Raw genomic sequence first — 144,179 nt, 5'->3', positions numbered from 1 at the left:
GGAGGAGGAGGTGGGGGAGGAGGAAAAGGAAAAGGAGAGAGAAAGAGGAAGAGAAAGAAGAAGAAGGAGGAGGAGGAGGAGGAGGAGGAGAAGGAGAAGAAGAAGAAGAAGAAGGAGAAGAAGAAGGAGGAGGAGGGGAAGGAGAAGGAGAAGAAGAAGCAGAAGAGGAAGGGGAGGAGGGGGAAGGGAAAGGAGAAGGAGAAAAAATTTAGAAGAGAAGAGTAGAAGTGAGGAGTCTTGGAGGATAAGGCAAGAAAACCTAAACTACATTAAATGGGTGTTCCAGAACAAAAGTGAGGTAATGCAGAGGCAATATTAAAGAAATATTAACAAACAGAAAACAATTAACAAGTGGCTATAATTACATACCTATCAATAATTTCTTTAAATGTAAATGGACTAAATGCTCCAAACAGAAGACACAGGGTGACTGAATGTATAAAAAACAAGACCAATATGTGTTGCCTACAAAAGACTCACTTTGGATCAACACACACACAGACTGAAAGTAAAGGAATAGGAAAAGATATTCCATGCAAATGGAAACAAAAAAATCTGGATCACAATACTTATATCAGACAAAATAGATTTAAAACAAAACTGTAAAAAGAGACAAAAAGGACACTTCATATTTATAAAGCAGTCAATTCAATGAGAGGATTTAACATTTGCAAATATCTATGCACCCAACATAGGAGCACATAAATACATAAAGCAAATATTAACATATATAAAGGGAGAAATTGACAGCAATACAATAATAGTCAAGTACTTTAACACCTCACTGACATTAATGGATAGATCATCCAAAAAGAATATCAATAAGGAAACATTGGCCTTAAACAACACTTTAGACTAAATGAACACTTTAGACCAGATGTACATAGAACATTCCACCCCAAAACAGCAGAATACATATTCTTTTCAAGTGCATATGGAGCATTCTCCAGGATAGGTCACATGTTAGGCCACAGAACAAATCTCAATAAATTTAAGAAGGTTGAAATTATATCAAGCTTCTTTTAGGATCACAATGGTATGAAACTAGAAATCAATTACAAAAAGAAAAATGGAAAAAAAACACAAACATGTGGAGACTAAACAGCATGCTTCTAAAAACTCAATGGCTCGGGACTTCCCTGTTGGCTCAATGGTTAAGAATCACCTGCCAATGCAGGGTACACGGGTTTGAGCCCTGGTCTGGGAAGATCCCACATGCCACAGAGCAACTAAGCTCATGCGCCACAACTACTGAGCCCATGTGCCACAACTACTGAATCCCATGCTCCTAGAGCCCATGCTCTGCCACAAGAGAAGCCACCACAATGAGAAACCTGTGCACTGCAACGAAGCATAGCCCTCACTCACCACAACTAGAGAAAGCCCATGCACAGCAGCGAAGACCCAACGCAGCCATAAATAAATAAACAAATAAATAAATTTAAAAGTGTGTTATGAAAAAAAACTCAATGGCTCAACAAAGATATCAAAGAGGAAATTAAAAAGTACCTTGAGACAAATGAAAATGGAAGCACAACATTCCAAAATCTATGGGGTTTGGCAAAAGCAGTTCGAAAAGAAAAGTTCATGGTGATACAGGTCTACCTCAGAAAACAAGAAAAATCTCAAATAAACAATTTAACCTTATACCTAAAGGAACTTTAAAAAGTAGAGAATAACAAAGCCCAAAGTTAGTAAAAAGGAGGAAATAATATTACATGATGCTATATATAGAAAATTCTAAAGACTCCACAAAAAATTATTAGAATTGATAAATAAACTCAGTAAAGTTGCAGGATGCAAACTCAATATACAGAAATCTCTTGTGTTTCTATACACTAATAATAAACTAAGAGAAATTAAGAAACACAACCCCATTTACAGCTGCATCAAAAGAATAATCTATCTAGGAATAAATCTAACTAAGGAGGTAAAAGATCTGTTCTCTGCAAGCCATAAGATATTGATGAAAGAAATTGAAGACAATATAAACAAATGTAAAGATATACCATAGTCATGGATTGGAAGAATTAATATTGTTGAAATATCCATACTACCCAAAGCAATCAAGAAATTCAATTCAGTCCTTATCAAAGTGCCTATAGCATTTTTTATAGATCTGGAACAAATAATCCTAAAATTTGTATGGAACCACAAAAGACCTCAATAGCCGAAGCAATCTTAAGAAAAAACAAAACTGAGGTATCACACATCCTGTTATCAAAACTACACTACCAAGATGTAGTTGTTTTGTTGTTTTGTGGCCTAACATGTGATCTATCCTGGAGAATGCTCCATGTGCACTTGAAAAGAATATGTATTCTGCTGTTTTGTGGTGGAATGTTCTATGTACATCCGGTCTAAAGTGTTCATCTAGTCTAATCAAAACTATATGGTATTGGCACAAAAACAGACATATAGATCAATGAACAGAATAGAGAGCCCAGAAATAAACCCACACTTATATGGTTAATTGATTTACAATCAAGGAGCCAAGAATAAACAGTAGGGAAAAGACAGTCTCTTCAATAAATGTTGTTGGGAAAACTGAACAGGTACATGAAAAGGAATCAAACTGGACCACTTTCTTTTACAAATATATAAATAAACTCAAAATGGATTAAATACTTAAATGTAAAATCTGAAAGCATAAAACTCCTAGAAGAAAACATCAGGAGTATGTTCTCTGACATTGGTCTTAGAGATATTTGGGGCAGGTGGGGGGTGTCTGTCTTCTCAGGCAAGGGAAACAAAAGCAAAAAAAAAGGGGGGGGGGACTACATCAAACTAAAAAGCTTTTGCACAGCAAAGGAAACCATCAACAAAAGCAGAAAGCAATCTACTGAATGGGAGAAGGTATTTGCCAATTATATATTCAATAAGTGGTCAATATCAAATATATATAAAGAACTCATACAACTCAATACCAAAAAAATAAACAATCCAATTGAAAAATGGCAGAGGACCAAATACACATTTTTCATAGGAAGATAATAGAGATGGCTAACAGACACATCAGAAGATGCTCAACATCACTAATCATCAGGGAAATGCAAATCAAAACAAAAATGAGATATAACCTCACAACTGTCAGAGTGGCTATTCATGGCTATTATCAAAAAGACAACAAACAACAAGTGTTGGTGAGGATGTGGAGAAAAGGGAACATTCATGGACTGTTGGTGGCAATGTAAATTGGTGCAGCCACTGTGGAAAACAGAAAGGAGTTTTCTCAAAAATTTAAAAATAAAACTAATGTACAATCTAGAAATTCCACTTCTGGATATCTATCCAAATAAGACAAAAACACTAATTTGAAAAGATATGTGCTCCCCTATGTTCATTGCATCATTATGTACAGTAGCCAAGAAATGGAAGCAACATAAGTGTCCATCAACAGATGAATGAACAAAGAAGATATGGTATACATATAAAATGGAATATTTCCCAACCATTAAAAAAGAATGAAATGTTGCCATTTGAGACAACATGGATGGACCTAGAGACTATTATGTTCAGTGAAATAAGTCAGGTGGAGAAAGCAAATACCATATGATTTCACTTATATGTGGAATCTAAAACACAAAACAAAACTGAAACAGACTCGTAGATACAGAGAACAAACTGGTGGTCACTAGAAGTGAAGGGAGTGTGGGTTGGGCCAAATAAGTGAAGGGAATTAAGAAGTACAAACTTCCAGTTATAAAATAAATAAGTGAGGGAGATGTAACATACAGCATAGTGAATATAGCCAATAATATTGTAATCACTTTGTATGGTGACAAATAGACTTATCATAGGGATTAACCTGTAATGTATATAAATGTTGAATCACTATGTTGTACACTTGAAACTAATATAATATTTTATGTAAACTATACTTCAGTTTTTTAAAATTTAAAAACAGAAGTATTGGTGGATATTTTCCAGAAATATTGAAAGGAAACCAAACCACAGATTCAAGACCAATTACTCCATGAAAAAAGTTTCCAAAAATATCCATATAGACACAACATGGTGAAACTGCAGAACCACACGGACAAAAGTAAATCTTTAAATTAGATGGCAGAACAATTAAGCACAAAATCAACAAGTATATAAAGGACTCGGCATCACTATCAAATCTACCAGACATCTGTAGAGCACTCTTCCAGACAGCAGCAAAACATACACTCTTCAAAAACACACCTGAAACATTCTTCAAGACAGACCATATACAAGGTTATAAAACAAACCTCATACATTTTAAAGGATTGAAATCATGTAAACTATATGCCCCAAACACAATGGAATTAAATTAGAAATCAATAACAGAAGGAAATTTGGGGATTTACAAATATGTGGAAATTAAACAAATACTCCTAAATAATGAATTTGTCAAAGAAGAAATCACAAATTAGAAAATACTTTGAAATGAATAAAAACATAAACACAACACAACATGTCAAAATGTACAAATGTGACAAAAACAGAGCTTAGAGGGAAATTTATAGCTGTAACACTTCTATCAATGACTAACCAGCATAGAGAAATTTTTAAAGGCTCCCTTATTTCAAATGAGAAATAAATATGAGGGCAGCAAAAAAGGGGAGTTGCTCTCAGCCATTGGCTTGGCTCTGCAAGATTGGGAGATGACACACAATTCTGAGACTTCTACTTCAGGAGCGAGGGAGAGAAGGGTAGCTTACACTCAGTGACCAGGCTTTTCAATGCACTGCCCTAGGAAAAGGGACAGGTGGTATATGGAAGTCACACAGCTCTGTGAGTTTGGGAGAAGGAGCACAACCTTGAGACTTCTCCCTTAGATGGGAGGGAGAGGAATGAGGCATGAATCCAACATCCTGGTCTTTCATTACACTGCCTTAGGTAAAAAAGGATGGCAGCTCAATGTGGGCAGCACAGCTCTGCAAGATTGGAGGAAGGCACACAACCCTGAAACTTCTCTCCCAGGAGGAAGATGAGCAGTGGATGGTGCACATCCATAGAAAATGTTTGAGAGTCTCCCAGAACTTCTAGCCAGGCCAACTGCTGAAAATCTTTTCCTGCCACAGCCAGTCTGTAAAGACTGGAAGAGGTAGTTACTTCTTTGAATCACAGACACCAATGCAAAGCAGCAGGGAACACAAATATCAGGGAAATATGACATAAAGTAAGTCTCCAGTAACTTATCCTAAAGAATTTGAGATTAGTGGATTGCTGACAAAGAATTCAAAATAATCATCTTAAAGAAGCACAGTGAGCTACAAGAGAACAGATAGAATACTTTAAAAAATCAGGAAAATGATACATGAACAAAATGAAATAGAAACCATAACAAAGAACAAATTCTGAAACTGAAGAATAAAATACTGAACTGAAAAATTCAGTAGAGAGCTTCAACAACAAACTTGGTCAAGAGGAAAAAAGAATCAGTGAACTCAAAGACAGTCATTTGAAATACTCCCACCAGAGGAGCAAAAAGAACAAAAAAGAGTCAAGAAAGCCTATGAGATTTATGGGAGAGCATTCAAGAAAACCAATGTACACAGTATAAGAGGAGGAGAAGGGAGAGAGAAAGGGACAGAAAGGTTATTTAAAAAATAATGGTTGAAAATTTCCCAAATCTGGGGAGGGGAATAAACATCCAGATTCACTAAGCCTAAAGAACCCAAAGAGGATGAACTTAAAGATGTCTACACTGAGACACATTATAATCAAATTGTCACATCAAAGACAGAGAGAGTTTTGAATGCAGTATGAAAAAACTAACATACAAGGGAACCCATAAGACCATGAGTGAAATTCTCAGCAGAAACTTTACAGGCTAAAAGGGAGTAGGATGATATACTCGAAGTGCTGATGGAAGAAAAACTGTCAACTAAGAATACTATACCCAACAAAACTGTTCTTCAAGAATGAAAGAGACATAAAGACTTTCTCAGACAAACAAAAGCTGAGGGAGTTCATCACTAGTAGACCCACCTTACAAGAAACACTAAAGGGAGTTTTTCAAGATGAAATGAAGACACTAAACTGCAACAGGAAAGTATATCAAAGTATAAAACTCACTGATAATGTAAATGTATATACAAATACAGAAGACTGTAACACTGGTATATAAATCACTGTTAATTATGGTATAAGAGTTAAAAGAAAAAGTTTTAAGAATAAAAACTACAAAAATTTATTAATAGATTCACAATATAAAAATATATAGAAGGTGACATCAAACATAAAGTGGGGAGGGAGTTTTTGTATGTGATTGAAGTTAAGTTATTGTCAGCTTAAAAAGAGACATATCTATAAGATATTGTATTTTATGTAAGCCTCCTGGTAACCACAAAGAAAATGCCAACAGAGGATACAAAAAGAAAAAGAGAAAACAGGGAGTTCCCTGGTAGCCTAGTGGTTAGGATTCTAGGCTTCCACTGCCATGGCCCAGGTTCAGTCCCTGGCTGGGAAACTAAGATCCCACAAGCCACATGGCACAGCCAAAAGAAAAAAAAAACTTAAAAACTAGAGAGAGAAAGAGAAAACAATCAAAGAATATTGAAACTGTGTACAAGCCCTTATGTCCCTGTCTTTTGAAGTAAAAGGCTGACTCAAGATTTGATGATTGGGAAATGTGAAGATGTAGAAACAAAGAATAGCTGTTAGGCTGGGGAACAGGTAACAGTTTAGGCTATAAATCTGCCACATGGCAGAATCACTGAACTCACAGTTCCCTGAAAGATATAAAGGCCTGACACACATTCCTAAGTTGTTTTGAGAGGAAGCAGATCCCCACCAGATGAAAACTGCTGACCATAAGAACATAAACCCTGCACTGGTTGAAACCAGAAGGTTGATGTTGCTTGAAAATTCACCTTGATGTCAACCAATCCAAGAATTGTCCATGAGTTGATCACACCCTGCTCCTTGAACACAATAAAACTCCTCACTACCCCCTCTAGGGTGGGTCACATAGTCTTGAGGGCATTAGCCTGCTGTGGCCCTCTCTGCCTGGCAAAGCAATAAAAGCTACTCTTTTCTACTTCACCCAAAACTCTGTCTCCACGTTTCTATTCAGCACCAGTGAACAGAGGGCAAGTTTCAGCAACAATATCTCAACAACAACAAAAATCAGCAAAACACAAAGGAAGACAGTAAGAGAGGAAAAAAGAAACAAAAGAACTACAAGACAGACAAAGCCAACGACAGTAATGTCCAATGACCAATGAATAGACTAAGAAAATGTGGTATATTCATGGGATGGAATATTACTCAGTCCTAAAAAGGAAGGAAATCCTACAATTTGTGACAACATGAATGAACTTGGAAGACATTATGTAAGTGAAGTAAGCCAGTCATAGAAGCACAAATATTGCATGATTCCACTTATATGAAGCACCTAAAATAGTCAAACTCATAGAAGCAGTGAATCAAGTGGTGGCTGTGGAGGGGCCACAGGAAGGAGGCAATGGAGACTGGTTGTTTAATGGGTTTAAAATGTCAGTTATGCAAGATGAATAAATTCTGCCATACAACATAGAACTGATTGTGAACAACACTGCATTATGCACTTAAAATTTTGTTAAGAGGGTAAATCTCTTAAGTGTTCTCACCAAAAATAAAAGAGGCACAAGGAAACATTTGGAGGTAATGAATATGTCTATGGTCTTGACTGTGGTGATGGTTTCATGGTTGTATGCATATGTCCAAACTCATCACTTGTAGACACTATGTAGGTACACTTTTTGTATATCAATTCTACCTCAATAAAGTTGTTTTTAAAAATATAATCCTGATGGCTGCTAGGTTAAAGGGGGGAACTGGTAACTGAAAGAAAAACCACAACTTAGATAACTGTACTATAGCTCACAAAATATATAAAATACACCAAACCATAACATGCAAGACAAATTATCTAAGCTCAAACACCAGCTCATTCAACCCATAGTCCTTTTTCAGAAGAGACCACATTCTTAACAATAAACTCATAGGGAACTCGGTGTTCTAAAGATAAAACTACAAACTATAGCAGCAACGCACAGACTTTACAAATTCTAAATAATTCCTGCCGAGACTATGGTATGTTTAACTCCCATCCCCTGTGCTCTTCTTAATTTCCCAAGTTTGAGATGACCTCTGGTTCCCTATGGTGTGCATTTTCCTTTTCTGCAACAAGCTAAATATATCTTTTTCTTTGGTGAGCTTTGGTTGGTGAGTGTTTAAAATAAAAATATAAAAGAAGTTAAGAAAAATCTTTATAACATAAATTTGAATGGAAAAATTAAAAAGTATATATATATATAACAGTTTGGCCCACTAAAAGGTTCTTGAAGCAACAGGACTCTAATAATAATGAGCAAATGCAGCACCCAGATTTTTGTTTTTTGAATAATTTTTGTTCATTTTTTAAAAAACAACAGCAAACAGTGCTCCTTGGAGAAATCACAGATTGCAGGTGTAGGGGAAAAACATAAAGTGTGGCTATGATATATTTCTATGCCAGAAAGCAAAAGCACACTCAAAGATTAATGAGGTCATATCAAGGACAGAGAAGCTGGCCAAATGGACATCTCATGGACAAATTTGGGACAATTTTAACATCAAAAAATCTCACAACTATGAGTGATTATAATCATGTCATCCCAGTCAGTATCCAGATCTACCTTCAGTGATAGTAAACATGGGGGAAAGAAAAACAAGGTAAATGACACCATGAGAAAATAAACAGGCAGAATATCTGGGATATTCTATAAGAAAATTAATGTATTTATTTAAAAATTCAATGTCATTTAAAAAAATAATAATAAATTAAAAATACAAGATGACACTTCTAGATTGATCTAAACAGATATAACATATAAATAAATACAGGGAGTGAAACTCCGTTTATCCAGATTCAAAAATATAAATAAATAAAACAGCTATAAAAGTATTTTTAGACACAGTTGGGGAGATTTGAATATAGGATGACTATCAGGTTATATTAGAGAATTATTAATTATTATTGGGCATCACTAAGATGGTAGAGGAGTAGGAGGACATGGAGTTCATCTCTCTCCACAAATGCATCAAGAATACATCGACAGATGGAACAGTTCTCGCAGAACGCCAGCTGAACACTAGCAGAAGACCTTGGACACCGGAAAGGACAAGAAAGATCCCTACAAAACCAGGTAGGATGAAAGAAAGAAGGGAAAAAGAAGAGGAGAGGAAGCAGGACAGGCTCTGCACCCCTGAAGGGGAGCTGAAGCAGAGGAGAGTTTCCCACATCGGGAGAAGGCCCCTCACTGATGGAGAAATCAGTTGGGACAGAAGGGGAGTACCTGAGGCTGTTGGAAGAGGGTGAAATGGCCAGTCTGTGGCATACAGGACAGAGTGAAACGTACACAAGTGGTCCATGTCACAGCCCTGTGCACCCCAGACTGGGATGTGTGTCCGCATGTGCACAAGGGAACTGAGATCTGGAACGTAGGGATTGGAGAGCAAACCCAGGGAGAGGACTGCTGTTGGCTGCGAGAAGACAGCACAAGGGGAAGGGAGGGAGGAAATCCACAACCAGGAATGCTTGTGTAGGAAACCCAGACTGCCATAGAAGCAAGGCACCACTCTTGAGTGATGCACAGTGGGTGGATTTGCCATTGCAGCCTCTCTCTCCACAAACCGGCCCCCTGCCCCTCCAAGCGCTAAGGAAAGCCCCCACCAGGGCTGACCTTCTCACAACAGCCCTCAGGAGCTAGGGCCAGATCTCTAGCAACCGTGGCCACTGGCTTTCCTATGCACCTGTCACTGACAGGGCCCCCATGACCTAGGTAGTCATGCCACATATGCACCCTCTCCTCACAGGGGCAGACCCAAGTGCTCCAGGACAGCCTCAGGAGCAGACTCCTATGGGTGGCCCACATGCCAGTGTGGAGCTAAAACCACAGCTGAGCCCCAGGGGCAGGGCAAGTAAGGAAGAGGAACAAAAATCTTTCTGGGCACAAGCCACAAATCCTTGCGATCAGCTTGGTAACCCCTACCTCTATGGAATATCTGAATGGACAACGAGTATTCCCACAAATGAAGGCAGTCTAGCTCTAGCAGCTGTGGACTTTGGGGACTAGTACATGCAGGAGTTGTGCCAGGTCAGAGTCTGAGCTGCTCCCACAATGCCCACAGAGGGACCAGAGACCTACCTAGAAGTTTTGGAGGGCCTCCTGGGGCAGCAGAGGTTGGCTGTGACTGATGGTGGGGACAAGAACACTGACAGCTGAGACCCCAGGAAAATATAATTATTACTTTTTTTAATGTATTGTTTTATTCTGTGGGTTTTTTTATTATTTGTTTTTATTTTTCTTTAGTTTTTTAATATTTTTTATCTTTTTATATTCTATTTCTACTTTACTTTTTTCTTGTTCTGTGTTTTTTCCTCCTTTCCTTTATCTATTTTGTTTTTATCTTTTTTCCTTTGTTCTATTTGTGCTTATCTTTTCTATCTTTTATAGCGTTTTGGGGTATTTGTTTTGTTTTCTTTGCTTTTTCCTTCAGTTTGCATTCTGCATTTGTTTTGTTTTGTTTTTGTTTAGTTAGTTTTGCTTTTAATTGTTCCATTTCATTTAGGGGTTCATCTCTTTGGCTGGTTGTTCTCTTGGTTTTTGTTGTTTCTGTTTTTGTTTTTGCTTCTTTGTGTGTGTGTGTGTGGCTCTGTTCTTTCTTGTTTTTGTTTCTTTGGTTTTGCTTTTACCATTTGTCTGGGGCTTTGGTTGTCTGCTTGTTTGTTTGTTTTAAATAGCTGTTGTTTTTGCTTGTTTTTGTCTTTGCTATTTGTTGTGGGCTTTTTGGCTGTTTGTTTTCTTCCCACCCTTTATTTTCATTGTTTGTTTTTCCCTTCTTCTTCTTTTTTTCCTTTTTTTTTGATGAGCTGTGTGGTTTGCAGGATATTGGTTCCCAGGACAGGGATCGAGCCTGAGCCTCAGGGTGGGAGCTCTGAGTCCAGGTTACTGAAACACAAGAGAATTCAGGCCCCAGGTAATATTAAATGGCGAGAGATCTCCCAAAGGTCTCCATCTCAACTCAAAGACCTGGCTCCAACCACCTGCCTGCAGACTCCAGTGCTGAACACCCCATGCCAAACAACAAGCAAGACAGGATCACAAACCCACCCATGAGCAGACAGGCTGCCTAAAGTCGTACTAAGCCCACAGACACCCCAAAACACACCACTTGACGTGGCCCTGCCCGTCAGAGGGACAAGATCCAGCTCTACCCACCAGAAGGCAGGCATCAGTCCCTCCCACCAGGAAGGCTACACAAGCTGCTGGACCAACCTTGACCACTGGAGGCAGACACCAGAATCAAGAGGAGCTATGACCCTGCAGCATGGGGAAAAGAGACCTCAAACACAGTAAGTGAGACAAAATGAGAAGACAGAGAAATATGTTGCAGATGAAGGAGCAAGATAAAAGCTCACAAGACCAGATAAATAAAGAGGAAATAGGCAAGCTACCTGGAAAAGAATTCAGAGTAATGATAGTAAAGATGATCCAAAATCTTGGAAATAGAATGGAAGCACAGATAGAGAAAATACAAGAAATGTTTAACAAAGACCTAGAAGAACTAAAGAACAAACAAACAGAGATGAACAACACAACAACTGAAATGAAAAATACACTTCAAGGAATCAATACCAGAATAACTGAGGCAGAAGAAGGAATAAGTGAGCTGGAAGATAGAATGGTGGAAATAACTGCCAAGGAGCAGAATAAAGAAAAAAGAATGAAAAGAATTGAGGACAGTCTCAGAGACCACTGGGACAGCACTAAATGTACCAGCATTTAAATTATAGGGGTCCCAAAAGAAGAAGAGTAAAAGAAAGGGTATGAGAAAATATTTGAAGACATTATAGTCAAAAACTTCCCTAACATGGGAAAGGAAATAGCCACCCACGTCCAGGAAGCACAGAGAGTCCCATACAGGATAAACTCTAGCAGAAACACACGAAGACACATATTAATCACACTAACAAAAATTAAATTCAAAGAAAAAGTATTAAAAGCAACAAGGGAAAAGCAACAAATAACATACACGGGAATCCCCATAAGATTATAAGCTGATTTTTCAGCAGAGACTCTGCAGGCCAGAAGGGAGTGGCAGGATATATTTAAAGTGATGAAAGAAAAAAACATACAACAAAGATTACCCAGCAAGGATCTCATTCAGATTCCACAGAGAAATCAAAAGCTTTACAGACAAGCAAAAGCTAAGAGAATTCAGCACCACCAAACCAGCTTTACAACAAATGCTAAAGAAACATCTCTAGGTGGGAGACACAAGAGAAGAAAAAGACCCACAAAAGCAAACCCCAAACAATTAAGAAAATGGTAATAGGAACATATGTAATAATAATTACCCTACTAAATGGATTAAATGCTCCAACCAAAAGACGCAGACTGGCTGAATGGATACAAAAATAAGACTTACATATATGTTGTCTCCAAGAGACCCACTTCAGACCTAGGGACACATACAGAGTGAAAGTGAGGGGATGGAAAAAGATATTTCATGCAAATGGAAATCAAAAGAAAGCTTGATTAGCAATACTCATATCAGACAAAATAGACTTTAAAATAAAGACTGTCACAAGAGACAAAGAAAAACAAAACATAATGACCAAGGGATCAATCCAAGAAGAAGATATAACAATTGTAAATATTCATGCACCCAACATAGGAGCATCTCAATACATAAGGCAAATGCTAACAACCATAAAAGGGGAAATCGACAGTAACTCAATAACAGTGGGGGACTTTAACACTCCACTTACACCAATGGATAGATCATCCAGACAAAAAATTAATAAGGAAACACAAGCCTTAAATGCCACAATAGACCAGATAGACTTAATTAATATTTATAGGACATTCCATCCAAAAGCAGCAGAATACACTTTCTTCTCAAGTGCACATGGAACATTCTCCAGGATAGATCACATCTTGGGTCACAAATCAAGCCTCAATAAATTTAAGAAAATTGAAATCATATCAAGCATCTTTTCCAACCACAACATTATGAGATTAGAAATCAATTACAGGAAAAAAACTGTAAAAAACACAAATACATGGAGGCTAAACAGTGAGCTACTAAATAACCAAGAGATCACTGAAGAAATCAAAGAGGAAATCAAAAAATACATAGAAACAAATGACAAAGAAAATACAATGACCGAAAATCTATGGGATGCAGCAAAAGAATTTCTAAGAAGGAAGTTTATAGCAATACAATCCTACTTCAAGAAACAAGAAACATCTCAAATAAACAACCTAACCTTACACCTAAAGCAACTAGAGAAAGAACAAAAAAAAAACTAAAGTTAGTAGAAGGAAAGAAATCATAAAGATCAGAACAGAAATAAATGAAATAGAAACAAAAAAAAAAACAATAGCAAAGATCAATAAAACTAAAAGCTGGTTCTTTGAGAAGTTAAACAAAATTGATAAACCATTTGCCAAACTCATCAAGGAAAAAAGGGAGAAGACTCAAATCAACAGAATTAGAAATGAAGAAGAAGTAACAACTGACACTGCAGAAATACAAAGGATCATGAGAGATTACTACAAGCAACTCTATGCCATAAAATGGACAACCTGGAAGAAATGGACAAATTCTTAGAAAAGTACAAACTTCCAAGACTGAACCAGGAAGAGACAGAAAATATGAACAGGCCAATCACAAGCAATGAAATTGAAACTCTGATTAAAAATCTTCCAGCAGGGCTTCTCTGGTAGTGCAGTGGTTGAGAGTCCACCTGCCGATGAAGGGGACACAGGTTCGTGCCCTGGTCCAGGAAGATCCCACATGTTGCAGAGCGGCTGGGCCCATGAGCCATGGCCGCTGAGCCTGCATGTCCGGAGCCTGTGCTCCTCAACGGGAGAGGCCACAACAGTGAGATGCCCATGTACCACAAAAAAAAAAAAAAAAAAAAAAAAAAAAAAATCTTCCAACAAACAAAAGTCCAGGACCAGATGGCTTCACAGGTGAATTTTATCAAATATTTAGAAAAGAGCTAACACCTATCCTTCTCAAACTCTTCCAAAACACTGCAGAGGAAGGAATACTCCCAAACTCATTCTACGAGGCCACCATCACCCTGATACCAAAACCAGACAAAGATATCACACACAAAAAAAGAAAATTACAGACCAATATCACTGATGAACATACATGCAAAAATCCTCATCAAAATACTAGCAAACAGAATCCAACAACACATTAGAAAGATCATACACCATGATCAAGTGAGACTTATCCCGGGGATGCAAGGATTCTTCAATATACACAAATCAATCAATGTGATACACCATATTAACAAGCTGAAAAATAAAAACCATATGATCATCGCAATAGATGCAGAAAAAGTTTCTACAAACTTCAGCCCCCATTTATGATAAAAACTCTCCAGAAAGTGGGTATAGATGGAAACTACCTCAACATAATAAAGGCCATATATGACAAACCCACAGCAAACATTATTCTCAATGGTGAAAAACTGAAAGCATTTCCTCCAAAATCAGGAACAAGACAAGGGTGACCACTCTCGCCACTATTATTCAACATAGTTTTGGAAGTCCTAACCATGGCAATCAGAGAAGAGAAAGAAATAAAGGAAATACAAATTGGCAAAGAAGTAAAACTGTCACTGCTTGCAGATGACATGATACTATACATAGAAAATCCTAAAGATGCCTCCAGGAAACTACTAGAGCTAATCAATGAATTTAGTAAAGTCGCAGGATACAAAATTAATACACAGAAATCTCTTGCATTCCTATACACTAGCAACAAAAGATCAGAAATAGAAATTAAGGAAACAATCCCATTTACCATTGCAACAAAAAGAATAAAATACCTAGGAATAAACCTACCTAAGGAGGCAAAAGATCTGTACACAGAAAACTATAAGACACTGAAGAAAGAAATCAAAGATGACACTAACCGATGGAGAGATATACCATGTTCTTGGATTGGAAGAATCAACACTGTGAAAATAACTATACTACCCAAAGCATTCTACAGATTCAATGCAGTCCCTGTCAAACTACCAATGTCATTTTTCAGAGAACTAGGAGAAAAAATTTTACAATTTGTATTGAAACACAAAAGACCTTGACTAGTAAAAGCAATTTTCAGGAAAAAAAATGGAGGTGGAGGAATCAGGCTCCCAGATGTCAGACTATACTACAAAGCTACAGTAATCAAGACAGTATGGTACTGGCACAAAAACAGAAATATAGATCAATGGTATAGAATAGAAAGCCTAGAGATAAACGCATACTCCTATGGTCACCTAGTCTATGACAAAGGAGGCCAGAATATACAATGGAGCAAAGACAGCCTCTTCAATAAGTGGTGCTAGGAAAACTGGACAGCTACATTTAAAAGAATAAAATTAGAACACTCCCAAACACCATACACAAAAATAAACTCAAAATGGATTAAAGACCTAAACATAAGGCCAGACACTATAAAACTCTTAGAGGAAAACAGAGGCAGAACACTCTGACATAAATCGCAACAGGATCTTTCTTGACCCACCTCCTAGAGTAATGGAAATAAAAACAAAAATAAACAAATGGGACTTGATTAAACTTAAAAGCTTTTGTCAGCAAAGGAAACCATAAACAAGACAGAAAGACAACCCTCAGAATGGGAGACAATATTTGCAAGCAAAGCGGCTGACGAAGGATTAATCTCCAAAATATACAAGCAGCTCATGCAGGTCAATATCAAAAAAACAAACAACCCAATCAAAATATGGGTGGAAGACCTAAATAGACATTTCACCAAAGAAGACTTACAGACGGCCAAGAAACACATGAAAAGATGCTCAACATCACTAATTATTAGAGAAATGAAAATCAAAACTACAATGAGGTATCACCTCACACTGGTCAGAATGGCCATCATCAAAAAATCCACAAACAGGGCTTCCCTGGTGGCACAGTGGTTAAGAATCCACCTGCGAGTGCAGGGGACACGGGTTTGAGCCCTTGTCTGGAAAGATCCCACATGCCGCAGAGCGACTAAGCCTGTGCGCCACAACTACTCAGCCCGCACTCTAGAGCCTGTGAGCCACAACTACTGATGCCCACACACCACAACTACTGAAGCCCAAGTGCCTAGAGCCCATGCTCTGCCACAAGGGAAGCCCCCACAATGGGAGGCCCGCGCGGTGGTGAAGTGTGGCCCCCACTTGCCTCATCTAGGGAAAGCCTGCACGCAGCAGCGAAGACCCAACACAGCCAAAAATAATAAATAAATTAAATAAATAAATTTTTTTAAAAATCCACACCCAATAAAAGCTGGAGAGGGTGTGGAGAAGAGGGAACCCTCATGCATTGTTGGTGGGAATGTAAATTGATACAGCCACTATGGAGAACAGTATGGAGGTTCCTTAAAAAACTAAAAATAGAACTACCATATGACACAGCAATCCCACTCCTGGGCATATACCCAGAGAAAACCATAATTCAAAAAGACACATGCACCCCAATGTTCATTGCAGCACTATTTACAATAGCCAGGACATGGAAGCAACCTAAATGTCCATCAACAGAGGAATGGATAAAGAAGATGTGGTACATATACACAATGGAATATTACTCCGTCATAAAAAGGAACGAAATTGGGTCATTTGTAGAAACGTGGATGGACCTAGAGACTGCCATACAGAGTGAAGTAAGAAAAAGAAAAACATATATTAACGCATATACGTGGAATCTGAAAAAAATTGGTATAGACAATCTTACTTACAAAGGAGAAATAGAGACACAGGCATAGAGAACAAACGTATGGATACCAAGGGGGAAATGGTGGGGTGGGATGAATTGGGAGATTGGGATTGACATATATACACTATTGATACTATGTATAAAATATATAACTAATGAGAACCTACTCTATAGCACAGGGAATCTACTCAATGCTCTGTGGTGACCTAAATGGGAAGGAAATCCAAAAAAGAGGGGGTGTATGTACACATATTGCTAATTCACTTTGCTGTACAGTAGAAACTAACACAATATTGTAAAGCAACTATACTCCAGTAAAAAAAATTTTTAATTATTATTAACCTTCTTAGGTGTGCTAATAGCATGTGTTTATTTGGGAGAAGTTACTTATTCTTGGGAGATGCATGCTTAGGGGTGAAGTATCGTGAAATCTGTAACTTTTAAAACGTTTATCAAAAAGAGTATGCAGAGAGAGAAAATAAATGTGGCAAAATATTAACAAATTTTTACTCTTGAGGAAAGGTATATGGCTGTTTGTTGCATCATTCTTTCTACTTTTCTTTATGTTTAAAATGTTTCAGTTTAATGTTGGGAGGGAGAAAAGAAGTGTCCGAGTGCACAAAGACATTCTTGCAGTGTTGCTAAAAATATTAAAATACAGGGTACCATCTATAAGCTCTGCAAAAAGAAATCACTTAAACACATTTGGTACAGTTGGTCCAGCCATAGAATGAATTCAGTCGGTCAGTCAACAAATCTTCCCGTCCTCACAAGGGAAAGCCAAGTGAAAAGGCACTAATGCAAGCATGAGGACAGCTACACAGCATGAAAAGAATGATGTAAATTACACAGCACAGCTTAGAAAAATGACTGCAACATGGTGTTGTGTGAGAAGAGGGATGTCGAACCACTTCTATAATAGGATACAACTCTTCAGAGATATAGATACACAAGTAGGATGATGCAATGCAAATTGCCAACAGCTTGTCAGTGTGTTGACATTACAGGTGACTTCTACTGTCTTTCTTTCACTATCTGATTTTTCTAATGTACAAATGAACATATTACTTTTATTAAAAAAAAAAAAGAAGAAGACACGTCCCACTCTGGAGGTAAAGAAAAACAACAACATATGTAGCCCACAGTAACACCCTGGTGCCCAGAATGAAGGTCAGTCTGGACACTTGAGAAGCACCATTCTGATCACTTTTAGTAACAATCCAGGGAGTGTCAGGCAGACGCCTCCTTTGTAACCATCCTGGGAGTGTCAGGCTGCCCCTCCAAAGGAGGCGTCCCCTCTCCACAGGCAGCAGCTTCATACATTTATGAAATGCTTTGCTTTCTTCCTTGACTCGAAACCTTGGGACTGAGACAGAAAAATAGGGGAAACTACTCATAAGTTGCCAATAACAGAAAACTAGCTGAGTCCGTCCAATTAAATAAAAAAACAAGTGTAGCTGCGACTGTGGGTCAGTGTCCTGGATGCTGCCAGGAAGGAAGCAACGTCAAGGAGCTCATTGGTGGGAGCCAAGTGATCGTCCCACCCATTTCCATAGCCAGTTAGCCAGCCAGTTTCAGCAGCTTTGGGGAGCATGCCTGCTTATCCGCAGATGTCCACAAGAAGGCAGCAGAGGGATTTTTCTAAAAGAGCTGGCATGCTTTCGGACTTGAGACATAGGACAGAGAGAGAAGGCGAGGAAGAGGGAGAAAGATGGGGAGATTTTAAGCAACTTTTATAAAGAATCAAGTTTACAAGAAATTTACAAACTTTTAGTAAAGTCTGTAAAATTTGTTAGAAGAGATTCAGGGCAAATAAGCCAAATTTGGTAGAGGAAGCTGTAAGGAAATCTGATGCACCAGAACCTAAGAGTAAAACAAAAAAGGGAGGAAGTCAAGAAAAAAGAGAAATCAACTTTTTGGGAGATGGCAGGAAATATTAGTCAGCAAACCAAATATTTCAGGATATTGTACCCAGGGGAGTTTTATATTCACTTGGGGAAAACTGCATATATAGTGCCATTTATAGGGCCCCATAGGTTCTATGTGTCTATAAATATCTCCCTTTCAAGTACGGAAACGTTTGTTTATTTATGATATTATGATTATTTGGGATCAGAGCACCTACAAATACTTGAATATTCTTGATATAAGGTTGAAAAAATATATTTTAAGCCTTTAGGAGTTTCTTTCTTTTCCCCCCCTCCCTATATTTTCTCCCTTCTTCTTCCTCTTTCAAACAAGTAGCTGGCTCTGTGTTTCATTGCTTTCAGAGAGGTCTGTAGCACAGCCAAAAGCAACAATTTCCAGGTTTTATTTCACAAAGCCTAAACTAAACCCACAGGAGAACTTAGAAGGTTTGTGGAAGAGATAAAAAGGAAAAGGGAATTTAAAAGCAGAGAGTCTTGGAAGAAGCAAGCAGGATAGAGGGACTTTCCTCAGCCCAGAGAAAAGACTTCCTCTGGGAGGGGGGGAAATAAACAAGGAAAGATGTGGGTCCCTGAAGGCTGGGGGCCAGGGAGGAGGCAAGACCCCAGGAAGCAGTGACTGTCCCATTTTAGACAAATGAGAGCAAGGCCAGAGTTGCTGCAAAAGACCTTGGGGCAGAGCCCGAAAAGACCCGCACGGGCCCAGGTGAGGCCGAGACGACCAATCCTGGTGGAAACGTGAGAAGGTAAAGGTGTGCTCTTTTGAGGGTTTGAGTAGGGCTGATCCACCACCCAATTCCCCCAGCAGTGACCACCTCGCACTGTGTAATTACAGAGTGGTTATTCTCAAAGACCCACACCAGCTGGGGGATGAGAGGAACAAAGGGGTGAAGGAGACACAGAATCCCATCCTTCCCCAATCATGTCTGATTCCGAATTTTCCCCAGAGGTTTCTTATCCAGGTATGAGACACCTCACCCTTTGCTTTCCACTCCAAACTCCTTCAACCCATTTCTCTGATCACAGAGCAGAAGTGGTAGAAAAGAAGGACAAGAGCTTCCTTGTCAGAGTCTAACAGGAAAAGGGTGGTGATGTACTACCATGGTGAAAGTAGATGTGGTAGATGTGGTAGATGTGGTAGATGTGGTAGAAAGTAGATGTGATCGATCGGTTTCATTTTTTCCCATACTTTTCCTATTGCTTAATGCCAGCGAGGAACCAGTGAGCTGCCTGCATCTTACTGAATGTTTCATTAAAAACAGGTCACTTGCTTACTGCCTTCTGGACTGCCATAAATCCAGGAAGTCTGCCTGTTCTCATAGTTTCACAGGCCCAGAAGTCTGAAATATCCACTGGGGTAGAAGTGTCTCTTCTGACCTCTTCTAATCCCTTTTTCCTTTAAAGTACCTCCTTCTCTCTTCTCTGCCCTTAAGCCCCAGACTTCCCTTCTCCCCACAATTTCCACTCCTTCCTAAATAATAGCATTCCTTTGGATCCAGTGCAAGGTGATAGATACCTTGTCTGATAAGCTAATCATTGGCTTTATGTGTTTTGCATTCTTTAGTTTCTAAGCACAGAGGTGATTGGCTATAAGTTAGAGGAGGCTTCCCCACCCCACCCCCGATGAACTTACATCTTCACATCCTTTCACACTGAGAGGCCTCATAGCACAGCCACATTATGAAGTTGCTCCCTGGCATTAGTCTGCTGATGTGATCCCATCACTTAGCAAATATTAATTAAGCATTTACTATGTGCTGGGCATTATGCTGCGCATTAGGGAGTCAAAACAAGTAAGCCATTGTCTCTCTCTTTAAGGAGTTCCAGGTAACTAGGAAGGGACAGAGTGGAAGTTATTCAGCTCCACAATTAACTTTCTGAGACTTTCACCATAACCAAGCAGTGCATGTCCAGAATCTGCTGTGAAGTGTGGTCATTCTCCTCTTGACCTATGGTTGAGAAATGCATTCTTGCCAATCAGGGCATTTTTGAAATGTTGACTGTGTCCCCAGTACATGAACAGTTTTGTTAATCATTTTGCCCCACTTAATCGGTGGGTGGCCTGGTAAGGCAGAGTTTGGGAAAGCACACTCCAAATCCTGAGCTGAACTCAGAATGACCCTTGCTTCCTTTTTCCCATTGGCTCTTTCCGACCCCAACACACCTTTGGAAAACTCAGTCCACATTTGGCAGAAACTAGGTGCTGACTAATTGTTGACCTAAACTTCTTTTAAAGGTTAAGTTGAATCCTTTTGAGTAAAATTCAACCAAAACAACCATCATATTCCTTACAGATGAACTGCTGTAGTAGTCAAGTGATATTTCTTCTGAAAGTGACTGACTTAGTTGGAAGGAGCCTCTTCTGTGACTGGTTACTTCTCAGAAAGGCTGCCTACGACCATATTTTCCATCAAGAATGCTAAATAGCTTCCAGATGAAGTATTTTTGTAGGCAATTGTAATTGTCTAGGACAAATGCAAGGACATGACCCTTGGAGTCCCATGTCTTAGATGGGCTTTGAGCCAATAAGGCCAGGCTGTGTTTGGGAGGGTCATGCAGCCTTCCTGGAACTCTCCTCTGTGCTAGATGTCCCCTCACTCTCCTGCAGAAGGCCCAGAGGAGAGGAGAGGGGAGACAAGTGACAATCTTCACACCCTTCCCCAAGAGGCTCACAGCAAATCTAGCCCTTTAGGGCTGGAAGAACGGGACAGCAATTACATGGAGTTTTATAGTCACAACAGGTAAGCTGGTAACAGTACATTTAAAAAGAATTAATGACAAGTCTAGGTTTTTTGTTTTTGCTGGCATCCTTGCCTTAGTTCTAAAGCTGAGATTGTGCATAAATGGAATGTGAATTGTAATTTCACGGGCTTCAGAAGGGATTACTGCCTACCTTGCAGATCCATATCTTTAGTTTGAGACCGAGTTGTCTGTTCTAATGCAAATATCACTGGGAGTGCAGGACTTTATGTCTTCTGGACCATTTATTTATGCCTTGATCTGGATGAGCTTCAGACTACTTCCTGAGAGCCAACAGACGAGGGCAAGAAAGACTGAGAATATGAGGAGTGGGAGAATGAGAACCTAAATAGGAGATGGACGCCGATCTACTCATAAGATGGGTACTGAAGCAAATGTGGCTACTGCCAGGCCAACTCTATTTAGAATACAGCAAAATATTTTCTGGCCGGCATCTCTCCAATGGTCACATTTTTCAGAATATTTGTTTCTGGAGACAGAGATCTGCTTTTGTGATATAGTCAGAGAGCTTATGTACCATGGTAATATTTAAATAACTGTGCTTCCAGAGTAAAATAAATGTTTAGATAGCTGTAGATACACCACCCAAAAAGTGTACATTTAATCTCTTGCTCCAGAATTAAGACTTTGGACTAAAAACACATCAGAAGGAACTTGATGGCTCACAGCGTTCACGTTATGTGGAAATGATCCATGGCCATGGAATCTCTTAAGTTGGGAGCTTCTGTTGGCAATTGTGTCTGTACATGTAAGGACTTCATAAATGTTATTTAAATGCTATAATTTTATGACTATAGAAACATTCTCACAACACTGCACCTTTTGCTGTAATCGCAAGTTAAACAAAAAGTCACAGTTTGTATTTCAAAGATACTCCCCAGTCCATATGCATAAATGCACTTTTTATCCCTCAAAAATTTGTAGTAAATGTTAGAAATAACTCTGTAGTATATATAGACATTACTCTTCATGTCTCATCCAGTGCCAAAAATCAAAGATTATACTTCTCATTTTAATTAAATCCCCATCAAAATTACAGTAGAAATTTTAGGGGACCTCGGCACATTTAGGATGTGGAAGAATAAAAATTCATGAATACCAAAAATTGTTCTTTAAGTATAGAAAAGGGAAGGGACTCTGCCCCAGAAATTAAGACACATTATATATCCATAGTAATTTTTCAAAACACATGGTATTCATATAGGGACAAATAGACCATGGAGTTAAATATTGAGTTCAGAAATAGGTCCATGTTCATATGGAAACGTGCCATATGATGGATACAGTACAAAAGACAAGGGGAGAAAGGATGTGTTGTGTGTGAGATGGTATTTAAAAACTGGTCATCGCCTGGGAGACAATTAAGTTGGATCTCTACCTCATACCATACAGAAAAGTGAGCCTCGAAGATTTAAGGAACTAAAAGTATGAAGGAATATATAAAGCTAGTAGAAGAAAATACAGAACATCTTTGTTATCTCGGGGTGGGGAGGAAATTTTCAATAAGACCCCAAATCATACATCATAAAGAGGGAAATAGTTGAGTTTCTTTCCATCAAAGAAACCCTCCCAGTTTTAAAATACATGTGATTGGGCAAAGTTAGTGACAGCATAACTGACACGCTATCTATATCTGAGTATATCTAGAATATATATTATGGATAGAGTTAACCGAAGAATGAAGATTTGGCCAAGAAATTTGAAATGTCTAAACGCAACAAAGAAGTAGCATTTAAAACATTCAAGTGACACCAATAAATTAACAAATAACAACGACAAAAAGTTAGTTAAGCCAAGAAAGAAATGAGCAAAGAATTAATATCTATATAAATTATGTATATTATTTCTATCCATAGAGCAGAGAAACCTGTAAACCAGCAAGTATATAAAACTATGCTTAAGTCCAATAGTGCTTAAAGGAATTGAAAAATAAATAATAGCTTTTTGTACCCTTCAGATGGCAAAAATTAAAGTCAAAAAACACCAAGTGAACAGGAACCCTTGTTCAAGAGGTGGAAGAAGAAATGGTGTAGCCTTTCTATAGGGCAATCTGTCAATACTTATCCCATTGCCCTTCTTCTAACTACTGTGTGTATGTCCCAGAGAAACTTTTGCACAAGTTTATAAAGATGCATATAAATGGATATTCATCTGTAGACGGGAGAGATGCCCATCACCATGGAATAGATAAGTAATATGGTCTGGGACAGACAAATCCTGAACAATGCAAACGTGAGTGAAAAAAAAAGTAAGAAATAGACACAGGGCTTCCCTGGTGGCGCAGTGGTTGACAGTCCGCCTGCCGATGCAGGGGACACCGGTTTGTGCCCCGGTCTGGGAAGATCCCACATGCCGTGGAGCGGCTGGGCCCGTGAGCCATGGCTGCTGAGCCTGCACGTTGGGAGCCTGTGCTCTGCAACGGAAGAGGCCACAACGGTGAGAGGCCCGTGTGTTGCAAAAAAAAAAAAAAAAAAAAGAAATAGACACACTGTAGAGTACAATACATAACATTTAATTTAAAACATGTACATGTATTATACCATAATGTATATTTTAGAAGAATATACATGAATCCAAAGACACATAGCAAGCACATTCGAGAGGGTTTGTTGAGAAGGCAGTGGAGGAAATGGGAATAAGAACCAGAGGAAGAGATAAGAATATTGAAACTTGACTCAATGAAAATTAAACAAAAGTGATACCTTGCCTAGATGAGCACTGAGGAGTACAATGATCTCAACTCTGCACCCAAGTTCCAAATTTTAAAAAGAAAAAAAAAAGTGAGAGAGCTTTCCTGAGGTCACACACTGAATTCGAAGCAAGACCTGGGCTTTAGTAGTATTGACGGCCTCATTTACTGAGACCTTGACCTGTACTAGTCATTATCTAATAGCTTGATATTCTATGCATTATCTCATTCAAACCTCACATTAAAAACAAGTAATCCACATTATTATTTCCATTTTACAGATGAGGAAGCAGAGACTCAGAGAGGTTATGTTATCTGCCTAAGGTCACACAGCTAGTAAGTGGCATAGCTGGAATTTGAATCTAGGTCTACATAACTCTGAAGTTCATGTACTATATTTCCTGCCATTGTTCACAATTTTAAGAAATAAATGAAGTTACCAAAACCAAGTTCCTTCTTTCCTACTCCAAGCCCCAGTCCTCTCATCGACCACTTTGGTTACTGTGGTAGGCTGAATAATCCCACTCCCCCCCCAGATATGCCCACATCCTAATATCTAAAACCTCTGAATGTTTCCTTATGTGGCAAAAGGGACTCTGCAGATATGACCTAGTCAAGGATTTGGAGGTGGGAAGAGTATTCCAGAGTATTCAGGTGAGTTCAGTGTAATCCCAGGGGTACATTGGAGTGTCAGAGAGAGGAGGAGATGTGATCGTGGAAGCAGGAGATGGGAGTGATGCCAGGAAGGGGCCATGAGCCAGGGAATATAGACAGCCTCTACAAGGTGAAAACAGCAAAGAAATGGATTCTCCTGTGAACCTTCAGAAAGAGCCAACATCTTGATTTTAGCCCCATAAGACCCATTTCTGACTTCTGACCTCCATATCTATAAGAAAATAAATCTATGTCATTTAAAGCCACTGTTTGTGGTAATTTGTTGTAGCAGCAATAGAAATATTCCAGACTCACTTCAGGATCTTTAGAGCCAGCAGAGGGGTAATAGATGTGTTACCAACAAGGTTTAACAACCAGTTAATACCAAATGTGGAACTAGAATCTGGATTTCTTTATGCCTCAGTACTGGGTTCTTTTTACTACATCTTTCATTGGATACACAACAAGTCTCTGGAGTAATAGCAACAGGGAATTTGAAATCAAATTAGTAGACATTGAAAGTGTGTGACTTGTTTCCAAGGGGGCACAGGTTTAGACACCAGGCACAGAAACCAAAGACACACCCTGTGGTCCTGTTACAGAGAATAGCTCAGTATACAAAAGGAAATGTTTCTACGCTTAAAGTCCTACACCTGGCTATCAGTGAAGTAGAACAATTCAGGTTTGATTCAACTTCTCCAGCAATGCTATCTACACATATTAATTAGTTCTTAATAAAAATCATTTTCACAAGGCAAAAGAGGTATAAATAATGCTATTTATGAAGTTACTGTAATATTGTAAAAAGAAAAAAAAAAACTACTGGAGTTGAAATCAGAATTGGGTTCAACTTCCAACTATGCCATTAGCTCTGTGATCTGGGTAAGTCAGTTCGCTCTTCCGGGTCTCAGATTCCTCACCCATGGAATGACCTGCATAGCCCACCACAGCTCTTCCATGCTAGACCAAATCATTCAGCAATCTCTACGGAGCCAGTGCTGTCCTAACACCAGCACCAGGCTGGAAGCCAGAGAGAGGAGCCCTGACATTCACTGAGTGCCTCCTGACAGCCTGGTGCTGTGCTCCGAGCTTCACCTGTGTCACCATGGTGATGCTCACAGCTCCACAGGGTCATATTATGATACATATTTCACAACAGAGGAAAGCAGAGACCCAGAGAGCTCAAGTAACACACTCAAGATCATGCAGCACATGTTAGTTAGAACCAGTTCTGCCTTGAAGTGCTGTGGTCTGCAGTGCTGTGCCATCTCTCATCTCCTCAAAGGTTAAATAATGTAACTAACATGCACACACAGTTTTCAGGTGTCAGACACTTCACACTCATCAGTTCACTCAGTCCTACCAGCAACCTTCTGATAAAGCCAAGGCAGATGAGGAAACTAGCTCAGATACTTTTAAGGAACCTGTCCAAGGTCAAGAGCTGGGAAATGGCAAAGATGGTGGAACTTGCATTTGAGTCTCTCTGACTCCTTGCTCTTTCCACAATGCCCCAGGTCCCTACTCTGCCACCACCAAAGGGGTCTTGGGTAAACTTCAATTCCTTCTACTGTAAGATTTCAATTATAATACCCGTCCCTGAAGCCATCTTGAGGATTAGATCATTCTAAGAAAGTGTTTTGCAAGCTTTTAAGAATATACAAACGACAAGAGTGTTTCAGCTTCCCTTGAGCAATGACTATTTGTGTCATCTAATTTAGATCTTTTCTTGAAAGTTTAGACAAAACTATCATAACATGTCAGGAACTAAATACCTCTATGAAACATAATTCTGTAATGCCTGGCACAGGCTGAGGGCTTATGTGGTTGCTATTGTTAGTAAGAGAAGAGCCTTAATCAGTAGCTGTTCAGAAAGGCAATCCTAGCAAATGCTCAGATGATCAATAACAGCATCTAGGGCACTAGCCAGTCCATTAACTGGTATTGAAACCACAACTCCACATCACTGAATTTCGGTGCTAGGACAGAATCCATTTGCCATGAATGAGGTTCAGTATAACACTAAACCTGCTGTGGGACGGAAAAACCTAGAACGAGTACCAGTTTGCTATAATTGGAATAACTTTAATTTCAAAAATCTTATTCATAACTAGCCAAAAGAATAACTAAAATCCTTTTTTAATGATAGATTTATCATCATTTCTGGTGAATTTCTTCTACTAGCATTGTGTCACTTTCATTATGAATTAATCACCTATATATTTAGAATAAACCACAGATCCACCATGAAAAGTTGCTGAAGAATCACAGATGGTGCATTTTAAAAAGATGTTACCAAAATTTAATTAGAAATTTTGAAATATGTAGAGTAATTTCAAATTAGTCATAATAATAGGAGTCAGGAATAATTTAAATTCACATACATCCCCAAAGATGATTCTTCTACCAAAACTTTTATTATTGCATAGATCCTGGAGTTGAAAGACATGCACTTGAGTCCTAGCTCTGCCACGCACCGGCTCAGGCTTAAACGCTCTGAGCATTTCCTTATCTGTCATATAGGCATAGTGATGATACTCCAAGGGTTTATTTTATCAAATTCTGTAATGACTATGAAAATGTCATATGAATTATAAGTGTTAATTAGTATTGAATGCTAATAAATTACAAGACGTATATTTTGTTCAAATTATAATAGAAATTGTTGGCCTTAGAAGACAAAGAGAATACTCACACTTTAAGTTCTTCCTTGTTCTATTACAGTATTGAGAAAGCAAAGAAAGGTATTTCAAAGACCCAGCAAATGAAAGTCATAACTGGGTATAACTGAATCTGTGGAATACAGAGGAGCTCTAAAAATTGTTGCCAGATCGTTTCTCAAGCTAACTCTATAAAGAATGTGTTAATACAATGCAGAGAAAAATTATATGAATACTCTACCACATGGAGGTGATAGACAGTGGTGTGTGACATGGAAACTAGAAAGATGAATAAGGTAAAATCTCTGCCTTTGAGAGCAAAGAGTAATGAATAGTCCTTAGTCATTCATCATCAGTTGGGATCATTGTTTCCAAAATTTATTATTTTCTCTCTTTCTCTCTCTCTCTCTCTCTCTCTCTCTCTTTCTCTCTCTCTCTTCCTCTCTCTCTCTTCCTCCTCTTCTTCCCCCATCTCCTCTCTGGGTCTGCATGTCTTGCTATGTATCTGTATATATTTACATGTATGCATGTATATATGAATATATATGCACAATTCAGTATATGCTCATATATCATCTAATAGCCTCTGGGATAATTGCTTATCAGGAAAATTACTTATCCCAAAACATACTCTCGTCTCAATCTTTCTCACCTCAGTATGTGGCACTACCATTCCCCTGGTTGCTCAAGCTACAGGAGCCTTGAAAACTAAGAGTGAAAATAAACGTAATTTTATAAATGATTTTGAAGTCATAAGAGAAGATGTGATAATAGTTAATAATGATTGAAGACATATATGAGAAATTTCCCATCTCATTCAAATCTCAGAACTATGCTATAAAATAGATATTTCTGTCGATCCAATTTGCAGGTGAGGAAACAGAATCGTAGAGTATAAGTAACTTGTCCGAGGCCATACAGTTAATGTGTGATAAAACCTGGGATTAAAACCTAAATCTGTCTTATTGTAGAAATCATTTTTTTTGCATGTGTTTTTTGTGTATGTGTATGAGTGTGTGTACTTCATAAAAGTCTGTGTAGTTGTTACAAAAAAAGGAATAAGGAAGGCAAACTTAAGTATCTAATCTGTAATGTGCGAAGTACAAAAACCTGTGCATATTGATGATAATCAGATAAAGATTAAAATACCAGATTCCATGAAAGGACACATTTTAGGGGCATGAACTAATTCTTTTTTAGGAGTAAAGGGACTCATCGAAGAGATATTTTAATAGACTGATCTTGCTGTCTTGACATGGTAAATTGTTTCCAAAGATGGCCACCTTCCTCTCATCTCTGTATATCCATGACACTTCATCCTGAGGAGGTGGAATCTATTTTTCCTCTCTTTGAATCTGGGCTGTCCTTGTGACTCGTTTTGTCAAAAAGTATAGGGCAGAAGTGATGTTTTGATAGTTCCAGGCCTAGGCCTTAAGAAATATGGTCGGTCCTGTTTTAATTCTCTTGGAACGTAGCAGCCATATAAAGAAGTTCAACTACTATGTTAGAGAGATAAGCCTCTTGGATGGATGGACGGGTGCATGGATGAATGGGTGGGTGGGTAGATGAATAGATAGGTAGATAGATGATGATTGATGGATAGATGCTGGCTAGATAGATAGATACATAGAGAGATAGATAGATAATCATGTATAGAGAGAGACGCCCTGGATAATACGAGAGTTTGAAAGGAAAGAGAGAAGACCCGCCAGCCCCCAGCTGATCCAGCCACTCCAGGTGAGGCACCAGACATGTACATGAAGCTTGAACTACCCCAGCCAACACCACGTGGTCCAAAGACAATACATCCCCACCATGCCCTCCTCAAATCGTGGAATAAGGGGAAAATGAATAGTTCTTATTGCCTTTTATTTTAGTTACCTGTAGCTCCATAGCAAACCACCCTAAATCATAAGCAATACATAACCAAAACACCTAGAAAACTGGTTCATACTACATTTTACACTGAGCAACAGAACCAAAAATTATGACTGCATAATGACTTCCTCAGTTTTTTAATCAAGCCGAAGCTAAACAACAAGTTCTTATTACTTGCAGGTTAGTGGTGACTATAAAAAAGTGTTAACATAATGCCAATAGTGACTTATTTTTAATGTTCAAATTTGGAAATTACAGGGCTCTTGGCAAACATCTCATTTATCTCTCAAGGGACATGTAACAGCTTTTAAAAGATAAGAAACTTGAGTCTTTTTGAGAGATAAAAAAGAAAAAACTGAGTCTTTTGAGAGATATGATTAAGAAACCGGGATACCTAAACAAATTATAAATAGAAAATATTCCTCCCAAAGTCTTTTTCATTTTATTTAGTTTTAAAACATCATAAACTGAATTTAGTGAAGCTAGAGAGTTTGAAAAGGAGGATAAGAAAAGTTTTTAATAAATCAGAAATCATTTTACAATAGCTGCAGACAGAGTGAAGTCAATTTTTTCTTTATTCCTGCCAACCTGGGAGACAGAGATGAATGAGCTCCAGAGCCAACCTTCATCCTCAGACTAGGCATTAGTTTCAATCCCCTCTTCCACTAAAGTTCAACAAGAACTGTTTAAGGAGAACAGTATTTCCTTAGATTGGATTTCAGATCCCTAGTCATCTAGTGCAATTGAAAATGGCCAGAACATAGACAAAGCCAAGTGTTAGGAAGTGTTCCTGGATATCAAAAAATATTTTAAATGACTGAAAAGTTGACTCAGAAAACCTCTACAGAAATTCTGGAGGTAACTCTGGAGTCTCCCACATGTGTCACTCCATTTATCACCAAGGTTGATAATTGATTAAGGTGATTGAGGGCCCTATCCCCTCTCATTAAGTCATGTGTATCCCTACACATGCTGCCAGGTCAGCCCAGGAGGACAATATTCATCACCAAAGATACATGAGTAGGTGTACTTCCCTGCTTGATGCCCTAAATAATTTTCTCTATTTGTGGCAGGGTATTCAGGAAACATTTCTAAATTATATTAAATGACAAGGAACCTCACATTCCAGAAATCTCTAGTTATTTTACCTTTCCAAATTTAGTTATGTGATAATCTAACAAACCTAAACTACGTAATGAATTTAAGAAATAATCAATATATGCTCCATCCTCTGAGCTAGAGTACAAATATCAAAGCAAGAACTTTCTAATAAATAATAAAAGCAAAATAGTTAATTCACAAATTCTTTAAACCTCTATCCATAAAGTTAATTTGTTTACATAATGACCTCAATCTTCATTATTACTATCAGCACAAAAAGTGTTTTTTACTGAACCAAGTTCTCTGACACAAAATGAAATAACAATACATTATGTTTTTCTTAAATTCTATTTGTTTTATTCTAAATAGTTAAAATATTCATATGGAATATTAAAAAGAAAGTATATATGTAAAACATATTCATATGGTCTAAAATTCAAATGGGTATGTAATGTTAAAAGTCACATTCCTATCCTATATCCTCACCACCCAGTTCGCCTGCCTAGAGTTTCCTGTGTATTCGTCTAAAGATATTTCATGCCTTTAAAGGCAGATATTTTCCCCTTGCTTCCCATGCTTTTAGAATACAAATGGCCACCTTCCATTTGTATATTGTTCTGCAATATACATTAAGATAAATTATGTTAAGTCTCAAAACTCCTTGAGGTAGGCATTTGTTCCAATTTTACAAATAAGGACACAAAAAACATTTGAAACACTTGCCCAAGGTAGAGATGGCACATAAACCTAGGCTTTCTTATTTCAATCAACATTCCTTTCACTGCAATCCAGCATTCTTGTTTATTCATTCATCGCTCCATTTATTTTGCAAATATATATATTGAGCTCCCATTACATTCAAAATATCATCTGAGATGTTTTGGAGTGTATATATTTTGCTGAGACACAATTTCTTCTTCCCAATAACTTTAATTGTACAGTGGAAATAAACTCCATTTAGATAAGATAGAATGTTGCAGTGTAATGTTACAACCGTACAAATTAATATGAGGTCCTAAAGAGGAAGCAACTATTTTACCTTGAGATATCAAAAATGGTTTCATGGTAGAAATGGCATTTATGTCAAACCTTGAACTACAGTAGAATAGAAATAACTCAAATTTATCAGTACAATTAAAATACATGTATTTAAAAAGTGTAATAAGCATGTTACAAGGCATTTAGTTAAACAAGTAAAGAATTTTCCATAGTAATAAATGTGGAACCCCTCCAATCCATTAATTTATTTCTTTTATAGCATTTCTATAGATAGAGAGCTATTTAATGATAAAAATTTCAATTCACCAAGAAATAATAATTCTAAACCTGTATGCATCTAATAATAATAATAGAGTCTCAAACGATATAGAGCAAAAATTGATCAAACTTCAAGGAAAAATTCATAAATCCATATGCATAGTTGGAAATTTTACCATCTCTCTCACTAACTAGAGCAATGAGATAAAAATACTAATAAGTCTAGAAAACTTGTAACAACAACATAATGACTTAATTGACATATGAAGCACTACACCAAACAACTACAGTTATCCTTTTTTTGAACATTTTCTGGGTCATAAAATTAGTCATCACAAATTTCAAAAATTGCTGTCATATAGAGCATATTATCTTACAGCAATGGAATTAAGCTAGAAATCAATAACGCAAAGATAAAATAAAAATCCTCACACATTTAGAATTTTAAAAATACACTTTATAAATAACTCATGAACAAATAAGGAAATTGCAGTGAAAATCATAAAATATTTTGAACTAAATGATAATGAAAACAGTTAATACTAAAACTTTTAGGATGTGGCTAAAGCCAAACTTTTGTAGCCTTAAAATACATATGTTAGAGAAAGAAAAAGGTCAAAAATCAATGAGTTGGGCTTCCCTGGTGGTGCAGTGGTTGAGAGTCCGCCTGCCGATGCAGGGGACACAGGTTTGTGCCCCGGTCCGGGAAGATCCCACATGCCACAGAGTGGCTGGACCTGTGGGCCGTGGCCGCTGAGCCTGCGCGTCCAGAGCCTGTTCTCCGCAACGGGAGAGGCCACAACAGTGAGAGGCCCGCGTACCACAAAAAAAAAAAAAAAAAAAAAAGTTTCTTCACAAAAGTTGATGACCAACTGGCCAATAGACATATGAAAAGGTTCACAATCTCACTGATCATTAGGGAAATACAACACACCCATCAGAATATCTAAATCTAAATATCAAGTGCTGACAAACTTATGACACAACAGGAAATTTTGTCCCCTTTAGGTGGAGTGTAAATTAGTATAACCACTTTGAAAAACTATTTTCTAAAATGGTCATGCACATCCTACGGACCTATGTAGCAGGTCTGGCTGCATAATTTGTGGATCCAGTACAAAATAAAAATACAGGACCTGTTCAAATAGCAGGGGGAAAGTACTTCAAAAGGTACTAAAACATAAAAATTTTTTCTTTCTTGCACAGTATCTCTGGCAACATGTCACGATGTTATTTATTTGTTCTTTAATGCCATTCTAAGCAAAGAAAAATTAAAATTTTAAATTATTATCTTGATTTTACAATTAATCTCTGTATTGTACAATGCCAATTTTAAGTGCACATATAAAGGCACTTGACTCATATGTGGAATCACCAGTATTACACAATTTGTATTTTATAGCCCATATATGGAGATGTACTTTATTCTACAAAACAGTGGAAACACTGCACAAAACTAACTCTGCTATTTTTATTTCACTTCTTAATGTGTTCATATTCTATCTACATTCTCTACCTTTGGCTTACTTTAGCCCTTACTAAGAAATGACTAAGAGGAAGGGTTTGTCCCATCTTTCCCTTTACTTCTCTGTCATCATTTTCAGAGTTAAGTGGTTGGCTAATAAAGGGAAGTCGTTTTTCTTAGAATGCATTACCTTCTCCCTGCACTTGATACAAATACTGATTTGAATGAAAGCGTGGTCTCTTGAGGCTGTCAGTGCCCTGCTTACTCAGCCCAGTCTGTAGATGTAACACACTTATCTTAAATTTGTTTTGAATCCTGTTGAACTTCAATGAATAGTAGCTTCACCAGAATTCTATGCTTGCAGGCATTCGGTCACAGGCAAATGAAGCCACCAGGAACTGCAAACATAGACATTGTGCCTTTCTCCTCTGCTATGCACATGCTCATTATTCCATCAGGCTTCAATTACAAAAGACAAGCTTCAACATAAAATTATTAAGAATTTCGAGGTTGAAAAGATGAGAGATCTAATTCGAAAATATACATGCACCCCAGTGTTCATAATGGCACAAGTTACAATACCTGAGACATGGAAGCAACCTAAATGTCCATCAACAGATGAGTGGATAAAGAAGATGTAGTGTATATATATATATATATATATATATATATATATATATATACACGATGGAATATTACTCAGCCATAAAAAAGAATGAAATAATGACATTTGCAGCAACATGGATGGACCTAGATAATATCATACTAAGTGAAGTAAGTCAGACAGAGAAAGACAAATATTATATGATATCACTTATATGTGGAATCTTAGAAACAGTACAAATGAACTTATTTATAAAACATAAACAGACTCAGAGACATAGAAAACAAACTTATGGTTACCAAAGGGGAAGTGGGGGAGGGCTAAATTAGGAGGATGGAATTAACAAATACACACTACCATATATAAAAATAGATAAACAGCAAGGAACTAGTGTATAACACAGGGAACTATATTCAATATCTTGTAATAACCACTAATGAAAAAGAATTGAGAAAAAAGAATATAGATACATACACATAAATGTATAACCAAATCACTTTGCTGTACACGTGAAACTAACACAATATTGTAAATCAAATATACCTCAATAAAGAAAAGGAATTTTAGAACAGAAATAACAGAGCACTAAACCAAGCACTGAGCTTTTGTGAGCACAGGGCACTGTGTAGCTGTACAAGTTGCATGCCAATGAAGACAACCCTGCCCAGCAGATCCACTCCTCGATTTATAGCCAACAGAAATGCATGCATGTGTGCACCAAAAGACATGCTCAAGAACATTCCTAATATCATTATTTCTAGTATCCCTAAACTGGAAATAATTCAAATGTCTACCAATATTAAATGAATAATTGCATAGTAATATCCATAAAATGGAATAGTATATAACAATTAAAATTAAAGAATTCTAGCTCACCACAACACTGATGACTCACAAATATAATGTTGAGCAAAATTAGCCAAACACTGAAGAATAAATACATGCTTTGTTATTACTTTCATGTAAACTTTTAAAACAGCCAAAATGATGCTAGAAGTCAGGATAATGTATGCTCCTGGGAAAGAAGGAAGGAGGCATTGATTGAAAGAAGAATGAAGACAATACTCTGTCTCTTGGCCTGGGTGGTGATTACCCACCCAGGTAAGTTTATTTTGTGATAGTTTATTGAGCTGAACACTAATAATTTGTTCATTTTTCTGAATTGTCATGTTTAATTCTATTTTTTAATTTTAAAATGGAAATATGGAAAAAGTATTCCTTTACTTTTGCTTATTATAGTTCTACAGTGGAAAGTAAATTAATTTTAAAAAATTATCTGACAGGGCTTCCCTGGTGGCGCAGTGGTTGAGAGTCCGCCTGCCGATGTAGGGGACACGGGTTCGTGCCCCGGTCTGGGAAGATCCCACGTGCCGCGGAGCGGCTGGGCCCGTGAGCCATGGCCGCTGAGCCTGCGCGGCCGGAGCCTGTGCTCTGCAACGGGAGAGGCCACAACAGTGAGAGGCCCACATACCGCAAAAAAAAAAAAAAAAAAAAAAAATTATCTGACAAAATATTAATGATGATACATAGCATCTGCTATGATAATCATAGAAATCTATTAGAAAATGAGCACACTAGAGCCTTTTAAGTTTGATGTTTAGGAAGTTCCTCTTTCATTACCATTACAAATCATCAGATGTCTTTTCTAATACTATTCTAATTTACTTTTCTAATGACATTATCTACTTCTGGTAGCTGTAGTTTGTTCCATATACACAAATATCATAATCATGGAAGTTATTAATTTTATTCTTTTTTTTTTTTTTTGGCCACACCACATGGCATGTGGGATCTTAGTTCCCTGACCAGGGATAGAACCCATGCCCCCTGCACTGGGAGCGCAGAGTCTTAACCACTGGACCATCAGGGAAGTCCCGAGACTTTATCCATTTTATTATCTCCTATAAGATTATGACTTTGTCAACGTACTTATACAGGGATTTCATAAATTTCTACTTATAATTATCATGCATTGAGGAAACAACAATAGAACAAGCCTTAAAGTCTTGTATGGACTCTAGGTACAAGAGGGCAACGGTAACAATCCAACCAGTCAGTGTTGACAAGGATGTCTTGATTTCTACAACTGTTGAGCACATAAAGCAGGTGAATTCATAATAATTAGGTTTTCCCCCTTCTAATGAGTTGGTTGTAGGAGTAAGTAAAGAGTAAGAAATAATCCTTTGTTTTCGATGTAACTCTAAAAGAGGGGTCTGTGAGAAACAGCAGAGAAATTATGCCAGAAAATTAAGTTTTGGCCACAAAAGGGAGCTGTGAGGTGCAGAATGAGCTGATTCCAAGTCTTTGCGATCAATGGCCATTCAGGGCTAAGAGAGAAATCACTAACATCATCTTCATCACTAGCTTCAGCCACTCCAAATCCCGTACAATTTTCTGTCCAGGGCCAAGAAGGGTAAATTAAGAAAAAGAGGTAATGAATGGCAGTATTTTTCCTGTTTGCCAACTTTACTTAATGTATAGGCCTCTTTTCCATTTTCAGGACCCGATGTTGAATACTTAACTCAGACAGCTCATGTTCATATATTAAGGAAGAGTGGAATAAGCTTCTTTCTCCTAACGTCAATTCTCCTAGTGAACTCCAGTTCCTACCAGAACAATGTATGAAAATACAACTGTTCCAGAACCATTCCAACCTTTTATAATCATTGAATGTTGCCTGTATTTATTGAACTGACACTACCTTGCTCTGCATCTATGTAAGAAAATGTAAAAGGTGAAAGAAAGTTACAATTAGCAAGGTTCTATAACAATTCTGTACCTCTCTAAGTGGTACAATTATACTATATCTATTCCATATTTGTAATAATATTTAATTGTGGCTCTTATATCATTTATTATATATTTTTTCAGATTCATGAATTTTCTCTAAAAAAGACTTATTTAGATTGGAATGGATTGATTGTTCAAAGTTAACTATAAGTCAACAAAGAGGAAGTGTATATAATGACAAGGTAGGTGATGAAAGACCTCTGACCACATATTATTTAACCACAAATCTGAACCACAAGATAAAGTCATCAGTAGGAGTTGCCCATTTTCACTGCTAATACAATATGCTCAGTTCATTGATGTCAATGCTTTACAAATTAGCCACACATGCAAGATTTCTTTTTCCTTTTCTTTTTTGCCTCAACTAGATTGTGAAATTTAATGACCAATTCCTTTAATGTATAGCTAATATTACTTAAGTCTTCTTTTTTAGGGGATTGGGTTACTTTAAGATATTTTATATCTTAAAATCAGACTACTGGGAATCAAAGAAATTAAAACCATCTAAAACTGTCTTCCCCAGTCAGCATGTTGCCTGTGGTGGTTTTAAAAGTATGCCCACAAATTCTTTGAACCTTCTCCCTTCAGGAGGTAAAACTTAAGTGTAGGTTAGTTTTAATGACTAACTTCTAATGATTTGGATACAGAAGATATGATGGTATTCACTTCTGAGATTAGAGTATAAGAAACCTGCAGCCTCTTCCTTGCAAATGTGCTTTTTCTCTCCTGGATCACTTACTCTGGGAGAAGCCATGTCATGAGGAGCCCTGTGGAGAGGCCCATGTAAGGAGGAACAGAAGCCTCTTGCCAAAAGCCATTGGAATGAGCTTAGAAAATGAACCCCAACCCCGCCCGAGCCTCCAAAGACTGTAGCCCAGCTGATAGCTCAGCTACAACCACGTGAGAGATCATGAGTCAGAACCATCCAGCTAAGCTGCTCCAAGCTTCCTTTGCAAACAGTGGGATAATAAATATTTGTTATTTAAAGTTGTTATGTTTGAGAGTAGTTTAGTACGCAATAGATAACTAGTATAGATTTTGGTATCTGGAAATGGGATGCTGCAATAACAAAAATCTAAAATGTGGGAATGGCTTAGGAACTGGGCAATGGGCATTGAAGAGAGCATTAATGAAAGCCTAAAGTGCCTTGAAGTAGCTGTTAATAGATGCCTTGTAGTGTTTGATAAGGCAGTGAGTGAGGGCTTACAAGAAAGCGAAGCAACTGTTATTGGAACATAGAATCAAGAAGAGCTTTGCATTTTAATAGCAGAAAGCTCAGAAACAGTGTTTCACATAGTTATATGAAAAGTGTTAAATGTAAGAAAAAAATGTAACTAATGAACTGGGTGACACAGAGATTTCCAACAGCAGTGTTAAAAGTGCTACCTGCCTTCTTTTTGCTGCTTAAAGTAGAAGGCAAGAGGAGAGATATAAACTAAAGGAAGAATTGATAAACACAAAGGAGCCAGGAATCAATGATTTTGAAAGTTCTTAGCTTTTCACGATGGCAAATGATCCTAAGATTAAGAAACAGCTTCTATGCAAAGAACAAATCCAGAGCACTGCTGGGGGTGGGGGTGGAAACGGGTCAAATATGAAACCAGAGACTGAAAAGTCTTTTGTTTAGACCTCAGGATCATCAAAGGTGGTGCCTCAGAGTGTGATTTAATCAGAAAAAGACTCTCTGAGGAGAATTACAGTATGTATCACGGATGCTCTCAATCAAACAATAGTGCCTCTGGAAAGCTTAAGGGTATTGTTCCTCAGCCTTCTCAGAAAAAAACCAAGGATGAGCCAGGGCTCCATTGAAAGGGTTTGTAGGTATGGCTTTTGTCTAATTGTTCAATTTAATAAGATTCACAGAAAATCCACAATGTTTTTAAAAGAATTACACATTCAGAAACCTTATCAGCTTGGCCTGAGAGGGACAGAATCAGTACAATATGAAAAGTGGCCTTTGGACTACAAAAATTTCACTGGAAGGAAGCAGGCTGAGAAAACTGCTCAGCTGTAAACACACACTATCTTTCATGACAAAGGAAGCATTGCTCAGAGGGCAATGCCAGAAGGCCAGAGAAAGGCATAGAGAGCCATGATGAAGTATTTCCAGGCCTGGAGACCTAATCAAGAACTTCTACCATGTCTGACTGGATTTTATAACTGCTCTGATCAGTGACTCCCAGTTCCCCCTTTTGTACAGAAATGTCTATAGCAGTTATCCCATGCTTTTCACACCAGTGATCACTGGGTGTTTTGAGAGAGACAGATTCTTTTTTTTTTTTTTAATTTTTATTGGAGTATAGTTGATTTACAATGTTGTGTTACTTTCTGCTGTACAGCAAAGTGAATCAGTTATACATATACACATATCCACTTTTTTTTAGATTCTTTTCCCATATAGGTCATTACAGAGTACTGAGTAGAGTTCCCTGAGCTATACAGTAGGTCCTTATTAGTTAGTTATCTATTATATATACAGTAGCGCATATATGTCAATCTCAATCTCCCAATGTATCCCTCCCCACCCCCTTTTCTCCCCTGGTAACCATAAGAATATTTTCTACGTCTGTAATTCTGTTTTGTAAATAAGTTCATTTGTACCATTTTTTTCAGATTCCACATATAAGCGATATCATACAATAGTTGTTCTTCTCTGTCTGACTTATTTCACTCAGTATGACAATCTCTAGGTCCATCCATGTCACTGCAAATGGCACTATTTCATTCTTTTTTATGACTGAGTAATATTGAGAGGGACAGATCCTTGTTTCTTTTTTTTTCTTTTTCTTTTTTTTTTTTTTTTTTTTTTAGGTACGTCGGCCTCTCACTGTTGTGGCTGGCTCATGGGCCCGGCCGCTCTGCGGCATGTGTGATCTTCCCGGACTGGGGCACGAACCCGTGTCCCCTGCATCGGCAGGCGGACTCTCAACAACTGCGCCACCAGGGAAGCCCGATCCTTGTTTCTTTAGTTCACAAATATATAGATCTAGGTTACTATACCTAAGAAAATACACCCAAGGCGCCTCATCCACACCTGGACCTGATTAAATGGTGAGATTCTGGATACTGCAATGGGGGCCATGGGAGGAGGTGAGAGTAGGAGAGGAAGTGAACCAGTGGGGGCCAGAGGACACGCTACCATAACCAGCTTCCTCGAATCCCAGTGATCCCCACCTCCTGGTATCAGACCTTTGGGTAGTGCCTTCCCATTCCGTACCAGGGTTGGTCTGTGTGACCAAGAGCATATGGCAGAAGTGATGGTATGTTCCTTCCAAAACTAGATTATAAAGAATTAAAGCTTCTGTTTTGGGAATTGTTTTCTCTCCTCTGTCTCCTCACCCACCACCCACACTTCCTGCCTCTCTTTCTCTCTCTCTCTTAGACCACTCACTGTGTGGGGAGCCAGGTCATGAGCAATCCTATGGAGGACCGGTAAGGAGAGTAACTGAGGCCTCTTGCCAACAGCTGTAGCTGTCAGCCAAACACACTCTCTAGACCCAGTTAAGATGCAGATGACTCCAGCCCTGGCAGACACCTTGATTGAAGCCACATGAGAAACTTTGAGAAACACCACCCACTTAAGCCTTTCACAGATTTCTGACCCACAGAAACTGTGAAACAATAAATATGTTTGTTGTTTTAAGCTGGTAAGGTTTGAGGTAGTTTTTTATATAACACTAGATGAGAAATACATTGACATATGCTGAATTGGATGGGCCTATTTCATAGAAGCATAAATGAACAACAGACTGGGACTCTTGGTTTTCCAGGTTTTTCTTTTTTCTAAAAAAGATGTTTCAAAAATTGACTATGTGTAGGGGCTTCCCTGGTGCCGCAGTGGTTGAGAGTCCGCCTGCCGATGCAGGGGATGCGGATTCGTGCCCCGGTCCGGGAGGATCCCACATGCTGCGGAGCAGCTGGGCCCGTGAGCCATGGCCGCTGAGCCTGCGCGTCCGGAGCCTGTGCTCTGCAACGGGAGAGACCACAACAGTGAGAGGCCCGCGTACCACCAAAAAAAAAAAAAAAAAAAAAAAAATTGACTATGTGCTATTCCTACCACTCCTGATGTCACTCTATGACCTTTCATGGTTAACAAAACAAAAAGTATAATTCAGTTCAAAAGCTGCCTTAGTTTCTTTCATTTTATCCATAATAAATAAAGACTTACCAAGGACCGTGAAATCAAGAAATCCTATATTGGGACTTCCCTGGCAGTCCAGTGGTTAAGATTCCATGTTCCCACTGCAGGGGGGCATGGGTTGATGCCTGGTGGGGGAGCTAAGATCCCACATGCTGCATGCACCATGGCCAAAACATTTAAAAAAAAAGAAAGAAAGAAATCCTGTAGAGGAACACAGAGGTCACCCCCTCGACCAACAAGCCTGGCAAAATCTGAGATTCTAGGTCATTTTGACAGCACATCTGTAGAAATGGTGCAGCAAGAGATAGGGCATAATGGAAGTAATTACTAGCATTTAGAAATCACTTTGTTTTCAGAATGGTTTTTAGGTCATTTTTAATAGTTTTCGTCTTTTTAATTAGCATAACAGCAGTTTCCCCATTTTACTGATAAGGAGCCTAGGAAACAGGAATACCGCATTCCTATGCCACTCACCCAGTTATCATCAGAGCCCAAGGAGAAATCCATATCTCTTTACGTTAGCTTAATAAAGTTTTATTAAGTTTCCTCAATATCCCAAATACTATGCTAGGTACCAAAAATACAAGGAAAAATAGGTACATGTCCTTATTCTCCAGGATCTTTAAATCTAGTAAATGTAAAAGTACAATGGTGAGAGCAATGATAGTGGTGATATACCAAGTACACTGGAAGCAAAGGGCAAGCATACTTTCCGTGTTCTCTTATGATCAGGAGATACTTGGACTTGGAACTCCAAGTATAAGAATAAGTAAGGATGCTTAAAATCCTTAGAATAAGTAAGGATTCTTATTTTTCCCAGTGATTCTATGGCCTAATGAACTCTAATTTCTCTGTATCCTACCCATAAATAGTTGAGAAGCTTCTTTGACTGATACATTTTTGTTTATATGGTAGGATATCAAACTGGAAATTTTGTCTCATGCATGACAATACAATAGATATTGAATTCCAAAGTGAGATGCCAGACCATGTATATATTTTCAAAGAAAATTATGAGAACCAATTTTGGTACCTTTAAAACCTCTGACCCACTTCGATGATATAAATGGTTGAGGGCAGATTGAGAGGGTGGAATTATAACGGAGTTTTACCTATGGAAAAGAGCTTTGTCCTTCTTCAAATGAGGCGAGGAAATCCTGAAGGAGACTCTGGGAGACAATCTGTGTTCCCCGCACTTGTGGAAGCAAGCTGGACTGGGATGTGACAAGTCTGAGGACTGTGGCTGGATGCTATCGCTGCTGGCCTGAGGTATCAGGACAGAGACATCCAAGAGATTGGCTGCTGTTAGCGCATCAACAGAGACTGACTACAGGTAGACTCTCATCCTGGAATCATTTTAAAAGTGCTCCCATCTGTTCAAACAGGGCTTTGGCCTGATGGCAAGAGATCCCAATAGAATCTGGGCTTGAGTGGACTGCTGAAAACCTAGAGATCCCAACAGAATCTGGGCTTGAGTGGACTGCTGAAAACCTAGAAGCTAAGAGGGAGCCAGTAGTCAGCAAACGAGGGGCACGGCCCACATTGTGGAGTGGAGGTCAGAGAGGCCCAGCAGGTGAGCTGTCAAATAATCCAGAATGGCCCCAGAGAGAGAACGTCAGCTTTAAACATCAACCAGGCCCAGAGAGTAAAGAGACAGAATGAAAGTACCAGTTAAGCAAGAACTTTCTGGTCCTCTTCTTGTCTGTCCCTGAGGCTGCTTAGGTGGGACAAGCAACCCATAATCCCTCCCTTACAAAGTTGCAAGGAGACAGCTAGCGATGGGAGGCGGAAGGAAAGAGGAAGGAATTCTTGCCTACAAATCAAACTAAAATTTAGCCTAGACATTCTAATTTTTGAATCAAGCTCTGTTTTGCAAGTTAAAGCAACCATGGGACTTTCTGTCATTAAGTCCCCTCGAGCTTTTATCCAGCAGCAGGAAAAACATTTATCTTACTGAATACACTTTAAAGTATCAGTGGGAGACAAAAATAAAATTGCTTTTATTATATCCCTCAAACTATGCTTATTCAATATACCAGTTGTTTTTATTTTAATGGCAATATTATTCAGGCTAGATTATGAAGAAAAACAAGAATTTAAATGGAAAATTTCATTGCTGTTGTGAAAAGGTATGATTATAAATAACAGCCACAATTCCTTACATTTAAAAAGCTTTAAAAAAAAAAAAAAAAACTTGGGCTTCCCTGGTGGCGCAGTGGTTGAGAGTCCGCCTGCCGATGCAGGGGACACGGATTCGTGCCCCGGTCCAGGAGGATCCCACATGCCGCGGAGCGGCTGGGCCCATGAGCCATGGCCACTGAGCCTGCGCGTCCGGAGCCCGTGCTCCGCAACAGGAAAGGCCACAACAGTGAGGGGCCTGCAAACTTAAAAATCACCTTCACATCTATTTTTCATTATTTCTATGATACTTCACAGTAGTAGCAGAATAAGAAGTTAATTAACACCAAATCAAGGTACCTACATATACATACTTATCTAAACTCTCAGGGTGTCTATATCTAATATAGACTAATAAAATATTAGATTTATAAAGGATCCAGCTCAGCCTGGTTTCTTATCTCTATATCTATCCCTACCCAGAATCGCTGGGTCTGGATCCAAGTCCTCACCAGCTGGCTGGGTCCCTAGTCCTGGCCTAGGACTGCCCCAGCCCCTCGTCCCAGAGCCCCATGTTGCTCTGTTCTATTTCATTCTGTTCTATTCTATTCTATTCTATTCTGAATCTGACTCTGGTGTGAGGCCCCACGTCTGATATCTGGACCTTCACTGCATTCCCAAGTCCCACATCTACCTCCGTGGCTTACAGTGGGCTTCTGACCATCTCCAAGTTCTTGATTACTCGCCTATATTCCAGTTCCTTACCAGGACTTCTTTCAAAGGTCCTTTCCAAAGGATTGGGGGCCTGTCCTGGAAATCAGCCTGGAGAACCTAGCCTTCATATCAATTGACAAATCTTCAAGTCTTCACTGCTGTATCTTCTCAAATGCCAGAACTCCCTGCTACATCGTCAATTCTGTTACCAACTATTTGCCTGACTGAATCTGACTCAGCCCTCAGAAAGTCAGAAAGCATGTGCTTACCCAACAGCTTAAACCTCCAGCCCAGCACATGCCTCAGGTGCCAGCTCCCCTGTGGGTAGGTTTATTGCCAGGTCTTAGTCCCTCCTATGAGTCTATTCTGATGAAAAGAATTGACATGCGCTACTAAACCTCAACGATAACAACAGTTAACATTTATATCTTACTAAGTTCCAATCATTGTGAAGTACTGTATTATTTTATTTATTTCTTACAACAACTCTATGAAGTAGGTACTATTGCCTTGTACAAATAAGGAAACTGAGGCACATACTGGTGAGACAACTTGCCTAATATTTCTTGCTCAGAAGCAGCAGATACCAGGCTTGATAAGTTAAGTAAGATTGCAAGGAAGCAGCACGGGATAGGAGGGGGAAGAATTGATAATTGGATGTATACATTCACCAGAAAATAAAGCATTAAATAGATCTAGGAAATGACAGAAAAACTTTAACCACATAGAGGAAAAGACTAAGTGCATTTTAGAAAAAGGAAAGACAAGTGAGAACAAATGACTTTAAATTTGTTGATACACAGGTGAGAAGGGCTATAAAGAGGAAAATAAGAGTTGAATCTGCTAACTAGGCAACTAGACAACCGTTGGCAAGAGACACAAGAGAAAAAGACTGGTTTCAGGAGAAGAGCCTTCAGTTGCCAAAACCCTAGAGAGGGAAGGAAGCCTGAACTTAGTCCTGGTTGGACAAGAGCTGGAACTGCTCCAAAGTGCTGCGGGAGATGTCTGGTCTGGCGCGCTGAGCACCTCAGCTCTCAGTGCAGGAGGGTTTTCTACAGCCTATTGGGGAAAAGAGCTGTAGTACAGCTGTTTGGAGTCCAACCAAACTAGGGTTCTTGGATTCTAGGTTCCACCACTTACTTTGAGAAGATAACTAGTCTTTCTGAGTCTCAGTTTCCTTAGTTATAAAGTGGGAATATTACTATCTCCCATGCAAGATTATGATGATGATGAGAGATACTATGTAAATAACCAGCACAGTGCCTAGCACAGCACAGATGCTTGGCAAATACTTAACTGTGGTACCATTGTGATTTGTGGGGATAGGAGGGAAAAGACCACCATGATGCCAAGAAAAGGATTGTGAGCTCTATTCCTAGCAGAGTTCTTGGCACATAGTAGGCCATCAATAAACGTTTGTGTGAATAAAGGAGTAGAACAAGGAATAAATGAATCTTAGTGTTTCCATCTCAAGACCCAGAATGTAGTTGCTTGCATAAGATAGGGCAGCATATGTGCTGACATCTGATGTGTCATCTGAAGTTCTGTCATTCTCTGTATCTCATGGGGCTTCTAGGTCTTGCAGACTCTGAGGCAGGGTTCAGTATGCTGCCAAACTGGCATGCTATAGGATACTCTGATGCTTTTAATGTATAGGATTCATTCAGAATAATAGATGTCACCTCTATGCCACTTCAGAATTTTCATGAATCTAATTTGAGTATTTTTCCAAGCTTTACTCCTACTCTGGAGGTAGGGTGGGTCAAGAAAACGATAAACCAGGCACTTCATAACCTAGATCCCTCAGTTGTCTGAGTCCTCTTGGTTCATATTCATATAGTAGTGTAAAGGTGGTGAAAGGCATTACTTGAATATGGATACATGAAAGTTCTGAAGTAGCATGGATGTGACATCTATCACTTTGAAAAAGAGTTGAAAGTTGGAGAGAAGCAGTAGAAGGAGTTACAAGAATAGACAGGATGGATTAAAGGAAAGTCAGTATGGAAAGAAATCATACAAGAAAAATGTTGTAGTCACGCAGCAAAAATCTTTCACCACATTCTGAGAGATTGGCTATGCTCATTCCATATCAAAAATGAAATAAAATACAGCATCGTAATGGACCAGAGATTCGGAACCCTGTGATTTTTTTTTTCACAAAGAAGGAACAAAGGATTATTTATACTGATGGCATTTGAAGAGTATTTGAAACTAGTAAATGATGCCAGCTCGCACTGCAATTAATAAAATATCCAAAGCCAGTGATATGGAAGGGGGAAACCAGATGCTTTTAGGGACCCACCCTTAGTGTGAGAGCTGAATCCCCAGAGCAAAAATGAATACTAATGAAGAGAACTGACTATGAAAATAGATGACTGCAGTTATCATATGGTAGTTGGTTCAGTTCCAACTCAAACAGCAGACCAATCTGTGGTACTCTAAGATCTTTCTACAGCCCGGCACCAGGCAACAAATAGCCCATCTGTATTGCCGGGGTGGCACCAGTGAGAGCAGACATCTATTTACATAAAGACAGACTTCAATGGCTAAAATTACCTTATATTTGGCATGGCTTGCTCATAAAAACTGAGCATTTAATATGCCAGTGTGCTATGAATTGTTTTCTTCATGCTTGGTAAATTTTCAGTATTTTTCAAGAGGTTAAATCCACAATTCGCTAGGGCTTAAATTGTTTTACCTTAAAGCAAGCTAACTAGAAAAGTTAATTTACATGTTGTTGGAGTATAACAATGTGGGCCTTTGTACTCAAAAAACATTCATACTATTTTCTTCCAAAATCAAGGATCTTTTTTAAGTTGCTTTTTTTTATGGTTGATAAACTGGGTTGTTTTTGTTTTTGTTTTTAAGGCATGCACTATGTAGTCCTATGGCTCTGGATTATAAACTTCTTTTCAGTCCTTACTAGCTGTATTACCATGGTTATTTGTGGGCCTCTGTTTCTGATTTACAAAGTAAGAATAGGAACACTCACCTCAAAAACTATTGATTGTAAGCAGGACACAGAGCACCTTGCAAAGAGTCTGGAAATATTAAATAAACATTAGTTACCTCTGCTTCTTTCTTCTCTACCTTCAATGTTCCGAGACAATCAAATACAATGTTTTTAAATTTTAAAAAGTAATTTGACCTAAATTTAGCTCTCTGTCCAGATGGATATATTTTTCAGGAAGTAGCTCAGAGAGGTAAATCTATGCCTCTGAAATGATTACGGGTAAAGCTAGTGCACAAATATGAAGTTTTAAAATCGAAATATTAAATATTTTAAATCAGAGTTCATACTTTAAAAGAATCATGTGAGGTGGCACCCTTGCCTGGAAAAAATAATCACCCCTAATTAATCTGTTTTGTAATTCTGGGTTTCTGGATCCTATATGAAGATCTTGCCTAAAATGGGATATGTCTCTTAGTTCTTTGTAAGCCTATAATTACATATTTACTCATCAATGTCAATAGACTTTGAAAAAGAGTATTGCATAATATTTATTATATTTTGTATTTAAAAACATACTCTTGGGCTTCCCTGGTGGTGCAGTGGTTGAGAATCTGCCTGCCAACGCGGGGGACACGGGTTCGTGCCCCTGTCCGGGAAGATCCCACATGCTGTGGAGCAACTAGGCCCGTGAGCCACAACTACTGAGCCTGCGCATCTGGAGCCTGTGCTCTGCAACAAGAGAGGCCGCGATAGTGAGAGGCCCGCGCACCGCGATGAAGAGGGGCCCCCACTCGCCGTAACTAGAGAAAGCCCTCGCACAGAAACGAAGACCCAACACAGCCATAAATAAATAAATAAATAAAGAGTTCCTTTTAATAAAAATAAAAAAATAAAAACATACTCTTGTCAGGAATAATATTTGATTTTTTTTGGAATAATAGGGCCATTGTTACATTTTAGTTTTCCATGGAAAGGACCTGCCTGATGGGTGTGTTTGTGTGTGCGTGTGCATGAGCGTGTGTAGTTATAACATGGAATATAAGCGTATACTTCACCTAGTACATAGTAGATGCTTAATGACTTTTTGTGACTGTTGATTTTAACAAATATTAAGCTATTGTCAGACACTGACACTTCTTGAATTGATTTAACTAGGGCAGACTTTTAAGGGTTAGCAAGAGGAGAAATAAGACTGAAAGCACGGAGAAGGTCTTATCCGCTCCACCGAGAGTCTGGACTTGTGGGGCATTGAAGGCAAATACAGGGCCACTGAAGATAAAAATTCACTGCAAATGGAATACATCTGAGAGAAAACACATAGAAATATTAAAAATTGGTGTATGCAGAGTACAGGTTATTTTCCCCTTGGATTATGTCTTAAAGTACTGTCCATTGTTCTAGCTGTATCATAAAATCAAAATAATAATAAAAAATAATAGTGAATCACAGATCAGTCTGATTTTGTAAGGAATTAAACATCAGAAGTGGTCCTCTAGCAACAGATATCAGTCATTAGTAACATTGCTTCATGTATTCTGCCTAATCCAGCTGTGATTTCTGAATCTATTTCTACTGGTACAGATAAGGAATCATTTTCCAAGGAAAATTTAGCTTTAAACTCTCCTAGAAACTGCTATAAGAAACCTTAAAAAATATTGAAATGCCATACGCTAAAAAATATTCTTGCATAACAAATTAAAACAATGTGAAACCCAAGGATTAGAAATATGGTTCAATCATGTTACCAATCATGGCTGGCTTTGAAAAAGCAGATGTGAGACTAAACTTTGAAAGGTTTTTGTTTGAATATAATAAATCTAAATTTTTCTCAAATGTGTTTGTTATAACTTCCACACTATTCATATGCCAATGAAGTCTTTGTAATTTTGTTGTTTGAGTTATTAACTTGTCAGTTTGCATTGGTGTTTCTAGGTCTGAAAGCATAACTTCTGTTTTAGGAGATTAGGAGTGTTCCTGTTTCGAAATAAAAGTCACCGCTTTCCAATATTTCTGGGATACTCAAATGGCACACCATTTGGAGTCACAGGTGCTATTGAGAAAGTTACTTATAGGCTAATATGTTTTAAATGAGCAAGACAAGGTGAGAAAGTGATTTCTAACTTCAACTACACTGTTCACTGGTATAAATCAGTTTAGTTAGATGTCTAACTTATCATTCAAGTAGAATTGTATTCTTACCAAATGACAATTTCTCTTTAACCTAACCTAAAACAGGAAAGGTTTTGAAATGATCTCTATGATCTACTTCACGAAACGTCTTCAGTGTAAAAAGAAAGCATTTATTGCACCTAACAATGAGTATGGCTCGACCTGTAAGTCTTCTTTCACATTAGTCTTGTTAAGAAATATCACATTGTCACTTATTGAAAAAAGACCAGGTGCATGTATCCTCTATTTAAAAAATCTGGCTCCTTTGGAATAAATCGCTGCAGGATGCTGTTTAAATTGATGTTCACAGAGCACCTAAACATTTAGCACTTGAACCACAATGGGGCTTAGGGTGTATGTAGGGCCACTTGAAGTCTCTCCACTGCCAATTAATTTGAAGGAAAATATTGCCATGTGGGATTCTTGTTTTAGAGAAATAGCTCTGCTCCTTGCTAAACCAAATAATTTAAGCATGTTGAGTGGGTAATGGGCCCATGTACATTCTCCCCAAAATTCTCACTCCTTGGATGATATTAACCAAGAGATTTCAGCATTGTTGAGCCCTGACAAGGCTGACCCCAGAAGGCTTAGGCCAAAACCAAGGGTATTTGTGCTAATGAATAGCTACTGGGGCTGTTGGTATGCACTCCCAGGCATGCCTCTGCTTTTTTGCTTACTATTTCTCTGTTTTTTCCTTTTATTTTTCTTTCATTCCTTGTTTCTTTACCTCTTCTTGGACAGTTTCGTATAGATAATGGACAGAGGACAGGCCTTGGAGTCAGACACGTTGCATCTGAGACTAATATCTACAACCAAACTGAGTGACCTCGAACAGGTCAGGTCAGGTCAGGTCTTCATCTGTAGAAATGACAGAGTCATATCTAATTTACTGTGTAGTCATGAGAATTAGAGATAGTAAGTGTAAGCTTTCTTAAAAGACAGAAAGTGGCCAGTAAAAGTAGCTGTTATATTATTTTTATTACTATTACAATTACTTTCATGAGGTTGATTTAGATTCTTACAGCAGCTGCTGTTGAACTCTACTCTGAGTCTCTTTACTACACAGTATCCATCCTTAGATGCTGTGAGTGTTGGCTGCTAGACAGGATCACACCACCTCCCTTGAGGGATGCCTGGGAACTTGTATTCTCCCATGTCACCACTTCTCTAAAGATTTCTTCTGAGAGGACTCAATCAACCAATCATCTACAGGAACTACTATCTTAGGCTTTGCCTCTGGGATACTAACCTAAGAAAATTAGTAGTATTAGTAGTAGTAGTAGTATTACAAATATATCTTAGGCCTTCCACTAGCAACCACAAATACTTCAAGCACTCAGCTAAAGACAATGCTAATCTATACTGGATCAGTTTCTCCTTCTTGGTTCCACTTCTGGCATGACAGTGTGCAACTCAGACTCACTCCTCAGCAAAACTGATGAAAAGTATTTTTTAAACAGCCATTTAAAAGTAGTTGGCCATGTGGGCATACAAAAGTAGAAATGGCCCTATAGGCATACAGCACGTGAGGAAATATTTACTCAAGTATATTTACTAAAACTCCATGAAACTACAAGAGTCTGTGGTATTTGAACCAAGACCCATACTATCCCTCACCATTCCCAACTCAATGAGATGGGAACTCCACCCAGACTGGTACAGCTGAGAACACAAGGTTCTGACTCCCCCCAGCTCCCAATTGGAAGCCTATCTTCCTGGGAGGGACAAGACATCAGCATTTCTCATGCTGCCCCCAGCTACATGTTGCTGAGGTGAAGTTCTGGATAAGTGCAGCCAAGAGGTGGGGGTTCCCTTCTCCCACTCATGAGACAAAGGTTCTACCTTGGGCATGGTAGGACACCAAGGTCCCAATTGCTCTTGCCTCAGCCCTGAGGACAGGGGGTTTATGCCAAGGGAAACAAGACAAGGACATCTGGGGCTGTGCCCCCACATCCACTGAGCACTTAGTTCTTTGATCTGGGGTGTCACTTAGAGAGAATTGAGCTATAGTTCCTTACTCCAGCACCAGAGTTGTGACTCAGAGATTTTGCCTGGGAGAAAAGGCCGTCATAAAGGCCGTCATAGAACAAAGAGCTCAAATTCTCTCCCCAAAGGAATCAACTTTATCTGAAACAGCATGTGAAGTTCAAGCCTAAGGGTACTTTCAAAAAAAACAGTAGAATTGTTGGTTAGAGGCAATTGGAAGGAGATTGATAAATTACTTGAGGATATGTAGGCTAAATGATAAGACAAATAGTTGCTGGAGAAAAATAAGAAAACAGCTGCAAGAACCCTCCTAGAATCTGAATAAACCTCAAACACTGACTATCAGGAACTATCACTTCAAAGGAGCCTGAATTTGATTGCATTAATGTGTAAAGCAATTTATTCCCCAGGGCACTGTTACAAACAATAGAGCAATTAACCAGCCATTAGTGGAGTTTCACAGGTGGGTATGGTCAGGTAATCAGACAAACAATCCCGCTAAAACCTTGCTATCCCAGAGTGACTGGGCACATCCAAGGATGAACCCCCGAGGAAAAACATCACAGACTTTATATGTGTTTAGGGCGCAGAGGAGGAGGGGCAAGGAATAGGCTTCACTAAAATAACCCAGTCAGTTCCTAAACAACTAAACAAGCTAACAACGGCAACCAGCCCCAGAGGAGGGGAGAGGTGGAGCCAGTATCCAAAGTTGCTGCAATATGTTATCTACAATGTTCATTTTCAGAAACATATTATGAGACATGAAAAATAAACAGGAAAATAGGACCTGTATACCAGAAGAGAAGCAAGCAATAAAACTGCCTGTAAGAGTGACCAGATGTCAGATTTATCAGAAAAAGACTTCAAAGAAGCCATTATAAATATGTTCAAAGAACTGAAGGAAACAATGATTTTAGAAGAGAGGAAAGCATGATGACAATGTCACATCACATAGAGAACATTAATAAAGTGATAGCAATTAGTTAAAAGAACCTAATGGAAATTTTGGAGTTGAAAAGTAAAATAACCGAAATTTTAAAATTCACTAGATGGGCTCAGTAGTAAATTTAAACTGGCAGAAGATGAAATTAAAGAACTTGAAAATAGATCAATAGAAAATAGATCAATAGATCTCTGTAATTCAAAGAACAGAGAGGAGAACATGAACAAAGCCTCAGAGAAATGTGGGTCACTATTAAGTATACCAACAGACATGTAGTGGTAGTACCAGAAAAAGAACAAGAGAGAGAAAGGGGCAGAAAAAATATTTGAAAAATCAATGGCTGAAAACTTCCCAAATTTACTGAAAAAATATAAACCTACGTAACCAGGAAGTTCAAAAAACTACAAATAGGATAAACTAAAAAAGATCCATGAATAGACACATCATAGTAAAATTTCCAAAGAAAATGTTGAAAACAGCAACAGAAAAATGACTCCTCACTTATAAGGAAACTCCAATAAGATTAACAGTTGACTTATCAGAAACTATAGAGGGCTGGAGGCAATGGGATTACATATTCTAAGTCCTCAGATTTAAAAAACTGCTAATCAAGAATCCCATATCCAGCAAATTTATCATTCAAAAAAATGAAGGTGAAATAAAGATATTAGGATAAACAAAAACTGAAATAATCTGTTGCTAGCAGACCTGCCTTACAAGAAATACTAAAGTAAGTCCTTCAGACTGAAAGGGAGTGACCTCAGACACTTATTTGAATACATACAACGTGCGTGAGCGTACACAAGCTCACACACACACACACACACACACACACACATGCGCGCGCGTGCGCACACACACAACAAAGAGAACTGATAAAGGTAATGATGTAATTATAAAAGAGTATAAATGCCTGTTTCTTATCATTTCTTCTCTTAATCACTTAAAAAGCGTAAAGCAATGTATATTTAATTGTATGATGGGCCTATAACATACAGAAATTTAATATATTTGCCAATAACAGCACAGGAGTTTGGTGAGAATAAAGCCATACTGGGTTAAGAATTGACATCAGATACTTAACTTGAATCCATAGGAACAAATACAGAGAACCTAAAATGATAAATAAGAAGGCTGATATAACAAAAGCTATACATATATCCTTGCTCTCCTTTCTTCTCTCAGCTTCTTTAAAAGACATAAAATTATGTAAAGTAATAATAATTATAACAATGTATTGTTGGGTTTATAACAGTATAGAGGTAATACCTATAACAGTAATACCACAATAAGAGAGAAAAGAGAATGGAGCTATATGGGAACGATGTTTCTACATTGCCTTGGAATTGCTGGTATAATTCTGAAGCCTTTTTTGATAAGTTAAGATGTATATCTTAAGCCCTAAAGGAAAGAACTAAACATATATAGCAATAAAATCATTAAAGATATTAAAATGCAATATTAGAAAATATTCAATTAATGAAAAAGAAGGCATTAATGCAAAAAAAATAAAGGTGAGACATAGAAAAACAACAACTTAAATGGGAAGTGTAAATTCAATTATATTAATAACAAATGTGAATGGACAAAACAATCCAATCAAAAAGCAGAGATTGTCAGACTGGGTTAAAAAAAAGCATCCAAATATATGCTGTCTACAAGAGACACAGGTTATTGTCAGAATTACAGATAGATTGAAAGTAAAATAATGAAAACATATGCACCATGCATAAAGCTGGAGGGACATTTTATTATGCTAAAACTATCAATCCATCAGGAAGATATAACAACTATAAACATATGTGCACCTAACAATAGAGCACCAAAGATATGAAAGAAAAACTGACAGAAATGAAAAGAGAAATATATAGTCGTCCTTCAGTATCCACAGGGTATTAGTTCCAGGACTTGCCATGGATATCAAAATCTATGGATGCTCAAATCCCTTATATAAAATGGTATAGTACAGTCGGTCCTCCATATCTGCAGGTTCTGCATTTGTGAATTCAATCAACAGCCAATTAAAATTCAATCCACAGATGCAGAACCTGTGGATACAGAGGGGTGAGTGTGTTTACATAAAGTTCCCCCTATCACATCATCCTTAAGCCCTGGCCAGCATTTATTATAAGACCCCAAATGCAGTTTGGGGAATACTTGAGAGAGGATTCATTCTTTTATAGTTTCTATTTTTAAAAATTAATATAACTAATAGTTTGCTAAATAAAAGGCAAAAAGTTTAAATTTGATAAAACCAAAATAAGCTGTAGATTGCTTTTGTTACTTCTTAATCAGTTCTTTTGGCATTAAAAAGACACAATCTCAGATTATTTCTTTGGTTAAAAAAAAGCAAACAAAAAACCCCAGAAATCCCTTGACAGGCGTAGCCCTACGGGAAATCTTTATAGGGCAATGTCCAGATTCAAAAGATCCACCAAAGCCTGAAATTTTGTCCTATGGTTACTAGAATTGTGTATATTTAGAGGACATTGATTTTGTTTAACAGCAGGTATACTGAGATGCAATTCACAAAATTCACCTTTTTAAAGTGTACAATTCTCTGTTTTTTTCATATAGTCACAGAGTTATGCAACAATCATAACTATCTAATATCAGAACATTTTCATCACCCCCAAAAGAAACCCTGTACCCATTAGCAGTCACCTTCTGTCCCTTCTCCCCCAACCTCTGGCAACCACTAAACTTCTTTTGTGTGTATGTGGATTTACCTATACTGGACATTTCATATAAACGAATCACATATTATGTAACATTTCATGACTGGTTTCTTTCATTTAGCATAATGTTTCCAAGGTTCATTTATGTTGTAGCAGATATCAATATTTCATTATTTTTATGGTCACAAAATATTCCATTGTATGGATATACCACAATTTGTTTATTCACTCATCAGTTGGTAGACATTTGGGCTGTTTCTACCTTTTGGTTATTATGAATAATGCTACTATGAACGTTCATGTACAGGTTTTTTTGTGACCATGTGTTTTCAATTCTCTTGAATATATTCCTAGGAGTAGAATTGATGGGTCATATAGTAATTCTGTGTTCAACACTTTGAGAAACTGCCAGGCTGTTTTTCAAAGTGGATACACCAATTTACAATTCCACCAGGAATGTTATAAAGGTTCCAGTATTTCCATATCCTTACTGGGATCTGTCATTTTCTTTTTATTTTAGTCATCCTAATGAGTTTGAAGTAGTATCTCGTTGTGATTTTGATTTGCATTTCCCTAACGACTAATGATATTGAGCGTCTTTTCGTGTGCTTATTGTCCATCAGTATCTTTTTTTTTTCCCCAAGAAATGTTGATTCAAATACTTTGCCATTTTAAAATTGGGTTATTTTTCTTTTTATTGCTGAGTTTTGTTTTTATATACTCTGAATACGAGCCTCTTATCAAATATACGATTTGTGAATATTTTCTACTATTCTGTGGGTTGTCTTTTCACTTTCTTAACATTAATATTATATTTAATACTACCCCTCTGTTTTTATTTAAAATGAATGAGAAAGAACACAACATTGGTACAAATGTGTAGATACAAGTGCTCTGGAGAAAGGTCAGAAATGCAAGGCAAGGAAAAGAGTCTTGGGTTTTAGTGCAAATCATGCCATTCTCAATGCCATAACACCAAATCTGTACTTGCAACACAGCAAAATATGTCTACTTGCTATATTCCATTTCTAAAATCCAAGACTTCTGAACTCAAATCAGAATCTGTCATCAAAAATCCGATCTATCATGAATTCCTGCACTATGAATATCTCCAGTAGAGAGCACTAATGTTTCTTGAATATTTTGTGTAAGTAGCTTTAAGCTAGAAAAGGCTTAGGAAGCAGTTATGACCCTTTTCCATTCCCACACACCTGGGAACATAAGACACAGACATTTATTCCACATTCATTAACGGTTTATAGAGCACTCACTCCCCTCAGGTACCATGTTAGTCCTTGGGATCCTGAAGAGGAAAAGATATACTTCTTAACCTCAAGGAATTTAGAGTCTAGTGAAGAAACTTATCTCAATCTCCCAATAGCCCCGTCTTCCATCAGTCAAGGAAAGCATTTACTAACTACTCATGCACTTCCCCATCTCTAACCACATACATATATGGTAGAAAAATGCCTGGACTGTCTTCACTTGAAAACAGTAAGTACAGGAGGGCCTTAGAGATAATCTAGTCAAAGCCTCTCATTTTATACATGGAAACTCTAAACCCAGTAAGTTACTTCCCCAAGATCATGATAAAAGCTAAGATTAATATGGGATTTACTATGTGCTTGGAGCTACTCTAACCATACTATTCATTTAATCTTCACAACCCATTTTCCAAGAAAACTAAGGCACAGAGAAATTAAGTAATGACAAACATCGAGCAGCTCATAAGGGCAAAGCCACGATTTGAATCCAAGTAGTCTTAATCCAGAATCCCTGCTTTTACACTATGCTGTATTCAAGTAACTGTTTCCAAAGGTAGTCATGACTTTCTGACTCATGTCTTTATACTGTCTTGTTACTTTATGCTAGCAAAATGGTTTCCAGCATCTCTAAGGCCAATCCTTTGGTCAAAAATTATCAAAGAAATCTTAAAATATTATAGCACTTTAAAGTCACAAGACACTCAAGTTGGAAAAAGTGGCCCAATTCGATGTGGATATATATGTTACCAGGAGGAAGAGATGAAGACATATATAGCCATGAGAAATATAATAAGTAATCTTGTAATAAGTAATTTTTTTAGCTAACTTTGATGAATGTTGCCACCTGTATATCATTCCCTTGTCTTCTTGACTCACCCCCATATACTCCTTCCCACTCCCAAATCCCAGTCTTTTAAATTTGTTGATTTTTCAATCAAGTAAGAACATGTTAAAATATGAGAACTAAAGTGGACAGAGCTAGGGGTTAAATCCTGAGATGACCCTAGAATACAAAAGATAGAGAAGATGTGCATTTCAGAAGTCTCAGACTTCATTTCATTTCACTCTCATTTATCACCCAGCAAATACTTGTTTTGTGCCTACTATGTTCAAAACACTGAACCTGTTTCTGAGGATGCACTAGTCCATGTGATGGATGTGACCTTTGCCCTCCTGAGTTCCACAGTCTCGCAGCATTCCTCCAGAGGATGTTAGGGATCTGTAGTTAAGCAGTTGTCAACTTTCAACCTTTTGGGCCTCTGAATGATGACTGAGCTGCAGGAGGATTAACAGAGTGACTCAGCAAGGCTAGAAACTGCTAATAGATGCCATCACTCTTAGGTATACAGACTATAGAGGTAAGAGCATATTGTTTAGAAACGCCTATAATACACTATTTGAGTAATTTGCATGAACTATAAAATAGTCCATAAATAGAAATTATTTGTATTATAATTATATTTTGTCCTTGAGGACCCTAGAGAACAAAATATTATATCTGCTTATTGAATTGGTAAGTAAGTTAAGGAAATCCAGGAATTTTATTTGACAATTGAGTTCACTCAAAGGGGATAAAATTATAAATTTCCACCCACCCATATATCTGTTTTCATCCTTCAGTTTGCTTCTGCCTCATCTTTACTTGTAATCAAACTGTCTGTAACTCCCCCACCTACACAGAGGCCTTTGTCAGCCACCAAAAGCTGTTCTGCTCATCAAAACAACAGGCTTCCTTTAAGCCCTAAGTAATTTACCCATTAGGTCTGAACTTCTCTGAGAAGTCTTCCCTACTTTAACCCACTCTTTCCTCTACCAGTGTAAGACCTGACTACCTTTGCTCTTCAATTTTGTAATGAGATAAAGGACACCTGGTTTATTATCTTACTATTCTTTTTCATAAGGTAACCTAGTTATATACAGCTATTATAAAGTGTATTTGAGTTGTAGGTTCTGAACCATGATAATATCCTGTATTAGGAGATCCTACTTGGCCCCATATTTGCTCATATAACCAGCTACCTATTTGCCTCTATTTTTTTAAGTTTTAAAAACTTTAAGCTTCTTCAGGGCACATGTCTTATTGCTCTATTATGCTCCAAAAACAGCAATTTCATGCAGATGGTGAATTGGATGTAAAGAAGTCTGCAGAGAGAAGTTAGTAGAAGAAGAAGCAGATAATTCAAAGGTGTGTCTGCATTTGGGTACGTAGAGTTCAGGAGATAAAGCCAGAGAGTATGGTGCTGTGGGGACACACTAGAGTTTGGTTAGTCAGTCCTCACTGATTTATCATGTCCAGTCTTATATTCCCTGGAGGCGTGCTGGGAGTCTATAGACCCCAGGAGGGCAAAGATCACATCTATCACATGGACCAGTGTACCCCCAAAAACCAGTATAGTGTTTTGCATGTAGTAGGCACAGAATAAATATTTGTTGGATGGTAAATGATTAAAATGAAATGAAATCTGAGATATCTGAAACGTGAACTATACTTATCTTCTTTCCTTATACAGTCCAGGATAGATATATTAAACACATTGGAAATTAGAAACTCCTGCCTAGACTGTTAGTGGCTTGCCCTAGGCCTCATGGCCAGAAGAGCCACCAGTAGAACCCAAGACACCAGGTTCTGTGTTCTTTCTGGCATATATCTCTTTCTCCTCCATCTCTAAAATGCTCTGAATCTTGTTCTTTTACAATTTATTTTTATTTTTTAAAATTCTTAATAAACCACATATATATATATATATATATATATTAGCTCCTACTCTTACAGAATCATTTTATATGAGAATTGAAGGCTAGTGTTCGATGTGTATTATGATTAACAGATGGCCTTATATTAGGCCAAGAAGCACACACACACAGAAGCACATACACAGACAGCTGTTGAGAAAAAAAGGGTGGGAGTTGGTGGAGAGAGTCACTGTCTGGCTGGTGTTAGACCTGGGGACCCTCAGATACCAGCTGCTTTTACAGTACCAGGAAACTTTTTGACCAGATTTCAACATGGTTTAGGGAACACAGATTGAATCCTCACAGGGATCTCAGCAAGCATTGTCTCAGCCACTAGCAGAACTCCTCCAGGCTTTTTTTAGACCACTTTGCAGGAGGAGCTGAGGGGCACCAGCTCTGCTTTAATTCTAAGCTTTCAGTCTGGCTTCATTTGCAAATATTTTCTTAGAAGTCTTCTTTTTATGGATGGGAAAGGGACAAGAGTCAATAATTGGCTGGCTGCTGTGTGGTGGATTCCAATATGTGACCCAGATGACAGTACAAAGTCTTTAAATGGGATGCGTAGGAAGCTTCCAAAGAAATATTTGGGCATCTTCCCAGAAGACAGATCAACTGGGAATGTTGGGCATCCTGCTGCAGGAATTCTTGTTTTTCCTTTGGAGAGGAGGTTGGAAAGTCATCTTCCTAGCCCCTGTCTCATAAGGAAAGGGCAGTGTATACTTAAGGCAGAGGGGGCAATCAGCACAGTGGGTAGTAAGAACACAGAGTAACTAGTCATGAATATTCCATACGGGGACCATGATAAAGGATCAACTCACACAGAAGTGCACAGCCGGCCCTGCGCAATTAGTTTCTAGTCAAGCTACCTTATTCCAAAAACATGTGCAATGTCCTACTCATCCTATCTTTGGAATTCTCACTACTGAGCTCATTCTCAGGTGTCATTCTCAGAATTTTCCCCAGGCCCAAGGAAAGCTCATGTTAAACCTCTACAACCAGGAGATTGAAAAGGTTGGGAAAACATGGTGAAGTGTTTGGTCAAAAATAAATAAAAATTCTTTATCAGTGACAATATGCTCAGTCGTACACAGCTGAACCAGGAGGATTCTGGAAAACGTTCTGAGAATGCAAAACCCTGAATGCATTCTTGCTCTTGTTCTTTTCTTCTGATTTGATGTCTTGGTAGAACTAACAAACTTGAACCATAATGCTCAGAAAATAGTTAAAAGTAATATTTCAATTTAGAACCTTAAAGCTAGCCAAACTTCTTCAGACCCAAGTTCATATGATTCTCCTCCAACCCTACATAGCCCACCAACCTCCTCTCCCCTTTAAGATGCTATATGCTATCCGGATAAATCTTCTCCACTAGAGTACATATCTTTAAGGAAAGGAATTATTATATTTATCTTGGTATTCTCCCTCACCTCTGTCAGATGTCCAGTGCTTTCTTTTATACACTGCAGACATTCAATGTTTAATTAATTTAAAGAAATAGAGGATTTTTCATTATCAGAAATCAGTTTAGAATTAGAAAAGAACTGTTAATACTGGATCATATTCTGCCTTCCATTAATCATAAAAATTCTCAAGACAAAGAGAAAATGGAACCCTTATCAAGGCAGCCGCATGGAGCACAGCTTAATGCTGATGTCACTCAGATTATTTTTTTTCAGGGAATCAGCTCAAAAGGGACCTGCCAAACCCAGGAGTTAGTTGATTACTTCATGTGGGTCATGCAGTTCAACAACCAGATGACCAAATTGCAGTGATCCTTTTATTTCTATTATTTGTGTCATTCGACAGAGGAACCAGCCACATGTGCTGTCCATAGTCATCCTCTTTTTCATATGAACGTGATCAACCTACCACTAGCTATTCTACTCAATAGGATGTTGTAGAAAATAGAATATTTCTACTTCTGCTTCTTCTAGACAGTCTCGGCTTACCAGAAAGAGATTGACTGAGCCCTGATTGGTCATTTTAAGACAATATTTGGGGTAGATAAGACAAAGGTATAGGATTTAGTCTTTCTAAATTTTGCTTCTCTTTCAATACTTAAAGTTTCCCTTTCTTCATGAGACTTTGTCTATTACCATGTGCACTGATCCCTCTCTTCATTGGAGCATAAGTAGCACTTGATTGTTTTCTATGTGTTCATCTAACTTATGAGCTGCTGAGGTCAGGGACAAAGTTTGATGCTTTTTTGGTATTGTCCACGATGTCTAGCATATTGATGGTGACATAAGTGCTTAATATCTGTGATGGGACTTTTAAACACTATTTTAGACTTCAACGAATTTGACTGTGGAAATAGTGACTGAGTCTTTTAGAATTTCCTTGGATCAGAATAATTGACTTTCTCTGATCAAAATAATTGATCAGAGTCCCTTAGAGAATTTCAGATACTCCTCTAAGGACAGCATATTTCAAGACTCCACCCGTCCTGCTTTCAAAGAGATTACAGTGTAATAGAAAAACTGGGCACAGGCATAAAAAGTCAAACAGTATTTTTATTTCTCATTATAAGGCCTACCCAGGGCCAATAATTTCTAGTTACTACTAAATACTCTTCTTTATGAGCTTGAATCATGTGCAGAGTATTAAAGTTCTATGAGAACAGCATTTGGGGTCATTCATTTTTCTCCTGTGATATAAGCAGGAGCTTATATGAAGTGAAACAGAAGGAAGAAGAAACAAGAGAAACACCTGTTTGATGCTACAGTTTCAGAGGAGGATTCCCAGAAGCAATATATCACAAATTCAGAAGCCCAATTTCTTCAGTGTCAGTAATAAATGTTGTCACCATGGAGGGTGATTTTGGTAATGAGAATTGGAATAAATACATTCATAAGCCACATATCTGAGATGAACCCAGAGCTAATACAGTTTTAATGAACTTGAGCACTTTAACTTCCTGCTAATGGTGACTTGGGTTACCAAGCATGGGAGTCACTTTTTTATTCATACCCTCATTGGAATTGGAATCTTAACAGATCATCTAGTTTTTAATCTCTTATTTTATAGATGAAGAGGCTGAGTCCCAAGGAGGTTAAGTTACTACTCCAAGTCACACAAGTAGTGATATTGCTGTGATAGAAGAATGGATTCTCTGTTCGCGGTTTTGGAAGGGGAGACAATATGCCTTTCCAAACATTCAAAAACACATATGGAAAATTAGACATTTAAAAATTTTTAATGCCATGACTTTACAACCAATCAGTATCTCTCATAGCACTCATTTTCCTTGTTTCATATTTAATTCTGAATACTTTCTATCTTCCTCTCCAGGTTGTAAGCCGTTTGAGGACCAAATTCAAATCTAAATTAGCTTAACAGATCTGTACATACACAGTGTCTCACCCTCAGAAGTTCGATAAAGACTATCAATGACTAAATGAAGAAATGCTCTTTCAGCCTTTCCTCCAAGACAGCCGCCAACCCAGAATGGAGTGGACAAGGAGGGAATAGAGCAGTGGTGTCACAAAGACAACCCTCTTATTCCCTTTTGGGGTAATTTAAATTGTAGTCCTAATCTCAACAGTCTCTGTCTGACACCACTTGGTCTCATATAACTCAGTCATTCCATTTTCTTTACTCCCATTTATACAAAATGATCAGATATGCTCCAAATGCTGAGCCTTTTATAGTCTTTATTTTATTCCTTTCGGAGGTTCCCATACATTTGTTTTTAATGGTAATGTGATTGCCATAGCAACTCAAAGATATAAATGTTGCCTAATTGAATCGCAGTGTTGAGGATGATAGTCTGCAAAAAGACTGACTTAAATCTGGGGTGGGGATGAGAGTAGGGGGTGAATGAGGATGATAAAAATTTTGTCCCCCGAATTCCTGGGTTTGGATTACTTTTTCGTTTGTTCTGTAAGGCACATTGTAACTTTTCCCACTTAACTGTAGAGGGAGAAGAGCGGGTCAGTAGATAGGGTAGACCGGCAATTTCTTAGCAGTAAAAGCCTAGTTATGAGTAAAGCGAGACCCCTCTATCACGTTGTTCCCTCCGCATCCCGAGGATAACGACATATTGAGAGAGACGGATGCTATTGGAGGCCCAGAATCTTAAGCCGCTTAGTTTGGTACAACTGTAAACTGCCACACAGGGGCTCGGCCCTGCATCTTAAGTACGCAGTATAAGGAAAGGTAAAGGGATTTCCCGCAGCTCCACCCGAGCCTTCCCTTCAGGTTCAAAACACGTTATGTAAATAACAAGTTACTCTGGGTGCACATGTGAGAAGGCAGTGGTCCGACACATAAATGTACTTCCAAAGTCCCTTGCATGTGCACCTGGATAGCCCTAAGCCCCTCTGACGTCTCTTGAAAACAGCCCCCCGCTTTTCCAGCCCCAGCCGAGCGGGCCGGGCGGCCACATGGCGCGCTCCCGGGGTGATGGCAGCCGCGCTTTGTTTCCATCAGCAAGGGGTGAGTCACAGGCCCCCGCAGTCCCTAAGCTGGGCAAACACTCGGGCCGACGCTGCTGCAAATTTAACAGCAGGAGCAACTACCGAAGCAGCTGCTGCCCTCTTCTCCCCTTCCTCCTTCTCCTCAGCCGCCACCGCCGCCGCACGGCCAACGCCTCCGCCTCCTGCCTCCGCCCAGTCCCCTCCTTCTCCCCCCGCGAACTTAGTCAGCGGTTCGCGCCGCCGCGCCCCGATTGGCCGGCGGAACACGCCGCGTCACAATGGAGCCGGTTGGAGGCGGTGAGCCTGGCAGCGCTGGGGCTTCCCGCTGAGCCCGCAGCAGCCGGCAGCAAGGAAGTGCGGGCGCGGGGCCGCCGCCGGCGCGCCCGGAGCGGCGCGGGGCGCACCCCGCGAGGAGCGCCGGATCCCGGGGCCGGAGGCATGCAGGTAGGTCGGGGCGAGACGCCCCTGGTCACCGAGGAGGAGCCGAGCCGACCCAGTTGGTGGGGGCGGAGGACCGGGTGAGGGGACGCAGCAGGTGGGGGTGGCCGAGCAGGTGCGGTTACCTGTCCGCGCCTCACCTGCGAGCCGGGCCTGCGGGCAGGTGGCTGGGCTAGAGAGATGAGGCGCGGTTTTGCCACTCCCTCGTCTCTGGGCTAGAAGTGATACCCCCGAGGGACTTCTGGGTGCTGGGATCATTCGGGGCAGGAGGAGTGGGCGGCGCGACGGTGCGGTCGCATGTCTTCCCCAGCAGTCACGGCGCCGCACCTGAGTGTGAGTCCTCAGGGTGGTGCGGAAACCGGGTTCTGGTTTCCTGGGCTGGAGTCTCGCCTTCCCTAGATGAGCAGACCTCTCCGGAGGGCGTCCGCGCTTGGGTCGCTCTCCTTTGCCCCCTGCCCTGGCGCTGTTGGTTGGCAAACATTTTCTGCTCGTGGGAAATCTACAATTGTTCGCCTACAGTTTAACGGTGGTGTTGGCATTCGTTTGTTTGAAGGAGAAGGGAGCAACCTATACCCATTTCGAGGGAGTAGCTAAGAGTTTCCCCTTACTGGGCTGCAGTTGAGCAGGTGCTGAGAGGTCAGAAGGGGGGAGGCTGGGTGTTGGCTCATCACTCTGTGTCCTCACCTGACTTCCCAAAGTCCATAGGTTGCCTTTAGTCAGATGACATTTGTGGAAGACTTCTTTGTGGTCAGAAAGACTCCCTCTCAGCAGCCCCCTTCCCACCCCCCCCAAAAAAAGGATAAACCTGATTTAAAAACGAAAACCTACCTGTGAACTTCCTTGAATAAATTCGCCTTGCCAAAAACTTTTTTTTTAAGTCCGTAAAAAGATATCGGTATGAAAATTTTATTTATTTATTTTTATTGATTTTTTTTTTGCGGTACGCGGGCCTCTCACTGCCGTGGCCTCTCCCGTTGCGGAGCGCAGGCTCCGGACGCGCAGGCCCAGAGGCCATGGCTCACGGGCCCAGCCGCTCCGCGGCATGTGGGATCTTCCCAGACCGGGGCACGAACCCGTGTCCCCTGCATCGGCAGGCGGACTCTCAACCACTGCGCCACCAGGGAAGCCCTGAAATTTTTAAATTGCAAATAGTTAACCAACTTAAAATAGGCAAAGTGTACACTGCTTTCTAAGAGGAAATGAAATGGTATGTGCCTTTATCAGACTGTTAGGTCTCCTAAAACCTAAGTGTCAGGTTGTAGTACACAGAAGCAATCAAACTGCAGTATAATTGTTTAAAAATTCCAGTACCCTCCACGTGCTGAGTTTCCACCTCCTGAGAACCGAAAGTGCTCTTTGATTTGTGAGTGCCAAGGTGACTTTCTTTTGCCCCTGGCTTCCCTAGTCAACAGCTTCACCCTTGAAGGAATATAAAATGTCAGCCAATCCTACAAGTGACTGGGCCCCTAACATATCAGACGTTACTCTTAGTTCAGGTAATGCGGGGGACAGTGTTGTTGCTGAGTGTACAGTTGAGTCATGATACCTACTATCCATCTACTACATGTTAGAATTAAATTTACTATTCTTTGAAACGTTCTTTTTTTCTTAAATTGGAAAAGTGTTCCAACATGTCCAGCCTAACAGGAAGATTCTCACATTGGGAGTGTTTTCATTTGACTAGTTAAGATTTGCTTTTTAAAGACCGTTCCCCTCCCCATTGCTGTTTCATTCCTCCCAATCCTCAGAATGAAAGCACCAACGTTAATTAAAATGAAAAGGGCCCTAATCAATATCACTGGAAAAGGGTACCAGGTCTTTCAAGTTTTTTTTTTTTTTAAATAGAATTTATTTTTTAGAGCAGAATTGAGAGTAACTGCAGAGAGTTCCCATGTACCCCCTGCTCCCATTCATGCATAGCCTCGCCCATTATCAACATCCCCCACCAGAGTCAGTACACTTGATACAATAGATAAACCTACACTGAGACATCATTATCACCCAAAGACCATAGTTTAGATTAGGGTTCACTCTTGGTGTCGTACATGCTACGGGTTTGGCCAAATATATAACAACATGTATCCACCATTATAATGTCATCAGAGTATGATACTATATCATATTATCACTGCCCTAAAACTCCTCTGTGATCTTCCTATTCATCCCTCCTGCCCCCCCTAACCCCTGGCAACCACTGATATTTTCACTGTGTCCACAGTTTTCCCTTTTCCAAAATGTCTTATAGTTGGAATCAGTCTGTAGCCTTTTCACATTGGCTTCTTGCACTTAGTATTATGCATTTAAGTTTCCTCCATGTCTTTTCATGGCTTGATAATTTTTCTTTTTAGTACTGAATAATATTCCGTTATCCCTCCACATTTTTTTAGGCTGTGTGGGTATTTTCCTGCAGTGGTTTGAAATTTGTGATTTTTTGTTTTGTTTTCTGGAGTTGAAGGTTGGAAATAATATGTAGAAGATTCTTGCTTGAGCCAAAATTTTTATTTATAAAAAAGTTTTTGTAATTTTAAAATCTTTTTTGATGGTATCCAAGTATTTTTATGTTCCTTTTTGATTTTTTACTGCCCATAAAAAAATAGCCTATTTAATATCTGATGTTCATTTAGTGTTTCTCAAGTTGAATTTCCAAATTTATTTTTTGCTTCTCTTTCCAGCATCCTTCTAGCTTACACTGATATTATCAGAAACAAATGTATGCTGAATCTGTCGTGTTAACTCCAGACTCAGTGGCATGGTTTTCATTGCCTCCTATATAGCATGTCCCTCACTGCTCTCCTGACGCAGGGAGTATTGCTTACTCTGCAAACAGTACAGACCTGCGACCACTCATAGGAATTTGGGAGGCCCAATTATAGTATAGAATTTCTTTAACCAGTTGTAAAATGCATTCTAATTTCTGTCATGTCTGTTTTCATATTGCTGCCTTTTATTGCTATTGCCCACTTGCATTTTATTCCCTATCTATATTTTCGAAACTTCCTACACACCTTTATTATGACTTAGGTTTTTTCATCGTGTTTAAAATAATGTCTTTGGCAGACATAACAACTTATTTTTCCTTTTCTGGATCATTAAGATTGATCTCAAATAAAATTAGACCTAACTCCAATCACTGTATCTCTCTGCTAAGTTCTTTTCAGTGCTGTTCATTTAGAAATAGAACAAAGGGTGATAATAAACTCCCTGTTCTATGACTTCCTCTTATTTAGGATTCTACTCAATTGCAACACAATTTAAATTCACTTCTGCAATGCTGTTGTGAACCCATGTAAAGGAAATGAATTAAAATGAGTTGTCAGAGCTTCAACCTTGACCTTTACTTTGGCCTTTTTGGTCTTGATATGGGTCATGTGATTCTGCTTGATATGGGTCATATGATTCTGCTTGTTTCTTTCCAGACTGTGTATCTTTGAACTTCATCTCCTGCTTCTTCAATTTCAGGATTCCTTGTAATTCTTTGTTGTTTGTTTCATCCTGTGGCCATTTTCAGGGCTCTATTCTACAATGCCCACTCCTAGGTCAACAGCATCTTTCAGAGACATTATCAGCTACACAGCTTCTATTTCTCTTCTCTTTCCAGCTCCATGCAGGTGACTGAGATCTTCCTCAGCCCATCTACGATGGAGACTAAATTTTTTACTGTCGAGTAGCATATTCCCTTTGATTGTCTCAGGTATGCAGATTTGAAAGCATATTCAAACCTTCCTTCTTTTCTTCTTTCAAATTTTTTTCAGCATTTTTACATTTCCCCCTCAAGTCTATTGCAGATTATAATCAGGAGTTCTTCAGGCTTCTGCCTAAGAGCGTGAACTGTGCAGACTGATGAGCCTGGGTTTGAACCCTACGCTATCACTTTGGGTGAGTTGCTGGATTAGTTAAGATTAGCTGTCAGTTACAGAGACCTCAAAGAAAAATTGCTTAAACAAAGTGATGTTTGTTTCTCTTTTACATTAAAAAAAAAAGCTTATAGAGGGACAGTCCAGAGCTGGTATTATGACTTTACAGGTCCTCTGAGACCTAGGCTGGTTCCACCTTTTAGAACTACCAAACATCCAATGAGGCCCTCAATCTCATGGTCCTAAACGGAGCTTCAGCCATCACATCCAGGTTCCAAGTGTAGAAGGGAGGATGAAAGGAAGGGAAGAAGATGGGGAAAAGCAAGAGCCCAGGGTCTCTTAAGGAAATTTCCTGGAGGCTGTCATACATTTCTTGTTAAATCTCATTGACCAGACTTTAGCAATATGACCTCATCTAGCTGGAATAGAGACTGGGGAATATTGTCCTTACTGTAGACAACCTTATGCCCAGCTAAAACGTGGGATTTTCACATCCTTAGTAAGATGGGGGAAAGGAACATTGGAGTAGTCGAACACCACTGTTATTCTACACCTTTTTTTTTTCTTGACTATTGTTATCCATCTCACAGGATTCTTAGGATTAAAAGAACTCTTAACATGAAAGCATCTAATCCAGTATCCAGTATCTAGCATAAAACAAGCTTTCAGTAAATGTTAGTTCATATTCCTCCTTATTCCTTTTTCATGAATTGTCTCATTTCTCTACTACCACATCGTTGGCATCCAAATCCTATTTTAAATACTGGCCCCAATCGATGGTACTAGACTGTAGTCTTGTACTTTATCATGGGAGGGAGCAACGCCTTATTACTCAATGTCACACCTATTTCTTAGCTTATAGTGTGGCTTAGATTTAAGATATAGCTCTTGGAATCAAAACGATCTGGGTATGAATCCTGGCTCTCCCACTTACTCAGTATGCCTCTTGCATCCTCAATTTCCTAATCTGTAACCTGGGGGTAAGATTCAGATATGAGGAGTAAATGAAAAAAATGTATGTAGATTACCTAATAAACTGTGCCTGATGAAGTAAGTGGTAGCTTTTCTTTTTTAATTTGGCCTAATCTAGATGAACCTTTTTGAAAATGAGCTCTTATTCCATTAAAAAAAAGTTTTAAAATTGGTCACCTCCATACATATCCAAATGAGTATTGTTAAATTGTTAGTCAGACTTTTTGAGAATTGTCCCCAAAATCAGTTTAAACCTAGCAAAGTCTTTCCTGTATGTGTGTGTTTTTATATATATATATATATAAAAACCAGAATAGCTCAGCTTTAACCTTTTCCAGCCTTGATTTGAATGATTTTTTGCCACATGCACTCTCAGAAGCAGAAACGTTCCACCAATGAGTATATTTCATAGTATTTTTTTCCAGCAGCTATTTGTTAAGCACCTACTGTGTGCCAGACACCGTGCCGGGTTCTAGGGACACAAAGGTAAGCAAAAATGCATGTGGTCCATACCACCATGGAGGTTACAGGTTACTGGGGGAGACAGGAGAATCAATCACTGCAAATACATGAAAAATTGCTACTACCAACATTATTAGGAAGGAGATATACAGGTGTCGTGAAAGTATGTGCAAGCGTCTTATGGTTGGAGGTTGTATGGTGACTTTAGGAACAAAAATTGGCCAGGGAGCGGGAGCAGAGATGTTGTGGAAGTGTGGCTTGAAATGAGCTTGGACGCGAGATGAGCCTGCCTTAAGCAGGGATCAGAGTGTGCCACAGGTTTCCAGCACCGTTCCAAAGCGGCCGTAATGTTTGGAGTCATCTTTAAGTGTTCATAATATATAACTTCTCCATGTGATCCTCTGAAAGGGGTCACCTAATTCAGGAACAATTTAATTCTTTTCTAATTTATTCATGCTATATTGACAGACTTTAAATTCAGCTACTTTTTTCTTTTGGATACACCAAGCAGATGCATCTGAGAAAACTGGCTGTAAAGTAGGATCTTTTCAAAGAGGGTCAGAGGGTTGATCTGCATCACCCTTAGCGAGGGGAATTTGAAGGCATTTGGCTGAATGGGGGCACATGAAGGAATGTTGGCAGAATAGGTAGACCACAAAGCAGCAGTGGAAGATGACCACAGGAGGGGAGGCGTAGGCAGCGTGTGCCAGAGAGCTGGCTGGACTGCTGTGCTTGGGATGGCACGTCTCAGAGCCAGCAGGCAGCCCAACATCCGGTCTCTCCAAGGCTTTCAGGCTCTCATTGACAGGACCCAGCTTGGCACCTTGGCACTGGGGTACCATTTCTCCTTATCCTCTCCAGCTGAGCTCATGGGGCATCCTTTGGGGAAAATGTTACCTCTCTAGTCCCTTTGAGGGCCTTGGAGGGTGGCTGGGAGGCTCTGCTCCCGTGTAACATGTGAGGACATGACGGAGCCTTGGGGGCAGAATCGCCTGCCATTGGACTGCAGGTTATTTCTTGCTCTGAGCAGATGAATTCTGTTCATCTGAAGATTTTAAAGTTCATCTCTCTAGGCAAAACTAAGTGAGTTTGTTCCTGGCCCTATTTCAGTGCCGAAATAGGCAACTGAGCAATGACTTGTCTTCGAAAAGTGTGAGTCATGATGCAGTTTCTGGATGCACAATGCTGTGCTTGGTGGGCAGGTTCCCAGAGTATTTATGCTCTGCTAGCACTGCCCTAAGGGGGCTCAAGGCTTTCACCTCCGCCCTCCCAGGAATGCCTTTGGAGCTGGGGCTTCCTGTCGCTCACCACTTGCCAGTATTTGGAATTCCTCCTCCAGGGCACACCAACCTTGTTCCTACCTCTGGGGCTTCTCAGTTGCTGCTCTCTGCCTGGACGCTCTTCTCTTATGAATCTGCGTAGCTGCTTCCTTCTCAATGGAAGGTCAGCTCCAATGACCTCAGGTATAGTTTCCCTGATCACCTCAGATAAAGTACCCTTGCCATTCTCTGTCCTAGCCTTTCAGGCTTTGGTTTATTGTTTGCTGGCTTGTTTATCTTCTGTTTCCCTCCCCGCCCACGCCAGAATACAAGTTACGGGAAAGCATGGATCTTGGCTCGCTTGTATATCTGCCCTTAAGCCTGGTGTGTAGTGGACTCCCCAAACTGCTACATGTGATTTGGGGCAAAAAAAAATATTACCCCTTTGAACTTAAAATGGGGATGATATCACCGGTGCTACCTGCCTTATAGAACAGTAAGGGCCTGGAGTTAGTGTACCAAAGATACCTTTTCCCCCACCAAAACTTGCTAATCATCTTTAGATTCCATATTTTTGCAAATAGCAATACCATTTACCCAATTACATAACCCTAAAATGCGTAGAACTCACTCTGGGCTTCTCTTTGCTTTGTTCCCCCCTTAACTGCTCCTTAAAGGATGGTAACCAGTTTGTCCAGAGGCCACACCCTTAAGGTACCTCCCAACAGTGCCCTTCCTTTACAGTCTCTTGACTGCCTTGAGTCTTTTCCAGGACTGCTGCTAATTGCCTCCAAATGGTAGTTCAGTTTGTAGTCTTTCCTCTCTTCCCCCCACAAAATTGGCTGTTCACACAACAGGAAAATAATCATTGTGAAAGGCAAATTTCATACCACGACTACCTGGTTTAATAATCCTTTAATGACTTGCTTTGCCAAAGGATGGATTCCAAATGCCTTGGAGAGCCATATAATACAGTCTTCCTCCGTCTGCTTCTACAACTCTCCAGCTTCACCTCTCACTGCCCCCCACTCCCCCCACCCCCGTCATTTCTAAATCACCAACGCGTGCACCATGGACACAGCGTGCGCAATAACACCCCCATGCACCAGCCATCCTAAACTGTCTGCAGTGCAGAGGAAGGTACAAGGTGGCCAGATGGCTTCACTCCGTGGCTTTTTTTTCCTTTTCTCTCTCTGTGTTCATATCCCCTTGTCAAACACCTACCCATCTTTCAAGAGTCAGTTCAAGCATACCTATTGTGAAAGACCATTCCAGACCCTTCCCTCTGCCTACCACTCGTAGGAGCTCCTGAATCCCTTCCCTGTGTCACCTCTGATGCTTGTGCATCTGTTATATTCCCTCTGCCAGAGAATGCCTCTGCCTCCTCCTAGGTGCTCCTTCATGATAAAGGATGAATTTTGTTCATCTCCCGAGTGAGCTTCCTGAGCCAGGCATTATACCTGGCATGTAAACTGATATGTGGGAAAGAATTAGGCAATAAAGTTCAGTATACTTATTATCTAGTCCAGGGCTTTGTTTCAATAATGTACTTTTGACTGGTATTTGGAAATCTGAAAGATTTCCTTGAAGGTTAGAAGTAGGAAGAAGAGTTATTGTATATATGCTGTTAATAGGTATCAGTTGAATGACCAAAATATTTTGTTAATGAGCTAGTGTTTACTGAACGTTTACTGTGTTTAGAGTTCTGGATTTGGCCATTTGCAGGGGATGCTTGACTCAGATTTTGGACTTTACTGAAATAATTCTGGCTCTTTCTATTAGAAGTCAAAAATTTAGATGGTCAGCACAGGTTCTTGGCTTACAGGCAGTTTAGGATCCCCAAGGGTGCTTTCAATTTCAGGCTTTGGGGACTAAACTTGGGCACAGAGGACAGCAAGATAGAAGCAACTTTTTTTTTTTTTTTTTTGTGGTACGCGGGGCTCTCACTGTTGTGGCCTCTCCCGTTGCGGAGCACAGGCTCCGGACGCGCAGGCTCAGCGGCCGTGGCTCACGGGCCTAGCCGCTCCGTGGCATGTGGGATCTCCCCGGACTGGGGCACGAACCCGTGTCCCCTGCATCGGCAGGCGGACTCTCAACCACTGCGCCACCAGGGAAGCCCTTTTTTTTTTTTTTAATCTGGCTGCATGGGGTCTTAGTTGTGATATGTGGGCTCTAGTTCCCTGACCAGGGATTGAACCCAGGCCCCCTGCATTGGGAGCGTGGTGTCTTAACTGCTGGACCACCAGGGAAGTCCTTAGAATAAAGGAGTTTAGAATCAAGTGTCTGATAATGATTTTTGTCCAGTACCCCCTAAAAGGATTTTGAAACACTGTGTCCTCTCCTCATACATTTTAAAAGTTAATGTCTAAATTTTTTTATAGTTGTAAAAAATGGCACTTCTGATATTATAAATATTGATTTAAAAAAACACTCTTTTTAATGTACCCAGTGGAAGCTAAATTAAATACCACAGTGATTTCATATCTACCATGTCATCCATTTAAAAAACACACAAACAAGCTGGTCTAGAAAAGCTGGGAATTTTTACATAGTTGTTTCCCTTGTGGAACTCATTTCATTCTTCTTTTATATAACCTAATCCCCATTTGACAGTCTTATGTTTGAAAATCTTTCATTGATTACCTTATCATACTCTTGTGATGCACATATATACACACTATATTTTTTTAAGTTCTTGTGACAATAAGCCTCTAAATGTTAAACAAAATTTCACTTGGATTGAGTTTTTATGATTTTGACTAATATATGATTGACCAGAACAAGTATATTAGAATTTTGGTGAATAAATATTAAGCATAGGTAAAATTTTATGGAAAATAACTTCTCAGTGAGATGCCTGGGGCTTAAAAAGAGTTTACTTATGCATAAGTAAAACTTATTGCTAAAATAAGATAGGCTGCATAATCAAGGCTTCTTTTTAAGTGTCAATGCGTAAGACACCTTACCACATATATAAGTGTATGGGAATGAACGCAGTATAATTCCACTCTATTTTTTAAACTCCTGAGGTGTATGACAAAAGTTACCTAGTGATTGATCACAAAAATGATTTTCCATGTTCTGTTGTCTTAACAACTTGATTGGGTCTCCCTCCAGTGTTGTTTGAAGCAAAGAAATGGATACGTTCCCCAACTCCCAAAAGGATTTCTCAGTCTTGAAAGTCAATCACTTTCTTAACATCTATAACCCTACAGGTATTTCAAATGACCCTCAGCTTGGAGCCCTGGAGATTTTTACTCCCCAAGGCAATCCACCACAAGCAGACTCCTGAGAAATGAGATGTTTACCTTTCTTGTGGAACGTGGGGAGCGGATGACTGTGAAAAGGGAAAAAAGGGAGATGGCCAGAAGGAACCAGCTGGACATCAGGTGTTCTGAAGCACATACTTTTAGACGAGGGTTAATTGGTGATCTGGAAGTAGATTCTACCAGAGTGCTCCTCCTTTCCAAAAACAAAAAGCCCCCAAACCCCTTACCCCACTTTGAAGATCAACTGGTTTGGGTGCTAAAGAAAACTTTTCAGTCAAATTCGCTATCAACTCTAAGGAAAAAGGCCCCAATAGGCCAATTTAAAGATTTCTTCTTGGTGGACAAAAACATTCAAAAGGGAAAGAGCATGGTTGGAGCTTATCACTCTTTTAAAAAGATTTGATGGAAGCTAATTTGATACCAAAGTGATAGAATCACCATTATCCATTTTAGGAATGTACACTCAAACTCTCCTAGAATATTTAGAAATAATACATAATTTTTTATACGCATTGTTAGACTATATACAAATAGAATGTTGGTAAGGATCACCAGGTGCTTGACTGACAGTCACCTAGGTCAGTGGGTGACTGATTTCTAAGAGCAAGTCTTAATCCCATTGAAAAAAAGTTTTCTGCAGTGTTTTATCAGGAATGCTAATTTCTTTCCAAGAGGAGGTTGTGAATTACATGCAAAAAGGTCTGGTCCCAGGCTAGGTTTGGGACATTTTTTTCTTTACAGAGTAATGCATTCTGAAGGGAGAGGAGTTGAGCCTGGCTATCATTCCCATTGATTAGTAAGTCTTTATTGGGTCCTCCTGGATCCTGGATGCTCTTGACACCCTGTATGTAAGGACACTGTACAGATGTCCCCTGTGCTCTTGCCTTCTCCCAGCAGCTTGTAGCAGATCCTACTGAAACACTTTACAGGGACCCCCCACCACATTGCTTACTCTATTATACATTTGTACATCACTTCTAACATACTGAAGCATTTATATGCACGTTTATTCTCCTGATGACCTGTGGGAGATGGGTACAAATGTGGATACTGAGTTTATAAGGGGATTGTGGCTTGTCTCAGCAGACTCTGCAAGTTAGCTGTAGATCTGGTACCTGATGAAACAACTTTTTCTACAGTATGTTGCCTGCCTCCTTTTCCCAGATGTGATACTTTATAGAAGGCTCTAAAAATTGAAAAGCTTGCCTTAATGTGATCATATGAAGATTAAGTAAGACAGATACACTCACAAAATGCTTAGTAGAGTACATTGCTCTTAGCAGGCCCCCAGATTTTTTTTTTTTTTTTTTTTTTTGCGGTACACGGGCCTCTCACTGTTGTGGCCTCTCGTTACGGAGCACAGGCTCCGGACGCGCAGGCTCAGTGGCCATGGCTCACGAGCCCAGCCGCTCTTGCAGCATGTGGGATCTTCCCGGACCGGGGCACGAACCCGCGTCCCCTGCATCGGCAGGCGGACTCTCAACCACCGCGCCACCAGGGAAGCTCCCCCCCCCCAGATTTTTTAAAAGAAAAAAAATGTATTTGAATTTTGGGTCTGCCATGCTTCATTTTATGGATTAAGAAAAAACTTATTCAATATTTTTTGAGCACTTAATATTTGCCAGGCACTGAGAATAAATCCAACAATGAAGAAAACAGCATGGAGCGTACATCCTAGAGGAGGGAAGATAGACGATAAGCAAATCCAACATATAATATCATGTACTGAGTGCTCTGATGAACAATGAAGCAGCGTACAGGGCTAGAGAGCGGTTGGCGGCTGGTAGTGGTTGGTGACACAGGGTGGTCAGGGAGAGCGTCCCTTGGGTGAGGACTTTTGAGAAGACCTGAGTATTACACTCACCTGAGTCTGAGCTCAAAGCCTTGAGTTTATTTGGGTAAGTTGATTCAAGTCATGGTATTCTAGAGTTGTGTGGAAGAGATCTTACAGAGTATCGATTTTTAATCTTTTTATATTATAGGTATCCTTGAGGGTCTTTCCCAGAATACTACACACATATGCATAACATTTTAACATGCCTTGAAATCATCCTTAGACCACCTCAAGTTCATATCCCTGTTCCATCTCAGTTTTTCTTTTTACTGGTAAGACATTAAGGTTGAAAAAGGGAAAGTAAAAATCATCAGTGTCACAGCTAGTTAGCGGCTGAGTCAAGGACCTAAGATTCCCATAAAGTTGTCCATTGCTCTTTCTGCTAAACTAAGTTGCTAGTGTTAAACTCTCTCAATTTGGTCCATAAATCATCTCTTGTTTTTTAATATATACACCATTTTTATTTACGTAGAAAACCTCCCCAAGTAGCTTATGTGGCCAGTGTGGCTCCTTGTTCTATTTCCTGACCAGTAACAATATAAATAATATCCCAAGCATTCCAAATGTCCTAGAAAATTATGAACAAGGAGGACTCAGGCTGGCAGTAGAAAAGGAAAAGACAAACAAAAACCAAAATAGAGACCTTGGAGTGTGAAGATGTTCTTACAGACAGCAGAGGGCCTGGAGGTGGGAAAGACCTTGTCCCAGTTTTGACGGGGACAGGGACTCCCTAGGGTGAAACAACAGTCACCCTCATCACTCCACCCAGTGATTTCCTCTGGGGATATTTTGTACAAAAACTTGGAAGATAAACTTGTCACTTTCAGGAAAATGTTCATTGTATCAACTTATCTTCCCAGCCACACTTCCTTAACAGATGTCTCAACTTTTAGTACAACAAAATAACCAAAAATTTTAAGTAGTAATCATACACGCTGCGGAACTAATGTGTAATTTCCAAAATTGGATGCTGTGTAAAGGTTTTGATTTGCACAAAAGATTTTCTAATAAAATAGACCTGGCTTTAAAACCTCCAAAAGTTAGCCACTCTACCTCCTACAAGCACTGATATTTATTGAGTTTTTAGGCTGCTTTCTGTTGTTGCAAAGAAGACCTACTTTTTCCATTAGAAGTGCCCCGTAGTGTTGTGTTGATAGAAGAGTTCTAGCCTTTTTCTCTCTTAACCAGTGAAAGGCCCTTTCTTCCATAGTCCCCATCCCCACCCCCATTTCTAGGTATTTCTAGCCTACTTTTCCATCTGTGTGCCTTGTTGCTATGGTGATGGGCACCGTAGAAATAGAGAACAAAGCAGATATAATAAGCATCTCCTACATGGTTCACAATGCTAAAAAGGGATCTGGGTTTTTTCAGGCATGGGTGGTTCTTTATTGGTGGTAGAACTGGACCAACCCAACTGGGAGGGGGCACTGGGGTTATGAGCTGATTCAGGCCCTACTTTTCCCATTGTTCTACACTTCAGCAGACCTTTCTTTACCCATAATCATGAAGGTGAGCAAAGAGCATTAGGAGCCTGTGGAGGGGATGTAGTACAGAAATAAATGCCACAGAGTCACCCCACTGCAAAAGACAAATCTACTGGAGCATATTACATGGGAGGAATCTTGGGCTGGTTTTATGGTTTACCAGTTGTTAATCCTATGCTTGAGTTAGTATTGTTCAACTTAATCATTCAGTAGAGGAGATTTGCCAGCTTAGGTTTTCCTCCCTTCAAAGTATTTATCAGTATTAGACTTTTTAAAAAATTAAATACAAATCTCTCTTGATTACTGATAGCTTGCAGTATTTGCTCCCATCCATTGAATTTTTAAAAATAAGTGGTTAAACTAATGTGCACTTATTTTGTGCTTGTTTTAGAATTACAATTAAATATTCTCTCTATATTATGGAAATTAGTGTTTTCCATAAGATCTGGGAGAAGGTGCCCACAGGTAGTTTTTAACCTTCCCACATGTATGTTCATTCTTTCATATATTACATCTTCAAGTATCAGGTTCTTAGACACCCATAATGAAATACCCAAAAATTAAATAAAATATTCCAATTAACCAATTCCAATCTCCAGACACTTATTTTTAAATTGGATATTATTATTATTAATTTATTTTTCTTTTGCGGTACGCGGACCTCTCACTGTTGTGGCCTCTCCCGTTGCGGAGCACAGGCTCCGGACGCGCAGGCTCAGTGGCCATGGCTCACGGGCCCAGCCGCTCTGCGGCATGTGGGATCCTCCCGGACTGGGACACGAACCCGCGTCCCCTGCATTGGCAGGCGGACTCTCAACCACTGCGCCACCAGGGAAGCCCCGAATATTATGTTTTATAATCACTTATAAAACACTTATGCATCACTTACGTTTTATGTTTGTGTTTTATGTAGAGGGAAAATAGTTTTTAGCACAATGTTTTAGTATGTAAAGTCATGGGATGTGAATCAAATTTTTGGAGCTAAAGTAGGTGAACATTCTATGTGTCTGTTGCATTGTGGCATGAGGGCCTGAAGTTCTTTTTGGCTCTAAAATCTTGTTTCTTTGGCCATGTGGCTCCTTTCTTTTTGCCTGATGAAATAGTATTTTGCCAGTTTTATCTGCTATAATGTCTCTTACACTGATGTGAAAATATGCTTGGAATCAATCTCACACTTTGAGTTTTTTAAATATATACCCAGTGTAGCCCTCCCTGCCAAAGTCAGCTATTCCCCTTTGTGTCATGAATGCAAGAATGAGAACACTGGAGACTAGAGTGGGAGTTGGAACTCCCAGTGCTGATTCTGGCTCAGCCTCTGCCTGGGGTGGCCTTAGAGATACATTTTTAACCCCATAAGCAGCACTCAGCTTCATCAGGAGGAGCCCAGGAGCCACAAGGAAGGTTTTGAAGCAGAAGGTAACATCAGATTTGTTTTGGGAAGTGATGCTGGCCGTTATGTGGAGGATGTGTTGGAGATGTGAGAGGTCATGTTGGGAGACCCAGTAGGGCAGTGGGGATGGAGCAGAGGAGGCTCATATGAAAAAAACTTGAGGAAGAGGTCATCGGAGTACATATTCTCATTTTCTTTCATCACAAGCATCCCATGGTAATTACATAAGTCCATCTATGCTTACTGAAGTTTTACTAGTTTTACTATAATTTATAACTTTTCAGTTTTTTGTAGAAGGAAGGGACTAAGTTCCTTCTGATTATTTATGGAGTCCCCCAAATCCTCAAATTTCAGGTTACCAGTGAATGTACTTATATTAGCACAACTTTAAAAATCATAGCTTTGCTATAGGCTGAGTATGTCCCCCGCAAAATTCATATGTTAAAACCTAACCCTTAAGGTGACGGTATTGGGGGGGGTGTCTTTGGGAGGTAATTAAGTCATGGGGGTAGAGCCTTCAAGAATAGGATTAGTGCCCTTATGAAAGAGACTCCGAGAGCTCCTTGCCCTTCCAACCATGTGTGGACACAACGAGAAGAGGTCCTTCTGTGAACCAGCAAGTGAGCTCTCACCAGACACTGAATCTTCTGGCACCTTGGTACTGGACTTCTCAGGTTCTAGAACTGTGAGAAGTAAATGTTGTTGATTGAGCCACCCAGTCTACGGGAGTTTGTGATAGCAGCCCGAATGGATTAAGACAGCTTCTAAACATGAGTGTCTTACTAGAAATGAGAGAAGACTTGGGAGAAGTAGTGTGTGTTCTGTGGGAAGAATAATGACTCTTTTTGCACAGGAGAAGTCTGTGGAAAGCAGGTAATCACTCCACACAGGACAGTTCCTTGTTTCCCAGAAGGCTTGAAAACTGTGGGCACGTTGGGTAGGTTTTATGGGGGGAGCAGGGCTTGTATTTGCCAGGAGTTTCCTCCGTCATGGGCAGTTGTTTTCTGAAGCCTCCTGGGCGAAAGGAGTATCCATTGCATTTGATGTTATCATCAATGTGAAGGGAGAAAGGCCAGGTAGAGCTATGTCTATTTTTACGATTAAGCTGGTGTTCTGAGAGACTGTGTAGCTTAGCTCGCAAATAAGGTAGATGTTAGTCAGGATAAGAGTTCACTCTCCTTAGTCATTTTGCTGACTCCTCCTGCTACACCCATGACTGAAGGAAGGGGTGAATGAACGAATGTACGTTTAGTGTGCTGTTCATTTTATTGAGCTGAGCTACTTTTTATTCCCCTCAGAGATGTCTTTGAAGATTATTCACATTCTTGCCAGTCTTACGAGTTTACTGGTTGTGCAGGCATAGATAACTCCCATAACTCTGTCTCAGTTGTCTCATCTGTAAAGTGGAGATAACCTCGTGGAGTTGTTGGGAGCATAAATTAGTTAATTGATATAAAGGGCTTAGAAGAATATTTACATGTGGTTGGTTATCCTGTGGTGAGTGAGCATTAGCTTCCACAACTGAGCGTTACAATATACCGAGCGAACTTGACTACTTCAGCCTCACATCAGCTACTTGGAAGGGCCTCACAAAACACTGGGCTTGTTTTGTCTTATCTACCTAGGAAGAACTATTAGGGTAGGTTCCACTTGATTTGTCTTTTGATGAATTATAATTTGTTGTTTCAGTTAACTAGGCTTAAATGGACTTTTTCCTGGTTATTTTTAGAGTCAAATTACCTAATGCTGGAAAATTAGGCTTTTATATAGTTATTGATTGTACAGGAACACTACAAATTAGAAGAAATTATAGCTGTCCCAGGACCAGATTGGAAAAGCCTCTAAGTTTTTGTTATAGCCTGAAATTTGTTCAATCTTCACATTCTCTGAAATTCAACCTTGAATTATTCAGCAAATGAACAAGTAAAAAAAGTATGGTCCTTCACATTTTTAATGCATATTTTGCGATGTGTAGACTTTAACTTTGAAAAGTCTTTCATGATAATTGATTGGCATGGGTAACAATACTCAAAAGCCACATAAATCTAGAGAGCATAAAATTCTCATTTTTATCTGTTAGAAGCCTTGGAGCTCCTTTGTTTCTTTTCCTGTTCTGCATGAAGGTGACTGAATCAGTGACTGGTAGTTTCCTTATCTTAAAGTGATCTAGACGAGAGAAAGTTTATTCTAACAATATGATCTCATTTTTGAAAAATGATGATTTTTTTTAAAATCTCTGTATCAGTGTTTTTGTGAATGGAGAATGAGTTGTAAGGATGCAGAGTTGCCTGGTGTGTGCATTGGAGAATGATGAGAGGGGAAAGGGAACAGAGGAAGGAAACTCTTCTGTAGTTCACTCTTGATTCTGTTTTTCCTCTCTAGTGAAGTCCTCAGAGATGTTACACATGGTACAGCAGTCTTATAAAAAAAAAAGTTCTTTCTAAAACCATTTCCTTTCCTAATGAGATTTCACTTTGGTGCTTCGTTGTCAGTGTGCTGGGAGTTTTGAAATGTTCTCTGTATTTCTGTGATTTTTGACCTAATAATCTCATGTGGGTTTACCAGGCTTAGCAGCTGTTGTTTTTACCAACTATTGCTAAATTCTGTTAATGTCCAAAGTTGAAAAACCCTTTTTTCTACATTGGCCTAGATTATCCAGAGTTTTAAAAAATTTAAGCCTTTTCCTCACCCCTTGTAATTTTCGTTTACTTGCAAGAAAACGTATAATATTAATATTCTAATGGATGGTTTAGATAGGCGGAACCTGTCTCTCACAGGACTCCAATGACAGCTAGCAGTGTCAGTTGCAGAACAGCATTTTTTTGGTAAAGCCATCTATCCTCTTTTCTGCTGGAGGAAGAAGAGACCTCAATTCTATTGTAATTTAAGTAGTGTTTAGTATAATATGATAAATGTTTGCAGAGTGATAGTAATGATTGTTCTTTGACAAAGCAAAAGGAAAAGTTGAGAAGTCAAAGACTTTGAAAATGTCCTAGGAGAAAATAAATTCAGAATTATAGCCATTTTGGGGGATAATTCTGCAGTTTTATTTGAAGGAGGGCATCAGATGTTGAATTTTGCCTCTTCATTTAAGTAACGTAACAGGAATTTTTCTTAAATAGCTGACAGTATATCTTGCTTCCTTTGCAGTCTCTTTTTCGGGGTCCTTTAATTGGTCTGTTTTAATTATAAGGCAGTGGTGTTTGAACTAGAATCTAGGTATGCTCCTGAATTCCTCTAGGGTTAATTTTGTTGGTTCTAAATCCCATCTGATCTCTGTACTATCTTTCACATTCCCATTTTCCCTGTTGAGAGCTTAAATTTATTCTCTTATATTCAGGATCCAAAGCAATAGTTTTTCTTATTATCAAATCAGATGGCCAGCCGTTTCTGCATTTACCGGTAATGATGTGTATCAACAACATGCTTTATAATTACAAGGCCATCTTTACATACATAATCTCATTTGACTCTGACAGTCCAGTGAGAGAGAGAGAGAGAGAGAGAGAGAGAATGGCTACAGTTAATTCCTATTTTATAGGTGAACTTTGAGAAGTCACTCAATATAACCCAACATGACACACAAACAGAAGGACTAGGAGAAGAGCTAGTTCTTTTAGCTTCATGTCTAGTGTTCTTTCTGGCCTGTCATACTTTGTGGGCACACCCTGTTCTATGCCATGAGACGTTTGCCATATAAGCAATTGAGTCAATAGGCTGTGTGAAATTGGTGTACCAAATTTTAATAAACTTTCTAAAACCAGGTTGTTATTCTTTAGTACTCTTCCTACTAAGCATTATCATTGCACTGTCTGTGTAGTGAGAGCAGTTTCCTGCTTTCCAGGCTAATGACATTGTGAGTATACAGCTTAGGAGGTACAGAACAGCAGGACAGCAATAAGAGAGATGCCCAAGGAGACATATAACTAAGTGACAAGTTCAGTGGAAACAGTGTAGGAAGTGAGACCCAAACTGAGCCTGGCAGGATGAGATAGAATTTGGAAAGGTGAAGGGGGTAGAAGGGAAATATCTGAGCAGAGACGTACGGGACAGAATGTATGCAGTACTGAAATAATTGTGAAATGATACGTCCAGGATTTGCTTCAAAATAATCCTGGGCATGGGTGTGATATGAGTTGATAATTGTTGAAGCTGAGTGAAGGGTACATGGGGCTTCCTTATACTATTATTTATACTTCTATATTAGGGAGTTTTCATAATAAAAAGTTTAAAATATAAAAATGGTATGTAATATTTTTGGACGGTGGGTAGGCTGGCCTATCTGGAATAAAGGGTTTGTTCAAAGGCACAGTGGGAAATGATGTTGGAAAGATAGTTTGGAAACGCATTTGGTGGTGGGAGGGAGTTCATGAATGTACACTCTGGAGTCTGGGTGAGTGCCGGGAGACACTAGTTCATTTACGAGACTTAAGTTGGACTTGACTGTGAGCTGAAGGTGGGGTCACAGTGCAGCCTGGCATCCTCATCAGGGATGACAGCAGACCCACTTAGGGGGTGTCTTAGACGCCACCACACCTGACATGCCGTATTCAGTTCTGGAAGGCACATTTAAAGAGGGCTTTTACAAACTGAGTTTCAACAGTGGTGTGACAGAAGGTGTCACATCTTAGGAATCTTTCTTGTAGAACACTCCATCATTTTATGGTTGTTTACCTGGAAAGGACTTATTTTCCCATCTGCCAAGTTCCTTCTCTACTCCTTTTTAAACTCTCTCTCTCGTGTGCCTGAGAATGGGCAGTAAAAGCGAAATAAAAACACTGCTGATTGCCCAGTAATATAGAGGCACATATGCATGACGGCACCTAATTTAACCTCCTGGAAACAGCCTTTAACAGCAGACAGTTACACACAGAAGCACCCAACCGTTTAGAAAGCCTAACTCTTTGCTGTAGCTTTCTGAAGCAAAGTTCCCTCTTCCTTCCTGCTTAAAATGTTTCTCTACTGCTGAGGAAAAATAGGAGAGAAATTTGGATAGTTGGTAATATTAAGGAATTATTAATTATTTGGATGTGATTCAGTGGTATGCTAGAGTTGACGAGAGACGATTGTTATGTTTTCAGGAATTTTGCAAGCCAGTTGTTAAACACAAGCATTAAAAAATTATACAAACTTGAAGTATTAAAATAAAAGTAATACCCAAAATTTATCACTTCCTACTAATTTTTCTATAATTTGCTGTTATCTGTGCTCTTAAGGTTATTTATAGCTAATGTCTCTGCATAGTCGAGGTACTGAATGTGTGCTGCACATTTATTATGAACCCCACGGAAATTGGCAAAGACTACAAATCAGGGCCATCCCCCTCCTCCCTCCCCGCCCCCCTGGCCAGAGAACTGGTTGTAAAATACCTACCAGCACACTACTGGGTATGATTATGATATTGTGGTTATATTTTTTAAACTCTTTACCATTTGGAGATGCATACTGAAATAAGCCAGATAAAATATAGTGTCTAGAATTTGTTTCAAATAATCCAGTTAGAGTGGGTATCATGACTGTTGTATCAGAGTGATGGGCACATGGGCTTCATTATACTACTACTCTCTCTACTTTTATGTATGTTTTAAATTTTCCATAATAAAAAGTTAATAATGAAGGAATGTTACAATATAAATAAATAAGTTGCCTATACCCAGGAGGCAATCTGGTACCTGTCTGTTCCTCAGACTTTGATGCTAACATTGATAAAATATTATTCTCTAATTTTAGAGACCTTATTTGTAACTGGTTGACATAGATCATTGAGCTTAAATGTCTGTTTCTTATTAAATAAAATCAAGGAATCACTATGTGCAGTTTACCATACCTGTAAGTATAAAGGAATCCAACACGGGCACTGAAAAGCTCTCTCTTCACAGTGGGGCAAAAATGCATTGTTGGATTGCAATCCTGTTTGCAGAACCAGTTGTACAGTTAGGGAAAAATGAATCAAGTTATTGCTCAGAGGACTACTTTGGGCTGTATGACAGCTGTGTACCCTCTAGATTTATTTTCAGTCTAACTGATTTGAGTCATTTCTCAAGAAAGGAGTGCTGTCAAGTGAATTGTCTTCTCTGCAGATGAAGAGAGCCTTTCTAAACATTGCCTTGCTGGTAGAATTGATGCGTTTGGAATTGTTGGCCTATGAATTAGATTAGACCCAATCCAATGACTTAAAGCACATAGCCTAGGTTGTATACTGACTACATCTCACAAAAAAGTGCAGAAGTACAGTAGTTTTTCTAGTATATATCTAGACATCAAATGGATAATTTGTAGCATAAATTTGTAGCTTAGAATACATCTCTTTTTTCTAAGTTTGAAGTCCTTTTAAATTTCATTCGTAATATGCATCTGGAGAATGGTAGTAGTTTTCTTCGTGTCTTTGATTGTATAATAATTCCTACTTACCAAATGTAGTTGACCAGAAAAAAAATTTATATAGAATAAGGAATGCAAGTGGTCACGGTGATTAGCCCATCAGACAGAGTGGTGCGGAAATTATTAGATTTATAAGGGGGACAGGGAAGGGCAATAAGAACCTTGAGGGGAAAGTAGTCTATAATATCTTATAATTTTAAGTTATGTGAATTTCTAGGCTGTGTAAGAAATACAGGCTTAGACCATTCTCTAGGTTTAACCCCCCTGCCCCCCCCCCACACAAAATCAAAATGTCAAGCAGAGAAAATAACAGATGTCAAACTCAGGTAAGCTGGGGTCAGAATACCAAAAGGAAGTCTAGCTTGAAGCAGATGCTGAAAACAGGAATTGAGATCAGGAAACCAGAAGTCAGGGTAGGAGGGTAGAAGAATCATAACTCTTCCTTATAAGACAGAACTACGCAGAGGAATCACCTGGAGAACCTAGGAGGTTTTGACACTTGGCTACAGTTTTCCCCATGTTCATTTCTTTGTACCAATAACCTTCAATGCCCTGCAGGATCCCACCATGATACGGGTCCTAAAAGAATTTCTCTGGAGTATGTAAATAGAAAGCATGGTTCAAGATGAAGTTGGAACATGGAGATTGAGTCATGATTGCTAAGGAAAAACACGTCAAGTTCTTGAAGTACAGTAATCACAGGACTGGGATTTATTCACTCAGCAGTTATTTATTGAGCTCCTATTATCTGAGTTAAAAGCTGGGGATACATCATTGAACCTTACAGATAAAAGGTCTGTGCTCTTGGAGCTTACTGCCTAGTGCGTAGACACAGAAAATAGACAAAATAATTATATAGTACATTAAACAGAGATAAATTACATAGAGAAGAACAAAACAAGAAGTATTCTTCAGAATTGGATTCCCCAAGGATACATTTCCCAATTCTATCAAAGCTAGCAAAGGAAAGATTGATATTTATAAAAATACAAAACATACCACATCTGAAATTCCTTCCTGTTTCTATTAACTCTGTTGATAAGCTAAATATATTCACTGTTCCTACAACCAACCAGCAGGTTTAAAGCACAAAATGAAGTTTAAGTAGCCTGGGAGAGCAGCTTTTTTACACTGAAGTACAATGAAAAATACGCCCTTACACATTTTGTTAGAGAGTTGGCCATTCATGATCAGGATGGTAGTGAGCACCTACAACAGGGAGCCTGGAAGTTATTTAAAATCTTCCAGTCCTGGGCTTCCCTGGTGGCACAGTGGTTGAGAGTCCGCCTGCCGATGCAGGGGACACGGGTTTGTGCCCCGGTCTGGGAGGATCCCACATGCCGCGGAGCGGCTGGGCCTGTGAGCCATGGCCGCTGAGCCTGCGCGTCCGGAGCCTGTGCTCTGCAACAGGAGAGGCCACAACAGTGAGAGGCCTGCGTACTGCAAAAAAAAAATCTTCCAGTCCTGTTTACCTCCAGTTGGGCAGACAAGTAGAAGCCACACAAAGAGATGTGTGTGTGTGTGTGTGTGTGTGTGTGTGTGTGTGTGTGTGTGTTTTATAACATATAGACATGTTTTAGTCAACTTGATTGCCTTCATAAAAAATTAAATTATCTCGTCTTTAAATAGAAATATTCACAAAGGCAAGTATTAAGTGAACTAACTCCTTTATGCAGGAGATGGACTCAGTCTACATTTACTTCTCTATTCCAAATTACCAAGTGCAAGCCTTGAAATCCAACATTGGCCAAGGTCAGCAGCAAAAACGAACAGTCTAACAAACACATATGTTCTCCTCTCCCCAGGGCTCCAGTTCATTTCCAGCTGCCTACTAGACCTCACCACCTAAATGACCCACAGGTACTGCAAACTCAGTGTTTTTAAAAACCACATTCATCAGCCTCCACTGACCAATTTTCACCATTGACCTTGTGGCCAAAACCAGGGTGGTCTCTTGTCTTTGAGCCTTGGCTTAATATCTAGTCTGCCACCAGTCCTGACCAACACCTGAGTAACTCTAGAATCCATGCCCATAAACTATTTAGCAGAGTACCTGCTTGAAAGTACTAAAGAATGATGGTACTTAAAAGTGCTGAAAAGTATTTGCTTTTATCCCCCCTTCTCCTCATGCTTAGTCACATCTTAGTTCAAGCCTTCTTTCTTGTTTTTATCCCTTGGACTATTGATCTGGTCTCTTAACCTATATCGTACATTCCCCCTTCTAATGAACCCTCCATGCTGCTATCAAAGCAGCAAATACTAAATTTCTAAATTTGAAATTTGACACTGACCAGGTCATTTCACTTCCTTGTATAAAAACCTTCATGGATTCCATAGCATGGTACCCAAGTCTCTTTATGATCTGAACCTAAATGGCCTTTTTACCTCACTTCTTCAACTTTTCCATGGGGTTCACTCCCAAGAGCAGTACTTGGTCAAAACTTAACTACACCAAATCCCTAATAAAGGTATAAAACCTTAATTATGTTAGTAAATTATCCTTGATTCATAGTGAAAGAGCAAATTCACCAGATTGCTCATTGATCTTCCAATGAATATTGGAATATTAACTCACACTTTATGATCAAGCCTTTCACCCAACTTTATTCCTATTTCCTTTCCTCATCTCTCCCATCAGCCAATAGTGTCCAATTTTTTCTGTTACTGCTACTTAAATTCACTCATGTCATTTTCACTGACACTCCCTGTTCAGGTCCTGACTACTCAGTTATTGAATTACTGCAGTAGGATCCTACCTGGTACCCTTGCCTCCATTCTGCCTCCCCTCCCTTCTCCTGCCCCAGTGTATCTCCCATGCCCCACTAGGTTACTTCTCCTAAAACATTGCTTGCATTCTGTTTTAGAATCTATAATGGTTCTCTTTTGTGAGTCAGGTCAAGCCATACTCTTCATTCTGGAATCTTAAGTCCTAACTGTCCTAACTGCCTCACTTATTTGTGAAGTCATCTCTGGCTATGAAGATTCCCTCCCCAGTGGGACCTGCTGCCTCATTGCTCTTCCCCACTCAAGACTCCCTGCTCTTGCCCTTCCTGATCTAGCTCCTGCATATCCCGAAAGGCTCAGACGCACATCAGCTGTGCTGCTTTCTCCATTCCCTGAACTATAATTGTTGGCCTTTGTGAGAGGCAGCTTCTGATGGTGAGAACAACAGGATATTTGGTGTCAGTTATGGGATCAAGCTCTTGTTCACCAGACATCTGACTTAGGCAGCTTATTTTTTTCTCTCTGAGCTGGTATCCTTATCATAAAGTCAGGTGAGTGATTTAAATGACTTATGGGAAAAAAATACTCCATAAACTTTAAAGCATTATGCAGATGTATTTCATTGTTTTCTCAACTATACTGTTTAATTCTTGATTATATGTATTCCCGTTCCCTATTCATTTTGTGTATGTTTCCCGTCTCCCTAACTTTGAGTATTTTAAGGGTAGATATGAGGTGAAATGCAGAAGTAAAATAAATTGTCATTTAGTGACTGTCATTCCTTCTTGTCCTATTTAGCCCACACCACAGCAAATGTTCAACAAATTCTCCCCTGTCAAGAGAATCCAGTAATTACAAGCATAAAGTATCAGGCACTAGAGTGAAAGTACAGGGAGTGAGAGAGTAACCAGGAGAAAATGAGGTGACCAGAGGGAAGGAGACGGCCTAGGCAGCTGGCCTGCCTCCATACTGACTTATGGGTTCATAGCCGAGCTTGTTAGACCCGGAGGCAGTCTCTTCAATCTGTTTACGCGATGGCAATAGAATTGCCTCATCTTCTTAGGAGTAATACACTTCTTGCACAGAGTAGGCTAGCAAATGTTTATCGAATTCCCTACCCGCATGATTATGTATACTATTATGCACACACACATGTTTATACAGGCACATATACATGCCAATGGATGTCACTACTTACATAGGTTTTTTTCCCTTTAAATTTCATTCTCGTATGTAGCAGCAGCGTGTCTGCTTTGTCTGCAGAGTAGCACTGATGTTCGCATTTGCATTGTGTTTGTGCAGTGTCTGACAGGGGGTACCTGATTACTTGCTGAAGTCATAAGTAGTTTAGGAACTACCTTATTTAGATTGCTATGAAATACCCGTACAAATATTGCATTATTTCTCATATTAAGCTTACTCAAATCCTGCTTAAAATCAAAAATAAGAATAAAAAATAATAGTGAGACTTCATTCTGTTTTTGCACAGGTATCTTCTAGCTGCCTCTTCCACAGGCATCCTTCTAGGAATGAGGGATATGGTGGTGGAGTGCAGGGATTTATGATTCTGACTAGAAGGAAAATATGAACTGTGACAAGTCTTGTTTGATGACACTATCCTTGAACAATAATAAGAATAAGAATAATCGTTATATATTTATAACTCTTGCTATGTCTGGGTCACTGAGTCTTCATACTCAGTTAAAAAACAATCTAATCCAACTGTAAAATATGGTTCCTGTTTCTAAGGAGTTTATAATTTAAAGTAAAATACAGGGAATGACAGTAATCCCAGCAAAACAATTAGGAGAAGTGGGATTTGCTTGTTACCTTAGAAGCAAAAGGTACATTTCTCCAAAGTAAGTCATTAAAGACTGATTGTTTTGTTGCAGGGCTGACTTAGTAGCATGAAAATGATAGCTTAACCCTGTTCTGCATTCACCAGGTAAGCGCTAGCATTTCAGATGAGCCAACCTGGCCACAGGAAAAGGCATTCGCATTGAGGGAAATTGCCAGACAACAAAATGAAGACTTCTGCTTTTGCAATTCCTCTTATTACTGCTTTAATTAAATTGATGTTTCCAAGGGATGAGTTTTTAAATGAAATCTTAATAGTGCTTCAGCTAATTCCAAATGTACTCTTTCATTTTACTCTGCTTTCACAATGTGGTCATACTTGGTTTCACTTCCTGGTTTGTCCACACAAGGCTGTTGCTGGGAAATATTTAAACAAAGTGTTTATGAGACATGAGTATTGTTTTTTAATGGATGCATTTTGGTTTGATTTAGATTTAGTTCATGTAGTAATTTTTATAGAAATAAGATTTCTGATGCCTAAATTGGTAAGTCAGTTGCTTAAAGAAAACTTAAGGGGAAAAAAAAAAACTTTTTCCACTGAATTTAATTAAGTTACCTTGTGTTGAAGCCTACAGAACTGTTTGATTAGGCACCAGCTGTGAATCAAGTGAAATGTAGTCCCATAATTAGAGTAATTGTAACTTGATTTTAAACAGAGGTTTGATTGCATGGTGAGTGACATAATGCCTAATGATTTTTCCAAAAGAAAGGCCCGGTATACTCTTGGGCTGATGGCTTGCTTAGGGTGTATCTAACATGGCCACTAGTGTATCAGGCACCATTGTGTGTGTGTGTGTGTGTGTGTGTGTGTGTGTGTGTGTGTGTGTTTAAATAACTGTTCTTATGTGTTATAACATTGCATGAAATATTTGGCTACTAATTCTAAAACTGATATTTTTATCCCAACGCATCTAATTTCTACCAAAGTTTTCAAGTACCATCTAGTGTAGAAAACCTAATCAAATCCACTTCTCTTTTGAAAACATCAATTAAGACTTTTAGGAAAAGTCTGCTCCCTCAAAATCTAATTGTTTTGTCCAGTTGCATCATTTTACTGGCTAATCTGAAAGCGTAATTTTTTTAAGCATAACTACTTTTCTACTTGATATTTTAATTATGAAGTCCTTTATGTTTTATTTTACAAGGTGATCTGATATATACCCTAATATAGAATTAGGCTTCCTGCTCTCATTCTCAAATCCCTTCCAATGAATTCTTCCTGATGCTTTCAAATTAATTTCCCTAATATACACTAATATGTCCTTACATGTATTTTTTTCCATCATTCCTCTGCTCAGATACCATCAGTGATTCCCTACTGCTTGTATGATCAAATCTAAATTCCTTTCTGCTCTCATAAAAATATATGACTGTTAATTCAACAAGTGATATTTTTATTTCAAAACAGTTATTTCTCAGGTGCCTGTTATATGCTAATGGCTGAGCTGTGTCTTGAAAACTTCTTAGCCTTGACATTCTAAACTTTATTTGACCCAAATCTACTTTCCACTCTTATCTCCATTATTACTGTCTCAAAACTTCCATTCCACCCACACATGTCTCTTCACTAACTCCTTAAATTCACTCTGGCTTCCTCCTATCTTCTTTATTTGTTCCTCATTCCTTCACAAAAAATATTAATCCTCCCTTCTACCCCTCATCCCTTCACCTCCCATTTATATAAATCCTATGCATTTTTCTTGGTCCAACTCGTAACACCTGTGCAATGACTATTATTTCTTTGGCATATATTGCCTTAAAACATAACTGTGTAATCCATTTGTTTGATCTTTCTTGTATTCACGCTTTATTTACCAAAGCATAAGGTCTTTTTGAAGTTCATGTTTGAGTTTGACACCTTTGTGTCCCTTTCAAAATCTGGGATGATGATGCTTTGCACCCAGCAGAAGCTAGGTCATGATCGTTGAGGACACTTAGTGGATGCAAGATGTGACAGTCCTCCTATACTCTCTCGGTACCCCATCTCTGGCCATGACACAAGTTGGTGGCACATAGGGCCCTCTTCATTTCTATCTCTGTTCAACTAACAGTGACTAAGTTGTTGCCTTCCTTCAGTGAATAAGACTTCCCACAATGGAAACGCAAGATGTTGTCAAATGTAAATAGAAAAATATTATTTCTTGTGTAGGGGTTAGGGGAAAAAAATGGAGACAGGAAGAAAAGACACCATTAGCTTTCTTGCTGCAATCCTTCTACCTTCAAGTCTGTTGCTAAGATTCATTTGCTGTGCACAAAGGAGAAAACTCGGTCACTGACAGGAGATGATGCAGGCTGTGCAGCTGGATTTGTCCCTGAGCCACACCAAGCCCCAGCCTCGTTTAGAAGTCATGTGTTAAACTTCCAGACTGGGAATGTGGCTTTTGTTTCCTGGGAAGCCATCACAGTTCCAGAGAGAAAATGGCTTCTCTTCTTTGCTAACACCAAGTGAAGCTGCAGAGTCCTCTGAATTCTAAAGCCCAAGGCCAACCCAATGTGCAGAAACCCTACCACTCACCTTCTTTGGAATGTGGACAACTACCTGATTCCTATTAGGTCTTTGTGGGTTCTTTTAGAAGCCTGACCTTACTCTTATCACTTCAGTATCCCCAGAGCTGCCTCAAATTATTCGTAAGGCCATGGCTAAGCTAAATCTCTTTTCTCTTTTTGATAGGGCTGGAATAGAGACTTTATCTCCTAAAGGATTCAGGGGCCTTTGCATGTCATGTGGAATTAGGTGATTTGAAGATAAGATACTGTGGTCACTATAGGAAGTTGTTCTGGTCTTTGCTCCGAGCAAGGGGGGGGAGGGGGTTCTAATTTTAATTCTTTTAATGTTCATTTAATATTTACTAGCAGCTTCTGCCTACTAAGCCCTGGGGATACAATGATGAGCATGAGACATGTATATGTCTTTAAAGAATAGAGCTTATACTTTAGTGGGAGAGAAGTAGACCTTAATCGAACAATTACACGAAGGTGTGTGCTAAGTGCTGTGAAAACAAGGAATAGAGAACTAAAAGAACACATTGTGAAGGGCCTGGTCAGAGAAGGGGTCCCTTAAGAAGTAACTTCTCTAAGTCATTAACTCAGGACATCCGTGGCTTAAATGACTGCCTGCTCTATTTGGCCCTTGCAGGTGAGCTTGGCCTTCTAAGTGGACTGCTCGGCACTGTGGCAAATTGCAGCTAGTTTGAATAAGAACTAGCCCTCCTGTAAGACTCTTCTCATGCAGTGGGAGTCTATGAGTGGTATAAGAAATACATATATATTTGGTCTTTGCCCTCAGTTTCTGGCACAGAGCTCCTAAAACCCTTGGAATTTCCTGGCACGAGCATCTTTTATTACTCATGATGAGCCCCTTTCAGCCCTACCTGGCTTTATGCTAATGGGGTGACTCTGGATGGGCCCCTAGGGAGCTTCAGGATGAGGACTGGTTGCCAGAGGGACCAGCCAGGTGACTAGAGGGTTAGAACTTTCAGTCTACCCCCTGACTTCTGAGGACGGGGGAAGGGCTAGAGATTTTCAGTCTCCAACGGCCTGTGATTTAATCAATGATGCCTATGTAATGAAACTTCCAGAAACACCCCTAAATGACAGAGTGTGGGAGCTTCCAGGTGAGTGAACATATCGAGGTTCTGGGAGGGTGGCGTACTCAGACGGCGCATGAAAGCTCCACACCCACCACTCACCCTCCCCACACACACCACCAAATACCTTTCCCTGTGCATCTCTTCCGTTTGACTGGTGCAGAGTTGTATCCTTTACAATAAACCTGTAAACCTAAAGTGTTTTCCTGAGTTCTGTGAGTCATTCTAGTGAATTACCAACCTTGAGGAGGGGGTTGTGGGAGCCCCTGAATTTGTAATTAAGTTGAACAAAAGTGTGGGTAATCTGAGTAACTGGGACTTGAGACTGGCATCTAAAGTGGGGGCAGTCTTGTGGGACTGAGCACTTAGACCTGTGGAATCTTGCACTAACTTAAGTATCAGGATAGGATTGCATCGCAGGACACCCAGGTGGTGTCAGAGAAGGTAATGTCGGAAAAAGAGACAACTCACTATGTTTATCCTAAATGGAGACCAGACATTTTTCTGCTCCAGCAGAGGAGCAAATGAAAACCAATGTTTTTGACCACCAGCAGCCATTAACCAACTTGCAAACATGAAGCACTGATTTAACACTGAGGTGAAAGTGGACTTTTTACCTGAAACACCGATGACACAAGAGCTGGTTTTTTTTGAAACTGACCTATTTCTCTCTTAATTCTCTTGCTCAATCCTTTACTTCCCACACCTTCTTCCAGCAAAAATAGGAGCTGGAAGAGATAAGCAGTCTTGGCTGACCGTGATGTTTTCAAAGTCCTCTCTGGGTTGGGCAGACAGGCATGGCTGCAGTTCATTGGCACTGTGAGCCAGAGGTTGCAGGTGCTGTTTTTTTCTTTCTTTTTTAAATCCCTAGTTGATAGTGTGAATGGTCCATTTTCAGTCCATCGTTGCAAGGTGGATTTGGAGAAGAACTTTCTGCTCGCGTTATTATCTTCTCACAGTGAGAAGACTACTGCCAGTTTTGTGTTTTGTGTTTTGGTCACATATTTCTACTTGGACCCCTGTGCCTTTTAAAAAAATTCTTTCTGACTTTGTAGTAGGACTTAAGCGTGAGGGAGTGTCAGTGACCTTGTAACACTTGCTGTTTTGTTTCCTTGGAACCAAGATGGTGTAAATAAGACTCACTTCATGGGTTGTTTTTCTTTGTTTTGTTTTTTTGTTTTTTTTTTTTGCGGTACGTGGGCCTCTCACTGTTGTGGCTTCTCCCGTTGCGGAGCACAGGGTCCGGACGCGCAGGCTCAGTGGCCATGGCTCACGGGCCCAGCCGCTCCGCGGCATGTGGGATCCTCCCGGACCGGGGCACGAACCCGTGTCCCCTGCATTGGCAGGCGGACTCGCAATCGCTGCGCCACCAGGGAGGCCCCCATGGGTTGTTTTGTTTCAGTTTAGGATAATGCTCCAAGGCCAAAAACATCCTCTTCTAAAATTACTGGCAAAAAAAAAAAAAAAAAAAGGTTTTCTCTAATGAGTTCCCCATTACATTTATGTGCACCTTTAATGATTTCAGAATGCTTCCACAGTATTTCTTTTACCACTACTGTCAGCTTAGGGCCAGTATGATTGGCCACGTTTTGAAGTCGAGGACATGGCGGTCTGGACTTGGGCGAGTGGTTTGCTTTAGCCCATGCAGATGGCGGTGGAGACGGGCCTGGGAATCGTTCCAGTGCATATTTTCCACACCGGGAGCAGAGAAAACCAGCCCCTACCTCTTACCCTCACTTGTGGGGGGAGTGGAGAGTTAGGGGAACAAAAGATATGAAGGTAAATAAAAAGTGGGCAGTTTGCAGTTACCTAAAGCAGCTCCAGGACATCCACAGAGCAACATCTCAGCAGGAGGAGCGATCATGGCTCTATGCTTCCAGAATTGACTGCCCTAGCAATGACTGCTGCTGACCAGGAAGCAGAATAAAACTTCTGTAAAAATGCCTGATCTCTGGGAGCATAGACACCAGTAACATGTAGATGAAAACAGAGCCAGAGGCTTTAAAAATTCCTTCCTCTCACAGCAGTAGTCCAAACTGTATCAGAATCCATGACACGGGCAGCACGAGCTGAAGTTAAAGGCAGCCATATCCAACTTGTGAGGTTGTGTGCGTGCCCAGGGTGAGCCATGTGGCCATGTGGTTCTTCCAATTCCAGCTGTCCTCAAGTGAGTGATCACAGAATATGTCCAGTCCGCCCAGCCTTTTGCGGTCAGACACTAGCATTCCTGGGAAGGAAATAGCAAGAGCTAATAAAACCACAAGAGAAGCTGGATAGCACTCGTTTCCGTCGTGTTCCAGTGCCAGCTGCTGCCCCCCACCACCTCCCTGAGACATTGTCCTTATGATAACAACCAAATCAGGAGGTGATGTGTTTTAGAAAGAGCTCTGTGGCTGCAACATGGAAATGGGACGAAGGAAGGGAAGAGAGGAGAATATTTCAGCTGTCTTCCCCAAAGATGAGGCAGCCTCCACCCAAGGCAGTGGTAGCAGGGATGCAAAAGAAGGGAGTAGTTTAAGAAAAGAACCAAGTGATTTCAGAAAATAGAGGAAAAGAAGGTTTGGGGTTAGGTGCCTGAGCTCTTGATGTTGCTGTCAACCTTCAACATCATTCAGCTCTCAGTGTTAATGTTGCTTCCAATACTCAGGCGCTCAGGAAGAGCAGGTTTGGTGTGGGTGTGAGAAGAAATGGCAGGTTCAGTTTGGGACATGCTGAGTTTGTTTTCTACACATCTCAGTGTATAGCTGGGAAGATAGCGGGGAGATGATTCTGCAGTTTAGGATTAGGGAGCTGGGCTTGTCATATAATTTTGGGGAATCATCTACAGGGAGGTGGTGGATAATTCCTTTATCTTATTTTTTCTTTTTCGTTAAATTTATTAAATTTATTTATTTTTGGCTGCGTTGGGTCTTCGTTGCCGCGCATGGACTTACTCTAGTTGCAGGGAGCGGGGCCTACTCTTTGTTGGGGTGCACAGGATTCTCATTGCAGTGCTTCTCTTGTTGCAGAGCACGGGCTCTAGGTGTGAGGGCTTCAATAATTGTGGCTTGCGAGCTCTAGAGCGCAGGCTCAGTAGTTGTGGCGCACGGACTTAGTTGCTCCGAGGCATGTGGGATCTTCCCGGACCAGGGCTTGAACCCATGTCCCCTGCATTGCCAGTCAGATTCTTAACCACTGCGCCACCAGGGAATCCCTGGATAATTCTTAAGAATAGAGGATGTCATCCCAGGAGAGCATGTGCATGAGCAGAGAAGCTACTGGTCAGTGACTGAATCCTGGCGAACCCCGCTGCCTGAGAGATGGTAGTATTAGGACCCTTCCAAGGTTCCCTCTTACCTTTTTCCCTTCAATTAAAATCAATGCTTTCCTCATATGCTTGACCTGATGACCTTCTTTTCTTGCTATGACCCACTTTTACTCTTTTTGGCAAGCCCAATTTATTAGTTTCCAATTGCAGATCATTCAGTGTGCTCTCTTTCTAAGGAAACATGCAGCAGCCATCTTCGGGTTAATGCTTTTCCTGGTGCTGTCACCTTCTTCTTTCAAAGCCCTTCTTGATTCTCACCACTCCATAGGAGTTTCTTCAGATTGGGTCTCCCTTAGCTCCAGCAGCAATTAATCAACTCGCAGGATAGTGGAATGCAGAAAGTGGAGGGTCCAGCTATCATTTGTCTGTCTCTCGAACATGACAAGTGAGGGAAGTCAGGTCAGATGATGTGAGATGACTTGCCCAACACTATACTGTCAATTAGATGTAAAGTAGAGGGTAGAAATCGGGTCTCCTGACACCTAGTCAGGGTTCTTTGTGTTAGGGTGTGATGCCTCATAGTCGTCTTCTGTGTGCCATGGTGATGGTTACTTTCCTTCATTTAAACATCCTGTTTCATTACTACATTCCCTCATCCTTCTTCAGTATAGCCCTATAGAGAGGCAGAGCAGCTATTGCTATTAAATTGTCTCTCATTTGATATGGATCACTACCTTTATTCACTCGTGCCTTGAATGGACATTTCTACCACACATAATCCAGAGACCAAGGAAGTAACAAGGCAGTCCTACAAAAATACGTGTTATTGTGAAAGCCTCAGGGATTGATTGATTGACTAGTGTAAGTGCCTGATAAGTATGTCTGCTATGACTAAGGTAAAGGATTATGCTGGCTCTTCTCTAACCACTTACACACACACACACACACACACACACACACACACACACACACAATCTCTCTGCCTTACCACCAACTCTGCCTCACCCCGACTCGCACCCTGTAAGGCTGTCCTAGATGCTTTCTGCTGAATTGACCTCTAAATAAAAGATTAACAAGAGGATCAAATACTTTGCAAATTCATCTCAAGTTATTATCGATTGCTGTAAACATGTGGGTGCTTCAGTGGTTATTTTAGGAGAAAAAAAAGATCTCATGTGTGTGTTTACCTAGCTAGTCACTAGAAGATATTTGAATGTGTTAGCTTCATATATGGCTGTTTATCTAGTATAAAAGAGACCCACACCTTTTCTAGGCAAATTAGTGAGAACATATCTCCCTCACCCAAATCCTTCCAATTAAAGGTAAAAAAAATTGATAGTGAAATATGTAGTATTTATTATAATAACCTATGAATTATGGACAAAGCAAATTTGACACAGTAAAATAATATTTGTATGTGTTGGTGTGTTTTCTAGTACATGGGGGCCCGCTGTATATTTATTTTGTGTAATCCATTTGTGTTCATTTTAAAGCAGTCAGAACAGTCTTCCTGTTTTACATGATAGATTTTTTTTGTGTGGTAAAATATATGTAATATAAAATTTACGATTTTAACCATTTTGAAGTGTACAGTTCCGTGGCATGAAGCGCGTTCACATTGTTGTGCATCTGTGATTATAGATTTTAAAACATGGCCTTGGGTGATACCGGCTATGTCTGACTTGTCTGCAGCATGAATCTTGATTGGGAAGACAGGCATTGCATCAAAAAGTAGAGGGTACTTGCACAGGTTAACTTTTTAAAAATGTTGCATCACCTTGTATTGTTTTGGTTTCACGATACTTGGTCTTCCCTATGTGTCATATATTAAATAATTGAGGTAAATTACGTTTATATTTGTATTGCACAACACTTTCTAGTAACTGGAGTCATGTGATACATTGCAAAACATGGCATGGAAATCTCTAGCTTGGGTGGAAAACCAAACCCCCTAATATCCAGTCTGGTTTCTCTTTACAGGATAATTTAAAGCCAACCTTTAAAGAATTCACTTTAAATAAACCTCCTACTCAGTTAATAAATTGTCATTTTTGAGCATTTACTTTGTACCTCCTGCTGTGCTAAACATTAGATTTATAGTTATCTCATTTAATTCTTGAAACAACTCCATTATTATCTCTATTTTACAGATGAGAAAATTGATACTGAGTTTACCTAAGATCAAGCAGATGGTAAATGACACAGTCAGAACTTGATCTTAACCATCCTGCTATACTCCCTTCCTCCTAAGAGTGTCAGGTAAGAACTAAGCCTAACAAAGTAACTAACAGATTGAAGACATGCGATACTTCTTTATTAAGTCATTCAGAAAGAAGGTCCTATTTAGGTGGTGTGGCGTAAATTTAGTTTAACCACATTTTAATAGGAAGGCCAGGAAGAAAACCCATGGAAAAGATCATTTAAATACAGATTAAACTTGGGTTATTCCTCTTGTCGTTACAGGGGTGGGTGAATGTTTCTCTGTAAGAGGTTGCGCCAGTAGGATGCACTCCCGTTCACGCTGATCTTCATTACTTAATAGAGGCAAGCAGGATGGAGGGAGCAGTTGTTGATTCTGTTTCCCTAGATGGAATACTGAGTAATGAACAGGGAAACTATATAGATCTGATTTTTAGATTGTGCCTTTCAGTTTCTCTAAAAGATATTGTCGGTGTTTTTTTAAGCGATGTCACATTCTATGTAAAACTCCTTTTAGCATAGCTTATTGGAGAGGTGGTGTAGCAGATGGTGTGAATTCTTCTCCTTTGTGAGCTTGAGCCTGAGCAAGCTTCTTAGTTCCTCCCATCCTCACCCTTCCCACCGTTGAGTTGAGGTCATAATATGTACGTCACTAAGTGCACAGTAAAATGGTAGCTTTCCCCTTTCCACCTCCCACCACCTTTCTCCATTCAACAGACAATTACTGAGAACTTCTTGTGTGTTAGCTCCTGTCTTGCACACTGAACTCTTCTAAGAGCTCATAGTGAGAGGCAGGGAGGCATCTGACCAACTATTTGTGCTGCAGTTTAATAGAAACGGTAGAGCACTCACCATTCCCTCGATGCCAAAGAAGCACCAGGTATGGAACAACTTACTTGTTGAGTAAGGGGGTTGAGTGAGTAGCAGTGTTTATTTTAAACATCTTTTGTGTTTAACGGTCATTCAGTACTTGGTGAACATTAAACTTTTGTGTTTTGTGGTTAGAAATGAGCTTGATGTAAACACTAGTCTGATTTGCAATGCATGGCAATTTGATTTTTGTCGTTGGGTTAGCAATGTGGTAGAGCAGATACAGCATTCCTTATAGTGATCACGATCAGAAGTTACTGGTTTTATGAGACTGAAACCATCCCTGTACCTGAAATATTGTTAGCTTGATAATAGCATACAGGGTTGTAGAACTACGACACTTAGGGAGCAGCATCTCATATGTGGCAGGCCCTGGGTGACAAAGTCCTTACCTTCCCAGAGCCTGTGGTCTTGGGGGAAGGTGGACTGGGCAAGAAATGGGCACAGAACAGCATGGTACACAGTATCCTTGTGGGGTGGTATCTTGACGCTTCCGCCGGTCCCAGCTTTATTCTGTTGCATTATACTGTTAATTTGTACAAAAGAAGAATTTTGAAATCATAATTTGATATGATATTAAGGTCATTTGAGACTGCTGTGGCATTTATGCGTTGGTCCGTCACTGATTCACGTTGACTCACTGTCATTATAATGTAGCCGGTCAGGCTGGGTTTGGCAGCACTTCTGCATTCAGACCTGTGAGATGTCATGTTTGGTGAGTAAGCTGGCAACTATGAAATTTTCTCCTTTCTTTCTGAAGGGTGAAGGCTTAGCCTCTGCCTCTGAATCTCAGCAGGTGGCAACGCCTGAGGCTCTGTCCCCACTGCTTCGCTTATCACCCTTCCAGGCCCACCATGTCTGTACAGCAGATGTGTGCACAGGTCTTCCAGAGAGCCAGGCCTGCTCCTCCATACCCTTGGTTCCTAACTGGGTGGGGAAACCTGATCTGGTATTATTGGTTCACTCAATAATTGCTTACTCAATATTCACGATAAGCGCAGGGGCAGGACTGAGACATGGGAGCCCCTAGGTGGGCTATTAACTTGTCACTCTGGGCAGGCTAACGATTTGATGTCACTTCAGACTGCTATTCTTTAAATATTTGTTCACAACATTTTTTGTGTGTTTTTTTTTTTTTTTTTTTGCAGTACGCGGGCCTCTCACTGCTGTGGCCTCTCCCGTTGCGGAGCACAGGCTCCGGACGCGCAGGCTCAGCGGCCATGGCTCACGGGCCCAGCCGCTCCGCGGCACGTGGGATCCTCCCGGACCGGGGCACGAACCCGTGTCCCCTGCATCGGCAGGCGGACTCTGAACCACTGCGCCACCAGGGAAACCCCACAACATTTTGAAGAGAAGCCAGGAGCTGTATGAGAGGGAGGAGGGTAGCCAAAGAGCCCCTCTAATTCCCCCTTCTGCCAGTTCCCAGGATCTCGACTGACCAGAAGTCTCTTTGTCTTTCCTTCCAACCACATTCTGAACAATCCCTGAGAAAAGTCTGGTAGATACTATTTTAGTTTAATTTGGCTAACTTTCCAAAGATGTTTCAACACCCCATTGATGAATTGGTACAGGGAAGCTGCCGTAATATCGAGGTGCTTAACCTAGCCTCGGAAAGAGATGCTGGGATAGATCCTGAGAATATAGGTAAATAAGATTCTGCCCCAGTCCTCAAGGAACTTGAGGCAGTAGCTTATTACATGTCATAAAACAGTGTGAGAGAACTATTGATAAAGTATTCCAGGAAAGCAGATGGAAGAGCAGTGAACGCAGCCTGTGGAGGTCAGCTTATGGCGGTGATTCATGGCGTGATCCTAGGGTGGGACCGATGGTGAAGTGAAATGTCCCTCTCTTAAGTAAATCTGGTATTCAGAGTTTGAACCTTTCAAATTGATGAAAATAGGATACTTTAATTTTACGCAACCTAAAGCCTTAATCTTATGGAATTGCACAAGGCAGGTTGAATAAGTGTGACATTGCAGGGATTCTTGCCATATTGATCTGCAAAGATTCTTGACTTCTTGCTAAATCTTAAAAGGAATCTAGGGCTTCCCTGGTGGCGCAGTGGTTGAGAGTCCGCCTGCCGATGCAGGGTACAGGGGTTCGTGCCCCGGTCCAGGAAGATCCCACGTGCCACGGAGTGGCTGGGCCCCTGAGCCATGACTGCTGAGCCCGCGCGTCTGGAGCCTGTGCTCCGCAACGGGAGAGGCCACAACAGTGAGAGGCCCGCGTACCGCAAAAATAAAAATAAAAACAAAAAAGGAATCTATCACTGAAAGACAAATTCTCCCAAATGGAAAGCCTTTCTCAGATTCTAAAATTTTATAGTAGGGCTTTGCTTTTACTACAAAGGAGTTTGTTTTGTCAGTCTCCACTCTCTCCACTGACCAGAAGGAAATAAGAGCACCCAGACTTCTCAGTTTTCAAAGTAAAAGCCTTTTGGCCTTTTGTTTTTCTATCAGAAAGCTGATTATCCCCTATTGTTCCTTAATCCACAGTCACTTGGGAGCATTCCCTTCTGTGTCCCTCACTGGGAACCTTCTGAAAGGAGCTCTTGTTTGAGAAAGGGAGCTCTCAGTGCTAGGCTTGTCATCTCCAAATCTTCCAGGATATATTTTTTTAGGTTATTTTGGAATTGAATTTTTCAGTGAAAATACACATCTTGTGTCTTGCCCCTGGGGAGAGTAAATGTTTTTCAGAGGGTAGGTAAAGCCGGTTTTATAACACCCATCCAGCATAGCTAGCTGGGGAGCCCACTGATGCTTCCTCAGCAGCTGGGTCTGTCACAAGTACTGTTGACAGTCCAAGTCCTGTTTTGATCTTGCCTAATATGGACTGTTTATTTCTATTCTTAGAAGCGTTGCCATTTAGTACTTTCACATTTCATTCTTGCAACTTATACTTTGGTTCGCTGCTGGGGAGGAAGAAAGGTGATAATGTTTGCTGTTGTTTCCAAAATTTGTTTGAGTGATTTTAAGCTGGATAAAGAAACTGAGCTACATTTTGTTTTTTTACTTGGCAGCAATGACTGCACTCTGAGATGACAAGTTGTCATTATGAGAGAGCTTTCATTAAGTTCTGCATTTATATCTTCTCAGCAAAATATTACTCTGGTTTAGGTAAATGTGAAACAGAAAGGAGGAATGAAACTCATTGTTAAAACATGTTGGGAAGCATTCAACCCAATTCAAAGAAATGCACAATAAAGCAACAAGATCCTTTTCATGTGTGGAATTAGCAAAGACTTTTATTTTTAATGATGATTCCCACATCTGGTGAGAGTCCTACTCATATTGTTTATAGGAGAGAAAATTAGTATAATCCTCTTGGGAAGTAATTTGATGTTATATATCAGAAGCCTTAAACTGTTCATGCTCTTTGATCTATTACTCTTACTTTTGGAGGTCTATGCAAAGGAAATCATATGAACAGAGTTAGAGATGTTTACAGCATTATTAGTAATAAAGAGGGAAAACATAAGGTTCAGTAGGGAAATGATTTTGTAACCTATGACATAGCCATGGATGAACTATTATGATGAACAAAAATGATGTTTCAAGAAACTACAACAACATCGAGAAAGCCTATGAGAAATGATGAGGCAAAAAGAGATCTCAATATCATAACACTGAATTTTATAATGGCATAGTTGTGTAAAACTAGCAGGCCAGCAAAAACAAAAACAAAACTGGAAGGGGAAAACGATCCTAAACGTTAAGTTGTTTCTTCCCCATGTTTCCCTATTTTCTGTAAGAAGCATAGATATTTTCAATGAGTTTTTCTATCTTTTATTTATAAAATGAGTGGTGCCTCATAATGCTTACCTCTTTCTTCATTAAAAATTTAAAGTTCATATTTTATGCCTTGTAAATTGCCATGGTGATGGGATTAAATGTGTAGCTTGTGACAGTGATTTTGTTTCTCTCCCTGGGTTTTAGTTGACACCTTTTGTAAGAGGTCAGAAAGTGATCTCTTTAACAGCAGTGGCTTTTTAAAAAAGTTATCTTTTATATGTTTCATAAAGTTATTATAGATGTTTGAAACTTTAGAACCACATAAGTGGATAAATTGTCTTGCAGTCCTATGATGCATAAAATATAACAATATGTTTATGATTTCTCTTTAGGAATTTTTCAAATAGAAACTAATTGCAGAGTTTCCGGTTGACCAGGCATTCATAGGGTAAGATTAATATTCTGAATTGTGAACACATGGTAAAGATAATTACTGTTACACTGGTAGCTTGGGGCAAATAAGTACTGAATACTTAGTGTGTAAAAAGAGATTACTATTCTTACAGGTGTTTTGAGTAAAGTCCTTTTGATGTTTTTAAACCAATTAAACAGAAAATTAAATCTGTATACATTTTGGTAAAATGTCATCTTCCTATCCTTTGTTAGTTTTGTATGTAGGAAAGGATACGTGTATGTGTTTGATATTTGTCATTTTTTTAACATTAAAGATCTAAGGAATATAATAAATGTCTATGAGAGACTTAGACTCCATGACTCCATGTCTATATTTTTCTGATCTTTGTTTAAGGTAGCATTTTTAAAAATTAATTAATTAATTAATTTGGCTGCATTGGGTCTTCATTGCTGCACATGGGCTTCCTCTAGTTGCGGCGGGCGGGGGTTACTCTTCGTTGCGGTGCACGCTTCTCATTGCAGTGGCGTCCCTTGTTGCGGAGCATGGGCTCTGGGCTCGTGGGCTTCAGTAGTTGTGGCATGCAGGCTCAGTGGTTGTGGTGCACGGGCTTATTTGCTCCGTGGCATGTGGGATCTTCCCAGACCAGGGCTTGAACCCATGTCCCCTGCAGTGGCAGGCGGATTCTTAACCACTGCGCCGCCAGGGAAGTCCCTAGGGTAGCATTTTTAATGTATAGAATTGGTTTGCCATGTTTCGGTAATGAAAACATGGCCATGCTTTCCTAGAGTAGGTAAGTCAGAAATAAACAAGCTCTATATCCTGTTGCTTCCTGCAAACATCATTCATCTTTTACAGTTGTGGAAGTTTAATCTTGAATTAGCTCTGTGGCAGAGCTTTTGACTTTGACATGATGAATGATTAATTTGTACACTGTATTAAATTGCATGGCTCTCCAGTGTTGTGAATATGACATATGTCTTAAAGCTGTGTCACCCAGCTCTAAACATATAGTCCAGGTAAAGCAGTGGTGAGGACAGTAGATCTATCCCCTGCCGTATTCTGAACACCATTCTTTTTACAGATGAAGGTAGATACTTGGACTTCTCGAGTCTATCCGCATTTCCCTGCTGATTCATTGAGTTGACTGTGAATTCTTAAAAGCTAGTAACAGATCAGCTACTTTTCTCCTTATGACTCTTCAGTGGCTTTTCCACCACTCCTATACTACTTACTATCCAAATTCTTTATCTTGACTGCAGGCCCTCTGTTACTGTACTTTCCCCAGGCTTCTGACATTCCAGCCAGGTGTCCTCCCTTCTGATCTGCACACATCCTAAGCTTCTTGCTCCTTCTCCCTGGAATGATCTTCCCCAGTATCGTCATCTGGTAGGCTCCATTTAGATCTGTGTTCTAATGGTAGTCCCTCTAAAGAGGCCTTTCCTCACTCCCCAGTCTGAAGTAGCTATGTATTCTTCATAACATTTCTGATTTTATCATGTGTGTGGATTTGATTTTCTCTCTTTCCTTACTACACAGTAAGGTCCCTGAGAGCAGGGATCTTGTGTCTTGCACATCTATATTTCCCTAACACTTAGAACTCTGCCTGGCACATAGTAAACATTCTAAATATTTGTTGCATGAACAGACTAAATCCTGACCTTTGTTTGACAAGTACTGCTTTACCATTCTCAGTAATGTTTCACCCATTCTCTTTGGATATTTTGTTTGTGTAGAACCGAATGCACTGCTTACTTTTGGCCATCATCCCACTCATTTTGGCACTGAAATGACAGTATAAGATGGTGCTGCTAACTCTCAACTATGCATGTCTTCTCTCCACAATAGGATTGTAAATCCCATGAAAGCAGAAACAAGGCCTCATATTTCCTTGGTATGCCTTTGTAGTCCTAACCTCCATAATTGAATGTATATAAATGTTAACTTTAGAGAAAGGGTTAAGACTAGTGGCTTAATCATATGTTTAAGTATTTCTAGAATACACTGGTTTGTGTGTCCCAGAGCTAAAAAAAAAAAAATCTCATTTTGATTTATAGTTTTAAAAAATTATAACACAGAAATGTTCTGGACTATTTTTGCAACTTCATGTTCCAAAACCCTGTTTTATTTGGCCTATTATTACTTAGGCTAGGTGACCAGAAGCAATGCTCTCAGCCTCCCAGTTCTTTTCAAATTAGGCAAGGTGTCCTTGAGCCCATGTTCTACAACCCTGTGACCCTAGAGAAGCTGCTTGAACATCTTTGAAATTTAGTTTCCTTATCTGTGAAGAGTTAGACTCTGATCTCTGCGGTTTCTTCTTGGGTTAAATAGTCCGTATGATTCTGCTCCTGTGAAAGGTAGGTCACCTATGGAAGAATCACTGTAGAAGCAAATGGGCTGATGATCAGTGCTATCAGCTAGTCATTTGAAAGGAGAGCATGTGTGATTCCCCAGGGACTGCACAGGGACTGGGTTTGGCTCGACTTTATGGCTTGTGACTCTGGGGTGATGGGAGGGGGTCAGGAAAACGGTTTTATAAACAATGAAGATGGCGGAGAAGGGTTTGAGATTGCTGTCTGTTTACACATTCTAGGAATTATGTAGCCACTGGTGGCTTATGCTCTAGTGTTAATATTACAGTAATGGGACTGCAGCTGCCCTTCATTTTAAATGTATTCTAGATAATTTGGTAGCTTACTTAAAGCGTCAAAGAATTGAGAGGTCTTTTTCTAAAAACACAATTACCATCTAAATTAAATGCGCGATGTATTTCATAACCATCAGAAACAAGGAATAGTGAAACAATGTTCCTTAAAGTTCAACAACTCCGATTTAATTAGGATTTCTAGAGCTGTTCACATGCTCTTAATTGTCGTATTCAGTAACTTTCTCCTGGGACTTCAGATGATATGGGTAATTTTTCTAATATTTAGCATATTATTTGATTGTTTCACAGATCCATTTCCACTCTACGGCTTTGTGTTAGAAGCTGCAGAATGATAGTTACATCACTATTCTCCTTTGGTTTCTCTGTTTTGACTATGATGTCAAACCCTTTGACTTCTGTGCTCCAGAAACACTGTGCTGCTTTTTCACCTCACTGACCCTGCTATTCTATCCCCCTTTACTGTTCCTTGTCTGATAGTCCTTCCTCATCTGATATGTTGTAAAGGGGAGAGAGATTCTATTCTTCACTCACTAAATGCTTTCAAAGAATTAATTCATTTCTGTGGCACCATCTGCTACTTAAATGCTCTCAACTTCCTATGGTGGATTAAAGATGGCTGCAAATACTTTGTGATTTTTCCCATCAAGAGATGGAGTCTATTTCCCTTCCTTTTGAATCTGGGCTGGATCTGTTTCCTTTTCTCCCCATCAAAAGGAAGAAATGGTGTGGAGTAATTTCTAAGGCTGGACCTTGAGGAGATTTGTAGCTTCTGCTTTTGTGTGCTTGTAACGTTCCTACTTAGAACTTAGTCACCTTGCTCCGAGGCAGCCTAAACAGCCATGTGGAGGAGTGGCAAAGCCCCTGGTCATTAGCTCAAGCTGAGCTCCAGACCAGCAGCCAGCCAAAATGCCAGCCCTGTGACTGAGGCATTTTGGACCTTCCAGCCATCACAGCGTTCCAGCCAACACCATGTGAAACAGAACTGCCTCATCATCCCACAGATTCATCAGAAATGATGAATGGTTATTTCAGCTGCTAAGTTTGGGGATGGTTTGTTACATAGCAGTAAGGAACCAAAACAAAAATTGGTACCTAGAAGGAAGGTGTTGCCACAAGAAAACATCTGGCATTGGCTTTGAGACCAGGTAGCAGTGAACCTGAAGGGGAAGTAAGAAGATTATTGGACTTCCCTGGTGGCGCAATGGTTAAGAATCCACCTGCCAATGCAGGGAACACGGGTTCGAGCCCTGGTCTGGGATGATCCCACATGCCGTGGAGCAATAAGCCCGTGCGCCACAACTACTGAGCCTGTGCTCTAGAGCCCGTGAGCCACAACTACTGAGCCCACGTGCCACAACTACTGAAGCCCGTGTGCCTAGAGCCTGTGCTCCAAAATAAGAGAAGCCACTGCAAAGAGACGCCTGTGCACTGCAATGAAGAGTAGCCCCCACTCACCGCAACTAGAGAAAGGCTGCACGCAGCAATAAAGACCCAACGCAGCCATAAATAAATAAATAAAAGTTTTAAAAAAAGAAGATTCTTAATGGTGGCTCGAAGAGCAGTGAGGAAATTGCTATTGGAGGATATAAAACGGTACCTTTGTTACGTATTGACAAAAAAATTAACAAGATTGACACAGTAACATGGAAGATAAAAAATGAACCTAACTGATTTGTGGATCTAGCTTAGATTTCCCTGCAGAATATTGGAAGTACCAGTTGACTTTTTTAAACCACTTATGACCAAAGTATTGTAAGAGAGAGATTAATTATAGAAGAAATGGTTCAGATTTTAAGTAGACTTTAGAGGACATATTTCCAATCCAGAATTTTCTGGGGTCGTGAATAAAACTGTTTCTTTCAAAGTAAGAAATGGCCTCAGGTTGAAAGATCAGATCCAGAGTAGCACTAGTGCAGTAAAACTTGGTCTTAAGGTGCAAATAAAAGCCAGGGCACAGGTATAGGACCCTGTATTAAGACTTCAAAAAGATTTAAGGCAGTGCGTCTTCTCAGCTAGATAGAAAGGCTTCTAAGAATCTTAAGGGTGTTGTCCCATAGCATCCTGGACATGATTTAGAGGACAAGATCCTAGACTTCAAGTCTGAACTCGATGCCGTAGCAGAATGAAACTTCTGGGGGACTTGGCAGAGGGTGAGGCTTTCATGTGGGAGGAATGTAAATCATTTGTGGGCAGAGAGTAGACTGCAGTGGATTAAGCACGGCTGCACATTCTTTGCCACTTTTCCCACTGAGAGGAGGCATTTGCCTCCTTGAATCTGGGCTGGTACCTGACTCCTCTGACCAACAGAATATAGTGGACATGACACCGTGTAGCTTTGAGAACTATCCCATAAAAGAACTGCAGGTTTTACCTCTTTGCTTGGAATGCACTATTTTAGAACCCAACCACCAAGCTATGCGAGGACACTCAAACAGCCACAAGAAGTCTCACACAAAGTACCAGCCAGCAGTCAGCACCAACTACCAACCTGATGAATGAGGACATTTTGCACCTTCCAGCCATCTTTGTGCCAGCCAACACCAGGAAATAAAAGAACCACCCACAGAATCACAAGAAATAAAACTATTTTAAGCTATTAAGGTTTGGAATATGCAGAATAGTTAGCCAAATCCTTCCCATCTATATGCTTCCAAGTTCTAGCCTCTCTGTGGAAAGGCTTAATCACCTTAGATACACCCTGCCTAACATGTGAACGTAATATTCTTCGGCCTTCTGCATTTTTGTACGTTCAGTTATTTATTGTACAAATACTTACTGTACACTATGTGCTATAAACTGTGGAAGATCCTATAATACCACAGGATCATAATCGGAATCCTTTGACCCCGTTTCTCCATGGACCTCTCTTAGGACATTTGATGTTGCTAAGTGGCATTGAATTTTCATTTACAGTGACTATTTCATTCACTGCCTTCTTTTCAAATATATTACAAAAGTTTTCCATATTATTTCTGGCCCACGTGATTGAAATAGCCTTTCAAGCCCCTTGTTTCTAATCCTTCTCCTCAAATCCATCCTGCAAATCTCTCTAGCTCAGTGACTCAGTATTCCCCCACCTTACACCTGAATCTCTGAAGGTTCCTGTAGTTGATGGTTGCTGTTACTTTGTAGTTTGTGGGGAGCACTCTAGACATCTGAAACTTCAGGAAGACTTAAAAGGTAGGCATTTTCCCCACATATTTCATTGCCAGTCTATCTTGTGAGCTTTCTCCTCCTGGGAGATTTGGAAAAAAAAAAAAAATTGCTGGCCTCACCTAGACCAACTAAAGTGTTCTTTAAGAGTGGCCCTGGGTTTAAGTTTCTTATAAAAGTACCCCAGGTGATTCTAATGTGAAGCCAAAGTTGAGAACCACTGTCTTAGATTTGTGATTCTCAAAAAGTGGTCTCTGCACCAGCAACATCAACTAGGAATTTGTTAGAAATACACATTCTTGCGGCCTAATGCAGACCTAATGAATCAGAAACTCCGAGGGTGGGACCTATCACATTGTGATTTCATAAGCTCTCCAGTGATTTATGAACATTGATGTTAGAGAAACACTTTACTAGATGAATCCTAGTTCCCTTTTAGATCTCAAAACTAGTGTCTGGCTAGTGATCATTTAAGTGCTTGAAAAATGCTAAGTAATTGTCATCAGTTCTCTGAAGAGTGGTTCAGGGGGTTATTTATAATAGTATAAAGCAAAGGAGCAAATTAATCCTGGATACTGACGCATCATTTCTCAGAGAGAGAACTCAAAGAGCTCGGTGCTTTGTGACCACCTAGAAGGGTGGGATGGGGAGGGTGGGAGGGAGATGCAAGAGGGAGGAGATACGGAGATATATGTATATGTATAGCTGATTTATTTTGTTATAAAGCAGAAACTAAGACACCATTGTAAAGCAATTATACTCCAAAAAGATGTTAAACAAAAAAAAGAAAGACAAAAAAAATTGCAGTTAGATATATGTTAGAACCAAGAAACATCTTTTTTTTCAATAAATTTATTTATTTTTATTTATTTAATTTTGGCTGCATTGGGTCTTTTGTTGCTGCGTGCGGGCTTTCTCTAGTTGCGGCGAGCAGGGGCTACTCTTTGTTGTGGTGCACGGGCTTCTCATTGCAGTGGCTTCTCTTGTTGCAGAGCACGGGCTCTAGGCACACGGGCGTCAGTAGTTGTGGCACGCGGGCTCAGTAGTTGTGGCTCGTGGGCTCTAGAGCACACGCTCAGTAGTTGTGGTGCACGGGCTTAGTTGCTCTGCGTCATGTGGGATCTTCCCGCTCGAACCTGTGTCCTCTGCATTGGCAGGTGGATTCTTAACCACTACGCCACCAGGGAAGCCCAGACCCAAGAAACATCTTGATGAGAGAAGTAGGACTAAGCATTTTGAAAGGATGTAAGGCGATTTTAAAATCAATTTTCAGTGAGAGTAGTATAGAGAAACCCCATTCTGTATTGTTTGGCTGTGTCCCTGCCTGGGGCCAGAGACAGAGAGCTTTGAAGTAGCATCCAGTTCTCATCATACAATGACTCTAAATACCATCTGATCATCATTTGTTTATTTTTTCACTGGTTGTTTTGGAAATGCTTTCAAAGTAAAACAAGGACTAGTGGGAAGTAAAGACTGGCTAACTTGAATGTTGTTGTTCCAGTCTTAGAGACTTTGGGGTGAGATTGTCAGATGAATTCATGTGCTTTGAAAAGCTTTTATGATTTTTTTAACGAGGTTTAAAAGCTAAAGGAATGGGATTAGGACCATAAAATCCTTTACTTTTAACATTGTTTCTTTGAACTGATTTAGTGCATTTGTATATTAGAAATAGAGATCTGATTTGGATTGGATCCTCATTGTTTGCAAAAATATGGTCTGGAAAAAATTTCCTGGACACACAAACAGTATTAAATTTTGTAACGACAAAGGGCGGCTATGCTCTAACTCTCCAGTTAAGCACTTCAATTAGAAAAATTAACATCATTTAACATATAGGAATGCTTGAGACTTTTCATACATCATTAAATCCAGATGCTATATATTTATATAAAGTCTTAAATTGTTCAGTGGAAAATGTTCAGTAGAAAAAGTCTAGCTGAGAAAGCAGATTATATAGTATGTAAATGGAGACATTGTGGAAAGCTATATCCTTTGTATCCTTGTCTTTCAAAGATTAAAATGGAACCCAGTTATAATGCAGATGTTGGGGTAAGTTGATGTCTTAGTCCCTTCAGGCTGCTATAGCAAACTACCACAGACTGGATAACTTAAACAACAAACATTTATTTCTCACAGTTTCTGGAGGCTGGGAAGTCTAAGATCATGGCACCAGCAGATTGTGTCTGATGAGAACTCACTTCCTAGTTCATAGATGGCCACGTTCTTGCTGTTTCCTCACATAGTGGAAGGGGCAGGAGAGCTCTCTGGGGTCCCCTTTATAAGGGCACTAATCCCATTCACGAGGGCTCCACCCTCATGACCTAAGCACCTCCCAAGGCCCCACCTCCTCATACTATGACATTGAGGGATTAGGATCTCAAAATATGTATTTTTCAGGGACACAAACATTCAGTCCGTTGCAGTTAGGGAAGGGAGTTAAATATTCAACTTTTTTTTAGCTTTTGAAAAAACTCAGACTGGCTTAATTGGATTAAATGGTCTGGACAGTGTGGTCTGGTGTGGACAAGCCCTAAGATTTTAGCCTGAGGACCTGGGTTCTAGTTGTTACTATTTCTTGCCAGTTTCGTCACCTTGGATGAGATAACTCCTTTGGGCCTGCCTTATTTTCCATGTTAATAAAGTGTGAAGAAAAATATTTATCTTAATGGTTTGTTGTAGGTACGAAACAAATTAATGTAAATGAAAGTGCTTTGAAAGTAGGAAAACAGATATTAGATTATTAATAACAGATTTTTATTTGTTCTCTGATTGACGAGGAAGTCATCAAAGGAAATCTGAATTAGATGATTAGAGGAAAAGTTTATAATTCTTAAAAAGATGAACAGGAAAAATTCTTTACAAATAATTCTCAGTTAGAATAAATATGGCAGGGCTTCCCTGGTGGTGCAGTGGTTAAGAATCCACCTGCCAATGCAGGGGACACGGGTTCAAACCCTGGTCCAGGAAGATCCCACATGCCGTGGAGCAACTAAGCCCATGCGCCACAACTACTGAGCCAGTGCTCTAGAGCCCATGAGCCACAACTATTGAGCCTGCGTACCACAACTACTGAAGCCCGCACGCCTAGAGCCCGTGCTCCCCAACAGGAGAAGCCCCTGCAATGCAATGAAGAGTAGGCCCTGCTTGCCTCAACCAGAGAAAAGCCCACACACAGCAACGAACACCCAACGCAGCCAAATAAAAAATAATAATAATTAAATAAATAAAATAAGAAAAAGAATAAATATGGCGAACTTGTCGTCAGTTGTGGTTTGCCAACAGGTTAGTTATAGTAGTTTCTCATTCTGATTATTTTAAAATATTACTGTAGTTGGAGGTTTGTGACTCTTCTTTCTTTTTGTGCTTAAAGTAGAAAATATATTTGCAACATCTAAAGGAAACTGTATTGTGCAGGAAGTATCATGACAGCTGGGTAGCATTCTGGAGTTATGCAATAAATTCTTTCCTGGCACATTACAGATGCAATGCAGTAGAAGAATATGTAAAATGTTTCAAAGATCAAATGTCTTTACTGTGCTTAACTACACATAAATGCAGTTGTGTATCGTATGTTGTCAGTCTTTTAAAAATGAATTGTGAATAAGAAACTCATATTCCAGTGGTGCTAAGTATGAATTAATACATGCTGAGTTGTCACACACTAACTGTGCTTTCTGGCCTGCAAAATAATTTGATCTTCAGTAGTAATTATAAAGAAGGCTTTACACATGGATTGGTAAAACCAAAGTAAATTTCAGACATGCTAACTCTTTGATCTTTGAAAATGACAAGGTTGCAAGAGTATTGCTAAAAATACCTTAAATACAATTTGGGGTCAGTACTCTGAGCCGGATTTTGAGTACTTAATAAACCAAAAAAGGATTGTATCTTCCAGGCAAATATATAAACCTTCTCAACAAGTTTTCAGAGGATACATAGGCACTAAAAAATGCAATTTTCACACCCAACTAAAAAAAATTTTGTGTGTTTTAGAATGTTCTCACATTTCAAACTAATCAGTATATATGTAATTTAAGCTATTGCAAATGATTGAAGTAGATGCTAAAACTGACTTATATTACCCTATAAGGTGAGAAACAAAAACCAATAGGTTTTAATATAAAGGGTAGCTACATTTAATAATGTCATAATTTCAGAGAATTTCAGTCATATTTCTGAGCTGTGTCTTAAAAAGTTATTGACTTGTAACTATATTTCATGAATCAGTAGGCTAAATTTTAAGAGTACTGAGTCTCATTTGGATAGATGTATCATAAAGTGCAGAAATTATATGGTTTGACAGGCCATCTGATGAATGCAAATAAGACCAACTGTGTATGAGGATTGAATGAGCGAAATTAGCATATGCAGACTGCTTGGAAGAAGCTAAGTGTTCATCTAAGTGTTGTAGATACAGCATTTTAAAATATGTTAACATCTAAATTTCTGTAGAAACTTCTCTGTAAGTTAAGGAAGTTCAGAGGCTGAGTGCAATCTGGTATGTGGATGGGGTCTTATATAAATAGCTTTGCCAGAATGTCTCCCAGTGTGAAAAGTAAAGTGGTCTATGAAAATCCACTTGCCATGTAATGTCTTATGATGGAGAGGGTCTCTAACGACAGTATCTCCAAGTTTGTTTGTTTGTATGACCACAGCTATTTCAAGATATCTATACTTTCTCACAGAATGAAGACAATCACAGAGATGGTGTGTCTAAGAAATTTCAAAAGGTGTAGGCCTCCTGACTGAAGCACAGTCAACTTATTGGATTCATTTTTTTTCATTATAGTAAGTATAAATATTTAAAGTATATTGTTTTGGCCAATGTTGACTTGTGCTCTTTGTTGAATAAATATTTGCTGTCTGTCAAATACCCTCATTGTTAGAGCTGTTTGTGTTTACATTCTTCTACAATTTCAGTTGTGTGTCTCAAATGAATATAACTCCCAGCATCTTTGAGGGGACAAATAAAGCCATAGACTTTGAGCTGGCAGAGCCCTTAGAGATGATCTCATTCACTTTCTTTATCCATTACAAGAAATTCCTTTGCAACATCCTTGACGGATGGTCATCTTATTCAGGTCAGCCCAGGTAGGAGAAGGGCCTGAACTATTTCACAGAACTATTTCTATGGTTGTTCTACTACAGATTAAATCAGAATGTCACTTTCTAAAATGTGCACCCACCTAGTTCTGCCTCTGGAACAAATCCACTTATTCTTTAATCCAAGAGGTAGTCCTGCAAAAATGTAAAGATAAATTCTCAGGTTCCCCTAGTCATCTTTTATCTCAGCTGAGTATCATCAGTTACCTGTGTTCCTCCATAGGAAATGGTTCGTAGACAAGTAGCTCCTGATTATTTTGTTGCCCAATTAGTTTTTCACCTATGACTGAACGTTGGGTTCCAGGTGTGATCTTACCAGGCAGACACAGAAGGATTGTTGCCCCTTTATCTGGGTTCATGATTTAATATGGCCACAGATTATAGTCATATTATGGCTATATTTAGCATAAAGATAGCATATAGCTATATTTTGCATAATAGCTATGACACAATTAGCTTAATGCGTGCATTCATGTCAACTAAAATCCTTAGGTATTTTTCACATGTTCATCCAGCAGTGATTTCTGCCCTCCTTTCCTCCCATCATGTGGATGCTATTTTGGGGTCTAAGCCCAGACTTTCTGTCGCATATAATCCTCTTGTTTTTGGTTTTTGTCTTGTCTTGACACACAGTTATGATTAACTGCAGTGGATTGAAGCAGAAGGGGAGGAGTTGAGAGTTAGAAATAGACCCACTAAACTAGAGTAAGGGAGGGAAACTCTGGAAAATTATTTAATCAAGCCATAGGTCCTAAGAGAAAGTTGAATCCATATAATATGATGATGGCCAGAGAGGATGCAGGTGGAAAGTGGTGCTCCAGGTTAGTAGTTAAAATCAAGGATCCTGGGATGCCTTAGCAAGGGGGAGAGCATGAAGGTATAGGGTTCAGGGTCAGATGGTCAGGAATATGTTAGGGCTGACCAGCAAAAGAAAAGACAGTTATTCATAGGTATCAGAGCCTCTGTAATGGGATTCTAGGGTTCGAGGCAGGGTACCATTCCCTTGAAGGAAGACTAATGAGAGCAAAACAGTTTCTCTTGGGGGTGCTACCAGTACTAGGGTATCTAGAAAGAGAAACTCAGACCCAGGAAAGATAAGACTTAAGACTCAAAAAAGTGTAAGAGAAGTCCGTGGATGAAGGTTGCAGCTGAACCACCAGCAAAGATGCTACTGTGATTTTTTTTTAACCAGAATTGTTATAAATCCAAGTATTTCCTTTTATCTGTCTTACTCTGTGCCGTCTTATAGGTGGTCTGGATTTTACTAGTTAACAATTTTTTAAACGATTTCGGTAAGGCTGAATACTACATAAATCATTTCTGTAAAGAGCATTGTCTGAATACTTTCAATATGAAAATGCAAAATCCACCTTGTTTTTCTGAAGGCAAAAATAATAATAGCATGTGCCCTCAATCATTTATACTATTAGTACTTTGCCATCAAAACATTAAACATGAGAGAGAGTCCCTTCCACAGTGTTGTAACTGGGGCTTCCTTCCCCATCCACTTTTTAAGCCATTACCATTTTGTGCCAGCTTTTAAATAGTCTAAGTTGGATGCAAACGTAAGTTACAAAGCAAGAGCTTGGGGGGAAAGGAGATAAGGTATTAAATCACAGTTTGTTCTGAACATAGAATTGGTACATCCCTCTAATCCTAAGGGATAATTTTATAAAGCAGTGCTTGCTCGGAGGAAGTTCCTTGTCATGGTTGAAACACAACTCTTAGGTTGTACCCGACGCTCCAGACTGGGGAGTGGAATGTGAAAGAGAGCTTATTCAGACCATTTGGAAGGTACAACATGTGGCTGTTAGAAATTAGTAGCATAAGAACAAGTTTTCCTAATGTTGATTGAAGAAAATTCGGCTTCTGGTTTTTAGTAGCTTAGCATGAAGTGAAGATGCAGGAGGAAACTAGATAGTTGCTTCACGTCCTGCACCAAATAAATACCTTTACAGATCCAATCTGGCTGTCACCAAATGGTCTCTCATCTAAGGGACTTTACAGTGCTCAGTTGGCATAGCCTAAGGTTTCAAATGAAACCAGGAAACTTTGATACCTTTTGATCATCAGTCCTGCTTCCCAGGTTTTGCCCCTGAGTTAAATCCTACTTGGTTATGTACAAGCCTTAGAGTTTAAGCTTATTTGGGGTACTTGCTTCAGTGGTTTTTCTTTTATTTTCCTCCTCCAGTTTCTGTCCTCCTACAAGGGAAAGTCATGATTACACTAACAGAGCTAAAATGTTTAGCAGACGCCCAGTCGTCTTATCACATCCTAAAACCGTGGTGGGACGTCTTTTGGTATTACATCACCCTGATCATGCTGCTGGTGGCCGTGCTGGCTGGAGCCCTCCAGCTCACACAGAGCAGGGTTCTGTGCTGTCTTCCGTGTAAGGTGGAATTCGACAATCACTGCGCCGTGCCTTGGGACATCCTGAAAGCCAGCGTGAACACGTCTTCCGATCCCGGGACGCCGCTTCCGCTCCCCCTCAGAATCCAGAACGACCTCCACCGACAGCAGTACTCCTACATCGACGCCGTCTGTTATGAGAAGCAGCTCCACTGGTTCGCAAAGTTCTTTCCCTACCTGGTGCTCTTGCACACGCTCATCTTCGCAGCCTGCAGCAACTTTTGGCTGCACTACCCCAGTACCAGTTCCAGGCTCGAGCATTTTGTGGCCATCCTTCACAAGTGCTTCGATTCTCCGTGGACCACCCGTGCCCTGTCAGAGACGGTGGCTGAGCAGTCAGTGAGGCCCCTGACACTCTCCAAGTCCAAGGTTTTGCTTTCTTCCTCAGGGTGCCCAGCTGATGTTGATTCCAGCAAGCAGTCATTGCCCTACCCGCAGCCTGGCTTAGAGTCAGCTGGCATAGAAAGCCCAACTTCTAGCGTCCTGGACAAGAAGGAGGGCGAACAGGCCAAAGCCATCTTTGAAAAAGTGAAAAGGTTCCGCATGCATGTGGAACAGAAGGATATCATTTATAGAGTGTATCTGAAGCAGATAATAGTCAAAGTCATTTTGTTTGTCCTCATCATAACTTACGTTCCGTATTTTTTAACCTACATTACTCTTGAAATTGACTGTTCAGTGGATGTGCAGGCTTTTACTGGATATAAGCGCTACCAGTGTGTCTACTCCTTGGCAGAAATATTTAAGGTCCTGGCTTCATTTTATGTCATCTTGGTTATACTTTATGGTCTTACCTCCTCCTACAGCTTGTGGTGGATGCTGCGGAGTTCTCTGAAGCAATATTCTTTTGAGGCGCTGAGAGAAAAAAGCAACTACAGTGACATCCCGGATGTCAAGAATGACTTCGCCTTCATTCTGCATCTGGCTGATCAGTATGATCCCCTTTACTCCAAACGCTTCTCCATATTCCTGTCGGAGGTCAGTGAGAACAAACTGAAACAGATCAACCTCAACAACGAATGGACGGTCGAGAAACTGAAAAGCAAGCTTGTGAAAAATTCCCAGGACAAGATAGAACTGCATCTTTTCATGCTAAACGGTCTTCCAGACAATGTCTTTGAGCTGACAGAAATTGAAGTGCTAAGCCTGGAGCTGATCCCTGAGGTCAAGCTGCCTTCTGCGGTCTCGCAGCTGGTCAACCTCAAGGAGCTCCACGTGTACCATTCGTCTCTGGTGGTCGACCATCCTGCCCTGGCCTTTCTAGAGGAGAATTTAAAAATCCTCCGCCTGAAATTTACTGAAATGGGGAAAATTCCACGCTGGGTATTTCATCTGAAGAATCTCAAGGAGCTTTACCTGTCAGGCTGTGTTCTACCTGAGCAGGTGAGTACCATGCAGTTGGAGGGCTTTCAGGACTTGAAAAACCTGAGGACCCTCTACTTGAAGAGCAGCATCTCCCGGATCCCACAAGTCATTACAGACCTCCTGCCTTCGCTGCAGAAGTTGTCCCTCGATAACGAGGGGAGCAAGCTGGTTGTATTGAACAACTTGAAAAAGATGGTCAATCTGAAAAGCCTGGAGCTGATCAGCTGCGACCTGGAACGCATTCCGCACTCCATTTTCAGTCTGAACAATTTGCATGAGTTAAACCTCAAAGAAAATAACCTTAAAACTGTGGAAGAGATCATTAGCTTTCAGCATCTCCAGAATCTTTCCTGCTTAAAGTTGTGGCACAATAACATAGCTTATATTCCGGCCCAGATTGGGGCATTATCTAATCTAGAGCAACTCTCTTTGGACCATAATAACATTGAGAATCTGCCCCTGCAGCTTTTCCTATGCACCAAACTGCATTATTTGGATCTAAGCTATAACCACCTGACCTTCATTCCAGAAGAAATCCAGTATCTGAGTAATTTGCAGTACTTTGCTGTGACCAACAACAATGTAAGTAAATCCATTCTGCCCTTTATTTGGCCAGTCATTTGAGCATCTGCTGTTGCAGTGTGTGATGTAGTTAAAGATAATGGACTTTAAGTCATACTAAGCATCCTGAGCTCGGCCTGACTACCACTTCTAGACATGCGACCATGGACCAATTATCAAAACACTGAGCATCAGTTTTTCATCTAATTTACAAGTTGTCATGGAGATTTTATGAAAAAATATATAAACATTTGGCACAGTTCATGGCACATAGTAGGTACTCAACAAGTGTTCTCTTTATCCTCTTTCTCTGTGTTTTACACAAACATTACAATTGAAGTGTTTTAAACTAATTAATTAGTTATGGCAGGGCTTGCTTTCATTTTGGAAAAGTCTTAAGTATTTAGAAAGTTTCATAAAACTTTTCAGCTTTCTAAATCTGTCATGGGAGAACTTTTTGTTAAAAATACTGTGATCATGAATTATTCATAAGTCTTTTTTGTGATACAGTAAGAAAGACTTGAAATGTCCATGCATGTGTAGAAAGACAATTCAAAATGAAAGGCCTGGTTCTATAATGCAACACTAGGGCTCCTTAGACGCTTTTTCCAGCATCTGTGCTTTAAAAATGAACCATAATTTGCAACAGTAAAGCCAAGTTAAGGAAAAGTTAACTTTGCTGAAACAAGAAAAAACAAAATAAATGAGCAGTTTCCTAGGTTAAAATGTGAAGGAGGAGGAAAAAGACAAAAAATCATGCGGGCTGAAAGGGCAAGAGAATGACGGTAATATCCATATGGGAAGAAGAAAAAAAACCTGTCAGAAATCAGGTCTGCCAAAAGATGAAAGTGATCCTCCTCTAGTTAAAAATGGGAACCGTTTTCTTCTGCTCTACCCAAAAAGGTACTATCTCCTGGACTTTTTATAATTCATATTTCATGCTAAATATAGCTACCAGCATGGTGTTGGCTAGTAAACATGTTAATCACCAGACAGTATTTTCAGAAACCATGGATTGTTGGAAAAATACCAGAGAGGTGGGGAATGAGGCACAATTCATACTGACTTTTAGAATTCTATGATTTTACTCATACGTAAAAGGATAGAATCCACTATACAATAAACAAAACGTCTTCATGTCTTAAAGGATTATGAGGTTTTAAAATTCCTTTAAGGTTGATCTAGATTAGCAGTTTACATCAGAATTACCTGAAGGGCCTGTTAAAACACGGATTGCTGAGCCCCACTCCACAGTTCTGATTCAGTAAGTAGGTCTGCAGTTTGCAGTTCTAAAAATCTCAGGTGAAGTTGGTGCTGCTGCTCTGGTGACCATACTTTGAAAACTACAGGTCTAGAGATTTATCATAAGTGTTGTTTAATTATGCAGTTGATTAATATTAGTATTTTAGTATACTTTTTCTGTTGTTAAACCTATAATAAAAAGTATAAATAATCCTTTTGAAAGGCATTGGTTTCACCAAGTTGCTGTACAGTTAAATCGCGCCATAATTTTTTGTTTCTTCCAGTGTGAACAGATTAACACGCTTTTATTAAGCGATCTCTGAATATATGTAGGAAGAATAATACCCCAAGACCCTTCAGTTCTGCTGCTTAGGGTTACTCCATGAGGGAACAACCCATTCTTTTTTTATAACAAAGTGAATCAGTTATGCATATACATATATCCCCATATCTCCTCCCTCTTGCATCTCCCTCCCTCCCACCCTCCCTATCCCACCCCTCTAGTTGGTCACAGAGCACCCAGCTGATCTCCCTGTGCTATGCGGCTGCTTCCCACTAGCTATCTATTTTACATTGGGTAGTGTATATATGTCCATGCCACTCTCTCACTTCGTCCCAGCTTACCCTTCCCACTTCGAGTCCTCAAGTCCATTCTCTACATCTGTGTCTTTATTCCTGTCCTGCCCCTAGGTTCGTCAGAACCTTTTTTTTTTTTTTTTTTTTTTTTAGATTCCATATATATGTGTGAGCATATGGTATTTATTTTTCTCTTTCTGACTTACTTCACTCTGTATGACACATTCTACGTCCACCCACCTCACTACAAATAACTCAATTTCATTTTTTTTATGGCTGAGTGATATTCCATTGTATATATGTGCCACATCTTCTTTATCCATTCATCTGTTGATGGACACTTAGGTTGCTTCCATGTCCTGGCTATTGTAAATAGAGCTGCAATGAACATTGTGGTACATGACTCTTTTTGAATTATGGTTTTCTCAGGGTATATGCCCAGTAATGGGATTGCTGGGTCGTATTGTAGTTCTATTTTTAGTTTTTTAAGGAAGCTCCATACTGTTCTCCATAGTGTCTGTTTCAATTTACATTCCCACCAACAGTGCAAGAGGGTTCCTTTTCCTCCACACCCTCTTCAGCATTTATTGTTTGTAGATTTTTTGATGATAGCCATTCTGACTAGTGTGAGGTGGTACCTCGTAGTTTTGATTTGCGTTTCTCTAATGATTAGTGATTTTGAGCATCCTTTCATGTGTTTCTTGGCAATCTGTATATCTTCTTTGGAGAAATGTCTATTAAGATCTTCTGCCCATTTTTGGATTTGGTTGTTTGTTTTTTTGATATTGAGTTGCATGAGCTGCTTGTAAATTTTGGAGGTTAATCCTTTGTCAGTTGCTTCATTTGCAAATATTTTCTCCCATTCCGAGCGTTGTCTTTTCGTCTTGGTGATGGTTTCCTTTGCTATGCAGACTTTTAAGTTTCATTAGGTCCCATTTGTTTATTTTTGTTTTTATTTCCATTTCTCTAGGAGGTGGCTCAAAAAGGATATTGCTGTGATTTATGTCATAGAGTGTTCTGCCTATGTTTTCCTCTAAAAGTCTGATAGTGTCTTGCCTTTCCTTTAGGTCTTTAATCCATTTTGAGTTTATTTTTGTGTATGGTGTTAGGGAATGTTCTAATTTCATTCTTATACATGTAGCTGTCCAGTTTTCCCAGCACCACTTACTGAAGAGGCTGTCTTTTCTCCACTGTATATTCTAGCCTCCTTTATCAAATATAAGGTAACCAAATGTGCGTGGGTTAATCTCTGGGCTTTCTATCCTGTTCCATTGATCTATATTTCTGTTTTTGTGCCAGTACCATACTGTCTTGATTACTGTAGCTTTGTAGTATAGTCTGAAGTCCAGAAGCCTGATTCCTCCAGCTCCATTTTTCTTTCTCAAGATTGCTTTGGCTATTCAGGGTCTTTTGTGTTTCCATACGAATTTTGAAATTTTTTGTTCTAGTTCTGTGAAAAATGCCATTGGTAGTTTGATAGGGATTGCATGGAATTTGTAGATTGCTTTGGGTAGTATAGTCATTTTCACAGTGTTGATTCTTCCAATTCAAGAACATGGTATATCTCTCCATCTGTTTTTGTCGTCTTTAATTTCTTTCATCAGGGTCTTATAGTTTTCTGTATACAGGTAGTTTGTCTCCTTAGGTAGGTTTATTCCTAGGTATTTTATTCTTTTTGTTGTAGTGGTACATGGGAGTGTTTCCTTAATTTCTCTTTCAGGTTCTTCATCAATAATGTATAGGAATGCAAGAGATTTCCGTGCATTAATTTTGTATCCTGCTACTTTACCAAATTCGTTGATTAGCTCTAGTAGTTTTCTGGTAGCATCTTTAGGATTCTCTATGTATAGTATCATGTCATCTGCAAACAGTGACAGCTTTACTTCTTCTTTTCCGATTTGGATTCCTTTTATTTCTTTTTCTTCTCTGATTGCTGTGGCTAAAACTTCCAAAACTATGTTGAATAATAGTGGTGACAGTGGACAACCTTTTCTTCTTCCTGATCTTAATGGAAATGGTTTCAGTTTTTCACCATTGAAGACGATGTTGGCTGTGGGTTTGTCATATATGGCCTTTATTATGTTGAGGTAAGTTCCCTCAGTGCCTACTTTCTAGAGGCTTTTTATCACAAATGGGTGTTGAATTTTGTCAAAAGCTTTCTCTGCATCTATTGAGATGATCATATGGTTTTTCTCCTTCACTTTGTTAATATGTTGTATCACATTGATTGATTTGCGTATATTGAAGAATCCTTGCATTCCTGGGATAAACCCCACTTGATCATGGTTTATGATCCTTTTAATGTGCTGTTGGATTCTTTTTGCTAGTATTTTTTTGAGGATTTTTGCATCTATGTTCATCAGTGATATTGGCCTATAGTTTTCTTTCTTTGTGACATCTTTGTCTGATTTTGGTATCAGGGTGATGGTGGCCTCGTAGAATGAGTTTGAGAGTGTTCCTCCCTCTGCTATATTTTGGAAGAGTTTGAGAAGGATAGGTGTTAGCTCTTCTCTAAATGTTTCATAGAATTTGCCTCTGAATCCATCTGGTCCTTGGCTTTTGTTTGTTGGAAGATTTTTAATCACAGTTTCAATTTCAGTGCTTGTGATTGGTCTGTTCATATTTTCTATTTCTTCCTGGTTCAGTCTGAGAAGGTTGTGCATTTCTAAGGATTTGTCCATTTCTTCCAGGTTATCCATTTTATTGGCATATAGTTGCTTGTAGTAATCTCTCATGATCCTTTGTATTTCTGCAGTGTCAGTTGTTACTTCTTTTTCATTTCTAATTCTATTGATTTGAGTCTTCTCCCTTTTTTTCTTGGTGAGTCTGGCTAATGGTTTATCAGTTTTGTTTATCTTCTCAAAGGACCAGCTTTTAGTTTTATTTATCTTTGCTATAGTTTCCTTCATTTCTTTTTCATTTATTTCTGATCTGATCTTTATGATTTCTTTCCTTCTGCTAACTTTGGGGGTTTTTTGTTCTTCTTTCTATGATTGCTTTAGGTGTAAGGTTACGTTGTTTATTTGAGATTTTTTTTGTTTCTTAAGGTAGGATTGTATTGCAATAAACTTCCCTCTTAGAACTGCTTTTGCTGCATCCCGTAGGTTTTGGGTCGTCGTGTTTTCATTGTCATTTGTTTCTAGGTATTTTTTGATTTTCTCTTTGAATTCTTCAGTGATCTCTTGGTTATTAAGTAGTGTATTGTTTATCCTCCATGTGTTTGTATTTTTTACAGATTTTTTCCTGTAATTGATATCTAGTCTCATAGCGTCGTGGTCTGAAAAGATACTTGATACGATTTCAATTCTCTTAAATTTACCAAGGCTTGATTTGTGACCCAAGATATGATCTATCCTGCAGAATGTTCCATGAGCACTTGAGAAGAAAGTGTATTCTGTTGTTTTGGATGGAATGTCCTATAAATATCAATTAAGTCCATCTTGTTTAATGTATCATTTAAAGCTTGTGTTTCCTTATTTACTTTCATTTTGTATGATCTGTCCATTGGTGAAAGTGGGGTGTTAAAATCCCCTACTATGATTGTGTTACTGTCAATCTCCCCTTTTATGGCTGTATTTGCCTTATGTATTGAGGTGCTTCTATGTTGGGTACATAAATATTTACAATTGCTATATCTTCTTGGATTGATCCCTTGATCATTATGTAGTGTCCTTTTTTGTCTCTTGTAATAGTCTTTGTTTCAAAGTCTATTTTGTCTGATATGAGAATTGCTGCTCCAGCTTTCTTTTGACTTTCATTTGCATGGAATATCTTTTTCTGTACCCTCACTTTCAGTCTGTATGTGTCCCTAGGTCTGAAGTGGGTTTCTTTAGACAGCATGTATACAGGTCTTGTTTTTTATCCATTCAGCCAGTCTGTGTCTTTTGGTTGGAGCATTTAATCCATTTACATTTAAGGTAATTATTGATATGTATGTTCATATTACCATTGTCTTAATTGTTTTGGGTTTGTTATTGTGGGTCTTTTCCTTCTCTTGTGTTTCCTGCCTAGAGAAGTTCCTTTAGCATTTGTTGTAAAGCTGGTTTGGTGGTGCTGAATTCTCTTAGCTTTTGCTTGTCTGTAATGGTTTTAATTTCTCCGCCAAATCCGAATGAGATCCTTGCTGGGTAGAGTAATCTTGGTTGTAGGTTTTTCCCCTTCATCACTTTAAATATGTCCTGCCAGTCCCTTCTGGCTTGCAGAGTTTCTGCTGAAAGATCAGCTGTTAACCTTATGGCGATTCCCTTGTATGTTATTTGTTGTTTTTCCCTTGCTGCTTTTAATATTTTTTCCTTGTATTTAATTTTTGATAGTTTTATTAATATGTGTCTTGGCGTGTTTCTCATTGGATTTATCCTGTATGGGACTCTCTGTGCTTCCTGGACTTGATTAACTATTTCCTTTCTCATATTAGGGAAGTTTTCAACTATAATCTCTTCAAATATTTTCTCAGTCCCTTTCTTTTTCTCTTCTTCTTCTAGGACCCCTATAATTCGAATGTTGGTGCATTTAATGTTGTCCCAGAGGTCCCTGAGACTGTCCTCAATTCTTTTCATTCTTCTTTCTTTACTCTGCTCTGTAGTAGTTATTTCCACTATTTTATCTTCCAGGTCACTTACCTGTTTTTCTGTCTCAGTTATTCTGCTATTGATCCCTTCTAGAGAATTTTTAATTTTATTTATTGTGTTGTTCATCATTGTTTATTGGCTCTTTAGTTCTTCTAGGTCCTTGTTAAACTTTTTTTTGTATTTTCTCCGTTCTATTTCCAAGATTTTGGATCATCTTTACTATCATTATTCTGAATTCTTTTTCAGGTAGACTGTCTATTTCCTCTTCATTTGTTAGGTCTGGTGGGTTTTTTTGCTCCTTTATCTGCTGTGTGTTTCTCTGTCTTCTCATTTTGCTTAACTTACTGTGTTTGGGGCCTCCTTTTTGCAGGCTGCAGGTTCGTAGTTCCCGTTGTTTTTGGTGTCTGCCCCCAGTGACTAAGGTGTTTCAGTGGGTTGTGTAGGTTTCCTTGGGGAGGGGACTAGTGCCTGTGTTCTGGTGGATGAGACTGGATCTTGTCTTTCTGGTGGGCAGGTTCATGTCCAGTGGTGTGTTTTGGGGTGTCTGTGACCGTATTATGATTTTAGGCAGCCTCTCTGCTAAGGGGTGGGGTTGTGTTCCTGTCTTGCTAGTCGTTTGGCATAAGGTGTCCAGCACTGGAACTTGCTGGTCGTTGAGCGGAGCTGGGTCTTGGTGTTGAGATGGAGATCATGGGAGATTTTCCCTGTTTGATATTACGTGGAGCTGAGAGGTCTCTTGTGGACCAATGTCCTAAACTTGGCTCTGCCACCTCAGAGGCACAGCCCTGACTCCTGGCTGGACCACCAAGAGCCTGTCATCCACACGGCTCAGGAAAAAGGGAGGAAAAAAAAGAAGGAAAGAAAGAAAGAAGAAGATAAAATAAAATAAAGTTATTAAAATAAAAATAATAATTAATAAAAAAATTTTAAGTAATCAAAAAAAAAAAGAAAGAAGAGAGCAACCAAACCAAAAAACAAATCCGCCAAGGATAATAAGCAGTAAAAACTATACTACAGGGCTTCCCTGGTGGTGCACTGGTTGAGAGTCCGCCTGCCAATCCAGGGGACATGGGTTCGTGCCCCGGTCCGGGAAGATCCCACATGCCATGCAGCGGCTATGCCCGTGAGCCATGGCCGCTGAGCCTGCACATCCAGAGCCTGTGCTCTGCAACGGGAGAGGCCCCAACAGTGAGAGGCCCGTGTACCGCAGAAAAAAAAATATATACTAAAAAAAAAAACGGACAGACAGAACCCTAGGACAAATGGTAAAAGCAAAGCTATACAGACAAAATCACACACAGAAGCATATACATACACACTCACAAAAAGGGAAAAAAAAAAAAATATATATATATATGTATACATATTGCTCCCAAAGTCTACCTCCTCAATTTGGGATGATTCATTGTCTAATCCGGTATTCCACAGATGCAGGGTACATGAAATTAATTGTGGAGATTTAATCCGCTGCTTCTGAGGCTGCCGGGAGAGATTTCCCTTTCTCTTTTTTGTTCACACAGCTCCTGGGGTTCGGCTTTGGATTTGGACCTGCTTCTTCATGTAGGTCACCTGAGGGTGTCTGTTCTTCGCTCAGACAGGACGGGGTTAAAGTAGCAGCTGATTTGGGGGCTCTGGCTCACTCAGGCCGGGGGGGAGGGAGGGGTACGGATGCGGGGCGAGCCTGCGGTGGCAGAGGTCACTGTGACGTTGCACCAGCCTGAGGCGCGCCGTGCGTTCTCCTGGAGGAGTTGTCCCTGGATCACAGGATCCTGGCAGTGGCGGGCCGCACAGGCTCCCCGGAAGGGGGATGTGGATAGTGACCTGTGCTCGCACACAGGCTTCTTAGTGGCGACCGCAGCAGCCTTAGCGTCTCATGCCCATCTCTGGGGTCTGCGCTGATAGCCGCGGCTCGTGCCCGTCTCTGGAGCTCTCGGCAGGTCCAGACTTTTTCCCGGACTCCGGACTCCCTCCCGGCTAGCCGCGGTGCACTAACGCCCTGCAGGCTGTGTTCACACCGCCAACCCCAGTCCTCTCTCGGTGCTCCGACTGAAGCCCGAGCCTCAGCTCCCAGCCCCACCCGCCTGGCGGGTGAGCAGACAAGCCTCTCGGGCTGGTGAGTGCCGGTCGGCACAGATCCTCTGTGCGGGAATCTCTCCGCTTTGCGCCCCGCATCCCTGTTGCTGTGCTCTCCTCCGCGGCTCCGAAGCTTCCCCCCTCTGCCACCGGCAGTCTCCGCCCGCGAAGGGGCTTCTAGTGTGTGGAAACCCTTCCTCCTTCACAGCTTTCTCTCACTGGTGCAGGTCCCGTCCCTATTCTTTTGTCTCTGTTTATCCTTTTTTCTTTTGCCCTACCCAGGTACGTGGGGAGTTTCTTGCCTTTTGGGAAGTCTGAGGTCTTCTGCCAGCGTTCAGTAGGTGTTCTGTAGGAGTTGTTCCACGTGTAGATGTATTTCTGATGTATGTGTGGGGAGGAAGGCGATCTCTGCGTCTTACTCTTCCGCCATCATGAAGCTCCTCCTGACCACTCCATACATTTTTGAAAGTCGTGGCTGGTTAAATTGTCAGCGGGCCGTGAATTATCTAAATGTATAAGCAGGTTAACGGCTTTCTGTAGTTCAATGTTAACTTTAAGATCATTGGTACCTTTGACACCAAGTTTACTGACTTCTTGATTGTGGCTAAAAGGGAGACTAGGTGTTAGTATCAGACATATTTTGTCTTGAAGGGTACTTTGTAGCATATGAAAAGTCTTATGCTGAAGAAGGTTTATGGCCAAAGTACAACGGTGTCTTTGGCTGTGTTGTCTCAGAAGTGGGCTAGCCAGCAGTTGTGGAGCACGCTCCAGGCCATAACGATGACTGTGACACCTTTGAATGGGTTAGGATCACTTCATCAGAGCTATGAAGAGACTTACCTGCTAAGGATGTGGAGAAACTGGAACTCAGAAGACAGTGACCAGACAGATGAAACGTTCCTCTCCGATGGTATAGCGTATCCTAATTATAGGAAGTACTGGGGAGGGAAGGGAGAGAGAATAGTCCACAATATTGGTCTTCGAATATTTGGAAGACCTTACATAGGAAAGAAAGCTTATTGGGAGTAGCTGTAAGTGTTAGAGCTTGGACAAGCAGGAGATTTCTCATCTTTCCCCAGAAAGCTGTCCAAAGACTGAATGAACATTTGAGAAGGGAGAAGTGATTTTCTTATTAATAAAACTGTCCAGATATAAATTGTCAACCACTTGGTAGGAATATTGTTAAAGGGATTTAAGGATTCATGTTTCATATAGGGATTTAACTCATTTCAAGGTTCCTTCTTGAAACCTTGAGGTTCTCATGAGTCTATGAAGTAGACCAAAATATTTATAAAAATTAGAAAATAAAACATCAAACCTGCTGCATAAATACTTAGATGTGCATATACTCAGAAACGTGAGTTGATTCCTCCATTTGGAATGGAAGTTGGTAAAGATTCCTGAAAGAACAGTTTTTAAAGACTTCTTTTTTTTTTTAAACAGCTTTATTGGAGTATAACTGCTTTACAATGTTATGTTATTTTCTGCTGTATAACAAAGTGAATCAGCTATACATATACATATATCCCCATATCTTCTCCCTCTTGCGTCTCCCTCCCACCCTCCCTATCCCACCCCTCTAGGTGGACACAAAGCACGGAGCTGATCTCTCTGTGCTATGCGGCTGCTTCCCACTAGCTATCTATTTTACATTTGGTAGTGTATATATAAGACTCTTCTTTTTTAAAGACTTGGGCAGTGTGTTAGGTTTATAGTTGGAGGTAACAAATACTAACTCTGGGGCTACGCAGAAAAGACATTTATTGAAAGGCTGTCATGTATCTCATCACTGAAAAGGCTGAAGAATGAAGCTTGGAAAACAATCAAGCACAAAGTTAGATAGCGAAAGAAATGCAGCCCAAATCATAGTACAAAAGTCAAATGAGGAAGATACCTTGACACTGACCATACCAGCACTGCACACCAATGCTATCCTGAAAACGATGCTGCTGCTACTGTGGCCGTTGCCCTCCCACAAAATCGGTTCTTCATGGTTTCTGCTGCTTTGTGACACAAGGCCCACCTCTGAGCACCTGATAGAGCTTAAGAATGCTCACACTTGAGCTGTAAGTTATCTGGGAACACAAGGATCTTGTGTTTTCAGTTCCTCTAGTTGGAAGTGGGCTCTGCTTCCCACCAAGAGTCCCACCAAGATAAGGTAGGGAATTCTCAGGACATAGAAGATGTGGGGCAGCCCCCCAAATGACAGACATTCACTGAGAGGGCACTCCAGAGTTTACTCCACTGAGTAGTAATAAGTTTTATCACAAAAAAACATTAAACATTTTTGAGCATATTTTTGCTGCAGGATTCCTCAGAGACTTTAACATATGAACATGCATCGTGCTTCTCCAAGAGGGAGATACGGTGTGCAACGTTTGCCACACATATTTGAGCAAGGCGTTCTTTTCCATGGTAATTCTTGAGAAGAGTGTTCCTGAGAACATTGGGGAAATGTGAAAGGACTATAGAGGTCATGCCCAGAGGATTGCAACAGGCATCGGCAGATGTAGTAAGAGATGAGAGCCTTTAGAAGGTGGGTCAGGGTGGAGAGTGCCTTGAATTCTACCAGTCTAGTTCAAGTTTGAGTCACTGGATAGTAGCTGAGGTGAGGCTTGAGCCTGAAAGTGCCAGTTAGCCTGAATCAGTACCTTCAAAGGAGGCTCTGGTTGTAGCATACACAAGGGTTGGGAGAGGACAATCAAGAAACAAAACCCAGTGGAAAGGTTTAATCATTATGATTTAGAAGTAGGAATATAGATTAAGAGACTCTTGTATCTGAAAGGAACACTGTGGGTCATTGGTCCTGAGGTCAGCAAGCTACAGCCTGGGAGCCAGATCCTCCCACAGCCTGACCTAAGAATGGTTTTTAAATTTTTAAGTGGTTGGGGAAAAAAATCAAAAGAATAATAATAATATTTCATCACATATGAAAATTATATGAAATTCAAATTTCAGTGTCCATGAATAAGTTGCATTGTTCTCCTTAGTGGGCCTGTATTGCAAAGAAATTGTACTCAATTGTGTTATCGTATTTTTAATTACATCACTTAAATGTATGAAATGTTTTCTCTTTTGTTATTGTAAGTACCTACATAATATTTTCAGTTTTGCCACTTGCCCTGCAAAACCTAAAATATTTACTGTTCCGCTCCTTTAGAGAAAAACTTTGCCAATCTCTGTTCTAGTCCACCGCTTTCACTTTACTGATACTGAAACTGAGGCTCAGAGCAATTTGACTGAGGTCCAAAGCTTCCCAGCGATGGATCTGGGATGGAACCCATGTTCCCGCTCCTGCTCTAGTGCTCTTTCTCCTACAGCTCAGATGCATCAGTCCACATGATGTTCCACGGGAAGCAGTGGTGTGTGTAGATGATGGGAGAGGAAGAGGCAGCATCCACCTCTATCCAGTGCCAAAGTGTAACTGGATTATGATGGTGTTGAATGTGATGGAGAAGCACAGGAAAGGGGGAGGATTTAATAACCTCCCTCAAATCTTAAAAACCACTCCAATTTACACCTAGGTCTTCCAGTTTCTCCATTTCAGCATTTAATGCAACTCAAAGACTTTAGCCAGAAGGTGAATAATGTAGAAATTCCTTCTGCAGATCATTTATGTAGCAGTGCTCCTTGTTGGTTTTGATATTACCACTTAGATATGGAAGTATTCAGCTTTGCTTCTTGAAATGATTGGATTTTATAGATTCAGGTTGACATGTTCTGAGATAGCATGTGTCAATGGGCAGAAAAATAGGAAATCTGACACTGAAAAGAATTCTGAAATGAGGTCCCAGCCTCTGAGAAACAGTGGAATATTTAATTATCAATGTCAGCCATGAATATAGGATGAGAACCATCCTTCCTTTGATGTTCTGGGGGCTTCAATACATTTTGTTGAAAGTATTTGGTTGCCAGAAAATTCTAGGATATAGAGTGATAATGTAACCATAGTGAGTTTTTTTTTCAGTTTATTTCATAGTTTATTAAATATATGTAATACAGTTTATTCTATAAAACCATTCTGTTTATATAGTTTATCATGATAGTCTGTAAACATTTCTTTTGATTTTTGAGAAGAAATCAGTGGTCCACTGGGGAATTTTTTTCCTTTCTGGCTCATGTATTATATGGTTTAAGAAAGAGCATGCTAAATGAATTCAGTATAAATAAATGCTATCTAAACATTTTTTTTTAATTCATTGGCTCAGGCAAAATTTGTAAGTCGATTTTTCAAGATAAAACTGCTGACTTGAAAGAAAGTCTTGAGTCTCTAACACAGCTCCCCAGCCTCGTGAGTTAAGGCCCTGTGCTTGAGCTGCGTGATGATGCTGGGAGAAAGCCCCTGAGACGGATACTTCCCGCTCAGGAAGTGTGCTGCTAACCACAGTCCTTAACTCACTTTTACGACACAACTGAGGGGCCAACCCCAGAGGCTCGCTCTCATTGCCTGGTGAAATCCCTCGCCTGTACTCTGGGGGCTGAGAAGAAGCTAAAATCACAAATTGAGAGAGGTGAAAGAAGATGGGTGAGACATGGTAGTGTTGACAGCCAGACAGAAGGAGAATGAGGACAACGGCTTTAGGGTCTTCATTCAGTAGGAAATCAGTGCAATCAAGCAAGGCACCTGCTGGGGCCTGGAAGCTGAATGAGGAAGGGAGATTGGGATTCCTTGATGCAGCCCTGGTTAAGGCACTCTTCTTCCTAGCAGCCGTTGTAGACTAATGATTTCTATAATTTTTTCATATTTCTCTCCCCCTTTAGACCGGTGCTTCTCAAATGGGGGCAGTTTTACGCTGTGGAAGACATTAGTCAAGAGACATTTTTAGTCGTCACAACTAGAGAGGGGAGTGGTGCTGGCATCTAGTAGGTAGAGGCCAGGGATGCTGCTAAAACATTCCACAATGCACAGGACAGCCCCACAAAAAGAATTATCCCACCCCAAATGTCAACAATGCCAAGGTTGAGAGACCCATCTGTCTTGCTCACTACTTTATCCCCAACACCTAGCTGGGAACCTGGCACAAAATGAGGCTCCCAGCAGGCATTCACTGAATACAGGTGAGCCAAGTCTTCCCTCTTCCCAGCCTCTTTGCCTAAGTCACTCCTTTCGCACCAGCAGGTACTCTCAACCCTGAGCACATTGCACAGGACTGATCATTCCCGCTACTTGTACGTCACTGACACTACTTTTGAGCTGCAGATAATCTCTAATCAGAAGGAGGTTACATTTCTTCTGTCTCTCATCTCTCTCATATCTCTATACTGAAATGGACATATCTATGGTTTTTCATCTGCATTCTTAAGAAGGAATGAAATAAAAGGGTAGATATTTTCCTTTGCTTATACCTAGTATTTTGGTGTAGAATGATGAGCTATAATGCATGGCTGACTTAGCAACAGTGATCATTAGATTTATTTTCAAGGATAGCCATTACTGAGAGTATATGTGGGTGATGGAGGAGAAGGCAATTTCCAACATAATGAGCATTTTTGAATGCAATTTGACCAATTTTTTATGCTGTATAGGGAATGTTTATCCTTTTGAAGAGACAGTTCTGGAAGGCCCCGGAAGTTCCAGCAGAGAACTGGCTCCGTGGGGCTACACTAGCCCATCAGAGGAACAGATTGAAATCTGGAGCGCCCCTTTCATCCCTGTTTCTAACAAAGCCGCTTCTGGAACAAAGGAGCCTACATTGTTTCATAGTTGCAAAGATGCCTGGTCCAGGCCTGTATAAATATGGGGAATGTTACAGGGTGGAGTGCATGCAATCCATCTCTTCCTGGAGCGCACTTGCCCCTCAGTGGCAGGATGAGAGCTGAGGACATTGAGTGTGCTCAGCCCTTCTCTGGGTGTCTTTCCCCAATAAACCCTATTTCATATACATACTGTGGCTCCATTAGAAACTCCAATGCAACCTTCCCACCAAATAGGGGAGCAGTTCAGTTGAGCAGTTGTAGGAGTTGACCTAATTGCATGCTCTTTATCGTATTTTAAATGATTTCTCTGTGCCGTATGACTTAATCGAAACTCTCAGAGAGCAGGAAGAAGAGTAGATACTCGTGAGTGTGTATGTAGAGGGGAATGAAATGTGCATGTATAGATTGTCATATCTTGCATGGATTGTATATCTATAGATTGTGTATCTATATCTATTGTATATCTATAGATTGTATATCTATATCTATAGATTGTCATATCCTGTATAGATTGTATAGATTGTCTGTCATATCTTCTTGTCTCTACTCCTGTCAGCTTTTTTTTTTAACCGAATAAAGTTTTCAGTCTCTGCTGTGAAACCCTAAAAAATAGCCTTGTGTCTGTTCTCGGGATGTTTTTGAGAGTATAGCTCATTATCCCACACAGTAAACTCGTTATGAGGACTCTTGAGATCCCTGATTTCTGACTAGGACTCAAGAATAATTACACTTCTCCTCAGTCACTGTTTTGTTTTGTTTTTTTTAGATGTTGGGGGTAGGAGTTTATTAAATAATTTATTTATTTTTGCTGTGTTGGCTCTTCGTTTCTGTGCGAGGGCTTTCTCTAGTTGCGGCAAGCGGGGGCCACTCTTCGTCGCGGTGCGCAGGCCACTCACTATCGCGGCCTCTCTTGTTGCGGAGCACAGGCTCCAGACGCGCAGGCTCAATAGTTGTGGCTCACGGGCCCAGTTGCTCCGCGGCATGTGGGATCCTCCCGTACCAGGGCTTGAACCCGTGTTCCCTGCATTGGCAGGCAGATTCTCAACCACTGCACCACCAGGGAAGCCCACTGATTTGTTTTTATCTCAGGGACAATAAGTATGTAACCGATTAGGTTTCCTTTGAGAATTGAGAGTTGCTTGTTAGAATGTTCAGAGCCAAATCTGTTGCCCACACATATGCAGCAGGGGTTTATAGAAGTTCAAGGTAGCCTCAATCCTGACTCCATGTCAGGATGTCCGTATTTTTCCTTTATCTTTCCCATCTACTTCAAGTGTATCATCATTATTATATGTACCTCTGTAAAATGTCTAGAAATGTTTTTGGGAAAAGGTAGGGGTATAGATAAATAGATGTATTATGGTAGGCCATCAAAAAACAGTTTTACTGGCTTCTTTTTTTCCCTTTCCAGATTGAGATGCTACCAGATGGGCTGTTTCAGTGCAAAAAGCTGCAGTGTTTACTTTTGGGGAAAAATAGCCTGATGAGCTTGTCCCCTCACGTGGGTGAGCTGTCGAACCTTACTCATCTGGAGCTCATTGGTAATTACCTGGAAACACTTCCTCCTGAACTGGAAGGATGTCAGTCCCTCAAACGGAGCTGTCTGATTGTTGAGGAGAATTTGCTCAATACTCTTCCTCCCCCTGTAACAGAACGTTTGCAGACATGCTTAGATAAATGTTGACCTAAAGAGGAAAATAATTTTTAAAAGTACACTCCAGGGCTTTATCTGAGAACTCAATTTACCTAAGTTATAAAGATGAACAATGGATAATTATGACTAACTATAACCAAATGTCTTATTAAAGCAACTCAGTGTCTATCCCTAAATTAAACAGGTAAAAAGTATTAACACTGAACTAAAGTTTTGTGAATAATTGATCTTTAACTTATGGAAATATAAGAAGTACGCTTGGAGGGTGGAATGGGGACAAGAAATTATTGAATCTCTACATTGCAGTTTGTATCTTTTGAAGATTAGGTATTACTTATTTGCATACTTGTTTTAACTGACTTCCTGTTTTGATATTTATCACCTAGACCATAAACTCATCAACATAAATTCCCTTGATGTGTACACTGAGCACTGTCTTTGATTTATGGTCTTAAATATTTTTAGGCAGGGTACATTGTGCTAGGCAGAATTCCTTCTGGCTTAATTTTTACTTCCTGTCCCAGCTTGTTTTGAGTCTTTCTCCATCTGATTTTCTCTTAACAACAATGATGAACCCTGAGAAAGTGCCTGCCTTTGGCCTTTGCATAGAACAGGAGCAGGGTACTTAGGACATGTCACCCTCGGGGCATCCTAAAAATTAATGTATACTCAAATTTTTTCTTGTATATCATCAAAGCCTTTTTTATTTGCTAATCATTTTTATATTAAATGTAAACATACAAATATTTTTATTGTATAATCTTGGATTCAAAATCTGTGAGAATAATTTTTGTAAGGTACAGAGAAACACATCCTTTTCTTTAAGAATTTACTATTAATATACTTGGTTTTGGCTGCGTATGATTCTCATATTTGTGCACATTCTGTTCCAAAATGTTTTTGTACTCTGCAACTAATTACTTTTGGATAACAAAAGCCTTGTGTTTCATGCCCTAAAATATTTGGGGGGTTTCCTTTGTAAGAGGATGGCCACATCATCTACCTCTCTCTTCCCTAGTGCTGTGCTATTGTACGGGTACAATTCTTAATTACTTCAAAAACTGTGATGGAGGGGAGAGGTGCAGATTTGAATCTTTAAAACTGATTTTAAAGCATTCTGTAGAAATTAAGTAAGAGTTAAGCAAAATACTTTCTTCTCCATCTGCATGATCTCTAGATAGGATTATAATGTAAAACACTCAGCTTAAAATTCAGCGCTTAAAATGAGTTCTCAGAGCTCACAAAGAAATAGATCTGGTTAACTGAAATTCATCTCATGCCTTTGTCTAACTTTTCTGGAGTACATTTTGCTCTTTTTTATAAAGAGCTTTGTGTTTGGCTTTTTATTATCATACATATTGTAAAATGAATAAAATCGACTGACTCATTTTGGGGAAACGTACATTTTCAATGTGTTTTTCTCTAATGGGTCTAGGCATTGTGATGCTGTCTCATTTTGGATGTAACTATGAAGTAATCTATTAACTGCACCTAGACAAAACTGGAAAACACTATGGGTAAAGAGTACTGTAAACATGGAATTGTGTTGTATGGTATGTTTTTTCTTGCTTTGTCCCTTCCAGAAAGATGAAAGTCTAAATGATGGCAAAATGTAGCTTCCCTCACCTGCCACACACCCCTGGACTAACATTCAGAGAAAAGAGTTGTTCACATCAAATGAAATTTGAGTAATAGCTATAAAAAATAGAAAACACCAAAGGCTGCCTAAAACATTATTGTTTATTCTGAATGACAAAGAACAGTGTAAAAATGCAATTCTTACCAAAACTTGCCTTTAGTCAGAACATTCAAGTTCTCAGGGAGCCAGGCATAACTGATGAAACTTTCTTGTAGGATTTCAGAAAACAGGTTCTGACCATATCTAGGGTTTTATGTTATTTTCAATCTTTGAATGTTGAGTTCTTTGTCATTTTAATGTTTCACATCTCTGTTGCACAATAGAATTGTCATGTGTACCGATTCCAGTGTTGGATAGGATTATCTTATGTTTGGAACATGAATATGATACATGGAAATATGTTTAAATGTTTTGGGCCATATAATTAGCCATAATGTGTATGAAAGATCTTACCCCCTTCTATAAGGAAGAGTTTTTAAAACAAATTTCAGATTTGCTACTATTCCCCTGACAAACTACAACTCCTCCCGGCTAGTCACCAGTTCTGTTCACCTGCAGAAGTCACTAGCCAAACCTTCCTTATCACCCTTCTAAATTTCTGGAAGCAAGTTACTATCAGGATCAATAATGAGTTTTGTAAGCTTCTTTCCAAACACTAGGGTTTGGTTACTAATGCAAACTCTGTTGTTCTTCATGCCATAGTTTTTAGGTTTACTTTTTTATTTCAATCCTACACTCCAGTGTTTAGGTAACTTTTGAAATGATGCAGCACTGAGGCCATGAACTCTGAGACCACCACTTAACACACAAAATTGTGATGTTTGATGCCACCTTTACTGCAATGTTGGAGCAGATATTCAATTTGGAAGAGGATTTTAAATGAAGAAAATTAAGTTTATTCAATTATAATTTTAAGACTTTAGTTGATTTCCAAGAATGTGTAGTGCATTTTCCAAAAAATAAATATGGATGTTATTCAGAACAAAGTTGAAGGCTTATGCTAGCATTGGTTCATTTTATTTACATACACACACACAGATACACAATGATGAGCTTGCACACACACACAGACACACACACGCCCCATGTATACAAAATGTAATTTATTAGTTTTGGATATGTTTAATATTTCTCCAAAGTTGTAAGAGGTTGTAGGTTAATGCTAGGATATTAATTCTTTTTTATTCCTTACTTGTAATCATGGAGTATTCTGTTCTCTTAGTTGTAATGTTAAAACTAAATGCTCAAACTTGGTCAGCGACCTAAGTGGTTTTGAGCATTCCTTGTAAGGTGTGGTGTTCCTTCACTAACATACATCAGGGTATATCTGTGTGGCACATAGATACGGTGTTTTCATTCTTCATCCTCAGTCTTCATTGTTCCTCTGATATCACCATGTTTCACTGTCACTTAGCAAATGTTTGTGTTAAACAGGGTAAATAGAGATCCTCAAGGTCTCATTGTTGTGGCATAGCTCCAACGTGTGTGCTGTGGTGAGCTGCAGTGAGTTATCTGCATAACATTATTGTTTGATAGTGAAAATATTTGTTTCTGTTCTTCAGGTGTCTCATGATTCAAATTTTGTATGTTGAATTAAAAGTGTTGCATAATATTGATGGGTTCAGAAACCATTAAAATAATCAAACAATTATTCTGTGGATTTATAGCTTTATTTCCTTGTATTTTCAATCAAATGCTCTTTCCATCGTCACTTTCTCTTAGCATTGTCCCATCCACGTAAGGTATTTTGTTTTCCCTCTCCACTCACCCATCTCCTTAAATTTATATAGTAACAAAATATATTTGTGCTAGAGAACTTGCGATACTACTTGAGCATGTATTTATTTGGGGGGAAGCCAGAGCCTGTAATTATGCCTAACTGAATAGTTCTCCTTGACCTATCCCTGCAGTGTTTAGAGCTGATCCAATGATCCCTCATCTGTACCAGCAGCATAAGAATATAACTGTAAATCCACTTTGTTTTCAGGAACTGTATATTGCATCAGAATCTGTGTTTATTTCTTTCTGGAAACAAGAGGAAGGCTGGTGGGAGAGGGGAGGAGTTATTTTGCATCCTGGTTTGAATTATGAAGACATTATATACATGAAATGGCCTAAACTAGTAACTGTTGCAAAATGCCCTGGATATAATTATTTCTTATCTTCAGCTGGATATGAAAGCTGAAGCAGTGAAAAAACTGCAGTCCTATTTAATTGGTTTCTTCCTGTTTCTGGTCCATCACTTCTACATCCACTGGGAACTATCTACTAAGTACCTTTGGTAATGGACTACATTCTCTTCAACTTTTTTTTTTATATGAACAATTTCATCAACCCTAAAGCATTAACATAGAACATATGAGCCAAAGTACTGAGTTGAGCTGGCTTCTGGTTGAAATTAATTCTTATTTAAATTTTGCATTGGACTTGTTTAGAACACTGCTGCTGAGAAAAAACAATTAGGAATGCCTCCTGCATGTTATATATTATCTCTAACAGAGATGGTGCAATTTAAAAAATACAAAGGGGCATGGAATTAGAATGGATGTGTTTGTGTATATATGTGTTGTATATAAACCTAAATATTTATGCTTAAATATTTTAAAACTCTTCAAATGTTTCACTCTCAGCAAAATAATGGGCCAATCCTGAGTAGAGACATTTTCTTTGGTTAGCTTCACAGTGAAGGCTAGCATTTGTTTTTTTTGTCTTTGTCACATATTCTGAAACATGTACATAATTGGTTTTCGCTTCTGATAATGGATTACTAGAAAATGTGAGATTGTTTTGAGTTGAATGATTTTGGCCCTCAGGTTTACCATGTAAATCTGCATTTTGGTGGTAAATCCCTCTGCCTGAGATTCAGTAGGTTTTGGTAAACTTTACTGTTTTTAAAATAACTTTTGTGTGAAATAAAGATTCAATTTTTATAATAAATGGCAAATAAAAACAGATTCAGTGTTGGAAGAAGTCGACTGGACTAATTTTACCTGTATACATGTATCAGTGCCCGAGTTTCCAGAAGTGATTCCCTCCCCTTCTCAGGGTTTCCTGTGCAGTTGTACTGTTATATTGTTCACCAAATGATGGAGTTTAGATTTACATACGAATCTCATAACAGTAGTAGGAGTTTTCAATGTACACTACAATGGCCACAAATTATCAAGTCCCTGAAAACCGTTGAATTGATCCTAGAATGCACTGTGGGGGAGCGTTGAGGGTGTGGAATCTGTCACTCCTAATACGTCCATCTGTCGAATAGTGTTCATCCTTGGGGACTGATGTTCACAAGCCAACCCATCTTTTTCCCTCTCTTCCTGGCTCCTGTTTCTCCATCTACTGTTAGTTTCGCACTAACATTGAATAGAGGACCAGGTAAATAAAAAGTAAAAAACTACAAGACAAGAAATGTTGTGAAGGTTTAGTAAAGGGAGAAAACACTCGAATTATCGAGTAAATTAGGCACATAATAGTTTGAACTTTTGGATAGAAGACTCTCTCAACCACATACACAGTTTCGGAAGCACATTAGAAAGCAGATAGTAAGAACTTTTCTCTGCTGGAGGACAGAACTCGTTATAGACTGAACCAGACGATGAAGGAAACCAGATGGTCTTATTTTTCCCAGGAAATGCATACCTCAGGCGAGGCTTTCCCTCACCCTAAATGCCTCAGGAATGGGAATATGTTGAGGGAACGAAGCCAGTGCCTGACCTAAGGCGTCACTGCAAGGTGCTTTGGGCGCTGGGTCCTGTCTAACAGGCCACGGGGCAGTCACCTGCCCCCATGAGCATGGGGACAAGGGTGGCTCCACGTTGTTCAGCACTCGCCTCCACTTTCCAAAATCACTCTTCAAACATGCGGTGAAGGGGGCCTGGCTGTGTCGGTGCTGTTGAGGCCACCGTTTGATGCTCTGGAGATGCAGCTCGTGTTTGAGTTTCTGACACGAGTGGATTCTCTGAAATCCAGGTTCCTAGCTTGTTTTCTGTGTCCCTCTCATCTCCGAGGTCAGAGGAAAGCAGTTTATCCAAAAGCACAAAGCCAGACCTTGAACTCAGCCCCATATTTACAGAGGAATATGTATCTACTATGCCAACGAAGGATCAGAAAAAAGTCATTTTTCAACATGCGAAAAATGCAGTCATTTTTCGACTTGGAAAATACAAGTCTCTCTTCACCCTGTGTTGTCTCATCATGATTTAGACAAGAGTTCTAAGTCTTGCCTCCTAAATACCAATGATTCTATAGAACTGCCTGTGTGCTGCTGAGAAGATTTTCAAATTATTTCTTATAACAAATACCTTAAATTTTGTTTGCCTTTTTACACAGGCCTGTTGTTTATTCATTTAGGGCTCAGGCACATCGTTTTTTACTCTCTGCCTCCCTCTGCCGCTGAGATGAGAAGAAATCAAATAGAAGTTCGCCTGGTTCCTATTTCCTCCCCTTTTATTCAGTTTGTCCTTGCCCTGCCTTTATAAAATGCAGCCCCCAGCCCCCCCAAGGTAAGATCTTGAGAATTCAGTGACCCTCACTGAATCTCAGTGACTCCATCTCAAATGAGATGCACTTAGAAAACCCCATGCAGTGCCCGGCACCAGGACCAGACCAGACATGCAGGTGCCCTGGGCAGGTAACAGTTTGTCACCCCTTTAAACATGCTTTGAATATTCATTCAATATGTACTTGGTAGAGATGCGGGAAACTGCTTTTCTATTAGTAAAAATCATGAACCTTTATGTCAGCTGTCCATATCCTTCTCCAAAAGCAAAACACTCACAAGAGTAAGGTAGAGCTTAAAGATGATTGAGCAGAGAGACAGGTGGAGGTGGGGGTCCTCATAGCATTTCTGTCAAACACTCCCAGTAGACAGTCTCTTTTTCCAGGCCTCATGAGCAGGCCTCTCAGCTGCTGGGTCTCCCCTCTCTTTTTCCCCCTCAGAGCGTCCTACTCTTTTGGCCCTTCCCAGATCTCAGGCCCTACACCCTCCAGTCTCTCTCTCTGACTGGGCTGTTTAGCATTGTCCTAACCACATATTCCAAGCTTACACAGATCACCCTTTACTAAATCCCAACTTTGAGAGTATTAAATGCCCATCGTATCAAGGGAGATGTTTTAGTTTGTACTCATCAAAATAGATGTCTTTCAAGGGGACTGCCCTGGCAGTCCAGTCGTTAAGACTTCACCTTCCAGTGCAGGGGGTGCTTCCAGTGCAGGGGGTACGGGTTCGATCCCTGGTCAGGGAGCTAAGATCCCACACGCCTCGCGGCCAAAAATCCAAAACATAAAACAGAAGCAATACTGTAACAGATTCAATAAAGACTTTCAAAAAGTGGTCCACATCAAAAACTATCCTAAAAAAAAATAAAAACTAAATGTCTTTCAAATCACAATGTCCAGGGGAATGTGATTGTCCGCTGGCGAGGCGTGCTTGCAACCTTAGGATCTGAGGCAATGGGATTCTAGTAGGGAAAGGATGGTTTCTCAGTCACCTCAGGTTGTGGTAACTTTATCAGAAGAGGAATAATCGATTTGGACCATTGCATATAACACGCTGAATAAAGTCAGAATGTATTTGGAAAAATAAATGTCTTTCAGTTATCAAGATTCTCCCTTCCTTCAAGGTGGTTTCCTGTCACAATTTTCAAATTCCAAATAACAGACTTATTCACTGTGCTGAATGGAAGTAGGACCAATCTGCATTCCTTAGGCTGGTAACCCAATGAATGGCATGTGAAAACCCATGTTAACTGGTCCTGACCTATTACCAATTATTCCAATAATATTTGGTGTTCCTTGTAAATTAGTACCCAGGCAAATGTTTAAACACTGGGGGGGACCACCTATGTGAAGAGAGTTTCCTTCTAGTCTTTCCTTGAACTGGGTTAGGATTCACATCCTTGTCTTATTGCCTCTATAGTATTTCATAAAGAAACTACTCAGATCATTATGGGGAGAAAAGAGCCATTCTGTCACTCTTTTCGTAATAGTCTGAACCAGTCTCAGGCAACTGCTCTGTGAAAAGGGAAATCCTGAAGAAGTAGCCAAGTGAAGGAGCATTGATTCAGTCTGCATTAAGAGGCCTGAGGGAAATTTGCTGGACCTGGGATCCCTGGGCAGAACAATACATCATAAGCCTCATTAATGGCTTCAAACTGAGGAAAGATAAAAATCTAATCATTTCATCCCTGCTGCTTCAGCTTGGAGTCTTGTCACCTCGGGAGAAACGTCATATCGGGGGAAATCCATTACAACAGTAACATTATTTACCTCCTGCTACGGGCCAGGTGCTCCCCCAGGTTATTCATGCGTGCTGTCTCAATCCATCCAACAAGGTTTTATTTGGTGTGTTATTCCCATTTTACAGATGAGAAAACAAATGAAAAAATAACTTTCTCGGGCTTCCCTGGTGGTGTAGTGGTTGAAAGTGCGCCTGCAGATGCGGGGGACACGGGTTCATGCCCCGGTCCGGGAGGATCCCACGTGCCGCGGAGCGGCTGGGCCCGTGAGCCATGGCTGCTGAGCCGCGCGTCTGGTCCGGCGGAGCCTGTGCTCCGCAGCGGGAGAGGCCGCAACAGTGAGAGGCCCACGTAACGCAAAAAAAAAAAAAAACAACTTTCTCAACATCTCATGACTGTTCAGAGAGGAATCCTGTTTAACCTACAGGTCTGCAAAGCCGTTTCTTCGGAGGTTTAGGTAAACAGCACCCAAGATTAGCACTGTACCCCCTCTCACCCACCTGGGTGTTTGAAGGCTCACAGATCATGCTCTGGTTTTCAGAGCTCACTGGTCTCCTATCACCTTGACGCCCAGCGCTTCCTCCTATTCCGTATCTATCCTAGTTTGCCTTCTCCTGAGCCAAAGAGTCACCTCCTATCCTTTTTATTTTCCCCCTTCATCTCCTAAAGTAATTCTAGAATTGTGGGACTTTCCAATTGGAAGAAACCATGGAGACTTTTTCCGAAGAGGAAAGCCTAAATGGCTTGTCCGAGATCACAAACCCACTGTCTGAGGGAGGTGGTACCTAAGTCTGCATGTCCCCCTGTTTAGTGCTCTTTCCACTCTCTGGTCTGGCTCTCAGGAGCACAGATAGTCTATAAGCAAAGCCTAGTGGAAGAGCCCAGGCCTTCTCCCTAACTGCAGGTCCCGTGCCTTCTCTAACAAGGTGCATTCATTTTAGTTACGTCCTGCATCCTGATAATAACCCTTCCTGTGCCAATGCAGTACTGGGCTCAAAGCACGTGAGGCTTCTTTCCCCATTTCACTTGTAAGAAAACTAGACTCTGAAAGGAACCATCAGTAGTTACCATTACTGAGAACTACGAAAGCATTTGTCATAGTAACATCACGAATGCTTAAAATGCTCCATTTTATAGAAAAAAGAAATTGGTCCAGGATGGTTAAATGACATATTGGGTTATATGTTAGATTATATAGCTAGGATGTGGCAGACCCAGGTTTGAACAGGAGACTCTGTACCACCAAATTTCTGCTTTTTGTATAGTGTACGCAGCCAAGGTCACATGACAAGCAAATGATGGTGGCGTGAGAACAGCCTAGGGTTTCGACATCTAATGCAGTATTCTGCCCTTTAGACTGTGCAAGGCATTCTGGGAAAAGATTGATATGCATGCAGATACATACATATACACAAACACACAGTTTTAAACACCCTTTAGTATAAATATACCAATTTCATCCAAAGGACTAATGTAATTTTAAACTTCATGGTTATTTTTGAAGCAGCAGAGTTTTTATTTCAATGTCCTAACCTAAACTATGAGCACATGTGCTCTCATTAGAAGAACAGAGTGCCATTCTGAACTTCAGACCCTGTGGGAGACGATGGATGAAGAAGGTACAAATGGGGCTCCCAGTCGGTTTGGGTTTTATGCAGAATTGCAGTTCTCGTTTAACTCCCTGAGAGTCTTGATCTATTATAGGGAGAGGCTGGCAGACATTTTAGACTTGCAAAATGACTACCAATCACAGTTCAGGCTAAATTGGTTCTAAATTCGTTCTGCTGATGTAGACGTTTGGAGAGTGAGGAGGAGGGACGGGTGATGCTGTCCTTATTGAATTCCTCCTGTGCTACAGATAAGAAGCTGTGCTCCTCACCCTAAGCAGATGGTGTGTCCCTCCCTGGCTCTGCCTATTAGCTGAACACACACTGCTAAGCATGGAGAAAGCCTCACCTCAAGCTCTAAGAACCCACTCCCTGAAGCACTGGTTCACTTGGCATTCCCCCTTGGTTTTTACAGAATGCCTGCCCTTCAAGACAAGGGGCATGTCAGACCCACTGTGAGCTGCCCAGATCAGCCGCCTCCAAGGCCCTTCACACAGTGGGACTGCAGCTCTCACATGACACTCCACCCCTTCACCAGGCTTGTCTCAGGAAGAAAAGATGACTTACCAAGTGACTTCGCACCATTCCATTAGCTGCTTTTTATATTCTTCTAGAAGATGAAAGAAACTGGCCCGCCTCCCTTTTTCTTTCTGGTGGTGAGTCTAACTCCTCCAGCTTAGAAAAGACCGCCCACAGAAAATTATTTTTGTAAGACTGGAAATGAGCCAAATGGCTGGGGTGCTGCCTCAGATAATCAGCAGAGGCCCCAGCTGAGCTCCTGACCGGAGGGGCTGCAGGAAATCAGCTTCTCGGGGTGAGCTGTGGCTCGGGAGTTTGGAGATGCTGAGGATGCCAGAGGCCAGCTCATAATGGGAGAGAATATGGGGTCCTTGTGACTTCTAGGATACGGCATTGGCCCTTGCTGCTGCTGTTTCCAGTGTGATCTGAAGATGCCAATGTGCTCAGGGTCCCCGTCTAACAGAGGCTAATGAGAGGATGAGCTTAGGTGTTCCCTGGTGTGCCT

At 39.9% G+C, this 144,179-nt stretch overlaps 1 protein-coding gene across 2 annotated transcripts; it reads left to right on the top strand.

Annotated features, from left to right (window-relative positions):
* Window positions 1-63,011: 63,011 nt before the first annotated feature.
* LRRC8B (leucine rich repeat containing 8 VRAC subunit B) lies at window positions 63,012-136,963 on the top strand. 2 transcript variants are annotated; one of them, XM_060139605.1, is made up of 5 exons: window positions 63,012-63,078; window positions 102,585-102,640; window positions 113,111-113,213; window positions 115,720-117,884; window positions 133,431-136,963. In XM_060139605.1, exons 4-5 carry the CDS (start codon window positions 115,746-115,748, stop codon window positions 133,701-133,703), a joined length of 2,412 nt encoding a protein of 803 aa, XP_059995588.1. In that variant the 5' UTR covers window positions 63,012-63,078; window positions 102,585-102,640; window positions 113,111-113,213; window positions 115,720-115,745; the 3' UTR covers window positions 133,704-136,963. The 2 variants fall into 2 exon arrangements, with proteins under 2 accessions (XP_059995588.1, XP_059995587.1); XM_060139604.1 differs by lacking the exon at window positions 63,012-63,078 and adding an exon at window positions 97,574-97,651 and having other exon boundaries at window positions 131,849-133,434.
* Window positions 136,964-144,179: the final 7,216 nt, after the last annotated feature.

Source organism: Lagenorhynchus albirostris, chromosome 2 (assembly GCF_949774975.1).
Source record: "Lagenorhynchus albirostris chromosome 2, mLagAlb1.1, whole genome shotgun sequence".
In the NCBI taxonomy this organism is placed as follows: domain Eukaryota; kingdom Metazoa; phylum Chordata; class Mammalia; order Artiodactyla; family Delphinidae; genus Lagenorhynchus; species Lagenorhynchus albirostris.
Note: the sequence above shows the minus strand (reverse complement) of the source record. Positions and strands in the feature narration are given on the sequence as shown.

Bases quoted from the DNA above. Each gene is read 5' to 3' on its own strand.
- LRRC8B (XM_060139604.1), top strand. From the start codon at position 115,746: ATGATTACACTAACAGAGCTAAAATGTTTAGCAGACGCCCAGTCGTCT. The intron at 117,885-131,848 runs GTAAGTAAATCC...TATGCTGTATAG, and splicing joins TTGCTGTGACCAACAACAAT to GGAATGTTTATCCTTTTGAA.